This window comes from Brachionichthys hirsutus, chromosome 2, assembly GCF_040956055.1.
Source record: "Brachionichthys hirsutus isolate HB-005 chromosome 2, CSIRO-AGI_Bhir_v1, whole genome shotgun sequence".
In the NCBI taxonomy this organism is placed as follows: Eukaryota; Metazoa; Chordata; class Actinopteri; order Lophiiformes; family Brachionichthyidae; genus Brachionichthys; species Brachionichthys hirsutus.
Window position 1 is genome coordinate 5,667,979 of NC_090898.1, and position 127,738 is coordinate 5,795,716.

Sequence of the window (127,738 nt, forward strand, 5' to 3'; positions counted from 1 at the left end):
AACGGAACGGCAGGGGGAGCGGGGCTCCGCTCCCTCCAGAAGCAGACGACAGCACCGAATCTGCAAGGGTGGTGGGCTGGACCAATGCAGGGGACTTTTGCCATGTACCCATCACCCTGGCAGGAGCTCCATGCACAGCCCTTATTGATACCGGCTCCACTGCAACATTAGTGAGACCTGATGTGGTGCCAGCAGGGACACATTTAGAACACACTGAGGTGAAGCTGCGAACCGTGACAGGTGAGCTAGCTCCTATGATTGGGAGGGGAGTGGTCACCATACGGCTGGGGGGGCTGTCAGTGAACTTTAAGGTGTGGGTTGCAGCAGTGCAGGATCCCTGCATATTGGGCCTGGACTTTCTTCGTGCCACACGAGGTGTGTTAGACCTGGGGGGGAACACGTTGACTTTCCCAAGGGGCCCCACAATTGAAATGGTGCGCCCCGCTCAGACCCGTGGGCTGCAACAGCCAAGCATGAGAGCAGTAAAGGAGCAACGCAAGACACAGCCCCTACTACCAACCTCTCAGGTGCCGCAGCCCCTCGCTCCCCATCTCCCAGCAGTCACACAGCCTCCTCAGGTGCAGTGTCCCACGGCAGGTGAGGGAGACAGGATGGGGATGGTGAGGGAGGTGTGGAAGCACAACTGCCACAGCTTGGATGCCAAGCAACAAGCGGAGCTGTGGCGGGTGTTGTTAGAGTTCCAGGACATTTTTGCATTGACGGAAGAGGAAGTGGGCCTGACTCACCTGGTGCAACATGACATCGACACCGGGGATGCCAGGCCCATTAAGACACGCCCTCGCCGCCTTCCCCTAGCACGTCAGGCTGCTGCTGACAGCGCGATCAGCGAGATGCTGCAGAATGGCATCATTGAGCCTTCTGACAGCCCCTGGGCCTCTGGGGTTGTGATGGTCAACAAAAAGAGGAGCTCAAAAATGAGATTCTGTGTGGACTACAGGCCGTTGAACAGCGTGACGAAAAAAGACTCGTACCCGCTGCCCCGTATTGATGAGTCTCTGGACTTAATTTCCGGCTCCTCCTGGTTTTCCTCCCTAGATCTGCGCAGCGGTTACTGGCAGGTGCCTCTCAGCCCAGAAGCAAGACCGAAAACCGCATTCTGTACTGGCAGGGGGCTGTGGCAGTTTCGGGTCCTCCCCTTTGGCCTGTGTAATGCCCCAGCCACGTTTGAAAGATTGATGGAGAAAGCTCTGGCTGATGTCCCCCGCCAGGAATGCCTGGTTTACCTGGACGACATCCTGGTCCATGGGAGCACTTTTGGGGCGGCTCTGGCATCTTTGCAGCAGACGCTGCAGAGGATAGCAGCGGCTGGGTTGAGGCTCCACCCAGATAAATGCTGCTTTATGAGGAGGGAGCTGGAGTTCCTGGGGCACAAGATTGGGGGCGAGGGCATCAGCACGCTGGAGGAAAAAGTGCGAGCAGTGAAGGACTGGCCAACCCCCACCACCCTGAGAGAACTGAAGAGCTTCATTGGCCTGGCGTCCTACTACAGACGGTTCGTGCGTGGCTTTTCTTGCATAGCCGCGCCTCTGTTCCGCCTGCAGCGAAAGGACAGTGACTTTGCTTGGTCCCCAGACTGTGAGCAGGCTTTCAGCCACCTGAAGGAGGCCCTGACGGAGTCGCCCATCCTTACCCCCCCCGACCCGAGCCTACCGTTCCTGCTGGACACAGATGCAAGCGACGTGGGTATGGGAGCAGTTCTGAGCCAAGTGGGGCCAGAGGGAGAGAAAGTGGTGGCGTACTTCAGCAGAACGTTTAACAAAGCTGAGAGGCGCTACTGCGTGACGCGCAGAGAGCTCCTGGCGATCGTGAGAGCAATAAGCCACTTCAGGTATTACCTCTGCGGCCTGCCGTTCACTGTCAGGTCAGATCACGCAGCCCTGCAGTGGCTGATGTCCTTCAAGGAGCCAGAGGGACAGATTGCACGCTGGCTGGAGGAGCTGGCGCCCTACACCTTCCACGTGGAATACAGGGCTGGCGCTCGCCATGCAAATGCGGATGCTATGTCCCGGCGTCCCTGCGCTTCTGAGAGCTGTCGGTACTGCGAGAAGAGGGAGGCCCGGGAGGTGGAGCTCTGCGCCGAGGGGAAACACGACCCCATGCCCAGCGAGGACAGACTAGCCTGCAGAGCAGCGCAGGTTGTTGGGTCTGTGGAGTGGAGAGTCCAACAGGAAAAAGATGCTGACCTCCAACCAGTGCTGCAGTGGATGGAGTCCGGAAGGAGGCCCCAGTGGAATGAGGTCGCCGGGTGCTCCCCTGCCACTAAGGGACTCTATGAAAAATTTGCAGCCCTTCGGCTTAAGGACGGGGTGCTTCAGAGGGCCTGGAAGGCGCCAGCTACTGGAGAGGAGAGGTGGCAGGTGGTGGTCCCTGGAGCCCTGAGGGAAGCCGTGCTAAAGGCCTGTCATGGCACGGCTGGAGCCGGGCATTTTGGGATCTCAAAAACCCTCGGCCGGCTGCGGCAGAGTTTCTACTGGGGCCAGCTCAGGCGGGACGTGGAGGACTTTTGCCGCCGCTGTGACCTCTGCACAGCACATAAAGGCCCCCCCGACCAATCCCGCGCCCACCTTCAACAGCTGGCAGTGGGAGCCCCGATGGAGAGAGTGGCAGTGGATATAATGGGCCCATTTCCACGTACAGACAAGGGGAACCGTTACGTCCTGGTTGCTATGGATTATTTTACGAAGTGGCCGGAGGCGTACGCCATACCGAACCAGGAGGCAGAGACTGTTGCTGATGCACTGGTGGAGGGCATGTTCGCCAGATTCGGAGCAGCTGAGACGATCCACAGCGACCAGGGGAGGAACTTCGAGTCAGCAGTCTTCTCTGCCATGTGTGAGCGCCTGGGAATGGAGAAGACCCGGACCACCCCGCTGCACCCACAGAGTGACGGGCTCGTCGAACGGTTCAACAGAACCTTAGGGAAACAACTGGCCATACTCACCGCAGAACATCAGCGTGATTGGGACATGCACATCCCCCTTGTTTTGCTGGCCTACAGATCTGCTGTGCAAGATTCCACCTCATGCACACCTGCTCTGCTGATGTTGGGTCGGGAGCTGCGGGCCCCTGCGGAGATGGTGTTTGGAAACCCCCCGGACACACCAGCAGTTCCACCGGGGCCGGAATATGCCAGGAGGCTCCAAGATAGGATGGAGTCAGCTCACGCTTTTGCCCGTGACCAGCTCGGGAAAGCGGGGATGAGGCAAAAAAGGAATTACGACCTGAGGTCCAGAGGGAAAGACTTCAGCGCTGGTGACTTAGTGTGGGTGTACACCCCTAAACGGAAAAAGGGACGGTGCCCAAAGTTAGACTGTCACTGGTCGGGGCCCTGTGAAGTTTTGGAGAGATTGGGGGAGGTTGTGTACAGGGTCCAGCTGCCCCCTAGAGGGAGACGGGTGGCGCTTCACAGGGACAGGTTGGCCCCATACAAAGGGGATGCGCGCCCACTTCAGCGGCCCAGGCCCCGTCCCCGTCCCCCAACACCCCCTCCCAGAGACAAGACACCACCACCCCCGGACTCACCCCCTGTGCAGTGGCAGGAGGCTGCAGCGCTGCCCACTCGGCCCCGAAGGCGGAGAAAGCCCCCGGGCCATCTCAGAGACTTTGTTTGTGATCCCTCGGGGCGAGGGATTCAGTAAGGGGGGGGCAGTGTAACGGTTCATGTTTTAGGAGTGTTCGTTGTTCCTACGCTGGAGAGGGTCCGCGAAGGCATCCGAGGGAGGAGGGGCGGTGTGTGTGTGAGGGAGCTGCGGGAGTGAGGGATAGTTACCCGTTCTGTGTTGTGGCGTGGTTACGGCCGACAGTGACCATTTAATAAAGAGCTCGTTGTGAGATCCACTGTGTGCTTATTCCAGCGTCCGACGGACGCTACAATACACAATGTGCGATATCTGTTCTGTTTACAACAACAACCCCTTTAATGTTCTCTCCTTCGTCGAAGGACTTCAGGTTGACGACCAGGCTCGGTAAACCTTTATAAACCTTTATCTTGAATACGAATGTCAAATGTTTCCAGCAGCGTCCAAACGCAACGTTCTGTCGTCACAGACAGGAGGTCGCGTTTTAGTCGCAGACGTGACGTATTCCATATTGGTTTTTCGCTGATATTTATGTCGTACTGTACTTTACCTGGTCGTAAATTATTCTTTTTTTTTTTTTTTTTTTAAACAAACAAACAAATAAATAAATAATACGGCAAACGAAATTATATCAGATTCATTCCACACATCGTTTTCCGTAGATCTTCGTCTACTTCCGTCCGACCCGGTTGCAGTACAACTGGGGTCACATGACGTCATTTACTGCAGCCAGAGCGCAGTCTTTTTGGCACCAACAAATATATCTGATGATAATTCGAGCAGGATTTTGGAATTAATAGCTCATCATTTACAAAAGCAGCTTTATTGTACTACCAAGTCTCTTTGTGAAACATTTCTTTAGAGCTAAATAGCACGCTATCGCGCTATTTGACTTAGCTTGACGTTTCTCTTTGCTAGCTAGCTAAAGTTAACGCTTAAGCTAACGGCTACAACATGAATATTGACAACGTTAGTCAATCTGTAACAACTGGAGTCTCGTCGACGACGTCTTCAACTTCCAGCAACTGCATCGGAAATGATAATACAACGACCAACGCCAGTAGCATCCCCTCAGTCACGAGCAATGGTAAGGTTGTTTTTGCTCATGTTCTTTTTCTTCGTCTTTTCGTTGACGATGGGTGATTTGTTTGCACATGAGTCCAAACAGAAGCAGGTTAAACGTGTATTCGTCATTGCACGGGCCTACACTTCTGTACTATTTCTGGTACACAAGTTTGTGCACAAAAACTCATTCGCAAGCATAAATTGCTCGAATCTCTGCTTTACACAGTACAAACAACAAGTGTGACGTTTCATTGTGTGTGTTCGGTTGAACCTTAATGTCATCCAAAAACACCTGTACCGCAGCCTCAGCAGCCATGGTGACGCCATCGGCAGATGCTGTCTCCAACGGCGTCTATATACCTGGTGGCATCACCAATGGAGACGTGAAGCCGTCGGTCTCCACCACACCCTTGGCAGATTTCCTCATGCAGCTGGAAGACTACACTCCCACAGTGAGTCCAGGTTGCTAGGTTACATGAGATATGATAATACACTGGATTGATGAATTCAAAGCACAGTCTATTCAAGTTACTTTTATATTCGTATTGCAATGAATTCAAAGGGAGGTGAAGCATGTTGGTGCTCTGTGCATCTTAACCTCAAGCTGAAGTATGTTTATTTTTGTTTTTCTCCTTTTCCCCAGATTCCCGATGCAGTTACAGGCTACTACCTTAACCGGGCTGGCTTTGAGGCCTCTGATCCAAGGATGTAAGTTCTAAAAATGTGTAGACAACCCTACGACCTCAGAGTGGGTGGATCTGTCAAAAGCAACAACAACAAAGTACTCTAATCAAAGTGCGGTTTTTAGTTTTCAAGTTGCCTTCAGAAGTTTTGGAAACAAAATCTGTTTAAATTACTAACAGAGTTTGAAAACCCCATTTTTAATTCCTGGATGAAACTATGACCTTTTCCCTTCTTTTTCCCTTTTTATCTGTAGAATCCGTCTGATCTCCCTTGCTTCCCAGAAGTTCATCTCAGACATTGCTAATGATGCACTACAATATTGTAAAATGAAGGGCACTGCCTCGGGAAGCTCGCGTAGTAAGACAAAGGTCAGTTTTTGCTTTTTCTTTTATACTTTTGTACTGTAATTACAGGGCTTGTCAACTGCTCAAATAATTTTTTATTCCTTATCATAGTTTTCTGTTTTCCTTTCCTTTCCCTCTTCATAGGATAAGAAATACACTCTGACGATGGAGGACCTGACTCCTGCCCTCACGGAGTACGGAATTAATGTCAAGAAACCTCATTACTTTACATAGAATTGTCTCTGTTTAAGGCCTTTTTCTTTTGCATTAATGTTATATATACCCCCCAAAGTCAAGGATTTAAACCCCTTTTGTTTAAATCCTGGTGCTTTAGTATGCTTTGACAAATCTTTATAGTCTTTGCCTTTTTTTTTGAAGCCACCGTTGTCTTGTATGAAACAGTAAGTTACGTTTTATTGTGAAAATAAAACCCCTACAAAGAAAACGTGAACTTCATGAGTGTCTGGTACATGCTACATCTGCTAGTAAACCTGCTTCACTGTTGAGGCTGAATTGGTCAAAAGTTATGCAGCGCCAGTGAAGGTGCCCACAACATCATGTAGTTAACTCCCTGATGAAGCTTTTCTGGTATCCATCTTGCAAATAATTGCTTGTTTGCAAAGGTAATGGTACCAAAGTGCCATGTTATTATTTCAGGTGTATGCGTTTTGATTGTGTTACTCGAGTACAGTTGCAGTAACTGACGGAGAAGCGTGCCGCTCCGCTTACATATTACGCGCTCACCCAGGCGGAAGAAAAAGTAGTTCCCACCAACCACATCATTAAGACAAGATCTCAAGACAAGGTAGTTTACTCTCCACTGTGGTCCTGTTAACTCTTTAGCTGCCACAGTAATTACAATAAAATATTCAGTTTTGATATCAGTTTTTTAAAAGGTTGTAACTTACAAATTGTTAGAGATAAAGCCATACTGTAAATGAGAAAAATCACTAGTGTGAACAAAAGTTTGTGATGGAAATAAATTAACACATCTAAAAATTCAAATGCAATCATCATGCAGGAACAATGATAATCGATACAAAATCAAAGCAAAACCAAAAAGCCACCACCTTGTCTTGTCAAGGACATGCGCAAACGAAATAAAACGAAGTGGGCAAGATAAAGAACGTTCCCCGAATCAATGCTGCGGAAAAGACGTCACTTTCAGGATCAGCACTGGACAGCTACATATGTAGCCGACTCTTTTGTCACAGTTGAGAGGGGCAGAACTGCAGAACAACCAACAAATGTGGGCTGTTAAGAACATGTGACAGATGCAGCATTTTACAAAAACAAATGTCTGCACACAGCTCTCACGGGCCACAAAAAATGACTTGGAGGGACACATTTGGTTTCCAGGCCTTGAGTTTGACACGTGTGTTCTAAGGGATAGAGGGTATTTGAGTTGGGCAAATAAAATGTGATTGATCTGATTGATTGACTCTGTCACACAACGTCAAGCTGCAGTGCGGTGAGTAACCACTAGATGGCACTGCTTGCCACATAATGATTTTTTTTTAAAAAATTTATATTGTACGTTAGCCCAGAAATGTGGAACGCTTCACGAATTTGCGTGTCATCCTTGCGCAGGGGCCATGCTAATCTTCTCTGTATCGTTCCAATTTTAGTATATGTATTACCGAAGTAATACAGTGGACAGGGTATCGCTGTCCTGTATTTAAAGACTCTATCCAGACTGGACTCCTCAGTCATGGTTGGACCATCCAAGAGCCAGGAGACGTTTAAAGGTCAACCAAGGAGAACGAAACACTGCAAAACATGATCCCTAGAGTGTGCTGTGTGTTTTGTAAGTATGTAATAAACCATAATAAACCACAGCTCGGTTCAGTCTGAGGCAGATCACATTTACTTCTTTCACCAGATGCATTATGGGAGAATATGCAGTTCTTGTGTACACGTCACACCGACGCGAGTGGCTGAGTGAGTCACAAGAACAAAGGCTGAATCAACTCCCCGCCCTCTGAATCCATATTACATGAGCAAATGCATTCTAGGTAAATCAGTGCTAATTGAGCTTGTCACGAGTTTGTAAAAAAAAAAAAAATATGAAAAAACAAACATGTTGAATCGTTGCATTTGATTGAATTTGAATTGAATACGTTTATTTCGAACATAAACAGAAATTAGATCAAACAAAGCATACCGGTACTCAGATAAACAACAACAACAACAACTTTGCAAGTAATTAAAATATGACATTTAAAAATGTTTAATAATAATACTAATAATAATTCGTGCAGGTAAGTGTTAAAATAGTGCTATTGAATGTCCATTTGTGTAAACTATAAAAAGCTAAAACTCCCCTCTGCCCACTTTTGCGTTTTGCCGAGTCCATGTATTATGTCCTCGATGACTTTCCGTAAAACGTTTCCGGTATGAAGCGGAAGTCGTATCTGCGCATGTAGAGGTAGCTTTCGGCCATTCAGATTTTTGTTTTTATTGTGAAATAGTTCGTCTTTATTTCTTATCCAAAAGCAAAGTATCTGGCACAATGTCAGTCCAACTATCTAATATCTGCAATCCTGTGGTGTTCTTCGACATAACCATTGGAGGACAGGTAGGTGGAGGACCTGAGCTAACAGAGATGCCTTTATTTCCCTGCTAACGCTGCGTTGATGCTTCATCATCATCATCATCATCATCATCATCATCATTGATTTAAAGTTATGACCGAGTTAACTCCATCTGTGCTGCTTAAACCACTTATCTAGTACCTAAAGAAAGCGCCAACAACATGGCGCTATTGTGAGCGGCTTGTTGTGTTGAAATAGTGGTCGGGATCGGATGGCTTTGTAATTGATCATATTTGTGGATTTCGCTCTGTAATGCTCTTTTATTAATTGACTAAGGATGTTTGTAAAGGCGTTTTAAAAAGACAAAACAATTTCTTGTAGCAGATTTGCCCAAAACCAAATAAATGGATATGAGTAATTTGGGCAAATCCACCATCAGAATATTTGTTTTTTTCTTCCAGTATTAGAATGCCCTCAACTCTATAGCCAACCTATTCCCTAAAAAGAAAGGGGACCCCATCCACCATTACAGCAGTTGTTTAAACACCTTTTCCAGTATACAGGCTCTTAGTGTTAGCAATCTGCAGACGTTCATTTCCGAATGTATGTATTTCAGGGTTTCCGGTTGTATTGCAATTAGGTTTAAATTAATGCATTTTCAGTATCGCTGTCTTGGCTCAAGGGCACAATATTTTAAAAAAAAGGCACACTCACGTATTTGTACACGGCGTCAGGAAGGACATTTATTCATGTTAGTTGTGTGTCCTCCTCAACAACACGGGGCAAAACAAGGCCACGCGTTTGGCTGATGCTTCTTGTGGTTCATAACGGTGGCCTGGCTTTAAGCTCTCATCACAGATGTGAGGTGTGAACTACAGAGACGCCACTCCACCCAGAAGAAATAATGTAGCGTCGAGGTTACGAATTATTTAAAGTGAAGAGAGCGCAGACACAGGGAGGTCCGCGCACACATGTGCACGTTTCCCCCTCATTACGTAAGAAGGGCAGCGATTTCTTCCAGACGTGTTTCAGGAGGTGATTACAGACCCACCTAAACTACGAAGGATTGACTGGATGGTTTATTTTGCTGTTTTGGGGTTAAGGACTCAAAATCAACGTAATAGTGTTGAAAGATAGGAAAAGTGAGTTTTTCATAATATGTCCCCTTTAAAACTAGACTGTTTACTGAAAATGTAAACACATTTAAAAAACCTTTTTTTTAAATTAGTCAGGATTTTTTCTATCTGTCATTTTTGTGTGTGCAAAATGCAAATGCTTGTGTCTGATTGCATGCTTCAGGTTTTCCAGGAATGATCGCAATTATGTTGTACAAGTCTCCAAAACACAAGTATCAGATATGATACGGTTGGCATTGAGTTTTATTTCGGAATCAGGAAGCAGAATCTAAATGTAAAATTCCTAGCAATCCTGAACTAGTTGGAGTTTTGTCAACTTTCTTTTTTCCACAACCTTATCAATGAGGATATCCTTGGTTGTCCTACAAAGCAGAGCTGTTACAGTGTTTTCATTTGAGCCAATCAAAAGTGGGTGTGTATTCGAGATAATTAGATGTGCAGTGGTGGCACTGGCAGCCATGTTTGTTCAGAGAAGTATAGCACAAGTGAATTCTGAAAGGTAACATGAATCGACCGCATCATGTTGTTTGACACTAAACTGGAATTATCAAATTACTCAGTGTTCCGTTCAAAGCAAGGACTAAAGTACAAATCTTACTTCATACCACAGGCATGATACAAGATCACAGCCACCTTGATAAGGCGTTCATTTTGGTGCTGGCACGACCTCCACAGGCATGTCGGGGTGGAACAGGCTGACAGCACACTGGTCCTCCAGAGCTTTCAAGCAGAACCAGGCCAACGATGAAAAGGCTCTCTGGATGAGGCTGTCGTGACTTTGTCTTTTAAGCAAGTTCGGACTCACTAAAGTCAAACAGCAACACAAACAAGGTGGCCCTGCTGTTTTTTTCCATCTTGAAAACATGCAGAATGGGATGTCCTGTTGATCCTACACATTGTGAACATTCCCTTATAGAAAAGGTCTTACAAAGCTGGACAACGTCCTCAATCACGGCTCATTGACAATAATGTGAAGCATAAATCTTTGATCTACATTACAAATTAGCTTTAGTTGTTGAATTATGCTTTTTTTAATTAATTTTTTTATAGTTTTTGTCAGTGAAAAAAGATTGACTATTTCTGAATACTTTATTGATCCCAAGGGGGGGGGGGGGATTGCTTTTCGTACAGTTGCTCTGCTCCAGAAAATATAACAGAGTTTCCCACAGTCAAGAATACATTAAATTAAAAAGAAAGAAATTGCCCTTACGGCAGTCTACAACATGTGTGTACTCAGAATAAATTAAAGAATGAAAAAGTATGGATGTATACAGTAATGCCCAAAATCTCTTTCCTCCTGCTCCTGACTGTCATTGTGAGACGTTGTATAGTTTGATGGTCGCAGGCTGGAAGAATTTACTCTTAAATATGAGCTGAAAAAGCAACACTTTTGCTGATTCCTGAAAATATTTACAAATAAGCTTCATTAAAGCAACTTAATAAACATTAATCACTGCAGGTTTGAGCAGCGCTTGACTCCACGTTAATAGTAACTTGCATCAGGAAGTGCAGCATTCGCTTGTTGACATTATGACTCATCCAGTCAGAGCCACGAAACACTTCTCCAGGTTTGGTTAATTTCCAGAAGGCGTTATTTAAAAAAAACGTGTTTTACACAGAATTCATGCAGATGAAGGACTCGTTTTCAAAAAGTATTGTTATTCTACTACCCGTATATGAGAATGGTTTGCTTTACTTTTGATGGGTTGAACACAGCTACAGGAAGCTGATGGTGTCCAATTCCTCTGCTCAAATACCAGTAAACACTCCATGAGCACACATTTTTGGGTAGATATGGGCTATATGGTCCTTGCGCGTGGCTGTTTCTCCAGAACACCAGACCGGTGAGTAAACTGTTGGTGCACTCCAACCACATAATGTTAACAGAGATGTAGGCAGGCACTCCGACGTCAAAGACATGATAGATGACAGATATGGTGAGATAAGGCAGCCAAAACAAACCAAAGCCCAGCGTTATGGCAAGCCACAGAGGCGGTCGTGGCCGGGCGGGCTCCTCCAGACGGTCCTCACTGACGTCTGTCTTAGTTTGGTTGGCTGAGATGTACAGCAAGTCGCTCTTCTGGGGGTCCTGTTCTTCTCTCAGCCCACATATCCTGTCCGCCTCTTTTAGCCACAGGGGAACGCTTGACCAAAAAGGCACCATTGCACAAAGTGATGCGGTGAAAAGCACCAAAGTGAAGTAGGCAATCAGTCCGGACTCTTCAACGTCACACACTAGTGCCTTCCTCCATGGCATATTGTCCAGTTCCGTCAGCTCTGCTTTGACCGTGGAAAGGGAATAGATAACGGCCCGTGTCCAGCACAGCGAGGTTAAGACTGTGTTTCTCAGGTATTTGTAGAAGGACCTCTGGTTGCAGAGGTAGGCGTCATCCAAACAGTAATCCACCAAGCCGAGGGACATCATTGGCAGCGGCAGCGCTCCGAATGTTGCCGAGGCGTTAGCCGTGAGGAAGCAGAGTGAAACGGGGGACTCCTCGGGCCCAAGGAAGCACACGACCGTTAACAAAAACACCATGACCAAGTCCGCCATGATGATGGACAGGCTGCACACGTTTAAAAAAGAGGCGGACAGCTTCCGGCAGCATGAGAAGAAGACTGCTGCATCCAGTGCAAACTTAATCAGCACGAGAAGGGCATATTTCTCTGGGTTTGTTTGATAGCCAGACTCCCTGTCCCATTGGCTTATAATGGCCAGCATTGTGATGGATACTTCTCACAAACACAAACTCCTCGGTCACTGCGGCATTTCTCTGGTTATATATTAAGCTGCTCCAGGAAATTCTGTGAAAGACGAGATGACATTGGTTAGGAACGTTGGCCCTGCAGTACAACGAGAACATGCACGTAGCTGCATGAGACACCGGCCTGGTCCTGCTAAATCTGATCTCTGTATCCGCGTCAACGTTAAATACCAATCTGAAGGATGCCCCTCTTTTTTTTTTTTTTTGCTGCTCAAACTCTGAAACTATTTTGTTGTTTCATGGGTTTTCATGAATTTTAGGTTATAAACTTGCACAGGTTGAACAGGAAGAGTTAGCGTTTGGATCTGGTGTTCTGATGTTGCAGCGCGTGGAGCGGTGCAGTCCTAAACTTAGTCCTGTTGCCTGTCACGACCTGCACTTGTGAAGTAAACACGCCTCACCAGCATTCTCCTTTGACTCGTAATTAAGATGTTGCGGATTCCTCTGTTCCACCATCGCCTCAGTTCACAAGAACGCTCTGCTCAAAGCGCCACGACTGCCTCGATCTGAACTTCCTGCATTTCGTAGAGCAGGTTCTTCCATTTTAAAGCGTAACTTTTCTACAACGTTTAACAGGAATTAAGCTTGTACCTCTGCTCAGGTTTGTCCCGGTCCAGCGTAATTGTACAGATGTCTCGACTCTTATCTCCCGTAGAGGAACCCGACAGGCTCGAGTCCGGATTTATCTGAGAATGTTGTCAGTGCGGTTCCTGGTCAGTTAACCTTGCTATGCTCCACCTTCGTATTGTGCACGAACAGACTGATGGGCCACACCTTCTGGGTCACTTTTAAAAGCTGCTCTTATTTAAGCAGAGATACACATAATGCAGCACAGGATGAACAATACCAAGTTAGATTTAGAATGACAATAAGATTGTTTTTAGAATATACGTTACCTTTATACAGCTTTGTTTTGTTTATTTGCTTACCAGAGTAGCCCAAAGGGGATCCTTGAGGAAATTCCCAAAGAAAAAGGGGAATAAGTGTAACATTTCTAATCTGCATGGATTACCTGACGTCAGCAGGGCCACATCCTTGGCAAATAAAGTCTTCTGCGCTTGTTTGTTTCACATCAGCGCATGAATTCAGTTGCCTGGGAGCTCCAGCGCTGCTGTGTTGTTGAGACAAAGCCAAAGGCAGGAGATCCAGTGACTGCTCGAGTCAGGAGAATGAGTGAAAGGAGAGCTGGGCAGTGATGTCAGTGAGACTTACAACGGCACCCACAGATTGCTTTCACACACGCAGACTCGGACACATGGACATTGTTCCAACAGTCGGCCAGTGGCGTGGCCCTTCGGTTTGTGGGAGGCCTGGGTGGACAGTCACCAACATTGCCGCACACACACACACACACACACACACACGATCCCACTGTTTACAGAGGATTTAATGCCCTGCGCCGTGATTATGGAGTCTTCTCAGATTATGCCGTGTATTTGTTAGTTGTATTACTTTGACTGTGAAGGTTTACAGAACTGTTACACAAAAACTTGTATTGCACCCCATTTTGTTTTGTGTCAAGGCAGTGAGTGAGATTGGGAAGGACATGAAGAAGTCTCATATCAGTCATTCCTTTTCCAAGTCGTGCTACTAACCTTAGACGCTAGCTAACCAGCTAAACGCGTCAGCACCGCTGGTTGGCTTCCCCATCTAGGAATGACGAGCTCCGAAGGCTCAACCCTGGTTTTTTATTTTTATTTTAAGTGAAAATACATTCCTAACTTAAACGTTATCTTTTTGGTCTGTGTGTGTGTTTTCTGTTTGTCAGGATATCGGACGGATGAAGATCGAGCTTTTTGCAGATGTTGTTCCAAAGTCGGCGGAGAATTTTCGGTAAGACGAAAGTCTGCATCAAATTATTGGATAAATTGATGGGGGTGGGGGGGAGATGTCACAGATGTATATGTAACAATAGCTTAATAATACACCATTTTATTATCTTTTACAGGCAGTTCTGCACTGGAGAGTTCAAGTAAGGCTGTGAAGGACTGTGCTTTGATTGCACACAAACACAAACTCCACCATCCTGGCAGTAAATCAGCAGCAGGCTGCTCTGTAACAGTCATACTTCTGATATCTGAACAGTAATATCTGTGTCTAAACAAAATGTGCCAGCCGCTGCTGGCTCCATTGAGATAATGTTCAATAGATTCCTGCCATGATGTAAATTGACTCGGATATTTAAATGTACTGTAATTTCAGCAGATCGATGGGCGTCTTTGTGAGGTGATCTGACTCTAGTTTACACTCCAACGTAGTTAATTTAACTCTTAATTTATCTCTCACAGGAAGGATGGAGTCCCTATTGGTTTCAAAGGTTGCACATTCCACAGGTACGCAGAACGGGAGCTTGATTTATAAAGCTCACTTTAGACTGATATTAACATTTTTAAATGTTGTAGTTTGAGTAGAATGTCAAACTCTGGATTATTACCTCTGCCAAGGAGGTTATGTTTTTGACAGGGTTTGTTTGCTTGTTAACAGAATTACGTAAAAACTGCTTGATGGATCTTGATTTAAAAAATATATATAATAATCTGAAGATGGGTCTTGGTCTGACTCCGGATACCCGTCTGGTTATAAAATAATCTGGATTTTCCCTTTCACTTTAAATGGAGGCTTTGAAAAATTCAATTCACTCACCAAAAATAATAGTCATAAAGGGGTCTGATGTGCACTATCATGCAAAATGTCTTAATGAGGGAAATCAAAATTATTACATTTTAACATTGAAAACCCCATTAATGGATTCCAAAATAGTTTTCTAGTTTTACATGATTTTCCCCTGAAACAATCTCCCTTGGACGTTTGTTGCTGTTTCTCTCCCTATTTGCTTTCATAGGCTAAATTACTAAACGCCAGTAATAAAGTATGATCTTGGGTTTGGAATATAATAGCATTTGAATGAGGTTTTTAAATTTGGTTTTGCTTTCATACTTTTTTCCGCTGAGGAGGATTAATCAAAAGGATATGAACAACGTTACCGTACTTGGTGATGCAGAAAATCCATACAATTTTGGTGGTTTGTATCATCATCTGGATACATTTGTGGGATAATAGCTGCAGTGCTTGCATGATGACATGTCTATAGATCTCCCAAAAATCTGTATCAGATCAGATACAAGTCATCTTCTGGATCAGTTTTGTTTACTCTATAGGATAACTGATTTTTTTTTTGTTACATTTGAATTAGTTTGAAATTTGTAACTCTTTCCAGAATGTAAAGCACAGTAAAAATAATGGCGTGGATGTTTTCTTTGTTTTTGGTAGAGTCATTAAAGACTTTATGATACAAGGAGGGGACTTTGTTAACGTGAGTACACACACACACACACACACACACACACACACACACACACACACACACAGTTACATGACATTTTTTGTATCAAAATTGAAATTAAGGCTAAAAGTAGTTAACGATTGAATTGACAGTGAGTTGACTACAATAATTTCCCTGTAGCTCTTTTAGCGGTCGAAACTTTAAATATAGTGCATCTCTGCTTGTTGTGCTAAACTTCACCTCAGGATAGAACGGGGTAAAGGTAAAATTGAGTTGTGAATTATGGAGACAGACATTTTTGTCTGAAAGGAGTATCAGTTGAAGTGGAACAGTGTTTGATAGGTCTGAATGTGGTAAGAGGTCAAAAAAAAATTTTTATTCGGTTAAAATATATAAAAACTTGCTGTTATTCCCAAACTTGTAAAAAACATAAAAAAAATAATAATCAAGAATTTCATCCATAGTATATTAGTGTATGACAAAAAGATTACTGCAGTTTACTGCCCCCCGCTGGGCTGCTGATGAACTACCAGTCGTGTCTGCTCTGTGAGAACTGCCTCATGAACCTTTGTTTCTCGCTGAAGGGTGATGGAACTGGCATCTGTAGCATCTACAGGGGTCCATTTGCTGATGAAAACTTTGATCTCAAGCATTCATCCCCTGGTCTTCTGTCCATGGTAAGTTTGTATGCCAGTGCTCAGGTGTTCAGGGCAAGGACTAAAATGTCATTCCATAACAATCCCAAATTACCTGGAAAACAAAAGGAAGTAGTACTGGGTGACAGGGAGAATGGTTACCGCTCATCCTAAGCCGACGGCACATTGCATGGATTCTAGCGCCACTCGATGGATGTGTGTCTGAAAGTTGTGTTGCAATGCACTTTGAATGAAATGCTGTTTAACTATATGTCTTTGTTCTGTGTTTTTGCTCTCCCCATAAACCGTGTATATCATTAAAGACAAGAAAAAAGATACCACTCTGCTGTGATGCAGATCCTCAGATTTGTCTTTCACACAAAAAGGCTTATTTTCCCTGCCCTTAAAAACGAGTAGATGGACTAGGATTCAATTCAATTCAATTCAGCTCTGGTTTCACCTGGAGACCACACCTGTTATGAGACAACTGAAATGTGTAATGTGTGAGCATGCTAGCATAGCATTCTTTATTTAAATGCATGATTGCCTCCGCCGAGACGGGGGTTATCTAATTGCAGGCATTTGTTTGGCTGTCCGTCCGTCTGTTAGCAAGATAACTAAAAAAATGTAATCCTGATCTGATTGTGTATGATGCTCTGTGAGGTTAACAGAATATAGTTAGCTTTTCCTTCATTCCTGTGAATTACCCATAATCAATGAAGATGTTCTAATATTGCCATCTTTCTGTGTGTCTCAGGCAAACAGTGGTCCAGGGACAAATGGCTGTCAATTTTTCATTACCTGCACTAAATGTGACTGGCTAGATGGGAAGCATGTTGTCTTTGGTAAGCGCGGCTACGATATTCATACATTAAGAGATCTTTTCTCATTTTTGTGTCAGAGTTAAATAGATTTTTTTTTTTTTGCTTGCCTTTTGTGATTCTTTCAGGAAAAGTCATTGACGGCTTGTTGATCATGAGAAAAATCGAGGTAAATTCTCAATGTGACATTGATTTATATTATTTTTTGGGGGGATTGTACCTTTTGTACATATGATCCGAATGTGTGTAATTTTCATTAAAATGTCCTTTCTCCTAACAGAATGCTCCTACAGGACCAAACAACAAACCAAAGCTCCCAATCCTTGTCTCACAGTGTGGAGAGATGTGACCCAACAACCCCGTACCATGTGAAGTGGAGTCCGATTGACTGATTGATTAGTAATCTTCAGAAAACATTGGCTTATTTTCCTGTATAGATTCATCCTCCCTTGAGTTTGTGTGATGAACATCATACATTGCAGCTATTTTCTCATTTTGTTCTGATTGATTTCAGCCTCTGAATTCTTATAATCAGATTATTCACATTTGAGGAGGGTTTAGTTCCTGACAGGATGTACGTAAAATATGGATTCAAGATTATTTTCCAAGTCCCAATGGAATGTATACTCTGTCATTAAAAAGACTTAAAGAAGGACTTTTTTAAAAGAACAATTCGGAATGTAGTTTCATGACTCATTTATGATGAATAAATTTTTTTTACATCTCAAAAGTTTTGGATATCATCTGAGTGCTTTTGTTGGGGTCGCAAAGGAAAATGACTGATGAAGAGGGATTCGAATGTACCTTTCAGTATTTTTTATTTTCTGCAAATCCTGGGTTTTCTTTTTTCCAGTGAAATATTTTTATGGTGTGTGAAGTTTAGCCATCCGAAGAGCATATAATCAGAATTATGCACACTACTCTAAACTAACCATGCATTTAAAAAAAATGTTTTTATAGGAGCCAGAACAATTGATGTTCTCAAAACACACACACACACACACACACACCGTCATTTCCTCTACACTGAATTCAACTCTGCATTTAATGCTATAGCTACTGTTGATTTTGTCAGTAAATTTTCAGAGCCACATCCTGACAAAAAAGAAAATGCATGATGTTTTGGGTTGATTCATTGATACAATGTCAGTAATTTGGCTATAACATAATGGTTGGTGATTACGTGCGAGTAAAGGAGAACCCCACTTTACAGTGAAAGACACCAGTCCTCTACTACTCTCTCTGGTGCCAAGCCCTGCTAAACTTATGGTAACTTCTTCTTCCGGCCACCCATACTAATCCAAGCCAACAGACCCCACCCCCACCCACCCTGTCCCTCTTCTGCCTTGGACCTCCTTCCCTTGGCACAAAAGAATCCTTTCAGATGCCAACTGTTCCAATGGATGCAGGAAGAGGTTTTTTTTTTTTTTTTTTGCTTGGGGAGGCTTCATAGGTCAATGTTAAAACCCATCTTTGTTGGGCGAACCCGGGCTTGGCCACAAGCTCTACATATCAGCCAATGCCCATAAACAGTGCCAGTGGAGCATTAACATGACAATGAATGGGGGGCCTTGGTGGGGTTGTCTCACGCTCAGTCTGGGGCTCTCTGCTGGTGGAAGCGGTGTTTGAGATTGCTTTCCCTGTGAATCTTGAGCAGTGGCAGTTCCTGAGAAGATATCGTCTTCTATATGTTATAATTGTGAAGGATGTGGTGATTGTTCATCATGGGTGTGATGTTTCCTCAGATTAATATTATGAGTAATTATTCCTCTGCACATTTGACAGATCAATGCTCAGTGCACTTTGGTGAGGCGTCAATAAGCATTTAACATTTTCTCAGTAAAGGCAGTCATATATTTTCATTCAAAGCAAAAGTAAGCACACAATGTACAAATCAATTCTTATTGGAATGAAGGTTGTTGAGAGACGACTTTAATCTCGTAACATTACCCCTTTTTTCTGTAATATCACGACTCTAATCTCGTAGGCTTTGACTCCGCGGCGGTGCGGTACAAAGGGACAGGTAGCCAATTACTTCCAGCAACCTCTCAAAGATGACAACAGTTTTATCCAATAGGAACGCGAGATTTGTTAGCTGTCTCAACCAATTATAAAACGATGTGGGCGGGTCCCGAGATGGGAACGTTCCCCGGCACAGTTGCTGCTTCTGCCCAGTTCGATCGGCAACGGGAGCGGAAGGAGGAAAGCAGAGAGCCCGAAGGCAGCACCCCCCACCACCGCCGGCCCAGGTTACCATCTAGCACCGGGAAACACAGCAGAGAGCCGCCGCCGGCAGAAGCCATTAACAACGAGGAGTAACTATGAGCAGCGAGGCCGAAACGCAACAATCGCCGCAGCCTGCTGTCGATGCGGAGAGCCCATCCAGCCCGGCAGCCGCCGCTTCCGCGGGGGATAAAAAGGTCATCGGTAAGACGGCAGGAAATTAGCTGCTAAGCTAATTTAGCTAACCTAGTTTTGAGTACAGAAGATGTCACGCTCGAAACAGACAGTTTCTCACGCTGTAAGACGAACATAGTTAAGTTAGCACTAATCTTAAGGCTAAGGCTCGTTTGATCTCGTGTACATCTGAGGCGATTTACAGTTCGGTGGGTCCGACCAGCCGAAAGAAAAATAAGTAATTTGTACGCGCCTTTCGTAGCTGACAGTTAATTCGGAGTTCGCAATTTGATTTAACTAAATGGCCTACTAATTATGAGAACTTGTCCAGAAATGTACATTTTAGTTTTTCTGGCTACCAACCTACATTTGATGTAAATCCGGTACATCTCCGTGGATAATTGTTTCCTAACTCGGGTTATGTTCCGACGGGTTCAGTTGTTACATTCTATTTGAGAACATGCGTTCGGTGAGAGGAATCCTGGATGATTGTGTCGGTAACCTGATCATCGGCCCTCGATAAACCGCAATCCCGGTTGAATGCCATGTTGCCGGCTGCTCGTCACATGCACGGATCCTGAGCGTGTTCCAGAATCAATTCTCCCTTTGATGGCGGTAGAACCGCCGCTGCCGAGCAATTATAGTGGGGGAAGGAAAGTATAGCATCAAAGCCTCAACGATAACAGTATTATTATTTTAATATTGTAACCGGTATCAATACACTGGGCTGGAAGACGATGTTATTGCTGCCCTTTAGCCGAGCGATGCGATCGCTGTGAAGCGCAAGCTAACGCTAGCTGCGGGATTTCCCTTTGTTCACCCGAAAGAAACCGATAACGTGTTAATAATTTCTTTAAGGATAATCGGAACAAACACGTGAACCCGTGTCCAACATGGTTGGTGGAACCACCATATCACCGAGAGTCTGTCTCCGCGTTGCATCGCTCAGCGGTCATCGAATTTCGGTCGACTTTCGGGGATAACATTAGCATTTGGGCCTTGTAGCTTAGTGGCTAACGAAGCTGCGCTTAGCCTTATTAGCTAGCTCTGGTTCTATGTGGCTGAAGGGGCCGCTCAAAATGTCCGCCGAATGATTCCGCTGATTTATATCCCCATTTAGTATGTTCGATCATTGGAAACAATAATCGGAATGTTCATTTTATGCCATTGCACAAAGATTACAATCCAATTTGCTTTGTTGGGATAGTTTTTCTGTTTGCTGGCTGTAGCCCAACCACATGGTTACGACCCAAATAGCATGTAAGCTAACACACCGACCCGGGGTTGCGTCTCGCTAGCGCGACCGGGCGCTACTCTACCACGTGCGACCGCCAGTAGAGAGCAACGCAATTTAAAGAGGGCGGTGGGCCCATAGTGGTTGGACTCTGACAAGTTGCCAGGGACCACAGCGCACTCTGTTATCAGTGTATACGATACTATATCCGGATATATGGTAGAGTGAACTGAAGTATCTCTGAGGGGGAAGCACTGGTGAGCAGTATAGTCAGAGCATTACTGCCTCAGAATATTTATGGTTCATGTCTTTACTGTGCAGCTGGCACAGAGCACTCTCCAGCATCGGGATCTAAATAAAGCCAGTGACAGTTGGGAGTTAAATATAACGCCCACTTTATCAGTGGCCCCTAGTTGGTTTATGATCGTCTGCTGTTATTTGATTCCTTGACTGTTTCTTGTTGGGCTCCTTGTGGAAGCATCGACAAAAAGGAAACGCTTAAACCTGCCTAATGCATTTTGTGTCATTGCAGCAACAAAAGTCCTGGGTACAGTCAAATGGTTCAACGTCAGGAATGGCTATGGTTTCATCAATAGGTGTGTGAACGTCCAGGAGACTGTCATATGTGGGAAGGAACATTCCTAATCCTATTATGGTTTTAATTTGCTTACAAACGCTTACTAGACAATTTGTGTCCATGTCTGTGCTGTTATGTATAGTGCTTAATTATTTTTTATATTTGTTCACATCCTAAATTGATAAATATAAATTGGCGTACTGTGTAGATCAAGATCCTTTTAACTGAACATAACAGTCTTTATCTGATTCTTTAGGAATGACACAAAAGAGGACGTTTTTGTACACCAGGTAAGTTGCAGGATATCTATTTTTTTGGTTCCTAAATTGGAAAACCTTACACGTGTCTTTTTTTTTAATTTTATTTCTTAGACGGCCATCAAAAAGAACAACCCGAGGAAATACCTTCGCAGTGTTGGTGATGGAGAAACTGTGGAGTTTGATGTAGTTGAGGGAGAGAAGGTAAATTCCATTTGCTTTCAGCTCAAATGTATCCTGGTAAATAATGGCTTCTAGATCCATAATTTGGGTGACTGTATTACTTTGAAATTGTGTTGTGTGCAGGGAGCAGAGGCAGCAAACGTTACTGGCCCAGGAGGTATTGCGGTCCAGGGAAGTAAGTACGCTGCTGACAGAAACCGCTATAGGCGCTTTCCCCGGAGAAGGGGCCCTCCCCGTGGTGGAGACTATCCGGAGAACTACCAGAGCGATGGAGAGGGTGAGCCTGGCAGCGGAGGTCGTGAGAAAAGTGGCCGAGATGGGGTGGAGAGCGCCCCCGAAGGAGATTCCCAGCAGCAACGCAGACCCGCTTATCCTGGGAGACGGCGCTACCCTCCATACTTTGTACGTAGACGCTTCGGCCGCCGGCTCACATACACCAACTCGCCACGCGGAGTGGTGCCTGAGGTACTCCGTCACAGGGCTACTATCCCGAAGCAGGCACCCGGCACTTCCATGGTCGAGTTGGAAAACGTTGTCGCCATCGTGTACAACTCTGAATCCACTTCCTAATGCAGACGCGGTTGTGAACAATAAATCTTGGTGTATCGGGGGTCTTGCCAATATCGCAAGAAATATTTTAATAGGCCCCAAATGTCTAATCTGCAGCTGGAACATTTAAATGGAAGGTCATTTGTAATTCCAAATGAGTGCCGTACACTATATCAATTTGAAGATTTTACTTGCCTGAATGTTCACTCTGGAAAAAAGCTACGTGTCAGTAGTTTGCTGTTTGCTTTTAGGGAGGAGAGGGCGATGAGAACCAAGGCGGTCCAGACCAAGGCAACAGACCAGCGAGGCAGAACTACTACAGAGGCTTCAGACCAAGGTCTGCATGTTGGCTTTATTGATGCAGGTTTGCAATAATGGGAGAGGAAAACATTGGATTTAATAGCCCTAAATTCTCAATTCGATTTGCCACCTACAATCGATTCTATTTCTGAGAGAAAAACCCTCCATTTTATTGCAGCCTAAACTCAAACTGCAGCTTTGCATCAAAACATCATTTAATCTTTGGCTGGCATTTTATTTGCACGTTCCTCGTGCTTCTCACTTGATGCTGAGCTTACGCGCTTTTCGTACCCGCGTTGGTCATTGCAGGGGTCCACCTCGTCCCAGACCAGTGCGGGACGGTGAGGAGGACAAGGAGAATCAAGATGGTGAAGGTGGTCAGAACCAACAGCAACGTCAACGGCGCCCCCGCCGCAACGTAAACTACCGCCGCAAACGCCCGCAAACTGGGGGCAAACCTGGCCAGGAGACCAAGGAAGTAAAAGCAGGAGGTGAACCATCTGCCGAAAAAACGTCCGCTCCCGAGGCCCAGCAGGGTGGGGCTGAGTAGGAAAGTACCTGCCCACCGGCACCTACCATCGTTTACCATCGTCCGGGTGAGTCTGGCCGCTCCTCTCCTTTAACCTGGAGTCCATTAATAATTAGGGAAGTACATTATCATGTAATAATTATATACAGGTATACTTTTTTTTTAAACATCTAAATGTATTACTGGTAGTTTTTTATCCCCAATGAATGGATAGCAATGCAATAAAGTCAGCGCTATTATAGAGGGGCAACTTGGTGTAAGAGACCACATGACTAATTCTCTATAATTGAAAATACCACATGAAAGGGACTTGTCAAAGGGACTAAAGATGGAAATTAGCCATTGGCTATAATCTTATTGATGAATGTTTACACGTAAATATATATGTATTGTCCCTGTTTTAAATAAACTCAAACGATTGACTAATTTCCACATTTTCTTTTACAGTTTTTTTGTCAACAAGAAGAAACATCAAACAAGATCTGAGCAATAAAGATTTGACTTGACGATCGTCACAAGCTTGCTTCATGCGTTTGACCAGATTACCACCGATTGCCTGCAGAATCTATGCAGACTTGTTTCTTTTCCATTATTTTTATGTGACGGCTACAAAAAATGTTTTGGGGAAACAGCAAATGTTTTTCTAAACCTGTCCTAAGTTTTTACACCAAATGGTTTTTAAAGAAAATGAAATTTGATATCTGGTCAGTTTGACATTTTTCAATAACTTTTTATGTATTCAGACATTTTAACAAAATGCAAGCTAAAATAAAACTCCAGAAACCAGTAGAATTTTCTGTGTGGCCTTTTTTATATTTCATGGGACCATTCAAATGTGGGAGCACAAAGGGTTAATGGGAGATTAATCTGAAAAACAAACCAATACAGCGCTTGGTTAACTGTTAAATGCCTCTGGAGTATTCTGTCTGCTTGCATCAAGGCAGTTGTGTCCCTACTTAATGTGGTATCCATAGGAACAGGTCTGGGTGACTGAAAGTTTGTCACCGTCTGGACTCTGGAGCATATGATAAAACATTGATTAACCACATCAACGCAACTAGGGCCTTGTAATGAGACTTTAATATTACACATCATAATGTTTCACAATGACAACTGAACCGTGGTCGTTGTGTCCGTTTTAAAACGATATACAGGTGACTTGAAGTCTCCAGTTGTAGTCGTTAGTTTATTTTGCATAAATAGGTGGCACCTTCATCTGCAGCAACTAAATGCATCTTCAGTTCCAGTTCCACCTGATTAAAATGACCGGTTGGACCACAGACGCTAAAGAGAACAAATTTCAGGCATTTCATATTCTAGTTACGTCTAGGTATATTTGTAAAGGCCGCCTGGACCCCAGCCGGAGATATTGATTAATCTAGTGTGTGACTAACTGGATACAACCAGCGCGTCACTCAGACATTTGTCTCTTTACGCAGCCGCTTCATACGCTGCACGTTATTCGCCATGGTGGTGGGGTTGGTGATCTCGGTGGCGCAGCTAGCAGGAAACCAGCCTCGCTCTCCATCTCGCATTCGCTCCCCAAAACACCAGGCTTCGAAGTGAACACAATTTAGGTTATCAGATATGCAACTTGAACATCAGTAGTCGTGCTGTTCATGCATACACACTGCCTCACCTTCTTCTTTCTGCAGGACGATAACGAGCTCTGCCTGTTGCAGCCCCAACTCGTCTGGTTCCTTTGGCATGTAGGCTTTGGTCGTTTCGTACTGAGGCATACCTGGAGAACATTCCCGCCATAAAACCGAAGCCTTTAACTGATTCACATGCTCTACATTGTTCGCCTGAATTAAAATGCTTTGTAGTTCTGTCTGAACTTCAACCAGCTACGCTCTTGAGTATTGCCAGTACATGGAATCACTTCCTTCAATGTGTCATGTAAAGATGCTTCGCATCATGAAATCAGATAAGTATTTAACAGTACCTCAAAAGCATGAGAATATACTATTTAAGATTTTAAAATACTGCTGACAGTGTGGCGTTGAGTCTGCATGCTCAACTTTGTCATTTAGAAATCACTGCAGACCGTGACCCGGTCTATCCATGACCCAGTCCTTCTCCTAAACCTGAAGAAAGCAATCCACTCAGAACCAGGGCCTCAGACTCGGAGGTGTGGATCCTCTTTCCAGCCACTCGAACTTTCCCATTGCCAGATGTCCGTCTGTCAGCGTCACCACTCTGTGACCGCCCAGGACCGGATAATTCACAAAAAGGCGAGCCTCAGTCCACCATACTGGACACCCTCTGTCCCCTCAGAAAATATACTTATAAAAATTATGACTAGATCTGGTGCCAAAGTGCAGCCCTGACGGAATCTAACTTTCACTGGCATCAAGTCTCGGTTACTGCCGACCGAATGGCCCTCAACAGGCGCAACCCCCAGAGCACTAGGTGTGCCAGGGTCATATGCCATCTCCATGACTACAAAGCACATGCAGACTGGTAATAGTGAAGATTTGATCCAGTGATGCACAATTGGGATGAAGAAAAAAAAGGTCTTCCTCCCGAACCCGAGATTGCCGGACACACTCTCAGAACTATAACATAAAACCTTCCCGATGGTTTCTGGTGCATCTGAAGTCAAATGCAAGTATATCCCACACACCGTGAAACATCATGAACCTAAAATCCAGATTCACATGAGTCAAGACAATGTTCAGGAATAGTTTTGAACTCTGGAGATGATAGAAGAACCTGTGGCACTTGGAAAACAGATATAATGAATCATCTCAACATTAAAAGGTAACAGAACATATTAGTTACCATTTTAAAATACTGGTACTACATATAACACCAACTCAAAGTGTATCTGAAAGAATGACTCCCTTGGTAAATAAAGCATGTTGACCTACCAGCTGCAGGAGCGGAGACTTCATCCTGCTTGTGTTCTGTAAGAGCAACGATCCACTTTGCCCGATCCACCCTTAGAACACAGACAAAGTAGCTCCCTTAAGTAGGACCCAAACATCGTGGAGTTTGTTGGAGCAGTTCTAAAATTATTTCTGGTCAAGGCTTCTTATACTAACAGACCATGGAACCCCCCCCCATTTCTCTCAAATAGTGCATTGATTGAATGCCATTGCTGAAACATCCAGACAGATTCATTGCATTATAATTACGGGTATATTAAAAAACAAGAGCTGATATAGAATAGAATAGTACTTTATTGTCACTACAGCGACACATTCTGTGTTTTAAATGAATGGCATAGTGACAATAAATGATTTCTTTCTCTGCACTCCCCTCAAGGAGTCCCACGGATCCACAGTTTGAAAAGCACTGACACAATGCAATGAGGCATTTTAGACTGTCATTAAGACCTTTGACTGTAGAGGGCGCTCAACCCCAAAACATCAAATCTGGTTTATACAGGTCATGAAAGTAAATTCAATATTAAGATAAGAAAATCCAGTTTCCTAGAGGCCACATAAAAATAAACATTAATATCCAAAGGTGAAAATGATGTGTTTATATATGGATGAATCAAAAATAAAAAGGAGTTAAGTTAATCTGCAATAAGGTCAAAGTGTCCTCCAGATGACATTGTGCTCAAATGTTATCAGGAAATAATTAACCCTTGTGCTTACGCCTATAATTCCACTTGATGATTCACAGTTCATGGCTACGAGGAGCAGCAGTACCTGGACTCAGCCACCAACGAGATCTGCTCCGCTCTCCCCTCGCTGTTCCTGCTCATCAACAGTCTGAAGTAAAGATAGTTGTTGGCGCTGCTCTTGTGGGGCGAAGTTGTCCGTCCTTCCACATCCTCCCCGACCTCCACCTTCGTATGCTCCAGAGTGGCGTAGTCCATCACAACAAAGCTCTCCTCACTGTACAAGCAAATCATTCTTACTCAGTCATTTGCAGGACAAATTATGTCCACCGGTCCCCAACGGGCACCAGTCTCCACAGAAATAAGGGAAAATGATAAACGACCACTTTGCACATTATAGCACAGCATGATCAGTGACAACTTGATTGTGTTTTTGTTTAAACACACACAAATGTAGGTCACATTAGACATGGTGACAGACTAGGTGGCAGTGTGGACTTTGAGACCCTGACAATGATCCAACTGTAACTCCCTTCTCTGAGCCGACATTGTTTGGTTTCTCCCTAATTCAAAACAGAAAGCGTCAGTCTGTCGAGCTGACATGCCGAATGCAAGTTTGAAGAATCTGAAGTATGCCTGCACCACATCCATACTCCGCCGTCTCTGTCCCTGGCAGCTCCACTCAGTATCCACAGCATTCAGCAGGAAAAGCTGGCTGCGGTTCTGAACATTGTCTTCTTGAACAGCCACCGGTTTATGCAGATACTCAGTTTTCATGATCCAGAAAAGTGATTTGAGCGGTGAAAGAAGGTTCGGATATGTTGAAATTCAGATATCCAGTTATATCCTGAGGCTAAATCCTTACCTCCCAGCTCTGGTTTCTTTGAGTTTCATTATCAGACTACATTCAACTTAGACAGACATGACAATAAATGCATCTTCAGTGATTATATTACATTTAATGATTGCCGACATACTCGAGGGTAGTTTTCCTGATATGTTCTTGTATTAGCCCGGAAATTTAATAAAATAGTATTCTAATGAGCGCTGCACATGAGACACACCGACCTCTTCTTTTTGGTGACGATCAGTACGTCATTGAAGAGAAACAGGTAGTAGCTCTTGTGGCTGAATGCCCTCCAGATGCTGAGCTCTTCGGTGCAAACGGCCAGCTCGCCTCTCTTCTTCAGCCACCGCGAGGACGACACCAGAGGAAATGGCTGAGAGGACGCCAGAGTTATCGGTCTATGCCAACAAACTGGGCTAAGGTCTTTTTTTTTAATTTTTATCTGTCACGGTTATGGATATGAATCACTTACCTTTATTTTACCAAAATCCATCTGTTTCTGGATTGTGTACATCTGCTCTGTCCTTTCCATCCGTCGAGCGCCATCATTGCAGCTGCTGACCAACTGTTGAAACAATGTTGGCATCAGTAGAACTACCACCCGGTGGTTGTTGTTGCTGTTGTTTGCCTTCTGAAACGCTCAAATTGCGTCTGTCCAGACTCATCATTGCAGCATTTCAGACTTTGAAAGAACTTAATGAAAAGGCATTAGTATATATTCTGGTGAAAAGGACCTCATGATTAAATTGACATAAACGATGCCGGTGATTAGCATCGAGTGAGAATCTTTGAGGCAACACAACCAATCATTTCCTCATAGGATGCCATTTACTTTTACTTCCATCTGAAACCAATGGAGTCACCACCTGTTGGCCATTATAAAAAACAATATGCAAGACTTGGCTCCATTTTTTTGGGTCCAGCATGCTCCAGTAAAGTTAAAAACACATCGATTTCTCCGCTTCCAGCCGCAAATGTTGTTCCACATTATCTCAGAATCTTACCTTGCTGATGCCGTGCAGCGCCCACACAGCAGCAAAGTGCTCGGCTGTCGTGTTTGGAGTTTTCTGGCAGATTGTCTGTGTAAAACAAAAAAAAGAACCCGGGATTATTTGAGATACGGATCACAAATTATGCTGGACCAGAGGCGGGGTACACCATCCCATCGTACAAAAATGTGTACAAAAACTAAATGTAAAATCAGGTCATGACCTATATGGAATTGCAATTCACAAATATAATGATGACCATAAGGGTTTTCTGCGAACTACGAAGCTTCAAAGAGCTCATCGGGGAATTTTATGGTATTTCTACAATGGTTTGAATGCATTTCTTATCATACTTTTATATTTATAGTTGTGATGCGTCATCCAATAACGTAAAAAATGAAACTTAAACTCAGGGTTACGCCTGAAAAATACTGCCGTGTATACACGATATTCATTTATCGCCAGTCTCCCAGCCACAGAGGCTGAAGAGCCGCTCATCTAACTGAGTGAGTTTTAAACTGACATCGAGCAGCAGTGGCAGTCTGGTAACTCGCTGCATGGGAAGGATGAGGAAGGAGATCATGGGCAGGCCTCCACAGTCACTGCTGCCTTCGATTTGCTTCAGGGTCTCTTTAAACACGGCGTTGCTGGTCCTGACAGAGGCAGGGGAAGAGGGAGGTTCAGTTCATCCCTATCCGTTACTGGACGAACCTACGACGGGTTATTGAGGCTCCTCACAGCAGCTTCTGCAGCGTCCTCTGCTGGAAGGTCTCATTGGAACAGTAGACAATGTAGGGCTCAAAGCGGTGGGAAGCGTGGTTCTGAACAATGTCGCTAATGTCCCGGATCACTGGGTTGTCATAGTGACGTCGTTCAAGGTCCTCGAAAAACCTGAAACGGCAGTGCGGGGGGGGGGGGGGGGGGGGGATGCGATGAAAGGAAAATGTGAACTAGAAACAAAACACTGTCTTTAAACATGTCTGTGCCTGACAATTGTCAAGTCACGTAAACATAGTATTAAAGTCTCCACAGAGCGCCATTTATCTTCAGTAATGTGTGAAGTCATGCCTGTAAACATATCATTGGAAGACATCATTTTTGAGCCTGTAACTTCTAAACCTAAGGTGACCTTTAGCATAATACCGGCAGTACACACAGTTTCAAACTCCGAATATAAGAAAATATCAAACCCATGCTGCAATATTATTTTACTATAACACGGTGACCTCAACAGCAAAAACTTTGTAAAGGCCTTCCTTTTTTTTTTTTTTTAACCGCAACAACATAAATAACTTGAAACTCCACACATTCCAAGTGATTGTTTTTCTTTTTCAAATTAGAAGATGATGCCTGAAAAACAGGCCAACCCAGGAACAGGTACAGCACGCGTACACCCACATACTGTCAACAGGACACCCGATGCAGCAGCTTCCCAGACAAACTTCTGCCCATCTAATTTCACTGATGGCATTTCACTCTGAAACTGAGAACAAGAGGCTAAAAAAAATAGAAGGCAAATTCTCCTTATTCAGCTGCATTCAAAATCAAAATGCAGCCAAGCAATACACAAAGCAACGCAGGCTGCTCTCAGGCACTCTAATCTTAAAAGCAGCAGAATACCACTCAGGGCAAACAGGCAGCAGAACCAGTTTGGCTGGCTTGTTGCGACATGTCCAATGAACCTACAGGACGCGACAGACTAACTCATGCTGCGGGCAAATATGCGATGTGAAACTTTAAAATCAAGCAATATGATCCTGGAATCCAAATCACAGAGGGAACACAACAGCAGCGGCTGTTTGTCAAATCTGCAGAAGCGCAGTCGGTTCTGTACAAACGGAACATTAAACTGCCTCACACACTGATTACATCACCAGATCCCTTGATGTGATATGGTGAACTTCCCTCACTACTGGTTTTCCAGCACTCTTGCCCCCCCCCCCCCCCCCCCACCACCACCACCAACTAAGAGTGTTTTGCCCACCGTTGGCTGACTTGGTGGATGACAGCGATGTTGGAGAAGAGGTGATGGTGTTCCGTCGCGGTCATCGTTTTCCTCAGAGCGTCATTATTCTTGAAATGACGCACCAGGATTCCCAGGCTGTGCAAATACGAATGTTCTGAGGTGATGATCTCAAAAATAGCCTGTCAAATGACAAAAGGAGTCTGAACCTGCAACATATACCCAAAGACAGAATCCCACCCAATCATAATCACATCGCCAACATTGTTCGTTTTTCACCAAGGTATTTGGACTACGTTTTTGGAGGACCCATATTCCCCTTTTTGCCTGCCCCTCTTCCCTCCTCTATGACAAACAGCTGAGCGTTAGAGCATAATGGTGAAGCTATGATTTCAGGTATCGCCTCCTCACCTACTGTAGGATCATATTTTTTTCCATTTATGATAGGAATTAGAAACACAGGGCAACATTTGCAGAAACTACTATTTTCTGTAAGTTACTGTAAGCATTTTGGAATGAAAAGGTCTCGTGTCTGATCAGGATCGCCTGTGACGGTTGGGAATAACAGACTTTGCACCTCCCTCCTTCCTGTAACGGTACGGTGGCTCAGACAGGACCAAAGGGCAATAACTGAGCAAAACAAACAACATCGCTTCCTTAAAAAACTCAGAGCAGCATTGATGTTTCAGACTATTGCTCACAAAAGTCACACAGGAATGGGAAATGACAGTTTGCCTGGTCGGATCTCCAGGATATTACAGAATGCCAAACGGAAGAACAGCGTTTGCAGTTGAACCATGCGAGTCCTGAACTTCAACAGAATGCTTTCAAACCACTGAGACGTTGCCATTCCCGTCGTCATGGATGTCTCGAGCACAATAAAAACACAGAAACAAAAGAAAAAACCTGCGATGATTCAAGGAACAAAAAACAAGCACCTGCGCCGCAGATGAATGAAGCGTGTTTACACCGGTAGGGTGTGGCCTCATTCAGGGATGGCAACACACCACTCCTTTGTTATTGACACGGCGTCTGGGGCTCAGTTGCAAGTGAAGACAAAGGGAAAGCCCACCCCCAGATAGTGCTTCAGTATGTGGACCAATCTGTAGTGCCTCTCTAGGAGTGGTTTTGTGCCGTCATGTTAGATTTGGTCACCATTACCATGTCGCTGCTAACTGTTTTATCAGCTCCCGCTCTGATGTTTGTACCTTCCAGTAATATTCTATCTGCTTAAGTTTCACCTTTTGGAGCCGACGGTAAAATGAGAGTTCTAGGACATGTAATTCATACCTGTGCATTATCTCTCCTGCACCTGCACACTCACCTCTTGTCTCTTTCTCTCTTGTGCTGAGATTAACGTCAGGATGCCTGTATCCTTCACCTTTGGAACAGATAAAGAAAAAACATTTGTTTCGCATCCTACTGCACATTTAAGATAATGCTTGCATTCAAGAAAACAAAAGCAACTTTAATGTCTCAAGATGGTTAGATTATACTGTGAATGCGCCAACAACTAGCAAACAAACATTTCATTGGAGCTTTCAATGTCAACATTTTAACACTGATTTATTTGGAAACCTTCACACAACAATTTCCTTGAAACGAATAAAATCACCAGGATTGAATCTAATTTCTCTGTAAATCAGGTCAAGAAAGAAATGCAAAAATTCACTTTATTGTTTTTTTGTATAAGGCTGTTGTGGTGTGTACATGTATGAGTGTGTGTGTGTGAGAGAGTGTGTATTGAGCTGCTTCTTCTTTTTTTTAAATTCAGGGTTGTCGCAGTGAAATTTCATTGTACAATGACAAAGTCTATTCTATTCTAAATAAAGCACGTATTACTGAAGAGACAGGGAGTCGAATGGGGAACATTTAGTTTTAAAATGCTTCTGAAAGGAAGTTTAGACAAAAGCTGTGCGATATTTCTCATGATACACACGTCTCAACGTGCATCTTCTACGTGTGTTCAGTCCGACAGCATGGAGCCAACTATTCCAGCATATCTTTAGTGCAGGGCACATCATGCTGAGCGTAATCACCGCCACTCTGTGGAAGTGGCTTTGTTTGTGCTTTAGCCAAGTACCAAAGAAATATTTGACAATTTATAACAATTCTGTACACACACAATGGAGCTCGAAGACTCTCATGGAATAGTAGAGGAGGGACTCATTCCGGAATTATCCCAGTGTTGGAACTCCAACAAAAGCAGAAACCCTGCTGTAGCCATGCAGGATCTAAGATCAACGATAACCCTATCCTCCGATTAATACAATATCTATTTATGAGAAACATTTATACATGTAATCAAGAAATGATCAAAACCAAGATGAAATGCTGATCCCTATAACCAACTTGTCTTGGGCTTCTTTATTCAAAAACCACAGGCTCTTTATTTTTAACTTCAACTAGTCATAATAATCAAGACTGATTATTATGATCATCTACTAATTCTAATACAGACTTCTGAAGTGACAAAGTTTATACAGCAGCAAAAACATGGAACACCGTGACCTTTGTATACTCTAAGTATTGTTTGAAGTAAATAGATCTCTACCTGTGGCAGCTGGCTCCATGTGAGCTGTACAGGCCGGTAACTCTTCACCACAATGCTCTGGTCTTCCTCTGGAGGCAACTCGACCACCACAAAGTCATCCAGCATCTCATCCTGCTGGGTGGATTGCAGTCCCCGCTCACGGATCTCTTGGTAGAGGCGTGGAGTGGCTAAGGATTGCATGAACAGCAACAATCACCGCTTGAATCTCAATCCAAAATATCTGTCGACAGCCATTTGGCAACTACTGAAGCAAGGAACACAATGCTAGGATGCACAGTTCCAAAAACGTTTAATGTTGAGATCAAGTTAATAGCAGGCACACATGTGCCACAGTTCAAACGGGGATGTCCTTACCATCCTTGAAGGACCCACGCTTGTTCTGGTTCCTCTTTCTGCCCAAGGTTCTCTAGAGGGAAGACAGCAACACAATCTGAGTAAAACACTGCAGATTCCATGTTTATCGCCGGGGGCTGCCACTAGTTCTAAATAAAGCATCTTTCACAGCACTCAAGTAAAATAGGTACGAGGACTCCCTCAACATGGGTGTCGGTTCTCGTTTAGTCATAAGTCATCATCCTTATAAATAAAGGAGAACACTATTAGCCATACTGGCAGTGACCTACTGTAAGAACAAAAGTATATTCTTATCCACGATACGATGAAGGACTTTGACCGCAAACCCCTCTGCCAGTGTACCTTTCGTCCAGGGCTGCGGGCCGGGCCAGGACTGGGTGCTCTATCTTCCCTGACGGGCTTCAGCGTGGCTGCAGACCCTTGCCCTGCCGCCATTGCTTCAATGTCCAGACTGGTCACGGCCGCTCTGTAGGACTTGTTACGGCGGTTCCTTCTCAAAGCAAGGCCATCCCCGTCGCTGTCGTAATCCTCCCAGGACACATCGGGCCCCTGGGTGGAGTGCCGGCTACGGGTCCCGCTTGTGCAGTTCTCCAGTCCCACAGGGAAGGTCACCACGGTTGTGTGATGGCGGATCTTAGACCGGCTAGCTGCAGCTAAGTTCTTGGGTATAAGTTGCTGGGTGCCGGTCTTCTGTGCTGCAGGACTCTGGGTGCTCAGAACCGCCTCCCGAGGTACCGCTAACCTGTCTACGACATCTTCCTGGGGTGACTCTTGTTGGGGTGCGGGGGTACTTTGTGCCTCATAGCACTCATCACCTGGCTCAGATATATGAAGTTCTGTAGAGAAGTGTCTCTCCAGGATTGGAGGGGCCTGGTTGCCCACGCAGCCGTCTGACTGGCCGTGAGACATGATGTCTTCTCTGCTGCTTTCAGACTGGCCTGTTGAGCTGCTCACACCTACAACATTGGAGGAGTCTGAACAGGAGGCAAAAATAAAATAAAATAGAACCATTAGTAGAATCCCAATGTGTTCCGTTGTTCATGTTTAAATTCACATAATGGATCCGGTGCCAGAACTCAAAGACATTCATCTGTGCCGCCCCAAAAGCATAAGAAAAGTCAGCACCATAGTGCTTAAATCCTGGAGCAGAGCCTGAGAAGTTTTTCCCACAGTGTTCTGTGGAACTCAACTGGAACGTTTTTAGCCTTTCCGTGGCATGTCTAGACGAGGACGAGTGAAGAGTACGCTAACACCTGATATTCACTGAAATATGTTGTGGGTCTGCTTTGCTCCCCTGACCACTGGAAGCCTGCAGTGCACAGAGGGTAAGACGGATTCCATAAAGTATTAGGAAATCCCAGAGGGAAACATTTTTAGACATTCCAAAAAAAAGACAGACCTTGCTTATGCACCCTGACTTCATTTCCGATGAAGTCTGGGAGCGCTGCCTGTCGCCTGCCTTTCGATTCCAGAAAATCTCTGGTGGGATTTGAAGAAGGCAGCTGCAGCATGTAAACCCAGGAATAGTTCAGATCTGGAGGCCTTCGCCCATGAGCAATGGGTCTACGCTTCCTCAGGAATGTTGACAGAAGATCACCGAGGGGTTAAATCATCCGTAGACTTTGGTAGTTAGCAATGTTCCCTCTAATTTTTCATGCGTCTGAGCAAACACACAAACTCCCCGAGCAGTCCATTGGACAACTTTGAGCAACATCATAATAATACAATTTATGTCAAACGCACTTTACATTTGAAAGCAAATATCAAAGTACACAATAAAAATTAATAACATAAAAACAAGCGATAAAAATCAACAAATAAAACAGATAAAATGAACACGCAAAGGATGTGTGTACTGTGGTCCCGAGAATCCTGGAACTCCGATCACAATGGCGTCTACTAGATGCGTAAAAACATCTGAATCTCATCATTAGCCGGAGCAGCCAGTCACCGGTCACTCACGGACTCAGCGGAAAATAGCACGGAATGAATGTTTACGTGTTTATGTTATTTTCAATTTAGGTAGGATTTTATTTTGTGCGCAACGTAGATTTTCGCTGCGCGAAGACCGTATCAGCTGTGCGTAATTACGCACGAGCGCACCTTAGAGGGAACGTTGGTAGTTGGTACGAAATATGTTCTATATTTGGGAAGAAACGAGTAATACCGGCTACATGAAGTCATATAAACTCGGTGTGGTTATTGCAAACAGCTGATCCATTATTCTTTGTCCACCTTTGTTTACCTGCATGTTCAAACCCAGCCTGTCAACAGGAAACAAGAGTGCGGGGGTCACATCTGGATGACTCTCAAACCTCCAGTGGGACTCAAAATGTCTCACCATCGAAAAAAAGAAAGCTCACTCGTGATCTAATCCCACAGTCCCCCCCCCCCCCCTTATGTCATCATTTAGTCCTCATACTCAGGATTTAACGCATGACTCGCTCCCACGGAGACCTGCCGCAGCAAATCCAGAAACGAGCCAGGAGAATAAAGCTATTCCTTGTTCTTCTGTTCTACTCAGCCCTGCGCCTGGAATAAATACCATGTCAAGTGCAGACACGCAATCAACGTTATTATGCAGGGTTACCTCTAAGGAATAGATTATAATGCCATTCAGCCATTACTTAAAGCTTGAACAGTAGTTTTTAAAAACTCTTAAAACACAAACAGCGGCGGAGACAACAACCTGCTTGTTTTTGTCGCTGCCTGAAACACGGATTAGGGTGGGGGCGAAAATGTCCGCCTCGCATTCCCGTAGTTCACAGCAGCGGAGCGACGCGAACTTCAGCAAATGCCGACGGCGCGTGCAGCGAAACATCTGGATGCGTTGTGCGCGGTTACCGTGAAAAACCGCAGCCCTCTTTAAACGGAACCAGGACGGAGGGCCGCTGTCCGGCGGAGAGACGCAGCTGTGCGTGTCCCGGTCCACTCCACTCCACGGGTTTCTTCACTTCCTCTGTTCGCCCCATTAAGCCGCGCTGGTGACGTCACCACAGGTGAGCTTCAATCAGTCTGGAAGAGGTAATTCAGACCCGGCAGGTAAACTGCTTTCAGATATGGGGATACTTTCATTTCAAAATTATAAATAAATAATAAAAAAAACACCAGATCAAACATTATCTGGCAATCAATGGAATACTTTACATTCCGGCTTGGTCATTGTTAAATACTTGAAAGGTCAAGTAGAGTTTAAACAAAAAAATCACATTGCTCCAATATTACAAATAAATGAACGTGTTTAAATGTTCTTAATATTCTATGGACTTTATATTTATACAGCTGTTTCATTCTTGTTGTTTATGGACGTACCTGTGTAGCCACAAGCAGCCCCCGAGCGCCCCCAGGTGATCCAATATATATACTACAATCTCCTTATTTCTTTGACGCCGTCTGGTAAAAACAACAGTGCCGTAGTCGAACAGTAGCTCTCCTTTACAAAGGAAGCAATTTCCTCCAAGTCTGTCTCTTTTTCTTCAGAACAGACACAATATCTTGCTCAGTTCTCTCAAGCTCTGAAAATAATAAGAGGTTGATTCAAATATTTCTTTTATTTGTGAAATCTATATGAAATCGCTGCTTGACAAGATGGCCCATCATGCTACTCAAACTGTATTGATCTTGCTTTATGGAACCAAATAAAGTGAAAATAAGACAAAGCAGGATAAACCTGACTATGGAACAGGCCTTATGTCTCGTTGTTCCGACAACATAAAGAGTCAGAATATAGTTTAGAGAGTAAAGATTTATTGTCTTTATTTGAATAGTCTGAAAATACATGAATACATGAACAACCAATAGCCAACATTCTATTCAAGCAAGGCTGAAACATGTATTATATAATGCAATTTGTAGACAATGAAATGACAAAATTCTGAGGGTCAGTATATACAGAGTTATATATATATATATATATAGAAAATTAAATGGCAATGATGTTTACATCATAGTCAATGTCAACATCATATGGCATCCGATGACAGTGAATTAGAAGGATTCCAAATAGCTCCTCAACCAGGATCATGAGCCAAATTGTTGAACACATACTCCACACGTGTGAATGAGCTGATAAGATGGCAGGAATTTGTAATAAAAATATCTGTGTATTAATAAACCTGGCATTTATATAATTTCTGTTATGCAATAATTACATAGAGAATACATAGGATGGATCATACGGTATATTCTATGAATCCTTTTCACCTTTTTATGAAGCATGTATTTGTTAAATATATGTTAAAACATTTTTTGTATAAATTATATGCGAAAGAGATTTAGTCAATTTCTGAATCTCTTTACACAAGTGGTTGCAGATCACTGAAACACTGCTGGCGTTGTCTAACGAAAGCTGCACTATACATGTTCCTGCTGTTTCTGGCAGACAGCGGGAACTCTACATTCTGTAAGCAGATCGTGTCATCAAAGATTTACCGTCCAGGTTAGTGGGACAAAGGCTGCACCAAACTGCTGACGTTTCTCTACTTTTCCAACATTCGAGGTGCAGACGAGATGTCTGGTGTCATGCTGCTCCTCACATGTGGATGCTTTAAAAATGCCATGTTAGAAAAGAAATACCGGTCGTAGAATCATTCTCACAACTTCTGTCTTACTGAAAACCCAAGAGTCCTGCTGTCAAATGTGCTAAAAACACATCACAATATGTTTGATACACATTACACGTCCTCACAACATTTCACATTCGTGATCACCACTCTTTAACATTTACCCCACATAAAATATAAAATAAAATTGAATGGTATAACTTCCGACCAGTGACAATTAATAAAATTCCAGTTGCACAGCTATGGAATCCTTACATTATTTAGAGCAGGCTATATACAAACATTTCACATCCACAGGAAATGACAAGCGTATCTAAAGAAGCAGAGTAGTTTGAGACTTTGAGCAATGTCACATTAACAACTCTGGCAGCAAAATGAAGCCATTCAGAAAGTGCTTCTGGATTGGGATACAAAAAGTATATAACAGGATGCATGCAGATGTGATATCGTCTACGTGCAGATTGCATTAGCTGCATGGTGACTTCGTCGAGCTACTCTTCCAGTCGTTACTCAAAAGTTAGCTCAGCTAATAAATAGGCTGCAATGACAGGCTTCTTCCTTCTAGCACTTCATCTCTGTGAGTAAAACATATGTAAGAGCTTTGACTGGAGTTTCAGGAAGGCAAAAAGAACTACACTATGGATAAACCAAATTTAAATGAAGGACAATTCATTTACGACAAAAGGAGTGTCAGTGCTGCTCACCACTATTGTTAGCACAGTGAAATAAGTGTGAGACTTTCAGTGGGAGGTGTTTTACCAAGTCGAGTCTCAAAGCCACTGTGGGACAGCAGCAACCGCAGAAAGGTCCTTTGTTTCTGGAGGCTGAGAAGCGACACAAGCTCTTCCCCACTGTTTAGTATACAGGGCAGAACCTAAGGGGGGCTGGGGCAGGGGTCCCGTGGGGGTGGGAGACTGAGGGTGAGGAATGCTGCAGTGCACAGAAGGGCAGAGGGCCTGGTTCACTATTTGGATATATCCCCTTTCTTCAGAAATAATTGTCGCTGCCACGTGGTAAGGTTGGCTTCGTCGAAGCCCAGGGTCCGTAGTCGCTCTAGCTCCATCTTCTCCTCCGTCTGCCTGGCCTGCTTGGCCTTCTCTTGCGCTTTTCTGTGCACCCATAAAGAAACGTATAATGATGCGGTTAGGTTATTAAACCACGGCAGACGTTTACGGCAAAAAGATTGCTTTGATAAAAGTATTAACAACTCAAAAACATCTGACAGAAAATGGTGTCAAAAGAAAAAAAATAATCACGCAATTTAACCTCGTCTTTACAAGAAGCCTGGTGTATATTATGCAGTAATATGTTCTCCTCTATCCCCTCTTAATGTGGCTCATGAGAGAGGAAGGGGGCGCCCCCTTGTGGTGATAGCTGTCGCACAATAAAACTGGATTACCACAACACTTCCTATTGATCTAGTGAAGTATACCTCCAACATGGAGGTTGTGTATTTAAGGCCCATCCGTTTATTTGTTTGTCGGCAGGATTGCGGTTCTTGGTACAGATTCAGATCAAGGTGTTTCACAGTATTTCACTTAACTGTGGGAACTTTGTTCTACATTCTCCGTAATGATGTCTCAAGAAATAATGCATGGACCCTTATGAAAACAACATCAGGTATATTTGGGAGGTGGTATTAGTGTGTCTTGTGGATCCACCTGATTACCATTACATATTGAAAGCGATCCGGATACCCGTCTGGATACAAAAATCCGGATTTTTCACATTTACTTATAATAGAGGCATTTTCGAAAAATCATATCTTGTAAATATACATTCAATTCACTCGCCAAAAATCATTTATCAATTAAAAACGGTTAAACAAATCAACTCCGATTCACTTTTCCTTTTCATGGTTGGTGTATAAAGATACCAAGAACAATTTAGAACCTTTTGGTGATGATCCAGATCACCATGTGGGACAGTGTAAATCCAATTATAATGGGAATGAGTTGCTTAGCAGAGGTCTGCGCTCTCTGAGTGCTTTTCTGGTTTAAATATGTTGTCAACAGGGTAATTTGCCCTGTTAATTATGGGTACGGCACTTTTTATAAGGATTGATTGGTGGAGGTCTGTTCAATCCTGAGTGAGCTTTTTTTTTTTTTTACGTTCTAGCTTTTGACACAATACAAATAACATGACATTTCTGACCACCACATTGAGGTCTTGATTATAGATGCAATCGCCATTCAAATGAAAACACATTTTACAAGTAGTACATGAAGCAAATGTACTGTATGTGTGTCAACATCTTCTTACCTTGTCTGTTCTTTTTCACTCCTGATAACATAAGAAAGAAAAAAATGTTAAACAGACAAATTAAGCACAGAAAATTACGCAGATTTGTATACGCAGTAATACGACAGCAGTTTGGTGTTAGTGCAAATCAGTCCTGTCTCATCCACAGGTTGAGATCTGGATGCCGTTGAACAGTCTTAAGCCATCTCACAATGTACAGCATCTTTAGAGTAGCAAATGATTCTCACTGCTCTGAATAACAAGTGTGTCTTATTGTCACCAGTGTTTCTGTGTAAAATGTGCCATTCAAAAATAACTGAGTCGGATTACATGCCAAGAAAACACAATAAATGTCCATGTCGGCCATGGACACAATAGAAAATGCACAAAACCACTGACACAGTCAATAGATTTCTAAATGCACCTCTGTATGTATTTGCACATTTCATGAGGTCTGTGTACACTGAGGGTACACTGCAATCCAGTGTGATCTTTTCATATTTTTCATGCTGAGAAAAATTAGGCCCAAGTCAGGAGAGCAAAAATCTCACTTCTGAAAAAAAAGTGTGGATTAGAAAGAAGCTCCCATCCTCATTTCCACACTCTAACATAAACAAAACGAGCAAAGCCTTAATGGAATATAACACGGTAAATACAAGACGATACAGCCTTGGTGCTCACCGCTCTTCTTCCATTTTCTTCTTCATCAGGTCTCTCCTCCAGGCCGGCAGCGACGCCAGACGTGAAGCCTCCTCCTGGGCCTGTGGAGGGAGAGAGGGATCAGAGGACCGGTAGAGGCAGTGGTCCACCGCCATCAGTGAAGGACTGCGACTGAAACAGCAGCCCCTCCCCGTCCTGCTTTAACTGACCTCACCCTCAGATAAATCTCATTTAAGCTGCCTTTCAATCAATTATTGCATAATATACATTTGCTGGTCAGAGAATGTAAATGAGACAAAGGTTATTTTAACTTTCAACATGTTCCCATACTTAACCTCCGTCTGCTTCACCTACCAGAACATCACATCTCTAAGCCTCCTCCACTTGTGTAATGCAGCACGTCATCAAATTGTCATAAAGATGATCAGTGTACATCTTCAATCATCATGTTATTGCCCGAGATAATATATATTTCCAATGGATGTGTATGATCAGAAATACTTCATGTACATAAGAAAACTCATTAATGTTTTACATCCTAACATGTATACAGTTTATTTTTAAAAGGCCAACTCCTCCTACTAAACTTGAGATCTCAATATTCCCAATACTCTACTCCTGTTTATTAAAAGTAAAATGGAAATTAATTGTTCTCTACACACACAGTAACTCGACCCCTTTCCCCTTCAGGACTCTGAATGGAGGTGAAGTGGGGAGGCAGCCATCTTGGATTTCTCATCTCCTGACAAGACACATTACCCCTTTGCATTCACCCTTACAAACACAAACCCAGAAAAGATTATTCACACAGTGAATTTTTAATGATTCACCTGGGAATTACAGAGAAAGGAATCCAAATTGAAAACAAGAGACATATTTGCTACAGAAAGAGAGATGAAGTAAACAACTGTTAGTTCATTTATGTGACCAAAATGACTGGTTTAACACTGAAACAAGGCTCCTTATTGCTCACTGAGTTGAAATAGGTCAAGTAGGACAGAGGAAGGACATCCAGAGGTCACCATAGTTTTGTCATACCATGGGAAAACAATTTATTGCTTTATAAGCTCTGTTCCTTGGTGCCAATATTCAATTTCTATATGCTTAATCTTTCAGAATACTGACCTTGCCAAAGTGAAATATAAAAACAATTACTAGTAGTAAACAAACAAACCTACAATGAAAGAATGTTTCATTGAAGTGTTGATATAGAAACCAATCTGGTGGCACTAAACAAGCAAATTTACTTAAGGCCAAAGTAATAAACTACTCACCAGGGGAAAGCAATTCATCTGCTACAATGTTAGAATGTTTTCTTTTAAACGGACAATAAATGATTTACTTTACCATTAATACCATGAATAAAATCTTCCACCCACTTGTCTTTGACAGGCCAGTAAAGCTCTGGAACGAGCTCAGAGGAACTTAGTTTTACTGCTCAAATAATAACTGCTGTATGAAAAAAAAAAAAAAACTAAATAATGTGAATTTCTCAAATGTGATGCTCTTCGTTGTCTGTACTTATTGTTGGCTTCGCATGCTTACATAGACATAAAAGTACAGTTCCATTCCCAGACTCTGAATCAGAACTGCACAGAACTGCACATCTCTTTCGACATTTGCCTTTAATCAGCCGACCTTCTTCCCTTTTGTGCTGCGAGTTGATCAAGACTCACTGCAACCTGCTGTGACTCCTGTAAGCCACAGATAGCACAGCAGCGGGGGGGTGCTAAGAGGGTTATTTGAAGGTAATCTTGATGCTGCAGGAGAGACCTGAGAATGGAGTTATTCTCCATTGGTCAAAGCGTCACAGTTGAGAAGCATGCACTCGAAAGCTCGATGTTTTGTGCTTGCTCTTTCATTGGTTGGTATATCACAGCGATTAACAAAAACACAACAATTTGACCTCATGTCCTAATGTTTGTTTTAAATATTCTGAGGCCGTATGTTACAGTAGACTCAAAAGTTAAAGTAGAATGACTGGAAATAACTCTTAAAATAATATAAGCACAACAATGTCATAAACCTTATTTCTAACAGCAATGTAGAAACCAAATAATAAAGGAATGCAAATTCAAATGATGTAAATTTAAAGCATATTTCTCAAAAACATTGTAATTATATATTGGGCAAGAACAATCTGGAACAGACTTAATAGAGCAGTAATAAACTAGTAATTTGACGTTTCATGGTGTTAAATGCTGATTTGTCAAAGACTTTTTCCATTCTGCTGACAACATTTTTTGATTAAAGTTCTGAATAATTAACATAACCAAACTCTGAGCTGTCGCTCCAGGTATTTGTAATCTACAGTAAATTGAAAGGCACGCATTGTAAAAGCAAAATCGCAAGGTCAAAGACCTAAAAGATAAGGGCCATTTGTAAACCACAAAATAACAGTAAACACATGAAGCAAAATCTCAGTTTCTTCAACCAAAGTGTGCATAGCAGTCATCCCTCCTGATAAAGGTGAATTAAAGAAATACACTCCACAACTTTTATGGCAAATCTTTACCTTTATAAATGTGTTTTCCCAGTGCCATGGCAATCATTCACACTAGATTCAAAATCCTCGGTTCAACACAACATTTCAGAATAAAGTTATTGCAGTAAATGTGTTTTTTTACATGACAGGTTTTACATGTTCCAAATTTCAGATCAAATATCCTGATCCTGGTTGTACAGATTAAAAATGGGCTTTTGGTGGACCCTTACTTAATATAATTATCAGATATCAAAAAGCTCTGCTTCCTTTTCTTTCCAAAAAGCAAAGCTTCGATCTATGTATCTGATGATCTCCTCATTGCTGAACTCCTTTAGCTCATAGATCACTTTAATTGAGTTTTCCTTATGTTCATCTCGGGGGGAAGGTTTTTCAACATGAAGAGGGGCCTCCCTAATTTTAAGAGGCGGAACATCTTTAACCGAGCTTTCTGTTGTGTCCTGCACCGTGACAGCTTTTGCTGGTGCGTCCGGGTGTTGGACAGTTTCATTTGACAAGCTGTGGTCCAGCTCTGAGCTGTTGCCGTTAGAAACCACTCCGTCCTTTGACGACATCAGCGTCTTAGCTTTTACACCGCCCTCAGCATTGTCCTGCAGCGAATCCTTCTGGGTTCCCTGCTCCACACACTGGCCATTTTCAGAAATGCCGATTGTAGATGCGGCAGGTGATGAAGATGGAGAGACATCTAGCTGTGCTTTAGTAGGCTGTGCATTTGGAGGTGGAGGTTCAGAATACGTGTGTGGTGGAGGGGGTGGAGGATGAGAGGGTGGGGGAGGGAGTGACTCCAACAAAGGCGTAATGGCCGTATCGGCAGACATAGATTGCAGAGAAGCGGTCATCACACCAACCCCATCAATGGAGTCCCCAAAGTAATTGATTTTTATGTCTTCAAAGCCATCCGCCCAGTCTCGTTTTCCTTTCTCAATTTCCTCCATGACTTCCTTGTGAAACTGCCGTATGACTTCCCATTTATGGCTACCGAGCCGGTCAAACATCTCATAGCACAGCAGGTGACGGAATTTGCGTTCACTGCGCGACATGTTCATTTCCAGTAACTGGAAGTATCCAAGCATGAAGAGGTCAAGGGTTAGGCTCTCGTAGCTCACATGTGACCCGTCAATATGTGGCAAGAAGTGCTCTGGCCAGTATATCATCTGGGCACGACTCAACCTGCGGATCTGACGGGTGGGCACTTGACTCATGATTGTCCGCCAGTGGCCAATTAAATTCCCTACTACCTGCTTTGACTTCATGAAGAGGAGAAGTCTGTCATCTTCGCTCTGCATCTCTCCACCAATCTGTGCACTAAACTGGTTGTAGTCATCCCAGCCTACGTCTAAATGATTTCCCCTCCTGCCGGTATATTTATCTCGATAAGATTCAGAGATGGTATACTTACGCCAGTGTTCGAGGAACAGGAAGACAATTCTCTCTTTCCTCATTTCAATGCATTCCTGAACGTAGCTTACATCTGTCTGAACCTCCAAACTCCTCGTTAGCTGTTCATTATTTAAAATGGGGTCTGCAGAAAGAAGTTGGTTGAAGTGTTCCATGTTAGTCGGAGCCATTGCCTCAGAGGGTACATAGGTCTGAGGAGCATGAGACGCAATGATAGTTGGCTCCTCAACAAGGGCTAAGTCTGATTCCACTGCCAATAGTGCTTCTCCATTGGAGTGAGACGGAAGGAGCTCAGCAGAAGAACGAATACAATCTGCCTCACAAACTGTCTCTGGACAATAACTAGTCTCACTTACCACAGGGAGCGACCGCTTTCTTTTGTACACCCTATTTTCTTTGTTATCTGTAGTCAGTGACTGATTCTGAATTTCATAATTGGCCTTGAGGTTTTTCACTGAAACCCCAAACTGCTTGATCTCCTTCTCCACCTCCTCTCTTGTTGAGAAGGACTGAGACCGTCCAATGAATCCAGTGTCATCTGACCCCGCTGGATCAAACGGACCTGGGCTTACATTCCTTGCCACCTCTTGAGAATATTCGGGACATATAAGATCCAGGATGTCTATCTCTTTCCCCCCCAGGGTGGCTAGAAGAATGGCCATACTCTTAAGCAGGGTTGAAATTTTGCTGCACCAGGCTGGGAGATCTTCAGCTTGACCATGCACCTGTTTTGGATTGACTGAGAAATGGTCATGATTGAGGGCAGCGGACACCGGTAGGAGCTGGTGAAGCTCCCGCTCCAGTTCTTCCAGCTCCTTCTCGACTTCTGAGACCTTGTGCATGACCTGTAGGTTCTCAATCTGCTTCTCAATGCGGTTTAGGTCATCCTCAGTCATCAGTTCCCCAAATGGGCCCAAAATGGCATTGTGGACATAGGAGTAGTGCCATTCCTGAGGTTGGTAGTGTCCACTTGCAGCAAACTATATCAGAGGTCAAAGGGGACCAAAAGACAGGAAGACAGGGAAGGAGGTATGGATTCCTTCAGCTTGAATTTCCTGGTGTGAACACACACTTCATTGCAAATCCATCTCGACACACAGGATTTACATGGATTAAGTGGTGCAATGGCACTGCCTCACTACAGTCACAGAGATTTTTGTTTTTAAATTTTGCATAAAGGAGACAAAACTCCTTTTTGAAATAACTGGCAAACTGCATATTAATTGAACCAGTGGTGATATGCATAGAATATTGATTAATAGTCTCGCAACATATCTACATTTGTATTTTTTTGGGGCACTGGACACAGTAGAGTGTTTAAATCTCTGTTAAGGTTGATTCCCTTTTACAGGTTATTTATGAGTTGTCTCTGAATGGCGCTGGTTAGTTTAGGTTCTGCTTCAACAGAAATTCTGCTGATTTTTTCATCTGTGTGCAACCCAAGCGTGATGAAACACAGCACTGTAGCACAACGTTACATCACTGCTGGAAACTGGCAGCAGACAGACAGACACACTTCTGTTCACACCCGTGGGCAACCACAGTGGGTGTGGTCAGAGGTGCAGCAGACGTCAAACTGTCAACCCAAAGAGGTCAGTGCAATTACAGTTGTTTTCTTTCTGAGCAAAGGATACTGTGTGGAGTTAATCTTGAATATATTATAATCTGTCTGCAAAAAAACGAAGGCGATGGCATTCACTTTAACCTTACTGCAGACATATTTTATACGCATATGCACATATGGTATTTTGTTATTGTGGGTTGACCTGTAGTGTGAATAGGCCTGGCATCACACCACTGAACCAGCATGTAAATACTTGGAGCCGCAAGCACTCCATCATCAAACACCAGCCCGCACTGTGACGCCATCAGTCACATGTGTCAATGTTGTGATGGGCATCATAGCCAAGTAGTCAATTCACTGCACTCCAAAGAGTTGCTATTAAGAAAGGAAACATGCATAGAAATGAGCTAAAAACACAGAAATGATATGCATTTGTGAGCATGTGGATCTCAGTGCTGCTTCATGCAATTACAAGTCATAAAGTAATCTGTGTCATTTACAGATAACAGCCTAAATACTTTATGGTGCGCTCAGCTCAATGTCCAAGCCTGACAAGTAGCTGCTGCATCTCAACAACGTTACAAACTACAATACAGTCAGTATTATGTACAGAAATGGTGCTATAATTTATTACTTACTAGAATTAAATGAGTAAACTGAGTTATTTAAGGCGATGGCATTCACCAGTGTTTAAATTGTCACAGTGTGAATGAGTAATTAATACATGTCTAAATGCTAATAATGTTCCTCAGCAACTATTCATTGAGAGAGAAATAGATAAATCAGATATCATTGATTCTACAAACCAAACTAACTACATTTGCAAGCAAAGTTCAAGGTTAATTAAACTGTGGTATTAAATCTGAAGGTATGTGTATGGAAAAAAACTATAAAGAAAATGCTCAGAACTCATGAACTGCAACTTTGCTCCAACTTTCATGGCAAGAAAGAACCCCCCCCCCCCCCCCCCCCCCCCCAGCAATTTTAAGATAACTTGTAGCCTCAACTCCCATTTTAAGTTTTTGCCTCAGGTATATAACAGGTCAAAAATATCATGCATGAATACCAACACAACATGCTGTGGTTTGAAATCATAAAAGCGCACTCACCACACAACTGCAAGCGCCAACTATCCCCTTTGTGTTGCAATTACTTGAAACTGAAGCTACATGCTATATAATCAAGGTTACAGAGCATTTTGAAATTGCTTGGCCACAAATGGGATAGCGAAGACGCAGCAAAACCTTGATGACTTTCTGCAATCTTGCAATGTCTTGCCTACCTTGCGCTTGTGCTCGTCCTCCTCCTGCATCTTGGCCCGAAGCTTTCGCACCATCACCTGCCTCTTCCATTCAGGGATCGCTTTGCCCTGTTCGTCATGAGTGGGAACAAGTGCTTCCACATCTACAAGGCTTGTCTTCCGCCCTGACTCTGCACGGGCTGTGCTTCCGCCACCGTTCCCATTCCCATTGATCACGGCGTTGGAGGGCAATTGCTCGTAGCTCACAGAGGTTGATAAGGTCCTGGCAGATCCAGAGCCGGTTGGACTAGGACTAGGACTAGGAGTGGTGGGTGGGGAGGCAACAGATGTCTTGGATGGTGGGGATGATGGCAGCTTGGGTGGGGGGCTCGATGCACGGGTCTCTGGTGGAGAGGCAATGTTTCCCTGGAGGACAGTAAAGACAAAGATGGATGGGAGGGCAGGGAGCATGAAAAAGGATAACAGGTGGATTTTTCTTCCAAATAAGTAGTGGGGGGGGACTGTGGACCTACATTGTTGCCTGTGGGTCCACCAGAGGAATAGACAGTAGTGTAGCCTTTACTGTGAGGTGTGGGCTTGAGGCTCTTCCCTGCCTTGATCTCTGCCAGGAGCTCTGAGTTGTCACCAGTGGGGGACATCATGTTGAAAGATTTTGTGCCTGTAGATAAAAGGATGGAGCGGAAAAGTGAAACCAAGTAGAAGAGATACGCTGAAGCAGCGGGAGTGAGAGAGGGATTGGATGGCGTTTCAGCGTTAAATAATTCACCTGATCCGGCAGGTAACAATCCAGACCTGTTGTTACGGCGGACCCGCTGGCTCTCATTAACAAACTTGCTGTAACCTTCTGTTAACATTTGTTTACTTCAGTTAGAAACCGGCTACACTTCCTGATATATCGCTTTGAAATGGTTTCACGTGGGGGGGGGGGGTCCAATTTATTTCACTGCATTGAACCCAAAAGAGAGGAGAAACACAACCTCTTTTAGTATCACCTGATGTGTACACGGCTGAAGTACTGCTGAACTTCAAAAAGTAGGTCTGTGGTAAAGTATATATAGCATTCATGAACTTATAATATGAACAAGGCAACAAGTTGAGACAGTCTTCAACTATGACCTCTAACGGCAATGTTTTAGTTTTATTAGTTAAATTGAGTAATTTAATTATAGTTTTATTGGTATTGTTACATGTCAATGATTTATGTACTAAGGACTTTCAACGGAAACAAGACTGCAAGGGCTTCTTTGAAATGCTCCTCTTTCTTAGTGTGTTTGATTGTACTTGTACTGTAATACATGTTACTGTTTGACTGTACTTGTACTCTAACAATCTATCTAATAAAAATATTCATCTTCAATGCTTTTATTAGAGGACTTTGTTCTCACTTTCAAAGACATTCCAAACGTTAATCGGTTAAATTAGCCACACTTCTACACTTTGACCTCACTCTTGCTATAGGCTAATATTTTCAAAATGCCATTATTTCAAAATCGTTGCATGCATTAAAGGATAAAGGTGCCAGCGGTAGAGTATTAAAATATGGAACGATATCTGTGCAGCTGTATTTTTAGTTAGATCTAAATGCCAAACTTTTTAAGGCGCAGCTGGAAAAGCCTCTAATCAAATGGGATGAGCGTCAGATTTACATATAATTTCACACAATTTAAATTTCACATCCTCTGGCAACAGCAAACAGCAACCTCACCTGTGTTGGAGTGTGTAAACCCGGTGAGATCAATATCCTCAGTCCCTCATTGATCACTGATTTTCTACTTGGGGAATAACATTTAAAAAACCCGCTCCCATAAAAATGATCCCTGGTGAGTCGACCACGATGGTCTTGTTGGACATAAAGCCTCCCGAGTCTGCCACCCGTCCTGACTTTCCTTTGCACTCCCTTCCTTTGTCTCTCTCTTTCTCTCTCGCCCTCTCTCACAGGGAGGAGAGAGAGCTGCTTTCTATTAAAGACCCATCATCATCACAGTCGGGGGGAAATCTAAAGGAATCACCAGTAACTGGAAGTGACAGTGAGCTACTGGCAAGCATGCCAGGACTTAACATGCAAACACACCCAGGCACGCACACACACACACCCAATCACCCTACAATCCCCAGATCTGCCGCTCCAATCCTCACTGCTGAAAACCACACACACACACACACACACACAGCTGCTCGTACACTCTGGGCAATCTCCAGTTAAACACAATCAAGCTGTTTGTGGATCGAAAGACAGTCAAATTACATTGTTTGATATAAATCTTCATTCCCAAGTGGAATGAGTGCATCCAAAACGCTTCTTCCTGTTTAAAAATAATAATGAAAATATTTAAATATACCTGGAAAAGTCACATAGAAATAGAACTTACAGCTTACCTTCACCCATTCTCTCCTGACAGCTCTTCTATAAAGAGCTCCAGAACACTTGACTGTCCACAATATAGTGTGCTTCAAAAACAAAACTGGTTGCAGTGCTCATAGCTGTTCCAGTAAACCATATTAGAGTGCTCTGGAGTCAAAATATTTTTATCGTCAAAATATTTTTATCTGACCGTTCAGACTGTAGATAATATTGCTAAAGTGGATTTTATAGAACAAAAAGGCTTATTTTTAACCACAGATTCTATATGTGTAGCAGAATGATTTTGCCGTCGGTACTTACTCTTAGCTTTTTTCTGTTCCCTTCCCTCTTCCTGAGAGGCAGACATACCCACGCCTTGACAGAGCAGAAGGCAGAAAGAAATGCCACGGCAGGCAAAGAGAGGAAACACAACAGAGAAAGAAGGAGACTGAGACAGAGGCAGAAGGACCATGCAAAATTAAATTTACATGAAGGGCTTCAGGGGAAGAAAATGGTTGAGAAATGTTAGCAGCAGAACAGTGTAGCTTGACAGTCAAGAAATTAAACTTGAGCAGCTTCAGTGTGTTATTGGTAAGTATTACCAAAATAAGAAAAGAGGATGTTACTGTCGTCAAGGGGCCGTTGTATGATCAGCCATCTTGGATTGCTGTTGGAACTTTCCCCTCATTTTCCATTTAGTTTGACGAAATAATTATTATGGGATGTTGTCGTCATCTTGCATGAGCTTCAGAAATCAGCAGGTCTGAACAGACAGTGCTCGGTTACACTGCTTTCTCTCATATTGCAGCGTGTTCGGCCTAAAGCACTACTATTTGTGCTATTTTATAATTCATTACTGTATTTTGTCTTGTAGTTTATTATTAGATCTTTATACGTTATAGTACGTTATGAGACGTTAAATCTTTGCTATCACATATTTTTACTGCCATCCTCTTGAAAACATCTGAACTGCCTGGGACTTGTGTATTTTGGAGAGACACACACTGCACTAGGTCAAATCCTCACCCATCACGAGGACATATCATTTCAAATCCACTCATTTTTGCCACTTATTTTTTCCTGTGACGGGTTCTGTCAGGCAGCAGCTTCCGGCGCGATGTGGGTCACTTAAGGAAATGGCTGAACATTAAACCACTTCTCGGGGTAACGGTAGCCCTTCATCATTCATTTATAATCTATTACTAGGGATGCTAGGGTCGGACTCAACTCCTCTTTGAGCAGTGAGATTAGCATTAGATTATCTCTGTTTTCTAGGAATAAATGCAGAACAATATATTCTACAACAAAGCAAAACTGTGGATATACTGTACATATTACCTTTTTTAAAACTGAATTTTTAGTGCCTGAAAAAAGCAGAAAAAATGTAAAGAGTCAGAAAAAAAAAACCCCACTCACTTCCACTTCCTGAGGAGGAAGGACGTCGCTGATTGGCGGAGGTCCTACCGGCAGACTGATTCTGAGTGATCGCCATCTCTGGGGGCAGTGGAGGAGGTGGAGGGGGGGTTGGCGTGGGGTTGCTGGGGGGAAGCGGGGGTGGAGGTGGCGGAGGCAGAGGTGGGCCTGATTCCTCAGTGGTGCCATTCTCCGAACTGTTGGCGGGGCTGCTTTTGGGCTCCTCCAATAACTCGGAGCCCTGAATGGAGAACAGGGAGGAACACAGTGAAGGAGTCACTCATGTTTTATACCACTAAAGGTGGTTATTGTCACTCCTAGAGGGTTTCGCTTAAAAAACCCACGCTGTTGATAACAGGGATGTGAAACACGGCTGATTAAATGATATTATCCACTTGAACACCACTGATTAAAATGCCTAACTTTTGGTAATCAGTGTAACTTTTTGTTTGGTACTCTCAGCTCTGTTTTTTTTCTTCTGAAAACATACTGTATAAAATATGCTGACCAAAATATAAAATAATGAACAAGAAGTATTTCTGATTGTGTAAAAGATTTTTTGGACAAAATAAGCATGATTATCTCTTCATTAAAACAATAATCAAAGACAGACAGTGAATCCGTTTGCCCTCCTTGCATCGGCATGCCAGTGAAGACTCCTGCTGAGCTGAGTGAGCTGTGGATTCTGGCACTGAGTGCCAGAAATGACAGATGCACGCAGCTCATTTAGACGCGGGGCCTCCCCTCTGCTTCCTGCTGTCTTTTATCATCTCACCAAGACATAATACCAGATTGCTAACAGAGTTAATATGGCCTAATCTCTGGGGAGAGAATCACTGAGGGCAAACGGTGAATAGGAGCCATCTGTCAGTGTAAGCGATAGTGGTTTAAAACCCCCACCCAGCAGGGCACGCGCCTGACACGCTCTGAAAGCGTGTCGGAACTCTGCTGGGAGCAAATTAATGGACCGTGACATTTAACTCGACCCCACCCCCCACGCCCCAGACGCGTGCTCATCATTGCCCCCTTTACCGTTCAAACCCTCCAGAGAGTTGCGGCGGGGGAGGGCCGAGGGGGCGGTGTCCAGATGGGTGTTAGTGACACGTGCCGTAGCGCCTGTTGATTAGCCTGTCCATCTGCTCGGGTGTCTCTGAGACCTGGAGGGCCCCCATTGAGGCCTTAATTGGCTCAATGGGGATTGTATCTTGTACCACCAAGAACTACCCCACTCATGATACCCATGAGAATAGAAGAACACCTCCCTGGGGATGCTGAGGACATTCTAACAGACTCCATTCATTCAGATGTGTGAGGCAGCCAATAATCAAGTTTCCTTCATGTGTATTTTCATGTTAAGTACATGTCAATGTATTTTAGCCTGTTATGTTGCATGTAAAATATGATTCCTCATGTAAACCTCTATACATGATCATAGTTTATCATCAAAACAACAATAATGAATACTAATATATACTGCAACATAAAGATTATTTTATTTCACTGATTTATTTTTTTAAGTTTAGTGTCGCTTTGAATTATTCAATCCAAAACAATTAATTAATAATACCCAATTCAGACAAGCAACCTTATCAAAATGTCAAAAATATAGTTAACCAAAACAAAATGTGAGTGGTCTCCCCACAGAGTTCCTGAATGTACTTCAGCCTCAGCCGTCATGGGGATTCATTAATACAATTAGAATAGAAATCCTGAATATATAACCAGATACCCACAACAGGAGTGACATCGTATACCAGATCCCCTATGGAACCAATTTAATTACAGAAACAGCAACCGTCTCCCTCCTGTAGGATGGTTGGCCTGTGGTTCCCTTTTAAATCCCTCTCGCCTGGGATTATCCTGAGTGTGTTCTACTGTACAGTTTACAGAATGGGGTGGAGACGCAAGAAGAAATGTAAATAAATGAGATGGTAGTTTGCATTAGATCCCAAAATACAAAGTTCAAGAAGACCCAAGCTTATTCAGGCCAATATAGCAGTCAGCATTGTAACCTAATGCTAAACCTCACCCTGAATTAGACCTTTGAGAGCATCTGAGAGACCCTCAACAGTAAAGTTAGAACACTGTGCAAGCAGAATAACACATAAGGTGACATTTGGCAATGTGAAGGCTGGGATGTCTTTACTATCTTGCTTGAAACATCATGATAATTCAATAAGGTTAATTGGTGACAGGTGTGTGATAATGGATTAAAAAAAGGAGACTCGCCAGAAAGCGAGAAAGGGGTGAGGTTCAGGTGAAAAACGAACTAATGTTTGAAATCAGGGGCCTGATGAAAAAAGATGCCCCACATCAGAACATGATAACATGTGTTCTTTAACATCATGACTGACGTGTGTACGTTTTTTTATTCATACTTGATTTTGTGTCTGTTGCATTGCTTTGACTTGATTTTTGCACTGCGCAGAGCCTTTTTAATTTCATTGCATCACTGTGTGTAATGACAATAAGGTGCTATTCTATTCTCTTCTGTTCTATTCTATTCTGTATTCTTATAGAACACATGATCTGGTTTACCTCCTCTTTGGGCGCCATGCCTGTCCTCCCTTGGGGCTCGGCTGTGTTGCTGCCCAGCGACTTGTAGTAGTCCCCAGTGCTGGGCTGCTTGCTGAAGCTCCTGGACTTCCTGTTCGAATCCACGCGTCGTAGTTTGTCGTGGTTTTCGCCAGAACTCAGCTGCTTGACACATAAAAGTGTTTGTTGATCAGTTCAAGTTCATTCCACTCTGACAACAACAACAACTACTGAACGTAGTTGTTGTTGTTGTTTTTTTTTACAGTTGTTGTTTGAGAGCTGTAATGTCATTGTGGTTGGTTCAAGTGCAATATTAGTTTGAGGAGGTAAAACTTTACAAACTACACAGAGTGAGTTCATATTCAGCCGCAGCAGCCTTCTATCCATGAGGCTCAGAGGTCAATGACTTGAGACAGTTGAGTGCTCTCACTTTCTGCTCTGACATCAATCTCAGACAAGTTACAAGACAGAATATCAGACTCTTGCCAAACCCAGAGGCATCACTCTATACCGCATAAAATAAACATCCGCAGAGGTTGCTTGTATTTGAGATTAAAAAAATATTTTTTTTTCAGAAGAAACAAATTATTATTTACAGCCCGTACAACGGAACCATGCAACAGTTGCAGATAAGTGGATGGGGGACATTTTTCTCAAGTTAATCAATGGATACATTTTCCTAATGTTTGGATTTTTATTTCAAAGTTGGCTCAGAAATGTTGCATTAACTCTCACAGAAACTGTGTGCAAATATGAAAAAAGAAGCAACATTGTACTGCTTATCTACTTTACACCTTTAAAAGCCATGGCTCAGCGGCACACTGAAATTCATTCATGTGCTCCTTATTATTTTCGTTGAATCCAGACAAAACCCTTAGCTGCGACGCCAATGTCCAATGTACAGCTGACCCCTGACCTCTCCCCCTTTCGTGGTGTCATGTTCTGAGTTCCTGTTAGCCTATTTTTGTTCACTCAGGTCTGATGTCAAAGAAATGGTCCCTGAGCACTCATCATCAGGTGGAAGGGTAATGCGAGCAGGGAGGTGGAACAACAATAGCAAAATGTACAAAGCCTTAGCACACAGCCGAACACACAGACAGCCTTCGTCTCCATTATAAACAGACCTGTCGGTCATCATCAAGCCACTGCAGTTGTTTCTACTGTGGTTTTTTTTGGTGTGCATTATCGAAGGCACTTTACAGTGGAAGTGGTTTGATTTTGTTCAGATGATCGTTGTATGGTTTTGAAAAGCAATCTTGCACACACATATAGACTTGCGTGTAGGAAAATGAGTCTGATGCTACACATGGCACAACAACCTGGTGTGACAGGAAGGAGAAGGAAAGCATGCAGTTATGTTGCACACACACACACACATACCCGACCACTGAACCTGGGGATGAGCCCAAATACAAAGAGCACATTGAAAGTTCACAGCTCAAACTTTTACAATATATCACACAGGTAAGACAAAATGTTCTTAAACCTTACCTTCAAGTTTAAAATCCTCTCCCGCAGCTCGTCAGCTTTCACAGCGCCTCATCTACAAAACCCAGCAGAGCTCAGAGAGTAGCTGTCACGTCTTCTTCGCTCAGCGCTCCGGCTGTCACTCTACCTGCCCTCTCACTTTACCCACAGGCCTCATCAATAAGCTATCAGGCCGGCCGCAGCAGTGGCGATGATGTCACCGCCAGCCCACAGAACAACCACTCCCCAGTTCTGTCCAGCCCCTCCTATGTAAAACACAAAGACCAGGCGCTGCCCTCAGCATGGCTGACTGCATACTAGACCGGGCATCAGGTATTACAATATTCTAGCCTTCAGTGGACGAACTGCCAGCAAAGAAAAGAAGAACAAGACCGACAAGATCTCAAAGTCTGACCTTTTTGGAGCAGGTTTTTAAGAATGAAATGTTTTTTGTGTGGCAGCTGCACACAACAATCTGCTTCAGACAAACCAAATAGAGACAAATGAGGCGGGGAAGAAGCAGAGAGAGACGCTACAAAAAAAACTAAAAGCCCCTTCCTCTATTGCAACCGCTGACAGTCTTCCTCTGCTGCTTTCTACACACCGGCCTGTAATGCGTCCACAGGTTGTGAGAGATGATCGGCTGTGCTCCTGGATGAGGTTACCGTTCCCTGTTACCATGGTGCCCAAAAAGGCAGATTGTTTTTCCCAGTGTTATGTGGTACACTCTGAGCTTATTTGTGTGTTTGTGTGCTTGCACGCACATGTGCATGCCTTCCCAGCAATGTGTTTCTTGGCAAATTCTTAATGAGGGCTCACCCGGGCTGGTCACCAGGGTACCAGCCCGGGTCGAGGGGGTGGGGAGAAGAGAGGGGATGGCGCTATAATGAAAAACTCTCCCCCTCATATGGCCGATAGCGCATGCGTGCACACACAAATCCACACACAGAACTCACTCTGGAGACAACGCGCTGTGTCTACCTGTGGACTGTACACCAACTAACAACACCTGACTCTGCACAGGAGATGACGTTCAACTTGAAACACTTCCTGATGAGACACAAAGTGATCGGAGCTACAATATTCACCAAGCAATTCTACAATGAAAGCAGAACGGCCACTTCACAACCTCTTTGAATGCATTTTTGCAGCACAACTGAGCCACCAGAGGCAGAACTGAAACTCGTGCTGACGCCAAATGTAATTGCTGCTCCAAGTCATCTGTCGGAACACTTCTTTTTTGTGAGCTAGATTATTTAGTGGAATTAAGAGCATACCCATCACAACAGCCATTGAATGTGTCAACCCAGAGGACCTGCCATGGTAATGAGCATCTCTGTTAACCTCGTTAGCCATGCCAATACAATAAGAACATTGTGTGCACCCAGACAAGGCACACTGTTACACAAGAGGAATAGCTCAACTGATTAGACACAAGGGAAAATGGTAGCAAGTGGGCGATTTATCCCAAACACGCCACAGGTTTACCAAACAGCCACTGGGAAATGTTATCAAAACTTACAATATGTGCAGTTTAAGTAGGTTATTTGAGCAATAATTACCATACCGACTGCATATAATATTTTGTCATGTGCCACTGCCATACATGATCTCACATTAGAAAAGCTTAAACTCCTAATAAGCCAGAGGACTAGTTCTGGAGTGAAACCTTTAGATAGACTATCAGAATTAATATTCCAATAAAAAAAGAGAGTAACTGCGAATAAATCTTAACAGATTTGCGTCTCACTGAAGTCTTTGGGCGGGTCTGAGTTTTGATTTACGAACTGATGCATCTGTACTTGCCTTCTTTTTGTGGTTGTTGCTCTCCACATGCCGCAGATTGCTTTTCACCTTCAGGAACTCGGCTGACGACGGCTCCTTCGGGGGCTGGGGAGCTGGGAAGCTTGGAGGTGCCGGGGGAGTCTGTGGGGGAGGTGGGGGCGGATAGGTTGGTGGCGGTGGTGGGGGCTGAGAGGTGGTATCAGCAGGTATCTCATTTGTCTTGGGCTGGCCGGACCCGATGTCTGGGTTGAGCATGTCCATGTACGCCTGCATGTCAGAAATGGCTGACTCTGATGCACCTGCCACAAAGACACAAGTTTATTCCAGGTGTGCTGCTGATCCCAAAAGAACAAAGCATAAGCATGAAGTAAACCATCCAACGGTTGTTCTCCTGAAACGCATTCACGGAGGCCACTAGGGTGCAGCACTAGTATACCGTTCACCTGTGTGACAAACAAACTGTGTGGATTTTTGTCGTTTCTAAGATGCAGCATTTAAACAAACAGAAGAAACGGCAGTTAAAACTATGGGTTAATGACTGACTAAGGTGATTATGAGCTGACAAAATATATGCGTGGAATATAGTGCATGTATGCACTATATGTGCTGCTGACCTGTGTGGGCAATTGTATTCAGCTGGGCGGGCGGGCCTCGCGGCGTTGTCAAGCTGCTCCGCTTCTCCCCAGTGCTGGACTGGCTGGAGTTGGCTGAGTCGTAGTTGGACATGGAGCTGGACGGTGAATTGATGTTGAAGTGGGCCGTCTGGCTGGCAGGGGGCATAGTTGTGTTTGGGGACGACAGGCCCGAGTCCGGCTGCTTGTATTCCAGGTCCGTCGAGGGGTCCCGAGACAAAACACGGTGCTCCACACTCTAACAAAGAATGCACTTCATGATTACAAGCAAGAATATAGTTGTTTTGTTGAACTGCCCGATATGTAGACACAGTGTGATTAAAACATGCCTGGATCCTTTTAAGTTGGTTACAAAAACAGATCATCATCATCACACAGACAGATACATGAATTACTGTCGTGAACTGTTTCCACTTTCATTCATATATTCTTAATCCAATCACCCCCTCAGTCACTGATGACTTGCAGCATTATGAGTTTAATTAGCACACACTAATGAAGCATCTCACAGCTGATCAGATGGCTCTGGGGGGGGGGGGGGGGGGGGGGCTACTTCACCCTCAGTGCAACACATCGCTAGTTGAAATTCCCTACTGGAAATATGTCTCCTGCACACCACAGAGAGTTCAGTGTGGAGACGTGATTATTCTTCCAGCAACTTGAGGATATCATTGGCTTGAAGCAGTGGAGTATGTGGAGTGTTAGCAGATCCTGTTATTAGCAGGAATATTAGCTCAGCAACAGCACCTGAGCTAACAACTGAAATAGCTACACTCTGTGGAAAAAAATAGTGACTATGAAATAGAATAATTAAATATATAAGATCATTCAAAACCAGTTTATGACCAGTGCTGGTCAGAATTTGGATGATGCATTAATTAATAGTAAACAAGACAGCCTTTGATGTGCCGTCTTTCCTGTTTTCTTGTTTGGCGTGTAATGATAGAGCTCCCTAGAGCTCCCTAGTGTTCAAAAATGCAAAAAAACTACATCAATCAATGAGAAATTTATCTGCTGCGTAATCATTTCACAAATTATGTGACAATTGTGGCAGCTAAAGCAGCATTTCTTTGCTCGTGACAGGTTGATAGATGCGTGACCACTGGAAAAAAAAAAAAAAAAAAAAAAAAGATACAGTATCCACATTTCACGAAGGCAGTGCAAATTTGAGAAAAAATAAAATACATGTAATAAATGTAATACATTATATTTTTTCTTTCTGGCCCAATTCATTATCATGCAACAATGTGATATGTGAGATTGTCAGCAGGATTATAAAAAAACTACAGGACAGATTCTAACTTGGTAGAGGGCCGGGTTATGGGCCAGGAAATAACATTTTTTACTTTTGGTGTGGCTCTGGATAATGTCACAGGATGTGTCCCCACCGCCTCCCCCCTCAGACAGCATGAACATTAATATACTATGATCCTCACCGATCAGCTCCCCTTGTCCCTGCCCATAGACTGATCAGAAAGACGCACGACAGCGTGACATGTTGACAGCTGCGTTTCTTACCATGTTCTCTACCGTGCGCAGATACTTGGCACACTGGGAGTGACCGTTGTACTCGGCCAGGTCTGCTGCCATGAAGCCGTCCTGGTCTCTGATGCCCAGGTCCACCCCATTAACCACAAGGATCTGACAGCACTGGAGAACGACACGCGAGACGCTGAGGTTAGGTAGAAATAAGACGACTGAGCTGGTTAAGATAAGCTCAAATCAATTTAATTTCAATAAACTTTCACCAAAAATAACTGTCACATTATGAGAAGGAACATGATAGAAGAAAACATTTCATAGGCCTGATTTACCTTAGTTGTTTCTAAACGATGAAAGAAAACATTCTCTTCCTTTCTGATTTGCTTTCATTCTTATAAAGCCTTAAAACCACTTAATTAAAAGCAAAGTGGAAGTTTGGAGTTCTAAGACTGAGAACTTTGTGTTGCCATGCATTCTTAAGCTCAGCAAATATAAGTCATTTATAATAATTTTCTCTGCAGTTTAAATATCAAACTTGTGCTAAAAAAACCTAACTGACCAAAGATGGTTTCAACAAATTCTAATCAAAGCAGGTGGTCAGAGTGACCATAAGCTACAGAGGCAATTCAATCAAAACAGATGGTGATGTGTGAAACTCCTCTCAGCGAAAATCATGATACTAACACATGATTTATAAGATTATCATAAACATAAAAGTCATTTTAATGATAAATTATCACCGCTGCCATTACACCTATTGGGGATTACCTTGAGAGAGACTTGATCAGCAAGTATATTAACATGCTGCATTATTTCTCCTGTATTTTGCATCTTTTGTGAAAAGAATCGGCAGATAAATATCAAACCTGTTATTTCACAGTCTGCTCATATGAAAGAAAATGAAGCTCTTACGTTGCCGCCGGCCTGTTCAACAGTCGATTCCAGTGGGATTCTGTGCACAAAAGTAAAAAAGACAAAAACAATATAGATGACATACCTCCAGTTCACCGTTCTCTGCAGCATCGTGAAGCGGCGTCCCTCCCCAGCTGTCGGTGACGATCTCTCCGCCGTGCAGCAGTAACCAGCTGAGCACCTTTGCGTGGCCCCTGCTGGCTGCAAAGTGCATGGCTGCGGCCCCGTCGTCATCCCTGTCTGTCAGGCTGATCTCTGTGAAGCTCATCTGAAAAGGGGGCGAATAACGGAACCATGTGATGGAGCATTAGGAAATAATGAGCGCTGCCTTTAGAGTTGTGATAATTAACAGAACTTGCTCACGGCATATACATTATAAAACGATAAAGCATTAAAGCGTCCGCTATATTCCAACATACCAGCCACACAATGACTGTGTTGTGGCCCATCTGAGCAGCAGCATGCAGAGGCGTCATCCCGTCATTGGCTCTGGTGCTCCAATCCGCCCCACAGTCCTTGACCAGGTACTGGACGGCCTCCAGATGACCCTCCTGGCATGCCAGGTAGAGCGGCGTGGCACCCTTTTTAGTTTGGGAATTGACAACACTGCCGGGAATATAAACAGTAAGGAGAATAAAGACACACATGTGTAACGTGGAGATGAAATATCATCAACAGCGGCAGCGTGTTGCAGCCCGCCAGGACTTTGCATCAGGCTTTGAAGTAGAAGGAAAGCTTCGATCGGTAATTTCTAGTGGTCAGGTTTAATAAATGAAAGAGGAGAGCTTGGGTTTCTAAATGAGAGAACATTTGAATACAATGCAAACCCATCACACAGAAGGCCTCTGTTGTTGTGTCGAGAAAGGTTTAAGGTTGGTTGTGTAAATAGGCTAAAGGTGATAAGTAAGCGTGACAGGGAAACTGGCTCGCTTGCTTGTTTCAATGTCAATATACGACTATTTTCAGAACAGACTGATGCTAAGCTAAATCCTGCGCCCTTTTATTTCCAAAGGCCACTGACTCCGCCTCCAAAGCAAAAGCTCATCAAATCCCTGCTTCCTTCCTCATCCATATATTTTAGGGCAGAGCGGAATGTCAGGGAGAGAACGAGTGCTTCCCGCTAAACCCCATAAGGTTGTGCTTTATTTGGATGCTGACAAATGAGCGAGGCGCCCTTTAAGAGGATTAGCGCTCCACTGACTTCACCCAACCTGCTGCTTAACCAAAAGGCTGCCCCAGCGGCCGAGACAGTCGATGAAGAGGATGAAGGAGGTGAGGGAAACGGGTAGAAGGATTTAAGTGGATGGGGCTTGCAGTCAGGTCCTAAGCCAGGAAGGAGATGCACGTTCTGAACAAAAAGCATCTTCTGACCACACAATGGAAGTGATGAATAGAAAAACAAATCCAAGTAACACATCTTAAATATTTTAGAATAAAAGGGGAGGTAATCTGTGGTTTTGTCATCAGGAAGTGGACAGACTGATTAATAATTCACGACTGTAACCAAAGTGGGGGGGGGGGGGTTCACCTGCTCACTGGGGTCTGTAGGAGAGATGCTTACGTTTGTTTTTGTAACTCTTAATGATAAACTTACAGGATTGAGATTCAGTAAGGGAATAATTCCAATAAAGCACAGATCACCTCATCGTAAACTCTCTGACACGACGAGACCCTTGAACACTCGACTGGAGAAGCGCTCCTGGAGAAGAGGTGTAGATTTCAATGAGCGAAGAAAGAGTTTAGCCTTGTGTGACGACAGAGCAAGCAAGACGCACGAGTGGCGCCGCCTCATCACTTCCTCACTCAAAGGACGAGTAATATTCTCTGAAGTGGCCGACATTTGATATATTTCCAGTTCAGCTATAACGAGTAACTTACCTCAGTGAGTGCCCCCCCCCCCCCCCCCCTCCCTTCCCCATGTAACAAACAAAGACCACTTCATTACTGCTAAAGTAATTGATGTCACACTAATGGTCTTCTTGCCTGATAAAGGCTTGCTTGCTTCGCAGCGGCTTCTCCAGTCTAAATAATGAAGAGTGTTGTGGGAGAATCTGAGGACTTAATTTAGAGATTCAACTTCGGTTATTGTGGCTGGAAACATGAGATTAATTGACATTATTATTATTATTTTAATGTATCCTACTTATTTGTGGACTGGAATCAACTTATTGAAGATTTCTTGACCAGTACAAAATATTCTGCTGGTATGAAGTTAAATTCTATCCTTTTAGTTTTAGTTTCTTTTTCAAGTGTACACAGTGTCCACTTCGGTTTTGAAACATGTAGAGAAGCTTTTCTCTTTAAAAAAATAAAATGCAAATGTAAGGTTTTAACTTGAAATGAATACTGTGGTGACTGAGTTGTAAAGTTGTGGCCCTTTGCTCGACATGATCTCGCATGCTATGCTGCATGAAACTCTTTGTAGAAGAGAACAAAAAGGGGGTTGTGTCCAGCTTGTTTCCAAAAGTTATTAAGAAGATTATTGCTTAAGAAAAATGCAGCTCAGCCATTTGTCGAGTGAAAAACTGCTCTTGGTTATTTATCCTTTATTCTTCAAAACTCACAAACCAACAGCTCGACAATGTAAAGCTAGTCGACCATCATCGAATATCAATGTGAGCTGCTAGAGCCACGCATAATGAGCGACAGATGGGCTCGTACATTTATTCATTTTTATCCTCAACAACACAAATAATACCCAGAGAGGAAGCACAGAGTGTACTAATATCCTGAGAAAATACCTCCAGCTTTTTATCACTTCATTGCACTGCAACAAGGCGAATGGGCATCATCTAGATTCATTATTATAAAGAAACAGCACCCGCCACCCGTTGCACTCAGAAGTACAATATTTGACATAAATGTATATCAGTAGGATGTCCTGGTGTGGACATCGACTTTCTCAAGTGCATTTGAAATTTGGTTTGGCTCTAATTGCACTAATTGCTTACATAACCTCCCTCTCTCTCTCTCTCTCTCTCTCATTCATTCACCCACTCACTCACTCTTTTGTGTATTGAGGTTATCAGCAGGGACACAGCAGGACATAGGCCTCTTGGTCTCGGCTCTCTAGGATGGACAGGCTAACAAACGACTGATTCAGATGTCGCTCATAAATTTAACAAACACCGAGTTATCAGGACACGGAGACACGTGTGCTACAAACAGCCGTAACACAAAACGGCTGTGATTGTTTAATGCATATAACACGGCAGACATTGCGCCTACAGCTTTCACAGGTATTTGCTGTTGCGTGTCTCTTGTTTACTCGCTGTGTGTACTATTACCACTGTGCAAAAACACTCCCATTATGCACCATAACTAAGCTGCCTGTTACTGAAGTGATGACGTACGGTAAGAGAAGAGATCAGGTCCGTCTGCTGCCTTGAGAAGAACAACCTCCGAGCCATCCAGGTTGCAACAAACTGTGAAACAAGAATGCTATCTCTCTTCCCCAAAGCACCATTCTGAACAAAGCCTGAAGTCGGCGAGTAGAAAGCAGTCGTCTATTCAGAACGGATTTGTTTTCCTCATTATCTTATCGCCGGTTGGTGCTACCGCGTTGTCGCCGTGGAGATGGTGGTAAACAGCGAGGGTGGGAGCGGCGGTGGAGAAGAGTGAATGGGGGCCCCGGCTATCGGGGAGCAACCATGTCCCTCAGGCTCATTAAAATTTCAGCAGCTATGCACCTGTCTGGATGCAAGTGGACAATACAGGAGATGCAGAGCACAAGGTTAGTTCCTGGACAAACAGCTCATCCTACCAGGGCCACCAAAGTCAAACAACGTGGCAAACGAGGCTGCTTGGGTTGAAGATTAGGTTGTAAATTCACACGTTTCTATTGCTTTATGGTAGAAATGAGCGCAGATAGCTGAAGCAGACACCAGCACAGAGAACATCGATCGGCTCAACGCTATCTGCAAATGTGACTTTTTTATTCTTTTATAACCCGACATGCTAAAAAAAAGCCCCATGACCAATAATCTTGACTTTAGAAATAACACCCAAATAGGAACAACAAAGTAAGACTGTGGCTTTGATCAAAAGTCATGCTGCCGAGATGCCTCTGAGCAAGTCACACCCTAATGTCTGTTCAATTTCTGTGTATATGTGTGTGTGTACTACCATATGAAAATATATTAAGCATGCAGTCGAGGAGAAAGATTAAAACCATATAACATGAAGCCAATGGCCTCCTCATAAAGTTCATCCAGTGACAGAGGTACATGCAACACAACATAATATATTATAATATACGATAGAAAACTGCAGTTAAATTCAATTCTTTTTTATTTCTGTAGCACCAGATCATAACACAAAGTTATCTCAAGATACTTTATAGGTGTAGCAGGAAAAGACCTGCAGAGTTAAGCAGAAACAAACGTGTCCCACGAGAGCAAGCACTTTGGTGACGGAGGCAAGCAAAAACTTCCATTTAACAGGCAGAAACCTTGAACAGAACCCAAGACTCATATAGAGAGCAGCCATCTGTCTTGACCGGTTCCCAAAGCAAGTGCAGCACATTTCCTTATTTCTCACAGATGGGTTATTACCACACACTAACCCATGACCTCACGGTGGTGGATGTTAATAAAGGAGATTTGTCACTCTACCTCTTCTCTTTATATGAATACATGCTAAAATGTTCAGAGATTTCGGCAAATAATGCAGTCTTTTTCATTTTGTGGCTTTCATGCAGCTGAGCTAAAATCTACATCCTGATGACACATTTTCAAATCAAATTTTCATTAGCAATTCGTCAATGAAACAATCAAATCTTTCAAAAATATTTTTTAAATTTGAAAACTACTCATCACAATTTCGTCGAGCCCAAAGTCACACAATCCTTTATTATCTTGATGTGTCTTAAATCTACCACTAATGGGTGGTCAATTTGTGCTTTAAATGCTTTGTAATATGATGTGTTGCTTCTCTGGACTGTTATTATTTGCTTGACATAAATTATGTATTTTACAGAAATGGGTAGACTTGAAAAGTTCTGGTGAACTTAAACCTGCTCCTTTTTGAGCAGGTTCAAGTTTGAGCAAGTGCTTATTTTCCTGCATGTTTGTAAATTCATTGCTCAAATAAATAAATGAATTAATAAATAAATGAATGAATGAAAGAACGAATGAATGAATGAATGAATGAATGAATGAACGAATGAACAAATGAATCAATGTGTGTGCTTTGAGTCTTGTGTGTTCCTGCATGACTACCAGACAATCAAATCTACAAGCTTATTTGAAAAAGATGTATTTAAATGAACACGTGTCAAGTACTGCTTGTTTTAAGACATGCAAACCATGACATCCAGACTGCTTCAGGTTATTTGACTTCCTTGCAACAAAGACCAACTTAAATACTACAAATTGAATCACTGCCAGGCAACAGAGAGAAGAACTCAATAACTTTAAAATTGCACTACGGTAGAATTTTGAACTCCAAAAGGGAAGATTGAAACTGCAACAAAACCACGCTGGTCTTACTTTGGGCTGTGCCCCAGTAACAGTCGGAGAGAGGGCAGGTCTCCCTTGGCAGCGGCGTAGTGAACAGGTAGGGCACCTGTATCGGTGGAGGCCCCGGGGTCCACCTGGCCACTCTTCAGCAGCCAGTCAGTGACCTCATGGTGACTGAAGCGGGATGCAAGGTGGAGAATGGTGGCACCAGAACTGTCCCTGTGCTGTCAATCAAATACAAAGGGAACAAGGAATTCTGTGGGTCCAGATGGAGATGAAGAATTTAAAAGTTGAAAATATAATAGACATTGCTTCTAAAAAAAAAAAAAAACAACATATGGCAGGATTAAACCCTCATTTCATGGTGTGATGTGTGAGAAAGGACTATAATACCTAAAGCCCGTTATGATCAAAGTGGTTTTTAACTGCTTAAAAGACATGCTGATCCAAAACGGAATCAAAACAGCCATGATGTCATTGAAACATTTTATCTTTTGAATAAAAACATCAACATCTAAAACAGGAAAAACAAAATGGATGTGTGTCAAATTAGATGTGTGTAATTAAGTATTGTAAGCAGAGAAGCTTAAGCTGCGGTCGAAGGCTTGTGGAGTTCCACAAATGAACATAAACAACAACAACAACAGATAAAATCTACCTGCAATGCACAAAGAAAATGACACAACGGTGCAAGGTGGACTCTCGCGTTGGCCGTCCATCATAGCAAATTGCACTATACTGCCGGTAACTGATAGGTTTGACTAAATGTCAGCCAAGTATCTTATCAGTTAGAATGTTAGATGGTGGCGGGGGGGGGGGGGGCATCCTTTGTCTCTCTTCTGCAGTCGGTTGGGCAGCCCTCGGACGTAATGAAGACAGTAGATGAAGAGCTCATTGCTGCGTTGCTATTATTATGTAGATCAACTGACTCGTGTTTGACACTTCTTTTGTATTAATCAAAATCATTTGAAGTAGAGCAGAATAGATCATATGAGGAAACACATTGGACTTTGCACAAACTCCACATGCGGACAAGGTCACGATCGTCCACAGTTAAAACAACATCAATGATTTAGAACGGTCTTGGCTTTAAATGTGTTTCTGACACATACAGGAGCACGCTGGACAAAAACAAGCATATCAGACTACAATGGCTTTAAGTGCTGGTAACTACATAAAGGACAAATTACAGGACACCAAATTAGAGGTTTCTCAGTACCTGCTGCATGATGCTTGTCCCCGCTACGAGTGAGTCGCAGCTGAATCCCAGCAGGGCCACGGAAACGAGGAGTCAGGTCCCTCATAAAGGGCTCTTCGTTTCAGAGTATGCCTTACCTGTGCATGCGAGCCTTTCATGAGTGACTGAATGTGTCCTTTAAAGGGTATTGCATTTGCAAATCCAAATTTGCCTACTTGATTACCATGGGAACGGGAAGCAGTGCAGCAGAGTGGATTTTAAACTGACACCAAAACAGAAGGCACACATTTCTGATCATTTCACCTCTAATGCTGAAGGTTTTCAAGTCAATGTGATTTCCTTGTTGTCTGTTTAAGCGCCTCTGATGAATATCTGGAGAGCTCGACTCCTCAGGAGACCCAGTGTCTTTCGGGCACACTAATATAAGGGCATCTTAAAATCAAGATTCTGGAGGGAGGGGGGTTCCATTCTTCTTTTTGTCATATGATGTAATTCTGGTTTTACAGTCTGAACCCTTGAGTTGAAGAGCGACGATACTCAGCCACAATTATTATTAGAGTGCATGATTTATAATGCTGTTCTTGATAATGAAAAGAAAAGCACGAAACGTGTGGATTTCCACGCGCGGCATGGGTGGGGTGTCCAGCGGTTCAACAGACTCACCTGTGGCAGACATCCACCCTGGGTCAGCAGCCACTGCAAGCAGGACAGGTTGCCAGTAGCTGCTGCGTCATGCGCCGCCGTCGCCCCGTTGTTGGCCACGCAGTCGCCCGGGAGTCCTGCCTCCTCCACTAGGAAGCGCAGGCAGGATAACCTCCCCGATCGGGCTGCGTGGTGGACCGGTGTCGCCCCCAGTGCGTCCTTGACATCGCAGGTGAGCGTTCTTGCCGCCACCTGCACTTTCAGCGTCTGCACGTCCCCCTGCCTCGCGGCGAGCAGCGCCTTGTCCCCCTCCGCCACCATGATCGCTGCGCACTGAGCGACTCCTTCCTTCCTTCCTTCCTTCCGTCCTTCCGTCCTTCCTTCGATTGCAGAGGTGAGGCCGATCAGTTCGCCGCGCCCACAGGGCCAGCGTTACATTTACAGATCATCTCGGTCACGTTATGGATCAGCTTAGTTAAGAGTTCACATTGTCTAAAAAGCCAAACGGTCAGAGGCAAGATCTCTTTCCCTTTTGCGCACGATGAAATAAAAGCCAACTTCACCAGTCTCTTTCCAAGGACAAACGAACCTGCTCGGACCGATGATGGGGTTCAGTATGCGTCTCCTCTCCTGCGCTCCTATAGAATCCTGAACACCTGTTGCAAAGTCTTGACTTGTTGCGTCCCAGTCAACAGGTTCTATGTAGTTTGCTTACTCGGCCTGCTAACCAGCCCTTGGAGCATTTCGCAGTGTTTTCATCCTGTAACAGATGGCGACAGGGGACTCTGCGCCTGCTAAATAATCCATCAGGAGAGGGAGGATCGCTGAGCCTGTTACGGGTTGTTGCTTCTCATGGAAAATCGGCTCAGGAATTAAAGGAGCAGGTTCCTTCAAACGCTGAGTATACAGGCGAACAGAGAAAGTTACGCAATTGTGGTGGTGATGGACAAGCGCCAATTCTGCAATAGACCTTGTGAGCGCACGCCCAGTCTCGCCTGCGTAAAGCATCATTAATTTTACAGGCAGTGAAATCAGCATTGCTCCGCAGAGTGGACGGGTCCATCTGGTGGCCTGTTCCCGAAACTGAGCTGCTGGGACAGTTAAAGTATGTATTTGTGTGGAATATATCGTCTTCATATCTTCATGTTGTGCGTCTCGTCTGTATCTCGTGGATTAGGCTATAGTCGGTATTTTAATTGGCCTTTATTTGTGCACAAATATTTAATTCAGCATTGCCAGCCAGGTGACCAACTTCCATTTGGGAGCTGAAGGGGCGACAATGGTGAGCAATTATAGTTGAGTGGAAATGAATAATTATAGACTGGAATTAAGCTTTGAGCCACAAAAACGTTCTTTAGCGGAGTAGATTTTCTCCACTTTATAGCGATTAACAACTATTAAAACGCTAAATGTTTTCTCCACCACTTTATTCTGATATTAAACAAATAGTTATTTTTTTCTGATTTTCTCATAATCGAGCCTATGTGCTTAACAGTTTATGAAAATAGTAGCTTCACGCTGAACAGCTGCAACAGTAAGAATTGTGTTTAGGAGTTAATGGTTCCATAACCCAGCATTGTAATGCATAAAGCCTTTAGCACTGGAATGCAATGCATTTTATATTAATATTTACAATAGTCCAGTGCTGAAGTTTACCTTCGGGATCAGCACTGTGCAGCTCCATAGTTAGTCGGCTACATATGGCGCTGTCCTTTTTTTTTGGTTTGCGCATGTCCATGACAAGACAAGGTGGTGGCTTTTTGGTTTTGCTTTGATTTTGTATCGATTATCTTTGTTCCTGCGTGATGATTGCATTTGAATGGAACTTTTCCACATTATTAGATGTGTTAATTTATTCCCATCACAAACTTTGGTCCATACTTATGATTTTTCTCATTTACAGTATGGCTTTATCTCTAACAATATGTAAGTTACAACCTTTTCAAAAAGTGATATCAAAACAGAATATTTAAAATAAATAGTTATTTAACAGCATGTTAAGGAGTAGTTACATTTATTTTACATTAAATGACATTACATTTAGTTACATTTTTTACTGTGTTACGGTTTACATTTTACATTAGTTTAATATTAGTATTTAATTATCTTATGTAGATTTCTTGATAATGATTTTTTTTAAGCTTTTAGATAATATAGATTTGAGGTTTCAACGCGTGTCCTTGAACCTGACATTGTGATGAACTGTAATTCTGTTAATCACCAAACGGTGGCATGAAAGCTTCATTCGTAAAGGTGCATCTCATCGAACCTGTTGAGGTGTTGGGTCTTAAATCTTCAGTTTATATTGGGTTCTCCAAATCTCTCTAAATCTCACCCACGTTGGAATAATACACTACATCAGAAATCAGAAATAATAATAAACGTTTGCTGAATGAATCTTCCAATATTCTTCTGTCAATACAATTGATATATCTTGTGCATCCATGTAAATTGAATTAACATAAACCGATACAAAGCCAATATTTGGTTTGCGCTTCTAAATTCTGATATTTTATTTTATTTATAATGTTGGCACTGACACTTTTCTAATATAACTTTCAACCGTGCAGGAAATTCGTCCGCACTTTCTGTCAGATAAGGTTGATTGACTTTTCCGCACTGATCGCTTCTCCCTGTGGACGGGACGGGACGGGGGGGAGTTCTGCGAAGTCGCGTGCTCGACGCGTGCCTCCCTCACCCATCTGTTGCCCCGGTCTAACTGTCACAGACATTGCGCGCAGATTTGGAGAGGAAATTCCCATGAGAGGCAGGTGTCTCTCTCTCTCTCTCTCTCTCTCTCTCTCTCTATATATATATATATATTAGCATATATATGGCATGCCGTTCAGGAACTTATTATATATATATATCAAAAGTGCTGGAATATATGGACCGAACTATGAAAAGTCTGAGAATATGGACCGAACTCTGGAATATATATACGAAAAGTCTGAGAATATGGACCGAACTATGAAAAGTCTGAGAATATGGACCGAACTCTGGAATATATATACGAAAAGTCTGAGAATATGGACCGAACTATGAAAAGTCTGAGAATATGGACCGAACTCTGGAATATATATACGAAAAGTCTGAGAATATGGACCGAACTATGAAAAGTCTGAGAATATGGACCGAACTCTGGAATATATATACGAAAAGTCTGAGAATATGGACCGAACTATGAAAAGTCTGAGAATATGGACCGAACTCTGGAATATATATTTTGATATATATATTCAGACATTTTCATAAATATATTCAGACATTTTCATAAATATATTCAGACATTTTCATATATATATTCAGACATTTTCATAAATATATTCAGACATTTTCATATATATATTCAGACATTTTCATAAATATATTCAGACTTTTTTCGGTGCACGGGAATATATATTTGAAAGCCGCGGTGTAGCGGTTAGGGCTCCGCACCCACACCCCTGTTGCCCCTGTTCGATTCCCGGTCGGGCAAACTAGTTTATGACTTTCAACGGAAACAAATCCACGGGCGCTTTTTTGAAATCCTCCACTTCGACAGGATATTTGTACTGTAAGACATGCTGCTGTCTGACTGTACGTGTACTCTAACATTCTATCTAATAAATACATTCTATCTAATAAATATATTCATCATCATCACGGCGCAGCTGCGATCTTGCGTCATCACTGAGCGAGTCAGCTCGAAATCTAGTGCCGGCAATTCTCAATGAGGAGATAATGAACGCCCTGAAACAGATCTGCGAGGGCTTTTTTGAAATGCTCCTCTTAGATATGATGTTTGATTGTACTTGTACTGTAATACATGCTATAAGTGTCCGTGATGGGGTCGAGGCTGCCTGCCCCGGAACATGCATAGCGCCGTTCTGGCTTTATACGGCACTTGACGGGTCGCGTGATGGGGTCGAGGCTGCCTGCCCCGGAACATGCATATCGCCGTGCATAAAGCCGTTCTGGCTTTATACGGCGGAACATGCATAGCGCCGTATAAAGCCAGAACGGCGCTATGCATGTTCCGGGGCAGGCAGCCTCGACCCCGTCACGTGACCTGTCAAGCGCCGTATCAGGTCAGAACAGTTTGGCCAGCGAGGGGGCGTGACGATCAGCTGTCGGCACGCCAGCCATCACGTGACTTGTCGCGCGTCAGACGGACACCCACAGCATGCATTACATTACAAATACAGTCAAACATCCTGTCTAAGAGGAGCGTTTCAAAAAAGCCCTTGCGGGTTTGTTTCAGGGCGTTCATTATCTCCGCATTGAGGATTGCCGGCACTAGATTTCGAGCTGACTTCATTTATGACACAAGATCGATCTGGCTGCCCGACCGGGAACCGAACGGGCGCGACTGGGGTGTGAGCGCGGAACCCCAACCACTACACCGCGGCTTTCAAATATATATTCCCGTGCACCGAAAAAAGTCTGAATATATTTATGAAAATGTCTGAATATATATATGAAAATGTCTGAATATATATATGAAAATGTCTGAATATATTTATGAAAATGTCTGAATATATATATGAAAATGTCTGAATATATTTATGAAAATGTCTGAATATATATATCAAAATATATATTCCAGAGTTCGGTCCATATTCTCAGACTTTTCATAGTTCGGTCCATATTCTCAGACTTTTCGTATATATATTCCAGAGTTCGGTCCATATTCTCAGACTTTTCATAGTTCGGTCCATATTCTCAGACTTTTCGTATATATATTCCAGAGTTCGGTCCATATTCTCAGACTTTTCATAGTTCGGTCCATATATTCCAGCACTTTTGATATATATATATAATAAGTTCCTGAACGGCATGCCATATATAGCATATATAAAAATATTTTTTATTATATTTATGATATATATAATATCATATAATTCATTATTTGGTCACGTTAGAGATTGATATGCAGACACTGCAGAGAACACATAAGTCTAGTGAGACACAACGTTTAATCATGTGCAGTTGATCTGGAGCCTTTTCCCAGGGCTCCTTATCGAGGCTTTTATGCAGCAACAAGCTAAATCCCTAATGAACTGGAAGGGATCTGCCAACGGTTTTCCTCCAAAGCCTGGGAAAGCTGGGATATTTCTTGCACGCGTCAGGCGTGCGACAGTTATTCAAATTGGGTTCAATTATTCAGGCGTGGGTCCTGTCTATTGTGCGATCGCAGCTGCTGCTGCGCGGGAACATTCAAACTCCTACTCGGGGCCATGCTGTCTAACAGTGGGACATAAGAGTCGGTAAGACATTCAGCTCTGAGGTGGACCTAAAACATGCCCGATAGATTAGAGATGGCTGACAAATAATCAGCTTTATGTGAAGTTTTCCATGTTCATCAATAAAAACTTGGAATTTGATTTGTTTTTTTTTTACCAACAGCAATAATGATATTAATAATCGTTCATATTTTTTATTTTTTTTACCATGAAACATCACAAATTGAAATCGGCTGTTAAACAAGGTTATAACAAACAGGTTCTGTCCGTTTGGAGACGCGTCCCTGGCGCCTCCACGTCACGGCTGCATCCGCTGGTGGGCGCGTGCCATGACGGAATAATTGCTTTTGCGTGACTGAACCTGGACGCGTGCAGGGAGAATGCCTTCAGTCTATGTTGAGAAACAGAGAAAAGCGCTTTGTCCTATTTTATGTGCTAAAATATGATTCAATAATAGTAAAAAGACTAAAAAATAAAATGCATATTATATAAACATAAAGATTATAATTTACCCAGTTGCTTTTTACCATAATTGATTGCATGAGGTGTAAATACATGGTTATAAAAAAAGAGACCAGCCATGGAAGCTTTATTGATCCGTTGAAAGAAGACGCACAAACGAGAACAATAAATGACTTTATTTATCCTTCTGCACCAAACGTGGGTTGCATCTTCTCATGCCTTTGTTGGTTTCCTTTTCCTTAGATTTCGAATATCAGGAAAACACCTTTATTTTAAAGCATGAGAAGATATCACAGAGTTAAATGTATATACAAAGGAAAATAAATTAGAAAAGAAAAACTTGTGAATATTATTTTTCACATTTGAGAGAAGAACATCTGATGCTGCATGTCTTTCTTTATGAAAGGTGCAGGCCATTGTAATAAAGAGTGTCCTGGCCTAATTCACCCATCATACAAACATTACAAACAAGCCTCTATCTTTTATGTTTCAAAGACTGCTTCAGGCCACTAGCACCTTAAAAATCATCATAATATTTTTATTATTAAATGGCTATTATAACATTTCTCTTGTCTGTTTACAGCATAAATAATTTTCATAGAAATATCATCATATCAGTTAAAAACAGACTCCAGACTGAAGCAAAGTCCAAGATATATATAACTTAAATATATGAGGAAAATTCTTGCAACTTATTTGCTGCTGTCTTTCTTACAGTGTTGAGACAAAACGATTGTCCACCTGTCTCCTTCAACTCACCATGAAAATGTGACGTCTCTCCCACAATCATGCAGCCATCCATGCGTTGCAGTGTGAATGTCTTCCGCCAGATTGTCTCACACTCATTAGAGGCTGACAGAAACAGGACAAATAATTAATTAGACATGCAGCATTTATAGTGGGGTGTTTAAAATGGTTTAAATCCCTCTGCACGTATCTAAATAGTACGCATGTATAGTTTATCACTGTCTGTCTTTATTTAATTGGTAACTTCACTATTGAGCCAAAAAAAAAAAAATGATTATGTTGGCGGCAAATCGCTGCGTGTCATACAGGTGACATAAAATAACAGATTATATGTGCACATGCAGTAATCTCAATATCATAAAATCCAATCATTCAAAGTCACGTGTCACATTTTAAACGTCCTATAAAAGTAGTACTTAAAACGGCCGACTGATTAAAAAGTATTTCACATATAAAGAAACACACATTTCTGATATTAAAACAAGAAATTAAAATAGAAAGGACATTATGTGCTGCACATAAATGACGTGATTAAAGGATACAGTTCTATTAATAAACTAATATATGACAATAACATACCAGGATGCAGTTCTTGTCCCTCGTTTAAAGCCCACGCCGCCGTGCTCTTCTCTGGTTGCGGACTGTATTCTGCGCCCTTTTCCACCGTGAGGTTGTGGGTTCGCTGACAGAGACGCTTGCTCGTGGTGGGCGGGCTCTTCGGGCAAGCCACGCCTTCCTATTTCTTTATTTATCCGATCCAGGACTGTAGATTAATTAATGTAAGAAATATACAAGATATTTGTTAATAATGAGATGTTTAATGTTACCAGTAAACTAATATGTGATATTTTGCTTTATTTGTACAGACATGGATTAAAGCTGAATTTGAGTCTGAAGGGCAAATAAAGATGGCATTAATTGTTTCGAGGTTCATTTTCAATTCAAAATGCAATAGAATCTTAAATATATTCCATAATATACTCTAAGTAGGTCTACACTTTATTGTATTTTATTTGTCCTTCTTAAATAAACGGATTCTCTTATATGAAAAGTTTAAAAATAAACACTTTCAGAACATAAAATAAATGTACTCGGGACACATTCTGTGAAGAATATCATCTTAACGTAGACTACATTTCCGTGATTAATCCCCATGCTCTTTAATTCCCCCATGCATGGATCGTTGTTATGGCCCCTGTGTCTCTCTGTAACCTCAAAAATGAAGCATCGGCGCAGGAAAGCCATCTGCTGCTTTTGTCCGCCTGCATGGCTCGTGCTGTTCTCGTGCCTCATATAGCAGCACAATGGATTCTCCTCAACCAGAAGTTCAATATTCAAAAAGACCCGCCATGGCAAGCCTGTCTGTCGCTATAGGGCCTCGCTTGTTGCTGCAGCAGCAGCTCCAGTCTTCAAAATATATGAAAATATAAAATGCATGTTCAGTTTGTTAAGACATATATTAAGAATGCATTATCTATAAACACTGAAAGAGTATTCATGCTGCCAACACATAGCGCATGCAGGAAAGCCCGGTCGGAGCTGGAGACGACAGCTGCGGACGGAGACGCTCATCATGTGACGCGCGAAGTTTGTCGACTTTGAAGCGCAAAACAAATTTGCGTCACCAGATGTGAGAGCTCCACCCTGCAGCTTGGCTTTGGGCTTTGTTTGGTGAGGCTATCGAATCTTGTATTTTGAGTCCCGACGCACATGCAGGGAAAAAATGCTTCTCCTCCTCTAAAAACGACGCCACCGTCGATGCTCCTGACTGGCCAGACGTCATTTTCAAAAGGTATAGCATCGCTGACCTGCAGGACAATGAACCCCAAAGCATCTGTTATGTTTTAAAAGCTTCGTATATGGCAGGTCAGAAACCTCTAAACAGTGTTTGTCCGATAGTTCTTACTAAACTATACCCAATACTTCAATAACATTCAAGTATTAATTTGCGCATAGTTGTTTCCATGATCTAAATTGACCAATCGACTAGTCTTATAGCTATGATCTTTTCGGCCTGGACTAATATTTATGAAAGCAATTAATTTGATATTTTTCTCTGCTTGATGTAAGAAGTTTTATTAATTTTATTTAGGATAGTGCATATCAGACTCCTTTATAACTGTGATTATTGGTGAGTGAATTGAATGCATATTTTACAGGATATTCATAAAAAAAATTCTAATGTCAAATTCTAATTACATCGGTCAATATAATAATAGTATAATATAATATAATAATATATATAGTAATATAGTAATCCACTGAGATATTGAGGCAGAAATATTGAAGCTGCAATGTTACCGAAAAAGATATCTTGTGTATCATCACCAAAATTTTATCAACAGTTGCTGGCAATGTTCCCTCTAATTGTTCATGTGTCTGAGCAAACACACAAACTCCCTGAGCAGTCCCTTGGACAACTTTGAGTAACATTGTAATAATACATTTTATTTTAACGCACTTTACATTTGAAAGCAAATCTCAAAGTGCACAATAGTATAAAAATAAATAACATAAAAACAAGTGATAAAAATCAACAATTAAAACAGATAAAAATCAACACGCAAAGGATGTGTGCACTGTGGTCCCACGAGAGTCCTGGAACTCCGATCACAATGGCGTCTATTAGATGCGTAAAAACATGTGAATCTCATCATTAGCCGGAGCAGCCAGTCACCGGTCACTCACTGACTCAGTGGAAAATAGCACAGAATGAATGTTTACGTGTTTATGTTATTTTCAATTTAGGTTGGATTTTTTTTTTGTGCGCAACCTAGATTTTCGTTTCGCGAAGACCGTATCAGATGTGCGTAATTACGCACGAGCGCACCTTAGAGGGAACGTTGGTTGCTGGTAAGATTCCCAACATTTCCTTAACACTTCATTAAGATTCGTCCAGAACTTTTTGAGTTATCTTACAGACAGACAGACCAACGCAGGCGAAAACATAACTTCATTGGTACTCAAGAAGAGGGCCATATTCTCCACTATGCTGCATTCAGCCCGCAAGTACAGTGACATGAGTGAGTGACATGAGTATACAGTGAGATGAGTACTTTTTTGGTCATGGGAAAAGTTTGACACCTGAACAGGGACTTGAACCCTGGATCCTCAGATTAAATGTCTGATGCTCTATACCAACAGGCTCAAGCAGCACATGGGTGGTCATCAGCAGAATGAGGAACGCCATCATGAGTATTAAAGCGTTTGGAAGCTTTCTCAAAAAAGAAAATCATAGCTTTCATTTTTGTTGATTGTTGCATTTCAGATTATTCAGATGAATTTCCTGCAGCATGGGGAAACTGACATTTAGACTCCAGACTAAACAAGATGATTTGGAAATTTTCATATACTTAAAACTTTCAAGAGTCATATATTCAATAAGTCTATACCCTTCAGTTACAGGCAACAAATTTAATATGTTTATTAAAAAAATATATTTTCTCCACATTATAAGCATTATTAACGATATGAACCCGTCTGCAGGTTCTTTTCACAAGAAAACAAATTCACAAATATTTAGAAAGATTTCTAAATTTATATTCAATCAGACTATGGAAAAGTCTGATGTATTGATGCAGCCAGAAATATAACAGCAGCAGGTTCAATCAACTCGACTTGATCTGATCTGACGCAGCATATACAGATGCTGGTATCCGCATGACGCGCGGATATTGTTGCCATAGATGTTGGCTTATGATTCCAGACATCCTTTCAGCTGCAGTCTCGATTCGCAGGTTGAAAAACGTGCAGCAGCTGCAGCCGCAGCCGCGATGAAGGCGATCCTTCATCACCTTCATCGCGGAGTCCGTCGAAGCGTTCGGCGTCACGCATCAATACGCAAGGAGGCTCCGTCTGCCTCAGCTCTTTGGCTCGTGTCAGTCTCATGCCGTTTGTCGGACCACGTGATCACTTCTTTGGTTTTGACAATCAAAAATTAAAATTTCAAATGCTTTTTGTGAATATACATTACGTGTCTTAAAAACAACCCCTCATCGATTACCCCAGAAAATACTTTTTTGTGACATGCGGTTTGTGGAGTTAAAAATACTTAATAATCAGTAAAAATGGCAATCAAACCATGGCTATTATTTATTTATTTATTATTTATCTATCCCAATGTGATTCGTCAGGCACTGTCTCCAGAAGCCTTTAAGTTTTCTGGAAGGAATCAAACATATGATATCGCTCAGGCATCGTCAGTCTGTTTGTCCTTCAACAAAGGCTCACTGTCCTCGTTTTGCATGCACAGATGGATACCCACGCTGAAACAAGGACAAAAAGGGTCCAACCGAAGCCTCTCCTGGATTTTTTTTGGTCATATCTCTTTGAGGCAGTTCCCATGCAGACTGGACTTGGTGGCAGTTATTTCTGGCCCCATGGGGCAGGACGCGTGCAAACCCGCGCATTTGATAAAAAAAAAAAAAAGAGGGTTACAGAAGCACAGCTTGCAACCGAGGAACAACTGCACTGTTACAAATTAATGAAATAATTTACTTAGTCTTAATGTTTGAAGAGCCCATGAGTAAACAACAGCATTAAACTCAACAGCATTTGGTTCAGACTCAGTGAACTCTTTTAGAACTCTTTCCATCAATTTTGAAAAGCCCTCACGATTATTTACATTTCAGTTTTTATGTTAATGCTCAGTGTCTATAGAGTGTAAAGTATGTTGTAAGACTCTAAATCTAAAATCCTCCCCCCCCCCCCCCCTACACACACTATTCACATCAATATAATTAAACACGCGCCAGTATTTTGCGTTAGCAAACGCAAACCTCATTGAAAATAAATACATAAAACATAATAAAAAGCGTTGATGTGAGGGGGAACTTGCGAAGATGCTGATGGGAGCAGAGCGGGTCCACGGCGGAAGACAGGAGATGAGTGGGGGTGGGGGATGGGGCTTGGTCCCATCTGTTGCGCTGTCGTGGCGCGTGCCGAACGCGTGAATCCTGGCATTTCAACGCACTGTTGTCCGCACAGCAGAGAATGACACAGTCGCAGCTGAAAGGTGTTAAACTGATATATTTATTTTTACACATTGAAATGATATTGAATTTACCGGTTAGTCATATGAATTATTATGGAACTCCTGACTATTGTTTCTCCAACTCTGCGTGGCTTTGCCTTGCTTGTTGAAGTAGAATATAAAGTTCTTCAATAATAATTTAGTATTATAGTGTAAGTTTGTATCTTAGATATGACAAAGGCGCACACATCTTCGTCTTTGCTTGCGTTACATGTTGCCACGCAGTGTCCTCCCCCACTGCTCCAGGTAGACACCGAGTTGTTGATGTCGGAAACAAACTGCTCAGACTCTACAAGCAGATGTTAATCCATACATAGCGTGGCTTGGGTTTATTAATTATTGGAATAGATTAGGCATCTCGCCTCCGAATCATGTCTGCTCTGGTTTGCATTTGTTCTGGCGAGTATAGACGAGTCACATCTAAAAGCCTAAATATTAGGACTGAATGTGTTTGATTATTTTATTTCTTCGACAATGACCAAAAGCGTTTATGCAATAAAAATTAAAAGGACAATTAAATAAGATAAAAATACCACAAAAGAGCCATGGAATTACTAACTTTCAGCTATCTGAACATTTGTAAAGGGGAAAAAAAAGCATCATTCAGTATTTCAGATTCAATTCAATCATAAATAAACGTCAAGGATTTCAATTTTAAACGCAACAAAGTGGAACGTCATGGCAAAATTCCGCATGCCAGCGAAAACCAGCGGCCAATGGGACCAGATGGTCCGCTGATCATGACCCCCCCCCCAGCCCCCTGTGTCAAACGCTTGTGGCGTGTGTTCCCTCCCCTCTGACGCTCCGGGCTCACATAAATAGGAGGCTCTTCCTCATCCTCCTCACACTCGAGCTCAGCCGCTCCAAGAATAAGAGCCTCCGTTCAAACAAGCACGACAGTAAGCAGAAAGCGCAATGAGTCCCAGCCAGCCCGTCGCCGCCAGGTCCACCGTGGCCCAGAGGAAACACGCAAACGAACTCAGAAAGGTGAGAGAAAGATTCAATCTCTATCGCTTTCACGGCTGTGCCCCCCCCCCCCCCCCCTCATTCTGCAGCCGAATAACGTGCTTTCTCCCATGATTTCTTCCAGACTCTTAAGCCTTTGCTGGAAAAGAGAAGACGTGCGCGCATCAACGACAGCCTCACTCACTTGAAGAGTCTGATTCTTCCTCTGGTTGGTAAAGACAACGCGCGCTACTCCAAGCTGGAGAAAGCGGACATCCTGGAAATGACGGTTCGTTTCCTCAGCGACCTTCCGTCCACTCCCGTCAAAGGTAAACATCGTCTCCTGAACCTCCAAACAAGATGTTTCTTTATTTGATTATTTCCGTGAGATTCAAGTCACTGATAACCCCCCCCCCCTCCCCAGATTCCGCTGACAGTTACAGAGAAGGCTACAGAGCGTGCCTCCAGCGCGTCTCCGCGCTGCTTCCCAACCCGAGCCTGGATCAAGACGCGTGTCGGCGGATGAACGAGTTCATCCAGCAGTCCACGCCGGCCGCCGTCACCCCAACCTGCCTGAACTGCTGCGCTCAGAGCTCCAGGAGTCTCCCTCAGATTCAGCAGAGAATCCAGAGCCTCAAATCCAGCTTCAGCAGCAGACTGGAGAGCCAGTCCCGCAGCAGCAGCGCAGTGACCCAACGCCGAGCGCATGAGCCGCGCCCACAGGCGGTCAACACGGCCATGTGGAGACCCTGGTAGACCAGGCGGACACTTCGCTCATGTGTCTTATTTATTTATTTTGTGATCCTATTGCTGTCATATTTATTTCAATAGTCGTAGCTGAAGCGAATAAGAGTAAGTGACTGTTTTATTTTAATCAGTATTTGCCTCATTTTTGTGTTAAATGCGAGAGCACAGACCTCAAAGGACCTGAAGCCTATATGAATGTTTAAAATGCAACCTTCTTTGGGGTTTCAAAGTCATGGGTTGTAGACAACACTTTTGTAAAACCCCAAGGGTTATTTTGTTTGAGGTTTGCACGATTGACTTAAAAGTATTTTGGTCTGTGCAAGAAGAAGAAGAAGAAGAAGTATGTAAACACTATGTGTTAAGTAGTTTATGAGTCATGGGATTGCGTTAAAACATGTTTTGGAAATGTGAAATATACTGTCACTGTGAAAAGCGTGTCAATAAATGAACTCCAGATTAAGATACCTGTGTTGTTTGAGCTTTGATTTTTTTTGTGGTGATCTGACGACCCGGGGTTTATTGTTAAATTCTAACCTCTTTGTGAAATGGATCTCCGCGATTTCAAAGGATTAAAAAAAGGCGCGCAAACGCATAAAGCCGCGGGTCCGCCTGCACCCATTGATGCGGATGAGCAGCTGCTCCATTGTTGCTGATGTGAGGCGCCTCTCTGTGGTTACGCGCCAAAGTGGTGGGAAAGAGTTGGACCGGTTGTGTGAAGGGACACAGACTGAGATGACTGCAGTTGCGAAGCTCAATGACAAACTTGACACGATTTATTTTCAAGGGTTTTTGCCAATACTTACAGGCCTATATGATTTGGTTGTCAGACTAATGATGACCCATTTTTATAAGGCTCAATGTTCTGAAACTTGTATTTGTGATTATTTATTTTTGGCTCCCGGTCCCCCAACGCATACAGTTCAAAGTCCTCCTCATCACTTTCAAAGCTCTCCATAATCTGCCCCCCCCCCTATCATGGGAACATGTTATTCTTAACATGGGCAGAATAATAACAGCCAGTTATATTACTTGTTTTTCTAAATGGCCACATATCTAATCTGACAAAACTATAAAGAAACCGTATAGGTCTACAATGCATACTATGATACATAATACATTAAGATATGCAAATCCAACAGTTTATGAGTGTTTCATGTCCTTTAATGAAATTTATTTTGTCACAAATGTAATTTTTAGAGTATACTAGGATGAATAGAAACTAGTGACTTACAATCAGACGGGAATCATTAAAACAGGGTAATTCTGTGGAAAATAGTTAAGATTCAACTATAAAAAACTATACCATTAGAATTACGGTATTTATAATACGAGTTTGAGTCTTCCTATATTACACATTGAGGGTTACAGTGTTCGTAGTGTAAAACTCCCTCTTTGTGTGTCCAGACAGCGTTTCCTCACTGCTGTGTAGAAATGTCGATTGTATCACAAAGACAGAATATTGTTTTAGACCGCTAAAACCTCATATTAGCATGAACTTATTGATGTATTTTCCTGTCCCTTCTTGCGTGTTTACATTAAAATTACACCAAGAAGGGATCTCTTTGTTATGAACAAACCCAAAAATGCAAAGCAGACACTCAAGACCAGGTTTTAAATATTTAAAATAATAGTGTGGTTTTCTTAACCTGATCAATTGAAAGGATTTATGTTATAATAACAACAATAATCTATCCATATATTTTTACAATTGAATATGCAATGTTTGTAACTTAAGTAGTGAACTGATCAAAGGGAAAAATTCAGCAACATAGCAATAACAATAGCAACACGCTGCAGTCAGGAAATTAATCATCTGCTGGCGGTGACTATTGAAAGTTATTTGAACTTTTTTGTTTTTTCTAGCATGTGCTGAAATGTTGTTCCAGGCTACATATGGTGCTCAGGATCAGCACTGGACAGCTCCATAGGTAGTTTGAGTTTATTTAAAACAGGGACAATACATATTGATGAACTTGTCATAACAAGTAGAACAGTGCTACTAAATAGAGTCAGCAATATATGGAGCTGTCCAGGGCTGATCCTGAAAGTGACGTCTTTTCCGCAGCATTGACTCGGGAATGTTCTTTATCTTGCCCACTTCGTTTGGTTTTTTTTGGTTTGCGCATGTCCATGACAAGACAAGGTCGTGGCTTTTTGGTTTTGCTTTAATTTTGTATCAATTATCTTTGTTCCTGCATGATGATTGCATTTGAATGGAACTTTTCCACATTATTAGATGTGTTAATTTATTCACATCACAAACTTTGGTCCATACTTATTATTTTTCTCATTTACAGTATGGCTTTATCTCTAACAATTTTTAAGTTACAACCTTTTCAAAAAGTGATATCAAAACATAATATTTAAAATAAATAGTTATTTAACAGCATGTTAAGGAGTAGTTACATTTATTTTACATTAAATGACATTACATTTAGTTACATTTTTTACTGTGTTACGGTTTACATTTGGCATTTGGAGGGCAAACATAATGCTAATGTGGCCCTTGGAGAAAATGAGTTTGACACTCCTGCTCTAAGACCACAAAATAACAATAAGCGTTGCTATCCCAAAGATGGCCGGAGATGTAAATTATTACAAATATTAGTTTAGATGTTTGAGAGACATTATCGACTGTAATGAAAAAAGACCTAAACCATAAAGCATGATCATTTTTTTATTTTGAGAATGATGACTACTGTGTAAAAAACAAAAATACAATTGTGTTACTGACAACACAAGATTTCATTTTATTCCAAGTGCTTTACATTCTACCTCTGACATTTTTTCATCACTAAACTGTATTGGGTTAATTTCTTTTTCACAGATCTTGTTGCTGAGTTTAAACAAGCATGCAGGACTATCAAGTACATTGAAGTTGATGAACTAATGAAGGAGATTATGTCAAAACCAGATGAGATAAGAGAGCCTTTCAGAATAGAAACATCTGTCCTCTACACAAGTCAGGGTTTGATGGTGTCTCCACATCTGCACATTTCTACTGTTAAAGTCCTTCTGGCACATCCCTGTTTGATTGCTGTTGTTATAATGGCTCTTATTGGACGGCTGTTTCACTCTTGTAATCAATGTGACCGCACTTGCAGACTAATTTCTTTCTTTCCTGTTAATGTGATGTTTTCATTGTATTTTACATTCAGTAACACGAATAGTGAAGGACGGTTTTCCATCAACAAGGAAAAATGAGATTGTCAACAAAGACTACATTCATTTCTGAGGAGGGAGAACTTATTTCCATGCTGGTACAACAAGTCAGTCAAACAAAGGGAGAATCCCCACAGTGAAAGTTCACTTTACCTTCATTTACCTTCAAATCCATCCTCCTTAGATTTATTTTTATTCCCAGCAGCAGCCCAGATTGGATTATCTGACAACCAACATGATGAAGATGCAGCCTTTATACATTTGACTATAAACATAATGTTATATTAATTATTATATCTGTTGTCTAATTTTTCAGAAAAGACCAGCTGAGAGTCAAATGCAGAGACTAAACGTTAATTCTTGGTTCTTTGAGTCTACGGAACTAGCAGAAGCCTCCCGTTGTCGCATAGCTCACACCAGCGTCCTGCTGGTTCCTGCTGGTTCCTGCTGGTTCCTGCTGGTTCCTGCTCGTTCCTGCGCCTCATCCCAGACCTCACATGCGACTCTTAATTCCCATGAAGAGTTGGGACAGTCTCAGACAAAGGCTACTTGTTATCTGGTGGCACAGATGGGATACCGACGCCGAATTTGTTTGAAAAGACAAAAGAGGACTCTAACCGTAGGAAAACTGAGGAGAACCCTCCCTTCCTCATCATCATCATCAACCCCCCCTTCATCCCGCGAGGAGGGGCGGCGAGGGGGCGCGTGCAGCAAGTGCGCCTCTCAGCCCGCATGTCCCAACGGACACAAAGGGTGTCTGCATGTCTGTATGTCTGTCACCTTCATACTTAAACTGTTGCCAATTTCTCAAGTTGTAGAAATAACAAAGCTGAAAAGCCTCCAAATCGTTGCAACCATTCATAAAACGGCGTAAAACGCAAAAGAAAAAGCTGCTGGTAATTGAATGAATGATGTATCAAAAATAAATATACGTTTATGTTGGACGAAATTAATATTTCATCAACGTTTTACATATATATTTTTATTCGGTGTCCGTCTAATCAAAATCCATTTGGACGATCTATATCCCAATGTGAACCGCGTCTTCAGAAAGAAGTTTGTCTGCTCTGCCACACAAACACCTTTCAGACTGAGAACAGATTTATCTTGGTGCTTATAACATTGATCAACAAGCATCATCTGATAGCTTGGACGCTCAAATAGTCAGAAGGAGACAATTGCAGCGCAGATTCGATGGGGGGGGTACTCTAACAACATGGACCCACATAGGACGCATGCAGATGGGGCACCCACGCCAAAACTGCGTCTCTATGTGTCATGCGAGTTAAGGTTATGGAAAAACAGTTTGAAGACAAATGAAGCAGCCTGTGTGTGTGTGTGTGTGTGTGTGTGTATGCGCGCATGCATGAGGGATAGAGTCGTGGAACATGCGGAGACATGGCTCCTCGGGATCCTGGTGCGGTGCAGAGGTGTTGGGGGTGGAATCCCAGTGGAGGGCGTGGAGCAGAGAAGGCTCAGTAACAGACAGCCATCTGGTACGCGTGGCGCGTGCTGCGCGCGTGGTTCCCCTGAGTGGCATTTGATGGCTGGTCGTGTCTTTTTGGGGTCTGAAAACATCCATGGTTGAAAAAAATAAAAATAAACTGGTTAAGTCAATATGAGAAATATTTATAACACTTTTTCGGTGACTATAATGTGATTGAAATACAGTAAATGCTCCCTCGCCAGACCCTCATTTTACTGCCCCCACCGCCCTGTGCGAGGTTTTGACTGAGTGGAAAAAGGTCCTATATGGTAGACACCCCCTCGGGCAGACAGAGCAATAAAAAAACCGCCCGATGTTTTCACATTCTAAGAGCAGCTGTTATTTGAAAGTAGCGTGGCTTGGGTATAGGAGATTGGAGGACGAGTCTGTAACCCTGCAGACATACAAGCCCGACCCCTATCTGAGTCTCGCGTGTGTTGCACCCCGATGTGTGTAAATAGCAAAGTATGTCTGTTGTCAAATATATCTAATACAACTTTAACAAGCAAATTAGACATACTTTAAGAGAATAACACATATTCGATCATAAACAATCAACCCATTGTGGAGAAAATATTGTATTGCATTCTGCTATGTTTCATACACAAAATAAATAAATGCTATATAAGCTACATTTTGTGTTTTGTGTACTTTCATTTCGGTTAATTTTTATCTGGTATCTAAACTTGTTTGATTATTTTACAAACAATATATTCCATCTGCCATTCAATCAATCAAATAGATTGAATGGCAGATGTACATTTCCAATATTTTGTAAATAGAAAGACTGCGTAGAGTTAGTTTTTGGTAAACGAACATTTGACGCGTGAATATTTAAAATTCTTTGCGCGCATTGAAACCAGCTTCCTGACGCCGATTTTGAAGTGGTTCATAACGCAGACACACAAAGCAATTGTCATGCATGAATTATAGAAGAAGACAGATGGCTATCTTGTTTTATTTTCTCGTTTCGTATTGGTTTCATCCAATGCGTGGCTATTCCATATCGTTTGGCGTTGGCTTGGGGGCGTACCCGTGACGCGCGTAATGGGCACCACGAACCGGGATAAATACCACGGCTCTCCACCCCCCGTTACGGACAGATCCTCCTCGACTTCTGCGTTGGACTCACTCTTCTCTGACACAAAGACAACGCTGAACATGTCTCCCAACACGAATTGTGAAACTCTGCTCTCATATTCTCCAAGGCCAACTGTGGCCAAAAGAAAGGAGGCGCTTGAGCTCAGAAAGGTGAGTAAAAGCTCCGAAATGTTTCTTCTTTCTATTATAATGTCTCAGTTTGGCGCTCAAGGTAACGGATTCACATTGATTGTGGAATGATCCACAGACTATGAAGCCTTTGATGGAAAAAAGAAGGCGCGCCCGTATCAACGACAGTCTGAACCATTTGAAAAACCTCATCGTTCCCCTCACAGGCAGAGATGTAAGTTATTTTTATTTTCAGATACAGTATACATATGATATTCTGGATGTTTCACTATGTTATGTGTATAACATTTACTTTTTAATGCCCCCCCAGAAGATATGCTATTCCAAGCTTGAGAAAGCCGACATCCTGGAAATGACTGTGAGGTTCCTGAGCGACATCCCTCCCGGTAACACGAAAAGTAAGTTATTCTGTTTATTAGGCTCTTGCCAATAGACAAATACTTGTACAGGGGACTCGTAATAGTCCTCCAAGCACCAAATTAAGACTTGCATTCCTGTTTAGATTCCACAGATAGTCACAAAGATGGCTACAAAGCCTGTCTCCAGCGCGTCTCCGCCTTGATTCCCAAAACGAATCTGGATCGAGACGCGTGCCGACGCGTGGAAGACTTCATTCGGCGCTCCACGTCTGCCACGCTCACCCCACCATGTCTGAATTGCTGCGCTCAGAGCTCCGCGGGGTTTCCTCATATTCAACAAAGACTTATGAACCTCAAATCCTGCGTCAGCGCCAGAATGGACAGCCAGTCGCGCAGCAACAGCAGCGGAGCGACGGCTGGAGCGCAGCAGCATCTGCAGCCTGTCAGCGCTGTTATGTGGCGGCCCTGGTAGAAGTACTGGACTCATGTACAGGAAGCACATCTCGAAAGCATAACGTAAATACACGCAGTGAATGATTACCTCGTTTCCGTTGATGAAGAGTAAAGAATTCATCGATACATCGTTTTTGCTGAGTATTGTATACTTTTTACGCGCGCGTCCGTTGTCCTGTTTAAGTTGGCAAGTGTAGACAGTCGTATTTTTTTCAAATCTGCATGTATGTATTTGTTATAATTTAGACCTCTCTGAGGACTAAGTGATTAAGGGCCATTGAAACAGCCCTGTAAGACCCCAAGGGTCACTTTGTATGAATCTGCATGATAGACTTCTCTGTCCTGAGTCTGCGCAGATGAACTTTGTATGCATAATATGTGGTAATTGAAGTATCTCTGTTGGGATGTGTTATATTTGCTATTTACAGTAGATGTAAATATAAATGTGTATATATATATTATATTCAGTAACTGAAAAAATAAAACTACGATATCGTGGTTAAATCGTGTTGTTGTTTTTTGTGTGTGTAAGTTACGAGAATATTGTCTTTATTTTTCATAGCGTCTATAAACGTTATCACAAAGTAAAAAAAAAAAAATGAAGACCTCACTCGAGTTTTAAAAAACGCGCGGGGAAATAAAACAGCAAAGTGCTGGATGAACATGACAGTCAAAGCGTGCCTCGGTCAGGCGGCGCGAGGTACTGCATCACCGTCACGGTTACGCGTCAACGCGGTCTCTGCCGCACTCTACCGGCGGCTGGAAGCCATGAAACTGTTACGTTTCTTCCTGCTGTGCACTTCGAGGGAGGTCGAAACTCGAGCAGCCGGATTTGTCTTCACATCACACGGAGAAGGCACCACCAGACCCGTAGCTCTCTTCACCATGGCGGTACCGGAGGCAGCGTCTCCCGTTCAGTTGTGCAGGTAGGATGTTTAATGCTAAAAGCGGAGAAGCCTCACGTGTTAACGCACAGTTTTAGCAGACAGGATGTCCCTTGATAATCCGTTTCTTATGCCGATGTGACGGACAGGACGCGGCTGCGTTTCTACCGGTGGCGGACCGCAGCTAACGTTTAGAATGAAATCAAACAGCGTGTTTTCAGGAATCAGCCCGTCAGTCGGTTCCCATTAGAGGCTCAGACCTCCTGTATGACGCACGTCATATGCGATGGCCTCATCGTGGTTATAGCTCCGGCAGACGAACACGATACTTTCGTTTCAGTCACGGAAACGAAAGTATTTATAAATAAATAAATAATAATAATTCGAAGAGGTTTAAATGTTTATCTTGTAAACACGTAACAATTCATATTTCCACTAATGATGAGGTTCACATGTTTTTACGCATCTGTAAACGGAATTCCGGGGGGGGGGGGGTTATCTAGAACTTTACTTCATTGTAGGAGTGTCAGAGACCCACCAGATCTTCCTGCTATATTAAAGTGACGTTTCTGGATTCCCTTCTCCTGTCGTCCTTTTTGGGTTCTCCTCCCTGTCTTCGACAAGGAGACCAGAGACTAAACTCTTACATGGTTCATAAAACACAGCCTTGTGTTTCAAGTTTCGTTTTAACGTTTCTTATACATATATGGAAATAATAAAGAGCAAAAAAAAAGTCAACTCCACTTGGTTTGATGAAGACGATTCTTCGCTCATCTGAGAGGCTTTGGTGACGGAGGAGGCCTGATTTGATGATGGAAGTGTAAAAGTGCACCACCGGATAACTTCGCCAGACGTGACCTTTTGAGCCATCGCAGGCAGAGTACGGCCTGCTGTACGTCTTATGGTGAGAGAGTTGATGTTTGTCGTCCTGGGAGATGGTGCTTGCCAGGAAATAGAAGGACTCCATGATGTGGGTTGTGAAGCTACAGCACGAAGGGGGCGGGTGGAGCTGGATTCTATACAGGAAGCCAATGGCCACCTCTGCTGCTTTCACAGTGTTCAGCACCAGGCTCTGAATTCACCAGGTCCCCAGATGGTCCCCAAACTGTGGGAGGATTAATCCATGTCAGCCCAATGAGGGTGGTGTCATCTGCGTACTTCAGTAGTTTAGCATTCTGGGGGGGGCTGCGTTTCCTCCTGAAGATGATGCTGCAAGTCTTGATTGTTGGTTCCTTGTTCCCCCCCCCCCCCTCCCACATGACTCGCGGAGAGTCTTATGTCCGTGTGTGCATGGGGTTCAGAGTTGTGCTACAAGTTTGTGAATACACCGGTTGGCATTTGAACAGATTTCTCTCCGCCCACTCACTTCCGTGTGATTGACTGTGCTTTGTTTGGTGGGAGTCGGGCCAGAAACAACAGCAAGAACCGTTTTTCTGAAGCTAACATACTTGTTTACTTGACTCATGTAAAGGCTTGTTGTTCACCATTGTTTGACCAGTCCTGACTCAGGAAGGCGGGCTCTCTACACAAAATCACTCTGCAGCAACCACAGCTCCAAAGTCTGTGGACGTTACAGGGAAGAGATCATTTAAATGTGAAGAGAAAACATGTCTCAGAGCAACAAGGCAGCCGAGGAGGTGGAGGAGGAATGGTCAGCCAATCGGAGGAGGACAGGAGTGTGTGAAATACACATGCAAAGTTCGTGTGTGTGTGGGTTTTTTTGGATCATTGAAGTCATTAAAAGAACATGACTTTTGAGAAATTGACCAGACGGCTGGTGTTGAGGAGGACGATGCAAAGGACAGGGTGAAGCGGAGAAGGTTGATTTGCTGTGGTGACCCCTCAAGGGACAAGCCGAAAGAAGAAGAAGAAGAAGACTCGGTGTGATACAGACACACCAAGACTAGAGCGCTTGTTCTTCATCACCATGAACTGAAATGAAATTGTAAAATCCATAAATTTAAACTCAGCAGTTTGACTTCCATTCAGACTGTTGAGATGAGTCTGTCTGTCTGGTTGATAACCCCCCCCCCCCCCACACACACACACACACACAACAACCAAGTGAAAACAATGCCCATGAACATTTTGTGAAACCATCTTATGGTATAGAACTAGAAAAGCACTCAGAGAGCGCAGACCTCCGCCAAGCAGCTCATTCGCCTCCCAATTGTAGTTACACCACCCACATGGCGATCTGGATTATCACCAAAAGGTTCTAAGTTTTTTTTAAGTCTTTACACACCAACCATGAAAAGTAAAAGTGAATCAGAGTTGATGTGTTTTTTTTTAACAGATTTTGGAATCCGTAAATTGAGTTTTCAATGTTAAAATAAAATATTTTTCCCTGACTACATTCTGGAACAGATCTAGATGAAATTCGGTGATGAGATAGAGGCCTCCACCCTACATGACTGCGTCCAATTCCATTAATATTGGTCAATAATGAACCGAGATATAGAGGAACTAAGTTTGAAGCTCCATTGACTGTAATGTTACAGAACATTTCAAACTGATCCAGAATCCAGGATCTCTTCTAATCATCTGTTCCTGGTAGCATTCCCAACATTTGGTGAAAAAGAGCAGAACATTTTAAGTTATCTTGCTAATAAACAGACGGATGGAAAGGATGGACAGACAAACAAACTCCTGCGATTACATAACCTCCGTCTCGGCGATGAAGAACACAAAGCATTGTTGAGCAACGTGTCAATAGATTGCAGATTTTAAATCTGCTAAAAGCCCAAAAATTAAAAATAAAATTTTAAAAGTTAATTTTAAAATTTGATTTTCACATTTATTTAAAAAACATTTTTTATTTACCAGCAACATGTCCAGGGGTCTTTAAACAGAGACGTCAATAAAATCTGTTGTAATCTTTCCATCCATGCTAACTAATCTTCTACTGTAGGATCATGAGGCCAGATGATGCCAACGTTGCGGGCAACGTCCACGGTGGGATCATCCTCAAGATGATCGAGGAAGCCGGATGCCTTGTTGGCACGCGACACTGCAACACACAGAACAAGGTGAGAAGCCTACAGCCAAATCCTGAAGCGTTGCCACACTGTGGGTGAACAAAAATCCTGAGATCCTTTCTCTTTATCTGGATTTAAGGTTCATTTCAGTACCAAAAGAAATAAAATGAAACATTATACTCGATGTTTGTCATTCAAAACAGGAATAAAAGAACTGAAAGGCCACGTGTATAATAGAGCAGATCAGAGATGAAATGCATGAAATAATGTGAAGTTATTAAGAGATAAAGGAATAATCATCAATTATATATATATATCATATTAATTGCTTATAATGCAATAGGGAAATCAGGCAACCTTTATTACATTTGGAAGGGAAACACTATTTTTGGCAAGGAGACATCGGCCGAAAGAAAATTAACACGTTCCCTTTTTTGTTATCAATGCATACATTTTATTTACGTGAAAATATTTTAAATATGACCTTTATTTTGCTTTAAAGAGACAAGTTTGGGTGTCAGTTTATTTACAATAAACCAGGGTTTTTGTCTCTATCGTGTGTTTGATGGATTAGATGCAACAGAAGTCTGTGCAGACAGTGCTGTTTAGCGCTGAGTCCAACGACATGTTAAATTGGTGCATTAAGTCAAACCAGACTCTCAATTATCTGGAGACAACGACTGTTCATGGGGCAACGTTTTCATGGTGAACTTTTACATCTGTCCCACGAAAGGGCATTTATCCCCTCCAGCGGGGACGAGATGATTGCATGCTTTATGTTGTCAAGATGATAGATAGCATTAGTGTAATTTAAATTTGAGGGTTTAACAGTTGGCGCTCTCCATTCATTCTGCAGTCAACATTCTCTGAACAGGTTAGACAGGATACGTCAAAAACTGACTACGTCCATAACGCTGGTCTTAAGCTGACAGCCATTGTTCACTTATAAAGCCCTTTCTATCTTGAATGTCATTATTATATGCAAAATACATATTTGTTTCTCCTCTATAGGACTGCTGTATGGCGGCCCTGGTCCGGGTGGAGAAGACGGACTTCCTGGCTCCCGTGTTCATCGGTGAAGTCGTCCACGTCAGCGCTGAGATTACTTATACCTCCAAACACTCACTGGAGGTGCAGGTCAAAGTCATGGCTGAGAACATCCTCACAGGTGATACTGCTATTTCATATCTTATAATGCGCTCAGCCTGGTACTTTCAAAACACTTCACAATTTCAATGAGATAAGAACTGAACTGCCACTCTTGGCAAATTATTTAAATGGTGTTAAATATAATATTGTTACATGTTTGGCTGGAATATAATGAAGAGGTTTGCATTCTGGGTAATGAATTCAGGCACACCAGAGGAATGGTGGGAGGAAGGCACACTACTTAACTTCTAATCACGCAGGTGTGCGCTCATCTTGATGTGTCTTTGCTAAACCTGTGAGAGACGAGGGAGATAAAGTTCAAATGGAAAAGTCAAAAGTCCAAGAAACAGTTTTCAAAGTGACAGTGAGGTTATGAAGATATGCCATAGCCTCAGGGCAAAATACCTTAAATCCCACAAACCAAACCCAAGGAGACTCTTGGTCTGTTATTAGCGTAGTTGTAGTCTTACAGTTTAATTTTTAATTATTATTATAATTCTGGTGAGGGTTGAGGCCACAGGATTTAATAAAGGGCAGATTTCAACAGCTTATTCCACAAAAAAATATTTATTTGCCGATTTTCCCTCCGAAACTTCATATTGCCATCATTTTTGCACCAGTTCTCATATACGTGTACAAACACTGTTCCTGAAGTATTTAATGTTAATATCTATGTATGCTAAAATGATGGGGACTAGTCATCATCCCTCTGCAAGTTCCTATATTGTTTTCTTTATTTTTGGTCTGGTGCCTGTCATCTAGTCCAAAGCAAAACGGAAAAACGATATATACTAGCTTCCTCAAACTTTATATGTATTAACCATATTAAGCAGTTGTGTTATTTGATCTCCAGATTTTTCTTCAAATGCTTTTTCTGACACACCCAGGAAAATATTAATTAAATGTGACACACATATTATCCTCTCCGTGCCATATATCCAACATTACACACTACTCTATTGATTCTAGGATATAATATAGTACTGCATTTGTTGTACAATCCCCTGAGGGGACATTGGAGATGTATGTTATCAACTTCAGGTAAAAATGACAAATGTGAAAAATAACGAAGAACATCTCGCTGGTGTTCTGTTGATTGACCAATAGAGGGCAGCATAAGTCACAGAGACTGGAGCTGTAACTAATTCCATGCTTTTCCAGCTGAAACATGGGAATAAACACTTAGAGATTTTAGGGTCCACCTTTGACAAGTTTTATAAGTAATGCAGTCTGTTCACTATTAGAATATGCATACATTCGCTGTGTGCGGTGTACTCAAGTAATTAAAACAATATACAACATACTTTGTGGATACTGTGTGTATGCAGGGTTACACTCACCACCCAGACCTCTAGCATATTAGCATTTCTGAACACACAGACCGCATCAATTATTTGTCATATATACAGTAAAGTTACTGCATGAACTGAAAGTAGTACAGCATTGACGTTCACAGTATGTATGTATTACATGATGATTTTCATCAGTGTTGCATATTCTTAACTTGTCAGAAAGGAAAGTTCCCTTAATGCTTGAGTTCACTTCATTAATGAGCTTTTAGGTAGAAAGTATTGCAGCATCAGAGCAGACTGTCTACAAGAGAGAGAAGAAAAGACAGGTACTGAGTCAGAGGTGAGGAGGGAGGCAGACAGAAGTATTGATGAGCAAAAACATAGCAGGCAGAATGAAAGTACAAGAAAGAGTGAATCTACAGAGGAGACGGAAAGAAGTATCCCAGAGACAGCCGTTGCCCAGCAACAGGCTGATACTGGTTGGTAGGCTGGTTGGTGGGTTGGGAGCAGGTTGATATAGGTGGAGGCAGAGATGTGAGATTACAGGTGGAGCTCACATATACATCCAGGCATTGACGGAGACAGCCCTCTGAAGGGCATGACCTGTCGGGAAGGACCCCGAAGAAGGGAGGAGGAAGCTGCAGAAGTGAATAGACTCAGGGCATCACTTGATTTGAAACACGTCACAGGACTCAGTGTTAACGTGACGTGAAAGAACATAACGTAATATAACATAAAAATGTATAACAACAACAACAACAAATGAACATTAATGAATGCTCTTTATTTATTTTAGACGTTTATTTTAATGTTTATTAGCCTTCAAACTGTAAAGAAGGGTCTGGATGAGAAAACATAGGTGCAGAGGTGAATAGAGTCTTTAAATGCTGGAGAGCTGTATTGGCTGCAGAGAACCGCACAAACGGGAGTTTGACAAAAGTACGTTCGATTAAAAGGAACCAGCAGGAATGAGGATCCCCCAAAATACGGAGATAGAGACAAAAAAACAGTTCAAAGTCTTTAATAACACACAACTCACCTGAATGTAATTGCGGATGAATCGTCTATAAAAGTTGGCAAAACCTCTGGAGCTGCTTTCTGGTCGTGGGCAGCGACCGATCTGCCCGAATCTCAGCAGGATCGGCTTTAAGTTGGGCCTTCTCGAGGATGAACCCTGAAACGCTCATGGAAGTAAGTATGAAAGTCACACTTTCCAGCGTAACAAAAAGTCTGTTTTCAAGCAGCGTTTTAAGTATGAGTTTCACATGCTGAACATGTTCCTCATTATTTCTAGAGAAGATTAAAATGTCATTAAGATAAACAAAAAACAATCTGATTCAGCATGTCATGCAACACGCCATTAATTAAAGCTTGGAGTACGGTGTTTGTTAAACCAAATGGCATGACCAGATATTCAAAATGACCAAGAGGAGTATTAAATGCGGTCTTCCACTCATCCCCCTCGCTAATACAGACAAGATGATACGCGTTACGGAGGCCTAATTTAGAGAAAACAGTTGCTTGTTGCAGAGGTTCAAAGCAGAGTCAATAAATGGGAATGGGTATTTATTTTTAACCGGGATATGATTCAATCCCTGAAAGTCAATACATGGCCGCAACGTTGTTTCCTTCTTTTCTATGAATAAAACCCCCGCCCCGACGGGGGAACGATAAGGGATGAATGAGGCCTGCCGCCAGAGAATTAGTGATGTATTGCTCCATGGCGTCCCTCTTAGGTTTTGACAGGTTTTACAATCTCTTGGAGGGGAGCCAGGGAGCAGCTTGATGATGCAGCCATAAGGACGATGCAGGGGTAGCGAGGCAGCCTTGGATTTGCTAAACACTTCCTGGAGTTCATGATATACTGAGAGGACGCTCGGCAGATCTATGGTCTTTATGAGGAGTAGCAGAGTGCAGACAGTGAGAGTGACAAAAAGTGCTTCAGTTAGTTATGGTGGATGTGGATCGGTTATGAGGTTTGAGCCATGGAAGGCCGAGAACCAATCGGGAAGCCGTGACAGAATGACAAAAAACGAGATGGTTTTGCGGTGGCCACCGGAGAGTAAGAGAGATACATTTATATAGATGGGGTGACGGTGGAGCAGGTGGTTGAGCGGGTCATCCTATGATTGAGTGGTCGGCGGTTCGAATCCCGGCTCCCACACATGTGCACGCCGTTGCTGTTCCTTGGGAAAGACACTCTGCCCACATTGCCTGTGTGAATGTAGTGAGTGAGTGTCAGGTTTGTGACACTGTAAAAAGAGAGAAAATCAGAACCAACACCGATAAACATTTACTTGACTTGCGGCAAGAAACGAGACGAGTATTCTTTCTTCCAGCAAGGCAGAATGGAAGCTGCTTCAGCTGTCTCTCTCCCAGCTGGTGTTATTAGCAGATTAGAATGTGTACATGCGTAAATCACCCAGACATGAAGACTCCAACCTTAGAATAGAATAGAAATAGAACAATAGCAAGCCTTTATTGTCATGGCATAGTAGCTACACAATGAGATTAGGAGACTGATTGGTGAATTAATGATAAACACATGCTCAGATTTATCAGAGTGAGTGAATCTCGCTGGTGGTCAGGAGGGCCGATGGCGCAAATTGGCAGCTTCGCTCCTGTCAGTCTGTGGCTACATTAGTAGCTTCACCACCACCAAGTATGGAGTGAATGAGTAATGCGCAATGTAAAGCTTCTTTGAGTGTCCAGAAAACCAACACATTATTATTATAAAACTCGCTGGCCCCGTTACCATTAGCAAATTATCATCCCGCGGGCCACGAGGTTGAGACCCCTAATTTAGACATATATTTGTGTGCACACGTGTAACTGAATATAAGCACAGCAGTTGCATGTGTCTATATATGCTATGTACATGGATGTGTTTGCATGAGTTTGTGTGTGTGTGTGTGTGATTTCATCAGCACTTGGCCCTTTAAAAGGTTCCCGCGGGCATAGGGGGAATAGAAGATAACAGGAGCAGACATTATTTGCTCCTGTCATGTAGACTTAGCGTCAGGCCTCACACATTGAAGACCAAGCAGACATGGATGCCAAGTGGCTGCACCTGCACACATGCTTCGACAAGATGCATGCGCATACCCAACACATACTGACTAATGCACACACAATTGTGTAGGGGCGACCTGCATGCACACGGAGCCTGAGATGTCAGCTGCTTGCACATTCTCACACCATGGACACTGAACACACAGACTCCCCCCTCTTTCTAAAATAAGTCTCATGCTGATTTAGAGATGTGAGGGTTTACGCATATACGTCACAGGGAAAAGCCGAAGGATTGCTTGAATGGGAACACAGAAGCAGGAATGTTGTTTTTTGATTGTAAACTGGCAGATGTGGTTCCTGCCTATATTATTTTGTTTGTGTTTTTCAGCTTTTTGTGTATGAACATGAATGCCCCTTGTATTTTGCTGCAGTGTGTATATTGTGCTTTGTGTGCGTATGTCTTAGTATTCATGCATTCGTGTGAATGCCTCATATGTGCATGTTTGTGTGTGTGTGTGTGTGTGTTGGGGGAGGAGACGAGGATCCAGGTTCCACAGTGAGTCAGGCAGCATCTCATCAGGCAGGCCTCAGTCATTGCCCCCCAGGGGAAAGCTGCATACTGTGAGCACGAGCCGTGATGATTGTCCCTGCTTGGGGGATTGCACATGCGTAACACGTATCTTAATAACGCACGCACGCATGCACATGCACACACACGCACGCACGGACACACACATGTGCATTAACTTACGTAGACCCACACACACTGGGCATGATTTGAATCTACACATGCACAAAGAAATGTAGCTAACTATGCACGCACTGCCGTGTAAACTCATGCACACACACATTTATAATCACACACCCTCATCTCACGTATTGGGCATTTACACACATGCACGCACAGAAAACTGCAGCTACGCAAACATAACCGAACAGAAAATTCTCACAAAGGTAATAATGTGTGTATTGCATGCACACTCATACTTATTTTTACATAAAACACAGCATGCACAGATTGTGCTCCCTCAACACATACACATGCAGAGACAGGGCTGTGAATGATGCATTGTGGGTTGAGGCTTAAATTAAACGTGCATGGTAACCACATTCATAATCCTGATGGGTCACAAAAATACATGTACTGAAAGAATGCTACCTTTCAATACACACACACACATAATAAAAGCATTGTTTTACATTTATCACACTTATTGCACACAGTTGTTTTCCTGGTTTTGCTCTTCATCAAATGTGCTTTGGCTTAATGAATGAATGAATGAATGAATGAATTTATTTCAGTTAACTTTTCAATGAAACAGAGACAATATTTCAAAGGCTTTGTATCCCAGATGAACTGAAAGGTTGTAGATTGAAGCAAATGCTTATTATGGACCCACCCATTTTCTTACAATAACATACATTTATTCATCCATTTATTTCCATAATTCCATTCAAAAAGTCAAACATTCATAGATTATAGATTCAGGGCCCACAATTGAAACTATTTTAAGTATTCATTTGTTTATATGCATCTTCTCCTTCCACATTTTGCCCTTCCACTAGACATTGATATGCTTGGACACAGCACTCTGTGAACAGCCAGCTTCCTTATCTATGAACTTTTGTAACTTACCCATCCTAAGGAGGGTATCAATGACAATGACAATGAATGTTATCCGGATTGGATCCGGATTGCGGATACTTTCGCGATATTTCAAAAAATTGAATGACAGTCATAAATTGATCTGATATGCACTATCAGAGTCAGTCTGTGGCTACATTAGTAGCTTCACCACCACCAACCAGGTGAATTTAAGCATGGTGCAATAAAGAGTGTGGGGAGAGAGAGAGAGAGAGAGAGAGAGAGAGGACATTTGTTGAGCTTGTGTTCAGAGTGGATGCAGAAAAAGCCTTCTTATTCACTAATTTATTAATGGTAACCAAGACATTTCTTGAGAGGCTTCCTTTGGGACTGAATGCAGTTCAAACATAGATGCAGTAACACACAAGCAAGCCATTCCTCATTATTGATCAGAATTCACAGGATAAATTAAATCCAGATTCATATTGAGTATTTTGTGCTGACTGCGTTCTGTCTGGTGCATTGAGGACTAACTAACTATGAAGGTAAAATGAAGAGATGGTCAAACATTGACTTTGAAATTCAAAGCTGGCTCCCTGGTTATATTCTGGCTGTAAAGGTCATCAGTCGTTCTGGGAATTGTTCTTAGCTAACTGGTTAATTCCAGCGCTTCACCCTCTATTGCTGCTCCACCCCCTCCTCTTACTCTTCCTCCCTCCTTCGTAAACGGGTCACTCAAAAGGTCCAGCAGGAGCTAATAATAGTCTGGAGTCACTCAGCCCTGAGACCTAGTGAAGGATATGTAAATACAGCTACCTCTTGTGGGGAACTTCCTGGTTAATGGCAGGCATGGGAGCCAATGAGAGGAGGAGGAGAGAACAGCAGTCGGCATAGCAACGTGGCCCAGCTGTCTGCTGGTTTTAACTCGGGTGTGAAATGCTAATTTTATTCCCCAGGAGAAGCTTGCCATAAGCCTCTGTTCCCACTCTCATCGCCCAACTTCATATTTCCTTATGCAGCGTCTATATCTGATTTTTCCACCGATTGATTTTATGACCGTGTAATTACACAACCCATCTATACAGTTCTACATTTTTATGTCTTTGCTGTAAGTAAAAAAAAAAAAATCAAAATTTCTCTCTCAAATGAATCAATAGTTTGATTTCACAGCATCAAATAAATAAATAAATCCAAGATTTTTTACCCAGAAGGAATTAATGAGCTCCTGAGATAGTGAAGCTGCACATAACACCTTAACACAGTGATTTCATTTGAACCTGCCTACCCTCTGCTCTCTTTAATCTGTGAGCCTCCCCCGTGTGCTTTAACAACACAACCTCAAAATAGGCCCCGTCTCTCGCTCTGTTTCCAAATTAGGAGACAAGTGTAGGCAGACTAGAGCAGATATCACTATGGCAACCTCTCTGCCTGATTGCTATGAGATGTGGTATCCAAGAGTTTAGGTTCTTGATCTCTCGTGTCTTAACTTTCTGTAAGAAGGCAAAACTAATGCTAAAGCTTCTAACCACCAACACGTTTCATGGTCACACACGCTTCACTCACTGATGATGGATGATTTAGGGATACATTGTGGAGGAGGACCCCTGGATTAAATGTTAAAGTGACAGCATTTATTTCCAAGGTGTGCAGATAAATTAGTCATATTGTTGTCCATTATTTGTAAAAAGTAATAAATAATCAAATAATGAGGTTTGCTTGCTTATATTATCAATGGTTAATTGATAATACAGGGCAGCACGGTGGCACATTGGATAGCGCCATTGCCTCACAGCAAGAAGGTCAAAGGTTCAAATCCAACTCGCAGCCTTTCTGTGAGGAGTTTGTATGTTCTCCCCGTGTCTGCGTGGGTTCTGTCCAGGTTCTCCAGCTTCATCCCACGACTAAACACATGCAACTTAGGTCCAGGTTGTTATTGTAAAAGATAATTAATTCTCAATTCAATTAAATAAAGGTAAACTGGTTAAATAAAGGTTTAAACATTTTTTTAAATAAAGAAACCACTGACCCATATCATATCATTGTTAACAAGCTGTAGCTTTTGTAGCATGACTGGAAGACAGAGATGTTATACAAATTGTACAGTGGTTGGCATCTTTAAATTTCAACTACAGAAGACAAAAAATCACAGACAATATAAATGTTATTTAATATTTGAGTGTCCATTGTATTTCCCTCCTATAATCACAAGATAAAAATATTGAACGCTCAGGATTCTGTGATTATGCTGAAATTTGCACTCACTAAAAAGTTGAGTTTAGCAAATTAGCATTTATTTTTCTGAAAAGACACGAATGATTGTCTTTTAACAAAAACCTTATTTGTGTTCTGCTCCTTTGTCTGTAGATGAAATGCTAATCTTTAGACAGTTAAACAATAGACTTGGCCTTTATTGGACTGTTCATAAAAGTGTCTGTTTTGACAACAGATTTGTCAAAATGGTTTCCTCCATTGTTGTTTTGCTGAAAAACATGTTGGTCCTTATTGAACAGTCACAAAACTCAGGAAGATGCATCAATGGATTGGATGAAAGCCAGCTCAAAAATTCTGATATTTTTGTTTGTGGTTCAAGGATCCAAATTCTTTTTTGACTACAGGCTCCAAAAAACTGGCCAACAAGGCGGCGTTGTGGTACGTCCCCTGTTCTCTGCAGAATGTCAACAAGATCATGGAGGTGCCACCAATCAAGGTACGTGCTCTGACCATCATGGACGTGGTTCACCTGCAGCAACTTCACACAGGCCACAAATCAGTAGCAGCATTCATTAGAGGCCGTCCAGGCAAGATAAAAACATTCACCTTCACCAGTATTAAAAGTCAATTTTTCTTGTTCTGCATGCAAAGGCAGCTGCTCTAATAGTAATGTGTTCACCCATGTATACGCTGCTCTTACAACATGTTCTGTCTGTAGTATGCCAGCGTAGAACAAGAGGAGGAGGGCAGAGAGCGCTACGAGGCTCAGAAGCTGGAGAGACTGGAGACCAAAGCAAGGATTGAAGAGGTCCTGCCACCTCCACCCAACCGAGGTAACACTCCTGTTGTACAAGTGCCAGATTAAATTGATGCTAAGGTCGGTCTATATATTTTCATCGCTGTATCAGTAGTACGGGGGGGGGGGTCGATTTACGACCAATAACTGGTTCTGGCTTGGTCGCAAGTCGCCCCATGTTAAATTACCGTGAGTATATTATGCTGCAGAAAGAGACAATTTTATCTTGGCAGACATTGTGGAAGAGACCGCAGAAACTGACGTACACTCGATTCACTCGCTCACTTTCTGGTATGTCGTTAAACACAGGTCGTAAACAGACCAGCAGACCAGTGCGGTCGTAAAATCAAACAGTTGCAAGTCGACGACCCCCTGTAATGACCTGCAGCACGATGCCAAAGGCCACTGTTCAGTCATTATGTCTGAAAAATGAGTAACTTATGTTCCAATTTTGTCGTCGTTACGCAGTCACAGCCGCAAAAGGTGCGCTGGTTTGCCAGGCTTCATGTCAGAGCGTTCAGAGGCATGTTTGTGTTTGCTTGTTTGTGCTAAACACACATAGGCAAGTTCTTTCATGCCAATTATGTTGACATTTCTTTTGTTATGTGTGTGTGTGTGTTCAATCTTTGTCACAGAACAATACTCCATTGGATTCAGTCAGTCCACTCTGATCCATTTGGTGGGCCCATCTGACTGCACAATCCACAGCTACGTTCATGGCGGTGAGTTCAACTGTTGCATTATCAGTGCCAGATGTGTGTTGATGCGGCAACTTCTGTCTTTACCATGCAGATATGAGCAATGATAAGTCTTCCCTGGACCAAAACATAGTGTGTGTTATTCAACAGGAAAAGTGCGCTCAGCCTTCTACAGCTTTGATATATTTTAGCTACTTTCACTGAAAAATTGCAGAGAAAAGCTCTCGTATTTTCATTTATATTCATTACATTATTGTGTTAGATCAAAAGATATATAACAAACAGTAGCTTTATAAAGTCATTTATTGTTTTTAACGGACTTGAACAGGTGCAGTCCTATAGTCATTTACATTCTGCTGTATTTGCGACTCGTCCTAAGTGCTGCCTGCAACATTTCGTTTCGACTACCAGGGGGAATATTGCTGAGTTCTGTTGTCAATCTCCAAATAATTAGAAAATAAAAATAAACTATCAGGTCCTTATAAAGTGCTGCAATAGAAGTATTGAACACGGAACATGTTGCTTTTCCTCTGCTTCAGATAATAAAAAAAATGCTACAATCACAGTGCCCTAAGTTAGCACCTCAAAAATAACATTGTTCATCATCACAAAATAAAGTGCTGAACTAGCACCAAGCAATCCCGTCTGGTAGGCTGCAGAGGACACAGCAGCTACTCTGACTTTATGCCTTTTATTTCATCTTCGGCCAGTCGCTGAGACAGAGCAAGCTTGGCCACATTTTCTGGGAGCAAGGATGCCCTTTTCTTTGGCACTATGTGGCCTGCGAGGCTAAACAGTCTCTCACAAGGTACAGAGGTTGCCGGGGAGGCCAGGTACTTGCGTGCTTGTGCTGACAGCCTTTCATAGGCTCCTGTGTGAGCATACCACCACTGCAGGGGACAGTCATCAATACTAATGCTGGGCTCTGCTCTCCGTTCACAGCTCCTCTCCGCTCCTCACCTTGCCCTCCCAACTACAATGGGATCAGCTTGTGCTAAACAAGCCCCAAATGGATTTTTGTAAAAAGGCAATACAGAAATAGCAAAATTAATCATTAAAAATTAGATTAACGAGATTAAAAAAACATATGACAGTAATTAATTAATCGCAATTAACAATTATATTAATTTGACATTCTCTGAAAGACAAAAAGGAGTGCATGGCAATCTATATGCTAAGTGTTAGGTTGTGGCTCGATTAAGTAGACTCAGAAGTGACATGATTTAAGGTGGAGACTGGTGTTAATTACAGCTGGAGATCGGTTAGTGCATGGGAGAGCGTATGGTGTGACCGCTGCTAATGTTGTGTAAATGTAACCAGCGTGTCAGAAAACCACTGCAGACGAGTCTCCGCTAATGAGGTTACGTATTTGCTGACATCTGTCTGTCTGTCTGTTAGCAACGTAACTCAAAAAGTTACAGACTGATCTTGATGAAATTTTACCAGGAACAGATGATTACATTTTGGTGATCTTTAATACCAGAGGAGAGACCGGTCCAGCTGAATTCGGGGTACATTTTCCCAACAAAACAATTTAGTTTTTGGACACTTTCAATAATATCTCTCTTACTACCTCCACAAACAAGGTTCTCTTTTTTGCTGGCCTTTACCAAGACACTGTGGAATCAGTGGTGGACAAACAGATTTATTGTATCTTCAAAATACAACAACTGTAACGTGTACGTGTAACTGTAACTTTGTCAGGTGTTTAATACAGAAACAGAAGTTGTTTTCATCATTTAGCTCATTTGATAATGCTAATTTCCAGCAACTTATTTGTTTTTAAATGCTCAGGCGTGGAACAATGCTGATTGATTGATTCAGTGTGAACAGCTACTGAAGGGCTGCTTCAGAGTTCATAGTTTGTTACGTAGCATCGACATCAGCATCCGACTTCTGTGTTAATCCAACACGTGAAACTCACAGCTCATGAACAGCATCAGGCTGTTTGGTATGACTGTCCATGTAAGGGAGAGGGGGATGCTACAGAAGAGAAAGAAGTTGAAAGATACTAAGGGTCGGAGGGGAAAGCGGTGAGGAGGGGGAGGAGGAGTTTATTTGGTATTTAATCATACAGGAAAGACACATCTGTAATGAGCAAATAAACATTTGACACTTACAAATAGACTAAATTTATCCATCTGTTCCACCTTCATCGGTTTTCTGATGCGTTGATAAGAATGTTCCACTCATTTTATTGGCATTAACCTCTTGTCTGCAGGTAGAAGAAGAAAACGGCATCAAAATGAATCAAGAGAATTGTATAACCTCTGTCCTCCTAAGTGAACAGACGAAGGATGCCAGAGTAAAAAATATGTTATATAATGTTTTTGGAAATGGTTTCTTCTCATTGCAGAGTGACTTGGTCTGTATGTGTGTGATGCTCTTCTGAGCATGCAGACAGAGCAGGAAATCGCCGTCTAGAAAAACACATTGGAAATGTCGTTTTAACAGGAGCTCTATGGTGCTGATGCTGAACTGATGCTGCGCTCCTCTAAAAAAAAACGGAGGACTCGGGAGGTTAAATTGTGCGCCTGTCTACTGACCTCGTTAAAATTCCTCACTGCTCCTGTTCCATCACCTTCAAGTAGAATAACTATTTGTGCTTGCAGAAAAAAAAGAGAACATAGTATTTCTTCAAACATTCCTAAACTTCTATAACTGAAGTACTATAACTAAGTGCGATACAATCCATAATTCCTATTTTATATTTTCCAGCCTGGAAGAATTCTCTTTCTGTTTTTTTTTTTTCTACCTGGACACTTTCACTCTGCTTAACTTAATCGAGCTACCGAAAATATATTTTACAATGTGCTGTGGAACAAAATAACCCAGCAGAGAGAAAATAGTACAAAAAGCAAATAAGATTAAGAATGATTTTTAATGATTTATTGAGTAGCCAGACATAACAAAAAAAAAAAAAACGGTTATCTGACTTCTGAAACAACATGAAAAAAGTCAATGCTCCCTTGGATGCCTTTGTGGCTCCATCTACAACAAATCCAGCCTTTTATTAGCATGGAACAGATGCCTGTTATCAGTTGAGGTATATTGTTTCTGGCAGTGTATCCCTGCCTCATACTGCCATTTCAATTGAGGTCAGCGAATGTAAAGAGGCCATCAGAGAGACACCAGAGAGCGAGGCAGAAGGACAGAAGAGAGCGGTTGACTGGGAAAGAGAGACGATGAGAAGGAGACAGGGAAGGACGGGAGGAGGTGGAGGTGAAGGGAGCCGGTGGGATGTGACGTGTTGCGTGTGTCGTGATGGTTGCCTTTTTAATTTGCTGAGCTCACTGAGAAATCTGTCCAATTAAAAATCAGATGTGGAACAAGCATGCAGGTCATTTAGAACGCGCGCACATGCACACACACACAGTTGTGTCTCTGTATGCCATTGCTCATTAAGTAGCGTCCCCTGTTGTGTGTTGCTGTGGCTTTCACTACACTTCTTTTGTTTACACAAGCAGGTCAGGTCATGCAGTCAGGGTTCTCTCTCTCTCTCTCTCTCTCTCTCTCTCTCGCTCCATGTTTTATTCTTCCTTCCACCCTTCTACCCTTCATCCCACAATACCATGACTGTTAATACAGCCATCTGACTTCAGCATGAGGACAGGCTGCTGCTTCCTGTTCTTTCTTCCTGTCTCTTGTTTGCTGTTTGTGGTGCGGTGAATTTACGCATGGACAAAGTTTAATTCATTTTCTTCCTTCATGTACTAAGAAAGCGTGCCACCTGTTTCCATGGAAACAGCAGTTGATTGTCACAAGTGGACAACCCTGCGGTCTGATTAATAGACTTTCATCTTCCTTTCCTTTGAATCGGACCTCAGGTTTAAACCATATGTAGGGAGCATTGAATGTGAAATCTATAATTCCTCCATCCCATTTAGAGCTCTAAACATTGGCTAAGGACGTATGTACAGTACGTTTGATTAAATGTATTATGAGCATGAGAGCTATGTTTCTGGTGCAGAGTTATGCACATATCTGCATGTTAGTTGATTGTATGGCTTCTTTGTAAATGTTGTGGCTTGGTTTCTATTGAATACGCATGAGTATGTATGTGTGTGTGCGGGCATGCGTGAGCGAGTGTGTGTGTCTGTGTGTGAGAGAGGTGTTGGCAAGAAGGTAGAGGACTTCAAGTACCTGGGGTCAACAATGCAGAGTGATGGAGAATGTGGAAAGGAAGTGAAGAGTCGTGTGCAAAATACAGAATAAAAAATAATAATATTGACATTCCGTTGGACATTTTAATCTGCTCTGAAGATGCTTGATGTTCTATTTTTACATCGATGCACAAACATGTGGCTGGGTAGCGGCACATAAAGTATGTGTAAAGCTACTTCCATTGATATCAACAGTATGTGAGCTGCAGACATGGCATGCACAGCTTTAATGCAGGGTCTGTGACAGAGTTGAGCCACAGATTGCCTGAGTGCAGGAACACATCCATCAATGTGACTCTGCATTATCTGTCCTCTTCCGATCTCTGCTCAGTGGGTATATAAACATGTCACTGCCTGAGACAGAGGAATTCGGAGAGACATGGATATGTCCACTGGAGCCTGTACGATCGACCTTTGAGATGGGTGTCTACGTGTGTTCATATGTGTTCGTATGTGTGTGAAGTAATTCATTCATTCATTCATTCATTCATTTTATGTTACCAGGAACAGATGATTAACATGCCATTTACACTGTACAACATTCACAACTCCGCAGCCAGCATTCCCTCGCTTCCACGAGGAGGACGGACCCTCAAAATGTTAACAAAACCAGTGTTTTTTATTTAAGTTAAAGGAGATGTGCTCAAGTCAGATGAGCGTTTGATTAGCTTGTGTGATCTCATATTTTGTTAGGAGGCTTGCTCATAATTACGTAGACGAGAGAAGAGGTCTCCTCATATGTAATCGTAAAATGTTCAATCAATATTTGTTCTCCACTATTTCAGTCGTGTTTTTTTTTTTTAATTGTAGGGGTTTCTTCTGAAAAATAACAGTTTTTCATGTTGTGGTGCAGGGGTTCAGTCTGAGGCAGAGGACACTGAATTATTAAGGGCATCTTTTCACTTTACTTTTTGCACCGAGGACTTGTGTTTGCTGCTTTTCCCAGCAGCTCCACTGATTACAGAGTATGGCGGGCGGTTTCAATCCCTCACCACGGTGGATGAAAGGAGAGGTAAACGAGAGCTGCCGGATGGTCAGGCGATGAATATGCATGCTGTTTAACACCACAGGAGTAAGACCGAAAGCTGGCATCAAGATGGAGCCCAGCACCAACAACAGTCAGTTGCTGGGCCTCATAATATCCCTTACCTTTGACAAAAAACAGGCGATTCAAGACACTCACCATTGTGCCAGTCCCCGAAATACCTGAAGTGTGAAATCAGAAGGACTAAAGTCCTGTGGCCTTCACACCAAGTAGGTGAAGTATTGCACATACCGCTTCTCCAGCATGTCAAATATCCCAGCAGGTTCTGCTCTCGCAAGTTTGAATTCAGAACTATTAAATCCAAACAGATCATCACATCAACGTCCCTCCATTTGCCGGCAGCGGCAGCAATCTGTTGCTGATGTCATATCTGTGTTTACCAAAATCGCCCCATGAAACTGATTGGCACTCTTAGCATTTAGGGCTCGGCTGGACCGCTTGCATTGGGTATGCTTAGCCTCCTCGTGTTCACACGACACAGCAATGACTGCACTCCCAAACAAAGAAGAACACACTAACATGCTTTCAACAGGTAGATGACGCCACTGTCATTTACTGGTGGCATTATCATGATATCATCTACTCAGTTATAGAAACACTATCTTGTCTGCACCAGAGGAGCTGAAGTGGAACACGGTTCCGAGGAATCAGCCTGCATGCTTATCACAAGTACTGCTCAAGTTCACACTTCAGATGAAGTAGTTCAAAGTTCACTTTCAGATTACCTACTTCACACACAGTTTAAAACATTGAATTGTGAGATTGGGCTGAAATGACCTCTTCTGAACTAAAACTTTGCCCTAATTGTCCTACTTCTCTGTTCCCAGCTCCCAAACATCACTGCTGCTCATTTAATAAACTAAATTAAATGTATACGGCACAGAACAGAGAGCGTTTATTACAACATTGTGACATATAATACAGTAGGACCTAATTTTATTCCACCGAATTAACACAGAACAGTTCAAAAACTTGATTTACATACCTCCAAATGAGTCTGTGCAGGCTCCACCACTGTTCATTACAGCTGAACAATGTGTTGTAGCTGTAGTTATAACACATCGTTGTAGACTCAAGTCAAGTTCTCATCTCTAAAGTCACTCCAGGTGAATATGTCAATATTTTCTTCTCGTCAGAGCCGATACGTCTGTGCAGATGGTAAAAGAACAGTTTTTGGGTGACAAATATTGAGCGGTGATATAGACTTTAGCTGCTGTCAGCTTTACTGAGCCAACCAAACCCCTGAAATGAACACCCCCCCAGTTAAAAACAAAAGTTTATTTCTGTTAAAAGAAATGTTCTGTTTTTAAGTAAGCTGGATCTGATGGTCTTTGCCATGACAGCCAGAGATGCAGATTCTCTTGAAGCCTTTTTATCTGACAGACCATAATAGGCCTGTGTGTTTGCTGAGTTTACAGTTGTAGCAGTTGCTAACAGTTTGCAAAACGTAGGCCATACACTAATTTGCGTTTGGCAAAGTTGTGACAGCTGCATTGGTGAAATATACCGTACCAAAAAACAAACAAACAAGCAAACTGCTGCTTATAGGACTTTCTGAGAGGATGTGAGTGGGCTTCTCTGTGGCAGTGGTTAACAGGAGCCGTTTCTATAGTAACAGCTCATTAGGAGGGAGTTTGAGCAGTTTGATACTGTCCATCATTAAAGCACACGTCAGTGAGGTGGATGAGGAGGGACAGAAAGCGCTATGGACTCACCAGGGCTGGATGAAGACGAACAGAAAGCAAGAACAGAGGATATAAAAAGAGACAAGATAGAAGAAACTTACAGAGTCATGAAAGAAACGTGTGCGACAGACGCCAAGAAAGCTTTTCTGTTGATAACATATGTTGATGTTGCACTCTCCTCTTTGCCTTGTGCACTGTGCTGCGTCTGTCGTGAAAAGGGCTTGAAGTTAGTGGGCAGAGTTGATGGTCAACGAGAGCTGCCCAGGGACACCCTTCGTTGTTCTCATGCCCACTGCCGATGGACGGCATTGTGCACAAAACATTTGTCAAAATTGTCAGAAGGAATTTATTTACAGTGGTTTTCCGCCCTGTGGTCAACTGGGCTGCACTCTGGATTATTTATTTATTTATTTATTTTTAAACTAATTGTCATGTTTTTCTCCCTTTATAGTTAACTGTCTTTTCTCTTTATGCACACCAACTCTGATCCCTCCCCTGCCTTTCAAGTTCCCACCCTACGGCAAAGGGAGAGTCATAGTGTGCCATGTCACCCTGTGAATGTGTATCGCGGGCCCAGGGCTGTCTTGGCCTTGTTTGTCCTCATTTGCAGTCTCACATTGAGCTTCCCTTCAACCTTTTACAGTGTCTGTACAAGGAGAAGAGGGGAAGGGGTTACGATCCACTGATGGGAGTGATTAACAAAGACAAGCATCATGGGTAGTCAAGGACAGCAGTTTTTTATTCTCTTCTCTAGATTATGTCAGCATGATGCATTGTAACACATGACGCATGATAACATATGACGCGTTATAACATATGCAACATGAGAGCTGTATGAAAGAAACAAACAACAACAGGGCGTAGTTCTTGACCGCTGTTTTTTGCGAACTGTTTTAGTTTGATTTATCAGCATTCATTTGGAGATGAGTTTTTCTTCACCTGATCATCCTCCTTTCAACTCTGGCTTGTATAAACTCCTGCAACATTTGATTGGCTGTAACGTGCTTAGCTTCATGTTTTAGTGTTTGGAACTGGGATGGTGTTTGCAAATGTTTGGCCGGACAAATCTGTCTAATGTGTGCAAAATAGTTAATGAAGAGTGTTAAAAAGGCTCATAGGCATGTCACAATTTGAGCGGTAACTTTCTTTTTCTGCAACAACAGCAAAAAATGTAAAGATTATCATAAAGTTTAAAGAGAAATACATGTAACATTTTTGATGTAAAAGTTCTCAGTTCTCAGTAGGCTTTGGATCACTACCCAATATGTCCCTCGTTTCCCATCAACAGCTTTAAGAAACTTTCCCCTCTGAAAAGAAGTTATATCTGCGCTTACATCTGCAGTTACCGAGCTGTTGCCACTGAGGAATGCTAATGATCCGTTTTGGGGAATGAAGCTGAAGCGCTCCACCACAATGTGACAAGTGTGTTGAAGAAAAACAAACAACCAACATTTAGATAATGAAGACCTTTTTCAGTTGCTGTGTATAATTGCACCCTTGTAGCGCTGCCATTAGAAGTAACTGCAGCTAAACAACAGTGTTTTCAGGTGCCAAAACGTTCAACCGTTTATGACTTTTTAGACAAGAGGAAGTCTCTTAGGGACATTTAGAGGGAGCTAAATATCCTCCAATACCTACAGCCTTTTTTTATTTACAGCATCTGGAGTGCTTCTAACACTGGGGAGAAACAGAACGAGCCCACTCTCGCAGTCCACATATTCCCAAAATCCCACAGATATTCACAGTTCAAACACATCCTCTCTAAATCTTTATTTAATTAAATAAAAAAAAGGTCCAACAAAGCACTGAGTGCAGACATGAACATACCTTTCAGAAGTTTGACTTGTCTGTATTATATAAATCCTTTTTTTTTGGACTAATCTTACAAAATATTTTAATGTCGCTAAAATTTGAACTCCCAGATTTAGGATTTTCACGAGCTGCAAATAATGAGCTATAATTATTGAAATCAAAACAAGAAAAGGCTTGACATATTTGAATTTATGTGTAATGAATTAAAAATATGTGAAAGTTTCACTGTTTTAATAAAATGATTGGGAAAAATGTACTTTTCTTGATTATTGCGTATTTATAATTGTACATAATTAAGTACCATTACTTCACAGGGTTTATCAGCATGAGCAACAACCTTGCACAGACAAATTGCCATGTGACCCTTCCTTGATATTGATCACAGCTCTGTCATGAAGTGCTTAGATTATTGTCAGTCCTCATAGTTGTTTTATTAATTTTAAATCATCTGCAGTAAGATGTGACGATATATCAGGACCCATTTCAACAAGGCGGCATACCTTTAAATTGGAATTCATTTTCGCGTAATTCAACATTTGTGTTCAGTTTCATCATCTTCTCCGCTCATGATCCATCTATCTTAAGTGTTGCATGCTCAGACATGACCACTAAAGATTTTGAATGGCCCCACCCCGCTGAGCCTTGCACCCAGGGGAAATTTTCAATCTTATGTGAGATCCCATCAATTTTCACATAGCGGAGATATGAGGAAAAAAAAAGAACAAGATGGGTTTTGAAAATTGCCTTGTAACAGGCTTGTTCACAGACACTTTAAGCCTGAGATGCTGTTGTCATCCTTCTGAACCCTCCTCACATCGACTGCCTTAATCAGAGAGCCTTTCTGATGGATATACTTCCTCAGTCAACAAGGCTTTGGTTCATGTTAGAGGTGATGGAGCCTTTGATGTGATGGTGCAAGGATCCGTCACTTTCACATGGCCTGGCCTGAACTTAGCCATATAATCTCACATTAAAGACAGACCAATTCAATTTCTCCACCAACAAGCCATTTCCATCAGAAAAAAAAGTTTAGCTTCGAGAGAAGTTTACTTTCCAAACATAATCTTTGCACACATCAGTATTATTTGCAAAATTAATTGGATGTGATGCCTTGGGATAAGTGGTTGTCAAAGTAATGGCATGTTTAATTCTTAATCACGTTAGTGGCTCCACTTTACAGTGGAAGCAGCACATTCTGTTTGTTCTCCCACACTCTTGGCATCCTCACAGTGCAAACGGGAGGAACCTTCCAGAGACAAACGATCCATCAGCGAGCAGACTTATTGATTTCTGTGCCATGATAGATACAAAAAGCAACTAATCGGGAGCAACTGGGGGGTTTGGGGAACACACATGCACACCACGCGCCCCCACACACTTTTTCCGAGATGGGAAACAGATGCCACCACCTTCCACGCTTCTCCCATCTCAAATCCACCCACTCCACACAAGATGCCCCTCTTTCAGCAAGAAATCTAACAACTGTCTTTGTCACATGAAAAACAATCTGTAAAGGCCATATGTGTGAATTCCTCCGTGTCCACTCTGCTGCCTTATGAATAACAAAAGGTGCCACATGTGTGGAAGCCGTGTCCTCCAGAGGCATGCCTTCCCCCGCTCTCTCTCCCGTGTTACCTGTCTGTGTCTGCATGACCATGTAATTACTCTGTATGTGGAGAATGTTTATTATTGGGTCCATTTTTCTGTAAATAAACTTCTTAAAAATGTATATACTGTATGTTAATCTCATGTCGACGCACATATGGGCTGGAGCGCGCGCGTGCACACACACACACACACACACACGCACACACACACACACACACAATTGGCCGGTAGGCATACAGCATGGAGAGAGTAGGTGGACTGAAGGGCAGCCATGTGGTTCGAGCAGTTTTTGGCCCGTGCACAAGAGCACCTCTGCAATGCCCAGGAGTTTAACTAGCACCTCTCCAGCTGCCAGAACACACTGCATACTGTAGTCCATGCTGCTCTTGAACTGGCCATCCTCCACGTGGCCACTCAATAAAGGGTTAATTCCCATACCAAAAGTTGAATTTGGGCCATCCGGATGGGAATACTTGCTTGTTTCTGGTTTCCAATGGGATGCAGCTCTCTGTGCTACAGACGCTTTCAGCCAACCAACCATGAACTGGCATTGCTTTCAGGTTGAGATGTCATGTGATTCAACATCGATGCTTTCTTTCATGTTCAAGTACTGTGATGAATATAACTATGGATAGAAGACTTTCATTCCTCCCCGTGTAAACAAGGTTTCTTATTTTATCATGTGTCATTACAACATTTTTACATGAATATCTGGAGAATTGCTCGGCTGCAGTTTCACAGTCTCACAAAACCTCCTTTGAACTCATGTTTCCAGACTAAAGTATGTCTGATCAGCATTTAGGCAACATTACAGTGCAGATTTCTCGTTGCTGTTTTCTTTTATTATTTTTAGCCCCTCAGCCACCGCTGCATCCTCCCCTCCCCCTACTAATGAGTTTATAATTGAAACAGTCTGATAATGATCCTTTGGATATCTCACAAATATCAAACCATTTTGTTAGGTGTGACCATGAAGCTGATGGATGAGGTCGCTGGGATCGTGGCAGCTCGACACTGCAACACCAACATTGTCACCGCCTCTGTGGAAGCCATCAACTTCCATCGCAAGATCCCGAATGGTGAGGATGACTTTGAAAATGCACTCAGAACCCACTGGGAAAGTTCATTGTATGTAAATCTCAAAAACACATCATGTGGTGATGCTGCAAACTGCCTTTGTACCCCGATGCTGCATGTTTTATTATTTAACTTTTTACTCATTAATCTACTACACTGTCGAAAAACCCAATTACATGTTATGTTATGTGTGATTGTTTTTATAAACACAACGGACCCTTGACTTGAGAGTGACCCGACTTAGAAGTTTTCCGAGTTATTAGCTGTCGCTCTGTAGGTTTCTTTCTTTGAGTCGCAAGCCAAAATTTGAGTTATGAGTAGATGAAGGTGAAGAAAGGGTGGCGAAAAAGGCAAAAATCAGTAAAGACGCTTGAGTGAAAGTGAAATAATAAATAAAGCAAATTGTAGCAGCTGCGTTCAGTAATGAGCTGCTACTTCCCGAGTAGGCAAAGATAAGCTATTAAGCGAGTTTATGACGAACGAAAGTGATCGAAAAAGCACAAAACCAACTCCTCCAATCTCCTCGGTCACGGATGATATTAAACTCATAAATCAAGATACCACTTAGTTGTTTTCAGCACATCGTTTGATAAATTCACAGTGTCATCTAACAGCCGCTGTTCATTTTGCATCAGCTCAAGCTGTAAATTTGAGTCAGTTAGTTAAACATGCATTTTTAAGCAAATGCTGTCTTTACACAAAACAAAGCAAAAAAAAAAAGAAGCCATTTTATACAAGCTATGTGATGCATTGATTCTCCCAACTCACACCTCAGCGCTGAATTATGAAGTCTGAAAACACAACACCAGCACAGCTGACCAGCACAACAGTGCCTGGTCAGCTGTCACGGATTCTGCATTTACAGTGCATGCATTTTTTCCAAATACAGTCAGCACCCCTGGATCTATTTAGTAATTTAGAAAATTTAAGCCACATTTTTCTTTTCATCTTTTTCTAACTGGTGAAATGTAGATTGTTTGAGATGAACTTTAAAATTTTCTGGGATCCAAACCCAGCATGAAACATTATGCATCGTTCTGTTTTTTTTTTTTTACACAACGATGTGTGTCCAAAACAATCATTTTGCACCAATGTTTAACAAGCATTTTTTCTCTGGCAGCAGTGACACATGAAAGATTAACTATTGTTTTCTGAAAACAGCCTTTTTAATTTCCTCGGAAGCTTCTTGCTGCCACCATAACCATTTAGATATTAGCTCACTGGGCATATTTCCTGTTGTCTGGGGTTCAGCAGATGAAAAATCACTGCAGAGCAGTTCTAATTAACAACGTAAACAACTGTCATTAGAGAGAGAAAAAGAAAAACCAAATTAAGATCAATCATGTTGTGTGAAAGCATCAACGTAGCTTCTGTGGTGGAACAGATTAGGAATAGACTTTAATAATAATAATAATCCAATATACATTCTCGTGCGCTTCATCCAGTGGAATGCAGATGAAGATGGTTTCAAACGTGGTTTCATGATCAGTGCAAAATGCGGAGCAGAATTGTTTGCACATTTATGCAGGAAAATTCACACGTAAATGACAAGAAACTAATCATGGAGGAAAATGTTGGCTGCAATGTGAACGAAGGTTATTGCGAAGAATCAGTCGGCAACAGTGGGAGGGAAGGCTTAATTAATTGATCGGTTAACTGACACATCTAAAACACCTTAGAAGGTAATCACTTTCGCAATTAATACACGCAATAAAAATTTGATTAACTCGAAGGGCACTCAGGAGAGAGAGAATAATTCTATTGAGGCCCACAGCCCACTGCTCTCTGATCTACCTCCATGTGCATGGATATATTTCTGAAAAGGCAGTTGTGTGTATCTGAAGCATCAGCACCACCTGTCAGTCCTCACTAATCACCCACTTGTACTGTGTGGCGGTCTCTGCAGAGACCTGCACGAGCCTGCGTTTTCTTCTCCTTAGTGTATTTTGCTGTGTAGGGATGTTTCTGGGCATCAGCTTTGGATTGCGGGCTCATGGCCTCCAGCCAGTAACGGCTGTGGAGTGTAGGTTGAGTTATTGGCTAAAAAGAAAGCACAAAGTTTATTCTGTTTCTCTCTTTTGGACTGTTTGTGTCACAGTAGTGTCTCCACAGGTTTCTTCATACGGGTGAGCACAGATAATCTTGGGGTGGAACACCTAAACCAACAACCACAACAGAGTTTGAGACCTTATCTCGTGCTGTTTTAGTACATATACAAGGATAATAAAGCTATGTCAAAATGAGCAATACTACTAGTAGTAGAACTACTGTACCTTCAGCTTGTCACGTGAGGGGTTGCAACAGCAAATCAACCTTCTCCACGCCACCCTGTCCTTTGTATTGGCCCCCCCAACACCAGCCACTCTCATGTCCTCCCTCACTACGTCCATGTGTCTTCTCCTGGGTCGTCCTCTAGCTCTGTTCCCTGGCAGTTCCATCCTCAGCATCCTTCTACCGATATAGTCCCTGTTTCTCCTCCAGACTTCCGTAGTCTGGTCTTTCTGACCTTGTCTCCAAAATGTCCAACCTTCAATGTCCCTCTTATTGCCTCATTTCTAAAGCAATATTAACAATACTGATCTTCTGTAAATGACAAAGAGCAAAAATGAAGAACCAACTTGACTTGTTTAAGTTTGGTTGTTTGGAAACACCTTTCACTTCTGATCCAAGAGGCTTCTTCAGTTCAGTTCAGTTTAGCTCAGCTGCCATGTGACATCATTACTTGCCACAGCGGGATTGTTTGGCATGCTTTTGTTTCCATATGGATGTGTGTGGGCGCACGTCGGATGAGTCACTATTGCGCTTGACAGGAGAATATGGTTCAAAATCGAGTCAACTAAATAAACTTTCATTGTGAGTGAGGTTAATGTGCAGCTGTTTGTATCGTCTAGATAGAAAGACGGCGCAACCTGAAACATTCTCAAGTGTCCAGTCCATTACCAGGGACATCTCCCTCTGCTCGGATAACACCACCCGAGACAAGAGGCTGAGCTCAGCTGCTGCTCTCGTCTCTGTGCCACAGTGGGACACAACATGACCACAGCTGACTGGCTGTGTTTGTCATTTAAAACCACGCCTGGCCTCCTTCGTATAAATACTTTTAGCCTTACATTTAAGATGAATGAATGTCTTTTTTTTATTAAATTCTCTAATGCCTCAGCTCTTTTTGCACTTCACTTACTGTTTACAGGTTCTGTTATCTCAACAATTGTGAGCCTGCCTCTTGTCTGTCTTTTGCTGCACAGTCAAACCATTCAGATTGTGTACAGTGCCAAACCGTTGATGAGATCCAATGCTCATGCTTTTTTAATTTGATGTTGGATATGTTAAATATTTCCCTAGATTAAAATCTGACTCATACACAGTTCAGACAATTACAAATATTCACAACGTCTTTAAAAATGCTTGATACACCACTTTCTTTAGAACATACATTTTCAAAGTGACCCGAGAAAATATCCTGTCAATGAAAAATAAGTGAAAATGAAAATGACCCTGTAAATTTAGTGTTGAAAAACAATCAAATAAGTCTGGGGAAAACAGCTCACAAGTCCACCCCTTTCAAGGACATGTTGGTGACTGAAATCTTCATAATTACCGTAACAGTAATGCATATTATGTGGCAAGGAGAGCATGTTCATCAAGGCTCTGTTATGTGCCATTGGAGGGTTCATGGAATGCCCTTCTCCTCTATCCCTTGCTTCAAGGTTGGAATACTTCAACGTGGTTGTCATGGGAGGACTATATTTTTGTAGTCTGGGATTTGAGGGAGTCAGATATCAAATGTAAAAACAGTAATAAACTAGAAAAGCAGTCAGAGAGCTCAGACCTACGCCGAGGTGATTTAAATAAAATAAATAAAAAAGGAATTACTGCATTGCAATTACATGGCAACAAAACGATCAATGTTTTAATTCATACCACAACCTTCAATTAATGTGAGGTCAGTTGAACTCAAACTATTTCATGTTCAGTCAAATGAATCCAAGCTGAACTTGGAAAAAAACCTGTTGTCTTGACAGCCAGCCAAGGAGAGCTATTGGCTCTTGTAATCTGCTTCACATTATCTCATAATGAACTTCATAAAGTCTGCCCCTCGCAGAGTATCAGTAAAGTTATCTGGGCTGATGTTGGACTTATTAACTGACCAATCTACTAATGCAAAGTTTCCAGATCAATAAAAACATGTGAAGATTTAAAGTGCTTTAAGATAGGAAGGTTGGACAAAAGAAGATGCATTCTGATTTGTTACAGAACTAGAACAGCACTCAGAGCAGCTCATTCCCCTCGTAATTAGATTTACACCATCCTCATGGTGATCTGGATCATCACCAAAAGGTTCTAAATTGTTCTTGGTATCTTTATACACCAACCATGAAAAGTAAAAGTGAATCAGAGTCGATTTTTGAATCCGTCAATGGGGTTTTCAATGTTAAAATGTAATATCTTTTCCTGACCTAATTCTGAATCCGATCTAGATGAAATTCGGTGATGAGATAGAGGTCCCCACCCTACATGACTGTGTCAAATTCCATAAACATCGCCCAATAATCAACTGAGATATTGAGGAACTAATTTTGAAGCTCTATTGACTGCAATGTTAACAAAGAATTCAAAGTGATCCAGAATCCAGGATCTCTTCTGATTCACCACCAAAATGTAATAATCTGTTCCTAGTAAGATTCCAAACATTTCCTTCCTAAAAGGTTCATCAAGATGCGTAGCGTCCAAGATGTGGAGATAATTCATATTTAACTTGAAATTAGTATACCGGTTACACATTATGACCACTGCTACAGATATTTTTTTTTATTACCTTTTACCATGATTTAAATTCTCATTTCAACCAGAGTAACTTGTTAAAGCAGCGATGTCGAAAAAGGCGGTGGACTGTGAGCGCTGAGTGCAGCTGATGTGTTTGTTCTCTGCTGTACTGTATTATTACTGCTGCTGCTGCCATAGAGACGAGGAGAGAAGCTGTCTCCTTGCAGTCTGACACAGATCTGGAGTGCGTGACTGAGATCTTATAAATCCAAGTTATGAATAATAGACATGTACTTGGAAAATGAGAAAAATGATTTTTAGAAAAGTACACACTGCAGACCATCTCTATGAGACATGGCAGTGGCTTGTCGTCCGACGATGGAGCTCTGGTTTGACAACTGTCCTGAGAACATTTATTGTTTGAATGGGCGTTTAAATTGTGGCTGCAGTCTTTCAACAGAAAGGCAGAAGCACAATGTGTGTGCTTGTTTCCTTGTAAGTGTTGCTGCCACATGATCGTTTGATCATCAGCGTTGAATATTCCGCAGGCATAACTAGTGTCGAATCCTCAGAGCTGCAGATCATAAAATATATGTTTGGTTTTGAAAGCACAGATGAACGCCTAACTTTACAGTTAGCATGAGAATCACTTGTTCTCTCTGTGTGGAGCCTCTGCTCGCTACTGTCACCCCAAGCTGCCGTTCTTCTGAACTCAACTTACTATCTTTAGGGTTAGGGTAATATTTTTGGAAATATTATGGATACATATAATGGATACAATACAGTATATACAATGTCAGATGGATTCAACAGGGGGGGGGGGCTCTGTTCTAATTTCATGCCACTTCATGCCCATCCTAGATTACCTTTGCAACAATGTCTGCTAAAACTGTTGACAAGGAAATGCCAGTCAAAGCCAATGACTGTATATGTATTTGTAAAAAAAAAAATGCCAGAGGCCACAAAATCACATTTTAAGTGGCACCGTCTCTGTGCCTCTGTCTCGCGTTGCATCCTTCTCACAAACATCGTTCAACAATGAAAACTATCTGTGGCTGAAATCGACATCTGTATTTATTTTAGGTGAAATGCAGAACTGAACCAAAGATAACTATTTTAGATTTAGATCGTTTGGTGAATGATGGAAAGAATCTTAAAATCTCTGACCTGCCATCCCGCTGGACCCTCTAGATGCTTTAACTGACATTACCACTGAACGAGATCGTGCACACTGAGAATGGAGTACTTTAAGGTAATGATCATATAACAGATGCTGAATGAATTATTTCTCTCGTTTGTTCTTTCTTCATTATATTGTATTTACATAGAGTGTAAAGACCAGGAGTCCCATTCAAGTAAACCACCACTAGATGTATAGGACATGTGAAGCACTGTCTGCACGATAGCATGGCAAAGAATCGAGTTGAATGAAATTAGCTTTATATTAAATGACCTTCCTGATTAATGATCGATGCTGGAAAGCAGATCTTAGCATTGAAGGTCAGCCAACCAGCCCCGTCTCTGAAGGCTGCTTCCTGGAACTAATCTACCTCGAAAGACAGTCCAAGCCAGGGCTTCCTGTTCAACGCATCAAAATGGGATTATAATACTTGTGAGCTGTAAATGTTATATTTTAGCTGTAGCCTGCACGAGTAGAGAAAGGATTATTATATTTTGCATTGTGGAAAAAGGATTTCTTGAAAAGCGTATAGGATACAAAAATCAGGCGATATGCAGTCCTCACTTCTAACTGTACAGAACCGCAGCAGAGAGTGATGGCAAACAAACGTCTGATATTTGAACACAGAGTGAGGGAAATAGTCTCCTCACAAGGTACGTGATTTCAACCTGAGGTAAAGTGCAACTACGAAAGTAAAGCCTTTTCTGAATGGGTCCAAACAACACTATGACTGTTACAGAAATGTTTCCTGTTTTCACGCAGTAGTATCAACCAGCTATGAGGAGAGAAATGGTAAAAAAAAAAAGAAACAATCCTCACAGAGTCCAATTTCAAATCTATGATCTCTACTAATTTCAGTTTCAAAACACTTACCGGTACCATGAAATTATGTTTTTTTTTAACATTTTAAATCACAAATCAAAACCTCTTTTTCTGGATCAATGGTTGCTGCAAATCTGAATGGTCAAAACTTTGCCCCCGGTGAGACGGGGTCATGTAATCGCCGTTTGTTTGTCTGTACGTCCGTCTTTTAGCAAGATAACTCAAAAGGTTATGGACAGATCTTGATGAAATCTTCAGAAAATGTTGGGAATGTTACAAGGACCAGGAGAGTACATTTTGGTGATGATCCAGAAGAGATTCTGGATTCTGGATCAGTTTGAAATTTTCTGCAACATTACAGTCAATGGAGCTTCAACATTTGTTCCTCAATATCTCGGTTGATTATTGACAGATGTTTATGGAAGGGTGGGGTGGGGACCTCTATCTCACCACCGAATTTAATCTGGATCAGATACAGAATTCAAATACATTTTCTTTGAATGTTTGAAGATCAGAGTATTTGAATCAAATGCAATGATTTTAAAATCCTCAGAAGCAATCCATGTTAACTTGTGCGCCGCTCTTTTTTCTCGCCAAGGCTCCGTGGTGACGCTGGTGGGGCGGCTCACATTCGTCAGTAACAAGTCCATGGAAATTGAAGTGTTGGTTGATGCTTCTTCGCTGATGGAGAAAGAGAAATATCGTGCTGTGTCAGCCTTCTTCACCTTCATGTCACTGGGCCAGGACAAACAGCCTCTGTCTGTCCCCCCTCTTAAGGTTAGTATAGCATCCAGGCACCACTTTCCACAATATTTTAATTTGCTCAACCTTATTGTAGAATTTATCACCTTCTATTCACCACATTTTATCCACATAAGGCCGAGTTTATAAAGAGGGACTGAGAGACAGTCATAAATTGTTTGATGTGTCCACGAGAAATGCTGCTCCTTACATCACACACAGGTTTGTTTGTCCAGTTTTGCATTGTTAAAATATTAAAGCATTGGCTTTAGTTTCTTCTTTATGAGGCATTACCTTATAAACAAAGTTATTACCTGCCTTTATAAGGCAGGCATTATTTTCTTACATTGCTCATGCCTTCACATTTGTTTAGAATGAGTGGCGATAAAGTTTCAGTTGGAAACGTGCCCTTGACTGCCTAATAATACATAAATAAATATATAAACTTCACTTGTGTACTTATGATGGACATGTAATGAAACAATTAAAATTTATGGATTCTTCATCACCTACTAGTTTAATATTAACAGACTGAGTTATGTCTGTTCTTCTTCAGTCAATAACTCTGTTCAATCTTGAAAAGTTCACTGCATCAGAGACGATGTCTCTCATATGTCGGTTTTTGCTCATGTCGCACATCAAAAACTTTGCTGTGTCTGCATGTTATCCGTTAAGCACTGAGATTCAAAAGTCGGCTATGGTTATCGGCTGACTCAGCGGTTTTGTTCGGCTGTGCATTGCACATGTTTACCTGCTGACTTGAGAGCGATGCCTGCAGTTTCTTCTGACACTGCAGTATGCCGTGATCCAAAACGCTGCACACACAAGACCATCTGTTTAACTCAAATGATTTCCTGCTGCCACACCCCCTGCCTCAATCGGCTAACTCACCCAAGTCTCGCAGGAGAGCAAGGCTATTAGTACAACGGTGGACCATTCAAAGTGGAGATTTTTACGGATTTAAATATGTTTTAACATGAGAATGTATTGAGTTTTAAATATTATCACTCAACAAATCTTCTTCTCATTGTCGACTTATTGCTTGACCAAATGGGTTTGATGCTGCCTTGCACAACATGATATAAACCAGTTCCTTCAGGAATTCTATAATGATAGCATTTTTGTCCAGCAAAGTTTCCATAACAATAGAATGAGCTGAGTGAGCAGCCTCAGCGAAATGTGACAGACCAGCAGACTTTGCCCTGAGCACATCATTAAATTTTAAGTATGTGTATAGTATGGAGTAAACAGAACAAATGCATTGCACAAAGATGTTTTCTGGGCTAACATGCACCTTTCCTCCCTAACCACAATACAGAACCAAAAACATTATATTGTGTATAAACATATGATCTTAAAATAAAAATTCATTGACATGCTGTGTTTCAAATGGATGATACAAATTTGTTGGAGGAAAGTCAGGCTTGGCAGTGTGGGCGACAGTGTGGAAAAGGGTTGCTGCACGTACAGCATGTTTGTCATGTCATTGAATGCCTCAGTGCCCCCTCTTACCGTTAACATGCACACACACACATGGGCTTTAACGGTGACACACTTCTGCTTGACAACAGATCTCCAAGCGCCAATCTCCAGCAGACATAAATATTCCTGAAATATGTGTTTCCCCCTCACCTCCATTTAAAAGGTGGACGTCAAGCTGATAATTTCACATCAAGAAAACAAACCCCGTGTTGTTTTAATGGCAGGAAATCACAGCGATGATTAGAGTCATTACAATTTCTGTGTTCACCTACATTTTTTGAAAACAGAGGATTTTGGTGATTTTAATAATTCATGCTCAACACTTAATGGAAATCTAAATGGGCTGCCATGGCTCTGACGTATGTCAGATAAACAAAGGCAGGAATAGGTGAATTCATGCATCTAGGTGTGTGTGAGAGGAAATGTTGGACAGAAATGCACTGTTAGTAGGCAAGTGAGGGTTTTTTGACCATATTTTTATGCATATTTTAAGCATATCAGGCGATGCGTATTTATGTAATGAGGGAGGGTGTGGCCTAAGGAGATCAATACCCTATATCCAGGTGTGCATAATTATTAGACAGTTTCTTCTCCTCAGCCAAAATAGCAAAAAAAGAGATTTAACTGACTCTGAGAAGTCTACTACTGTACTTTCGGCTTGTCCCCTGAGGGGTCATCCCAGCCAATCAACTTTTTCCACTTCACCCTGTCCTTTGCATCGTCCTCCACGTGTTGTGTTGCTGTTTTGTTCAGTGTAAGTAAACAAGATGTTTTTCAGTTCTTAATACCAGTCACATAAACAGGAGCGATTGGAAAGCACAAACCTCCACACAGCGGCAACAATTGGAAGGGTTTGTGGAGGAGGTTTATTGTTTATCTTTGATAGTAAAGTAAAAACCAAAAGGATGAAAACTACCCGATCAAACAAAGTTCAAGAATCCTGAAAAGGATCCACACATCTGGAGTTGAATGCCATTTGAGATGCGCAAGCTTCCATCCATAAGATTTTGTAATGCTGCTAACAGACGGACAAATAAACCAAACCAATCATATAACCTCTTTGGTGGATGTAATGAAATAAAAATAAGGCACTTTGCAGAACTGGATCTGCTATAAATGGTTAATGCCGCTCAACTCCTCGCTCTTTAATACAATGCTTACATGAGCCAAATGTGATGCACAATAAAATATAGCCCTATGTCAAAATTCACTTCTGAAATATTTACAACACAGTGTGAGCTATGGTTCTGGTTGTGAGCTATAAATAACCTGATCGAATGGACATCTCCTGCTATTTTTATCTGCAGCAGGTTTCCCCCCCCATTCTCTCATCCTCGCCTCCTCTCTGAGCCCGCTGCGTTTACTATTTTTAGATTTTCTTGTTTTAGCACAGAAGGGGCTTAGGGACTGTGACTGGGGAGGCTGCCACTAAATATAGCATACGATGCTGAAAAAGGGGAAGACGACTGCAGAAGCAAGGCCATTGTGAGATTCCGGGTGTATGCCACACTTCTCTCTGCAACACTTGATGAATACCAAAAATAACACAAGGGCACACTGCAACAGCACAGGCACAATCAAAAAGTGCCTTTCAGCACCATTGATTGCTGCAAGCCTTCTGGTGATTTTAAAGGACCTGTCTGGAGGTTGGAAAAATGTACACGCTTAAGAGGATGTCAGTTTGAATCTTCACTCAGTGGCCAGCAATTAAATACCAGAAAGTGGTTGAAGGATGGAGCTGTGCTGTTTTCACAGCCGGCAGCTTGGGTGTGTAACTCTGAATAAAAGGTGATTATTGCCGTGTGCATATTCACTAATCCTGCTGCAGAGTAATAAAGGTTGAAATAAGTCAGTATAGAGTCGAAAAGTAAATTCCCATAAAATACATTTAGTCCTTCTTGTATTATTATTATCGCTTTTCCCTGGCTTCTTTTATTCCATCGCTCCTTTAATCTCACGCTTCATTCTTTTTTCTTTTATCCTCCATTTATTTCTGTCTCCCACCTTCCTTTCCTGCCATCGTCCTCCCTACCTCCAGGCTGGCTGGGACTCAGCTGGCCTCCAGTGACACAAAAACAAGCCCAGTTGTCATGGCAACCTCCTGTAGTCCAGCAATGCACATTTATTTTTAGATGCCGCTCATTCACGACAATCAGCAACGGGTTAACGGATACTCTCATGTGGTAATCCAATGGCACAGAAATCAAATTTGTGTAAAGGATGGCTTAGTGTTTAATAGTTTTCTTTAGAATTCTTATATAAATAAATACATTGAAAAAAAACTGTATGTTCGATATGCAAGACCAAAACTAATTTACAGTCAGCAAAACACAGATCAAGAATTGCATGGTGAACCATAGACAGACCAGAGAGACAGACCATCATACCCCCCCCCCCCCATCCATCCATCCATCCATCCATCATCTTGCAGATCAGATGGCCTCAATCGTCTCATCTACAGACGCATTTAGTTCAAGCACCGATACTGTACATACACTGTGGCTCCTGCTACTGTGCGATAATAACAAATATACATCCATAAGCATGCAACTAAGATCAAGCTGTAGCTTCTTTTGGGGACGTTTTTAAGCCAGTGATGATGATCCTGCATGATCATAGTTATTATACTGGAGCCTCTGTGGGAATACCAATTACATGGGGACACCAAAAGGACATTTTGAGCCGAGCATTACATTGTCTCATTGAATTATGTAAATTTGTTTTGCATGTGCATAAACATATGGATGCACACGTGCAGCCTCACTGGAATTCAAATAATATATAGTCGAGGTGAATCAGTACATACATTAACGAACATGGATGTACCGAAAATGTAGAAACTCCAGCATCGAGGCCGCTAGATGACAGATGGGATAATTGTGATGTCAGGGTTCACTTGGAAGATAATCTCCTACTTTGACCATAGAAGAGTGAAGAGTTTTAAATGCTGAGCCATACAACAGTTACCAGTATAAAAAAGAAAATGCTATAAACAGGATTTATATGCTGCAAACCCTGGCGATACATTCGAGGTGTGCCCCGCCTCTCGCTCATAGCAAGCTGGGATAGGTTCGCTATGAAGGTCGAGTCTCCAGGTTTGATATTTGTACATCTTGGAATGAAAAATAAATGTGACATTCATTTTTTTTTAATTTTGTTGGCCAATTTTGTGAGAGTGAAATGGTTTTAACTCAGGTGGCAGCACAACATCAGCTTCTATAAATATATTTAGAAGCCGGTTAATTTAGAGTGAAGATGCCTTTTGAGCCAATTACAAGAAACACTTCCAAAGCCAGGGAGTGGAGAAATAACACATTAATAAAAGTGAAAATAGAACTTATCAGAGGCACGAAGTCGCCCCTCACTTATATGAGTTACACACTTTTCTCCTGCCAGGTGCATGTGTTGAAATGTTCAAAGGCCAAGTCGTGATTATAAGTAGTCAGATGTGCTGCTCATTTAATTAGAGCATTCATTAAACCACATCAGCTGAAGCTTCCTATCATTTTAAAAGTGTAATTAAATTGTGGTTAGGTCCTGTGGGTTAAGGAAGGAGAAACAGAGGAACAGGAGAGCTTTGGAGGAGCAGATCAATGAGAAGTGTAGATATAAAGAAGCTGACATTGTTAACAAATTTACCACAAAGTTCCAAAATGCAACATTTTACTACAACGTGGACTGGATTTAGATGTGTGTTGACGTGCTTACCAACCGTTAGCTTGCCTACAGCTGAGTAGAACAATGAATGAACCCATTTGCTGTCATTATAACATTATCCTAAAGTTGCTCTGTTTCTCTACACAACCAGTTTGTGTTGAATAACATATATACACGTCTAAGAGAGCTACAGCTAACGACCTGGTGCATGCACATCAAAGAGACATGCAATTAATGCTGCGTTTTACAGGCTTAAACACAAACATAATAGTGCACATGCTCACATATGAAAAGCTGCTCTGGCCCTTTAGAATATCTTGCAGACCAGAGAGCGGTAGAGCAGGCAGCGTCATAAAACGAAGCATTGACACGGACTTGCATTGCTGTTTAAGTCATGAGGTTGCCCTGCGGTCTATTTAAACTGTCCAGGCAAGCAATTTGCTTCCTCCCACGAATGAGCAGACATTAAGATACCAGTAAGTGAAGGAGAAAGAGAAAGAGATTTGTTCTTCACAGGGTTGAATGTGCAGCTCAGAATAAAACCAGACATTAGCAGGTGATTCATTGCAGCTGCAATTCCAGGAGGCTTCCAAGAAGTCCTGGCACATGATTCCTATATATTTTGTACGTAGAATTCCTTTAGCTCAGGTCTGTAAATATACACATCCATTTTCACGGAAATGAGTTTGAGTTATTATGAATGAGTGAGGCTTTGTTGAATTGTCCAACATTATGCAATATTTTCCAAAAACCAAAATACGTTTCCCTTTCTGGACCACGGCTGTCCCTGAAATGAGCGATATGCTTTTTATTTGCTTTACCTCTGGGTCCTGGGATGCACCTTTTAGATTTGAGGATAACTACGACATTATAGTCAGCTTCAGACCAAGGAAAGGAGGAGAAGCTACAGGTGTGCAGACATCCCATCATGAAGACGAAGGGCAATTTCGGCAACGCTTATTCAGATCAAACTTGGGCTTGACTCTCTAATCTAATTCTACTGCTCTTAATAGAACTGGAAAGATTACACGGAAAAGATGAATGTATCTAAAACCAACAAACATTTGTCTGTTTTCTTTTCTTCAGATCCATGGAGAGGAGGAGCAGAGGCGTTTTGAAGACGGCAAAGCACGTTACCTCCAGAATAAAGCAAAGAGACTTGCAGAAAAGGAGCGCCAGATGTGATATTTACCTGCTTACCTCAGTTAAACACCTGCAACTGCAGCACATCGACCTCGTACAGCTAGTATAGTGCGAAAGGACGTAAAGCTCACTGTGTTGTTCTGTAACTGTAGCCGCCTGTTGAACCTACAGTAAACCTGTCGATTATTTGTCTCTACAGCTACATGTTAACACTGCATAACGCAGAGTACAAGTATTTACCTAAGAGTGCATATTTTTATTGACGTACGCAGTGCAAAATGGGAGTCTGACTGTACATACAGTACAAGCAGAAGACACTGAGATCACGATCAGTTCAAAGCGATGGTCTGGGTGAAAGGAAAACGATGAATAAGTGAGTGAATAATCACGAATAAAAGATCCAAGCGTGATTCTGGGGCTCGTGCCTTGTGTCCTTGCTAGTTTTGATGACGATGATGATGTCATTTTCTTGGGCATGCCTTGGCAGAAAGGGCACATGCTGTCTATTTTTTCAACGCTGTGTCTTTCACAGAGAAATCCGAGGAGCTTTGGGGCTTTGACTCAGCTCACATCTCTCCCAAGCCCACCCCTCTGCCTTCCTCCTCTATCGCTCTGTCACTCTCTGAGTCCAGTGTTGGCTCTGCCAGACCGTTCTCTCCTACCAACGTGTCCTAATCCACATTCTCCTGTAATATCACTTTATTCCATCCCTCATTCACTCCATTTGCCCCCCCGTTTCTCCCCCAGTCTTCACACATGTTGCTCCTTTTGATGGATAGGAGTGGTAGGAGCCAGACCTGGATGATAAAAAGACATCTGTCTTTTATTTTATCATGTAGGTTTTGCACATGTACGCCAACAACCAACCAGTTAGAAATCAA

General features: G+C 42.3%; 9 protein-coding genes and 1 non-coding gene across 10 annotated transcripts; 6 read left to right on the forward strand and 4 right to left on the reverse strand.

The window, feature by feature from the left end:
* The first annotated feature begins 4,323 nt into the window (after window positions 1-4,323).
* taf10 (TAF10 RNA polymerase II, TATA box binding protein (TBP)-associated factor) lies at window positions 4,324-6,135 on the forward strand. The gene is made up of 5 exons (XM_068748508.1): window positions 4,324-4,686; window positions 4,968-5,116; window positions 5,308-5,372; window positions 5,602-5,716; window positions 5,837-6,135. The coding sequence occupies exons 1-5, from the start codon at window positions 4,554-4,556 to the stop codon at window positions 5,924-5,926; spliced, it is 552 nt and encodes a 183-aa protein (XP_068604609.1). The 5' UTR covers window positions 4,324-4,553; the 3' UTR covers window positions 5,927-6,135.
* Window positions 6,136-7,237: 1,102 nt separating this feature from the next.
* LOC137909914 (U6 spliceosomal RNA) lies at window positions 7,238-7,343 on the reverse strand. Its single transcript, XR_011106029.1, has one exon. It is a non-coding gene; the product is annotated as a U6 spliceosomal RNA (small nuclear RNA).
* Window positions 7,344-8,098: 755 nt separating this feature from the next.
* ppih (peptidylprolyl isomerase H (cyclophilin H)) lies at window positions 8,099-17,587 on the forward strand. The gene is made up of 9 exons (XM_068745076.1): window positions 8,099-8,270; window positions 13,893-13,957; window positions 14,073-14,096; window positions 14,413-14,457; window positions 15,395-15,437; window positions 15,992-16,084; window positions 16,800-16,887; window positions 16,992-17,032; window positions 17,144-17,587. The coding sequence occupies exons 1-9, from the start codon at window positions 8,205-8,207 to the stop codon at window positions 17,210-17,212; spliced, it is 534 nt and encodes a 177-aa protein (XP_068601177.1). The 5' UTR covers window positions 8,099-8,204; the 3' UTR covers window positions 17,213-17,587.
* Window positions 11,029-12,081, reverse strand: si:dkeyp-100a1.6 (probable G-protein coupled receptor 160). Its single transcript, XM_068744502.1, has one exon. It carries the CDS (start codon window positions 12,079-12,081, stop codon window positions 11,029-11,031), a length of 1,053 nt encoding a protein of 350 aa, XP_068600603.1.
* Window positions 17,588-19,046: 1,459 nt separating the features above from the next.
* Window positions 19,047-23,681, forward strand: ybx1 (Y box binding protein 1). Its single transcript, XM_068745400.1, has 8 exons — window positions 19,047-19,290; window positions 21,027-21,090; window positions 21,328-21,361; window positions 21,443-21,532; window positions 21,635-21,913; window positions 22,312-22,397; window positions 22,670-22,956; window positions 23,337-23,681. The coding sequence occupies exons 1-7, from the start codon at window positions 19,185-19,187 to the stop codon at window positions 22,908-22,910; spliced, it is 900 nt and encodes a 299-aa protein (XP_068601501.1). The 5' UTR covers window positions 19,047-19,184; the 3' UTR covers window positions 22,911-22,956; window positions 23,337-23,681.
* A 91-nt stretch (window positions 23,682-23,772) lies between these two features.
* On the reverse strand, window positions 23,773-36,089 carry arhgef16 (Rho guanine nucleotide exchange factor (GEF) 16). The gene is made up of 15 exons (XM_068753951.1): window positions 36,015-36,089; window positions 33,513-34,144; window positions 33,171-33,222; window positions 32,817-32,983; window positions 31,587-31,643; window positions 30,284-30,444; window positions 29,038-29,190; window positions 28,823-28,952; window positions 28,315-28,389; window positions 27,783-27,875; window positions 27,532-27,683; window positions 26,552-26,740; window positions 25,763-25,833; window positions 24,529-24,630; window positions 23,773-24,444 (listed from the first exon to the last, which is right to left on the reverse strand). The coding sequence occupies exons 2-15, from the start codon at window positions 34,077-34,079 to the stop codon at window positions 24,305-24,307; spliced, it is 2,109 nt and encodes a 702-aa protein (XP_068610052.1). The 5' UTR covers window positions 34,080-34,144; window positions 36,015-36,089; the 3' UTR covers window positions 23,773-24,304.
* Window positions 36,090-38,641: 2,552 nt separating this feature from the next.
* Window positions 38,642-67,546, reverse strand: espn (espin). Its single transcript, XM_068749153.1, has 15 exons — window positions 67,247-67,546; window positions 65,416-65,609; window positions 60,346-60,532; window positions 60,012-60,194; window positions 59,051-59,182; window positions 57,515-57,770; window positions 56,922-57,199; window positions 53,652-53,813; window positions 51,117-51,354; window positions 50,022-50,075; window positions 47,872-48,017; window positions 47,381-47,764; window positions 40,655-40,734; window positions 39,995-40,015; window positions 38,642-38,841 (listed from the first exon to the last, which is right to left on the reverse strand). The coding sequence occupies exons 1-15, from the start codon at window positions 67,544-67,546 to the stop codon at window positions 38,697-38,699; spliced, it is 2,760 nt and encodes a 919-aa protein (XP_068605254.1). The 3' UTR covers window positions 38,642-38,696.
* Window positions 67,547-78,500: 10,954 nt separating this feature from the next.
* Window positions 78,501-80,392, forward strand: LOC137907286 (transcription factor HES-2-like). Its single transcript, XM_068751604.1, is given in 5 exon segments — window positions 78,501-78,607; window positions 79,514-79,574; window positions 79,577-79,678; window positions 79,782-79,965; window positions 80,061-80,392. Coding segments are annotated over 5 exon segments (786 nt in total).
* A 5,800-nt stretch (window positions 80,393-86,192) lies between these two features.
* Window positions 86,193-87,092, forward strand: LOC137907858 (transcription factor HES-2-like). The gene is made up of 4 exons (XM_068752217.1): window positions 86,193-86,282; window positions 86,380-86,475; window positions 86,572-86,659; window positions 86,764-87,092. The coding sequence occupies exons 1-4, from the start codon at window positions 86,193-86,195 to the stop codon at window positions 87,090-87,092; spliced, it is 603 nt and encodes a 200-aa protein (XP_068608318.1).
* A 796-nt stretch (window positions 87,093-87,888) lies between these two features.
* Window positions 87,889-127,265, forward strand: acot7 (acyl-CoA thioesterase 7). The gene is made up of 9 exons (XM_068746854.1): window positions 87,889-87,999; window positions 90,869-90,986; window positions 91,947-92,103; window positions 100,589-100,680; window positions 100,903-101,017; window positions 101,616-101,702; window positions 112,954-113,070; window positions 120,433-120,611; window positions 126,801-127,265. Exons 1-9 carry the CDS (start codon window positions 87,959-87,961, stop codon window positions 126,897-126,899), a joined length of 1,005 nt encoding a protein of 334 aa, XP_068602955.1. The 5' UTR covers window positions 87,889-87,958; the 3' UTR covers window positions 126,900-127,265.
* The last annotated feature ends 473 nt before the right edge of the window (window positions 127,266-127,738 follow it).

Excerpts from the sequence above, each read along its gene's own strand:
- taf10 (XM_068748508.1), top strand. The coding sequence starts at position 4,554 with ATGAATATTGACAACGTTAGTCAATCTGTAACAACTGGAGTCTCGTCG. Across the intron at positions 5,373-5,601 it reads GAGGCCTCTGATCCAAGGAT|AATCCGTCTGATCTCCCTTG; the intron begins GTAAGTTCTAAA and ends TTTTATCTGTAG. Across the intron at positions 5,717-5,836 it reads GCTCGCGTAGTAAGACAAAG|GATAAGAAATACACTCTGAC; the intron begins GTCAGTTTTTGC and ends CCCTCTTCATAG.
- ppih (XM_068745076.1), top strand. The coding sequence starts at position 8,205 with ATGTCAGTCCAACTATCTAATATCTGCAATCCTGTGGTGTTCTTCGAC. Across the intron at positions 8,271-13,892 it reads ACATAACCATTGGAGGACAG|GATATCGGACGGATGAAGAT; the intron begins GTAGGTGGAGGA and ends TCTGTTTGTCAG. Across the intron at positions 14,458-15,394 it reads AAAGGTTGCACATTCCACAG|AGTCATTAAAGACTTTATGA; the intron begins GTACGCAGAACG and ends TGTTTTTGGTAG.
- si:dkeyp-100a1.6 (XM_068744502.1), bottom strand. The coding sequence starts at position 12,081 with ATGCTGGCCATTATAAGCCAATGGGACAGGGAGTCTGGCTATCAAACA.
- ybx1 (XM_068745400.1), top strand. The coding sequence starts at position 19,185 with ATGAGCAGCGAGGCCGAAACGCAACAATCGCCGCAGCCTGCTGTCGAT. Across the intron at positions 21,362-21,442 it reads AGGACGTTTTTGTACACCAG|ACGGCCATCAAAAAGAACAA; the intron begins GTAAGTTGCAGG and ends TTTATTTCTTAG. Across the intron at positions 21,914-22,311 it reads GGCGCTACCCTCCATACTTT|GGAGGAGAGGGCGATGAGAA; the intron begins GTACGTAGACGC and ends GTTTGCTTTTAG.
- arhgef16 (XM_068753951.1), bottom strand. The coding sequence starts at position 34,079 with ATGTCTCACGGCCAGTCAGACGGCTGCGTGGGCAACCAGGCCCCTCCA. Across the intron at positions 28,953-29,037 it reads AGGACGCTGCAGAAGCTGCT|GACCAGCAACGCCGTGTTTA; the intron begins GTGAGGAGCCTC and ends TGCCTCTGTCAG. Across the intron at positions 27,684-27,782 it reads TGGATTTTGGTAAAATAAAG|CCATTTCCTCTGGTGTCGTC; the intron begins GTAAGTGATTCA and ends GCGTCCTCTCAG.
- espn (XM_068749153.1), bottom strand. The coding sequence starts at position 67,546 with ATGGTGGCGGAGGGGGACAAGGCGCTGCTCGCCGCGAGGCAGGGGGAC. Across the intron at positions 53,814-56,921 it reads GCAACAACCACAAAAAGAAG|CAGCTGAGTTCTGGCGAAAA; the intron begins GCAAGTACAGAT and ends TTATGTGTCAAG. Across the intron at positions 48,018-50,021 it reads GGAACAGAAAAAAGCTAAGA|GCACAAAATCTTTCAACATG; the intron begins GTAAGTACCGAC and ends TTTTATCTACAG.
- LOC137907858 (XM_068752217.1), top strand. The coding sequence starts at position 86,193 with ATGTCTCCCAACACGAATTGTGAAACTCTGCTCTCATATTCTCCAAGG. Across the intron at positions 86,283-86,379 it reads AGGCGCTTGAGCTCAGAAAG|ACTATGAAGCCTTTGATGGA; the intron begins GTGAGTAAAAGC and ends AATGATCCACAG. Across the intron at positions 86,476-86,571 it reads TTCCCCTCACAGGCAGAGAT|AAGATATGCTATTCCAAGCT; the intron begins GTAAGTTATTTT and ends ATGCCCCCCCAG.
- acot7 (XM_068746854.1), top strand. The coding sequence starts at position 87,959 with ATGGCGGTACCGGAGGCAGCGTCTCCCGTTCAGTTGTGCAG. Across the intron at positions 101,703-112,953 it reads CCACAGCTACGTTCATGGCG|GTGTGACCATGAAGCTGATG; the intron begins GTGAGTTCAACT and ends CCATTTTGTTAG. Across the intron at positions 120,612-126,800 it reads TGTCTGTCCCCCCTCTTAAG|ATCCATGGAGAGGAGGAGCA; the intron begins GTTAGTATAGCA and ends TCTTTTCTTCAG.